The following is a 118,631-nucleotide window of genomic DNA, read 5'->3' on the forward strand; positions in this document are numbered from 1 at the left end:
GTTCCACAGTTTAACTATCTGCTGCGTGGGTTTTAGTCACCGGGCTTTAATTCCCACCATTCAGCTTGCTTGGATGACCCCACCACGTTCTAACCCTGAAAGGAGGAAAAAACTATCTGCTTTCTCCGAACAATGCTAAATTTTAACACATCTGTATCCCTGTCCCTCTTTAGCCCGCTGGGTTTCCAAACGCAAAAGCTTCCATGGCCGTAACCTGATAGGGGAGCTGATCCAGCCCTTTTGATTGTTTTGGTCGCCCTTTTCTGCAGCTTTCCTGGCGCTACAATATCCTTTTTGAAGCATGGCCATGACTTCAGAACCGTACACGATATTCCAAGTGTGATGGAACCACAGACTTCTGTAAAGGCACTGTAAGATTGGCAGTTTTATTTTTGATCGCTTTTAAAATCATCCCTAGCATAGAATCCAGCTTTTCCACAGCTGCCACACACTGGGGTTCTGCGCACATTATCGCTGACTTCAGCAATAAGGATGGTTTTTGAAGCTGAGCACACAACATTAGCTACAATCTATATCTATCTTGTAGTTTCTTGAGATATAATGCTGTTTGATGCATTTTCTCTCAAACCGGCTCCTGCCCGATTTGAAAATGCAAGCCATGTTTACACTGAGGTGTGTACACTAGGAACAGCACATGCTCAGATGCCAGGTTCATTGGAGTTCAGCACAGGGAGACAAATCAGGTGATCTGCATGGGTGAATGCACCCCTACCCACTCTCTGGTGTGTAAAAAGGTAAAGGGACCCCTGACCATTAGGTCCCTGTTTATCTACTTGCACTTTGACGTTCTTTCGAACTGCTAGGTTGGCAGGAGCAGGGACTGAGCGACGGGAGCTCACCCCGTTGTGGGGATTTGAACTGCCGACCTTCTGATCAGCACGTCCTAGGCTCTGTGGTTTAACCCACAGCGCCACCCACGTCCCAGCTCTGGTGTGTACAGCAATGCAAAAACCAAAACCAAAAAACAGCTTGAAATGCAATCGGGGGGAGGGGGCGGAAGGGCAGATAACCACCTATGTGTACATAGCCCTGGTCAATGCTTCAACTGAATTATCAATCGCGACAGTTGAGCAGTGTGATGCCACAGCAAAAAAAATGCTAATGTAGTTCTAGGTTGCATCAACAGAAGTATAGTGTCCAGACCAGGGGTCCCAAACTAAGGCCAGATAAGGCCCGAGGGACTCGTTTATCCGGCCCATGGCGACCCCCGCTGCCCGCTGCTGCCACCCGCTCTTACCGGCGCGGTTGGAGGAGCAGTGGCGTAGCGTGGGGGGTGCAGGGGGGGCCAGCCGCACCGGGCGCAACATCTGGGGGTTAGGGTTAGGGTGAGCAAATCCACGGGTTAGGGGGCGCAAATCCATGGGTTAGGGGGCGCAAATCCACAGGTTAGGGGGTGCAAATTACTTGCCTTGCCCCGGGTGCTGACAACCCACGCTACGCCACTGTGGAGGAGCACTGGAAATAGCTTGTGTGCATGCGCAAGCAATATTTCTGGTGCACATCCGTGTCAGAGGAGGCCTGTGCACATGCGCACAAGCTATTTCCGGTGCTCCTCCGACACGGAAGTGTGCCAGAAATAGCGTGTGCACATGCGTATGGACACGCGCTCCCCCGCCCTCTGCATGATCGGCGCTGGAGACACTGGCCCGAGGCACTGTAAGTTTGCTGACCCCTGGTCCAGTCTAAAGGAAGTAATGGTGCTGCTCTATTCTGCCTTGGTTGGACCCCAAGGATATTTGGCAAGCTGCAACATGTGCAGAGGAGGGTGACCAAGATGATCAAAGGTCTGCAAACTGTTCCAAGTTGCATCACCTTTCCCAAAGACCAAGGATCAAAGATTCAGAAGTCTCCAGGCCAGGGGTCTGCAACCTTTAAGACAAAAAGAGCCACTTGGACCCGTTTTTGAAGAAAAAACAAACTGGGAGCCGCAAAACCATTGCGACATTTAAAACAAATATATCTCCGGAGCCGCGATCTGACAGCGGGCGGGACGGTGACGTCGGGACGGTGCATGACTAACGCACGCACTGCCCCCATGCGACGTCACAGCCAGTACAGCGCCCGCCACAGTGGGGAGTGTCGGGGCGCACAATGCGCCTCCACCCCTCGCTAGTATCCGCCCCGGAGCCGCGGCAAAGGTGTAAAAGAGCCACATGCGGCTCCGGAGCCGCGGGTTGCAGACCCCTGCTCCAGACCAGGCTGTGACTTAGGGTTTGGCACGACTCTGATGAATCTCAGATTTCACCATTCACACATTCTTCGCACTCAACTCCCACAAGAAAGGTAATTTGTGAAAGCACAGAGAGGAATGGCAGGCAAAATTAATGGACTACGCAGAATTGGATAAGATGACAGGAAGGATTCGAAACCTGCGGGACCAGAGATTCACAGAAGACTGGAAGAAATATACGAACTATTTGAAGAGCAACTGCAATCAACAAATTACGCTAGTAGGTCTACAAGAAGTTTTGTAAGGAGGAATATATGAAACAACGCAAAGAAGAGAAAGAAGAGAGACGTTAGTTATGATATTTAAATGTAATGGTGAAAGTAAGAAATGTAAACTGAGTGGAAAAGATTGGAAAATTTTCAGATGTGATTGATGGAAGTAAAAAAAAAGTGTATAAGATGTAAAGTAAGTTTAGTAATTGTTGAAAATGATATGTTGAAAAACTAATAAAAATATATTTTTTTAAAAAAATTATGAAAGCACAGTGTTTGCTAAAGTAGTTTCCCTTCCCTCCCCAAATAGTGAAAGCTATTTACTTGCTCAATCAATCAATCAATCAATCTGCATGTCTCTGAAGTATATTCCAAGTGAGAAGGATGAAGTTTTCTAAAACCATTTGCCTCCGATGCTCAGTGGAATAATAAATCCAGAAAGTTAGAAAAAATAAAAATGCAGCACAGCTTTAACTTCCGCCTGCTGGCTGGCATTCAGATTTGGGGGGGCGGGGGGAGCGGGCTTCTGGATTAAACAGCCGGTTACCACCGTAGCCCGCAAAAATACATCATCACCATCAATTTACCCTCCTGACCTTCTTTTGAAGATGCTGAACAGACCAAGCTCCTTAAATCTCTTGCACAGAAAGGGTCACTCCTTATTCCACCCTGTCCCAATCCCCGCCACACACAAAGCAGCCTTCTAAAAACGGTCTGTGCGAGAAGTCAAGCTGGAGAATGCCACTAAGAAGTGGTTTCTGGTGGGCCCAGGAAAGCTCCCTTGGCGTAGAGATGGCAAATCAAAGCGTGGCATTGGCGCTGCCAGGCTTCAAGTAGCACTTCAAGGCGGCCTCTGGATATCCAAGAGCAAACATCCTCCTCTCTCCTCACCAGGGACTAGATGCATGAGGAATGGTGTCAAGGAGGAGACCCAGATGCCCTGGGCAGGAGGCGCTAGGCAGGTCTGCTGCACGCTTAGGGAAAGCACTTTGTTGTATAGAATTGGGCGTCAGTCCATGCAGACCATACCAAGCCAAATGGACTCGTAGTCCGTCTGTATAAGGTATGATTCCTGCATTGAAGTGGGTTATTACTGTTGCTGACATCCGCCTGTCTTGAGAGACGATGAACTGCAGCTCTGGGGGTGAAGTCAAACCTCTGCATTAGCAGTCCTGCGCCAAGAACTAACAGTAGCAGCAGAGAAAACATGCTCCCCTCTTTATTTTCAACTTTCTTGGGCACAGGAAACTAACCACAATCTCCTTGAATTTCTGCTTAACCCTCAAGAAAGAAGGGCGTTTTCGCTGGCCAGGTTTAATTCAAATCCATCCAACCTCCTCTGGGGAAGGTTCTCAGGCAGGGTGGAAGGAGAAAGAACTTGCCCAGGTGAAGACCACCTGGTGGAAACCCTCACACATAGGGCTCTTCATTGCAAACTGTACGCTGATCTCCGCCAGCAATTTCTAGATCAACTCTGCATCCCCAAATGGAAACCGGAGTCGGAGGTCATACATTTTCTCTTACTGGGGAATGATCAGGAGCTCACCAAGTTAGTGGCTAAATATCTCTATTTGGTTTTTTGTCGTCGGAATACACCGCAGACGTCTGATCTCCCTGGAGACCAAGAGATGTGACGATAGACTGCTCTGCCTCCTTTCCTTTAGCAAATGTTTTGTGCCACTGGGGAAGTGGTAATTCTGTATTGATTTGTTTTGGATGTTTGCATGTGATGCCAATAAAAGGTTTGGTGATGATTAGCAGTTCTGAAGTGACCTCCTTGCTCCTGGGCTGCCCGGACAAGACCCCCATCTCAACCTCGATGATGGGGTCCACAGCAAAGCAAGACGTTTGGCACCAACTAGGCTGCCAGAGTTGCTGGAAGGAGGTGTACAAAGGCACCATACAACTGCCTTAGGGACTCCGGATTTGTGTAGGCTTCTACTCCTGAGCCTTTTCTTCTCCCAAAGGCAAGGCAGCGGGGGTTAAGGGTCAGAGTTTTCCTTCTCCAATATCATAGAATCATAGAGTTGGAAGAGACCACAAGGGCCATCGAGTCCAACCCCCTGCCAAGCAGGAAACACCATCAGAGCACTCCTGACATATGGTTGCCAAGCCTCTGCTTAAAGACCTCCAAAGGAGGAGACTCCACCACACTCCTTGGCAGCAAATTCCACTGTCCAACAGCTCTTACTGTCAGGAAGTTCTTCCTAATGTTTAGATGGAATCTTCTTTCTTGTAGTTTGGATCCATTGCTCCGTGTCCGCTTCTCTGGAGCAGCAGAAAACAACCTTTCTCCCTCCTCTATGTGACATCCTTTTATATATTTGAACATGCCTATCATATCACCCCTTAACCTCCTCTTCTCCAGGCTAAACATGCCCAGCTCCCTTAGCCGTTCCTCATAAGGCATCGTTTCCAGGCCTTTGACCATTTTGGTTGCCCTCCTCTGGATAAGTTCCAGTTTGTCAGTGTCCTTCTTGAACTGTGGTGCCCAGAACTGGACACAGTACTCCAGGTGAGGTCTGACCAGAGCAGAATACAGAATATGGGCTCCCTTTTCCAGGTGGACGAGCCCCATCTGCCCCTCACTTCCCTCTACAGCAGGGGTCAGCAAATTTTTTCAGCAGGGGGCCGGTCCACTGTCCCTCAGACCTTGTGGTTTGAAGTTGTTAGGAACTAAGATTTAAGAAACTGACAAGAGAAAAATAAACCGAAACCATACGCTTATTCCTGCACTTAAAAATAAACTTGATTATTTGTTTATGTTAACAACTGTCTGGACTCCGTGTGTCCCCGCGAGAAACGGGGTGATGGCAGCGAAGAAAGCAGCCGCAGTGGTGGAACAGGGTAAATAGACCGTGAAACGTCCGGGGGCCCTGTGTGATCGCCACAAAATTTTGAAAAGACAGAAAGAACAAATTCCTATGCCCCACAAATAACCCAGAGATGCATTTTAACTAAAAGGACACATTCTACTCATGTAAAAACACGCTGATTCCCGGACCGTCCGTGGGCCGGATTGAGAAGGTGATTGGGCTGGATCCGGCCCCCGGGCCTTAGTTTGCCTACCCATGCTCTACAGCATGTGCAGAAACCACCTTCTTAACCATTGGACTCACTCATCTGCTCCATCTGTCAGAGCCTGCCTTCACATGCAGAGAAAGTCCCTAACTCCCTGAGGGTTTGAGACTCATCAACTTCTCTCACCTGGATTAGCAGGCCGGCCGAAGCCGTTTCCCATGGTGTGGCCGCAGTCGCACGCTGACAGCTTCCAGGAGCCACAGGTGAGAGTTGAGTGCAGGTGGGGACCAGAGGTGGACAGGCTATCCCAGAAGGAGCAGGACATGTTCCCCACCAGAGGTTCAACCCTTCCTCTAACAACCCTAACGCCCCATTATTATTATTATTATGTATTAAATTTGAATACCACCCTCCATCCGCAGATCTCAGCGCAGTTCACAACACAAACTAGATGACCCGTTTGGGTCCCTCCAATTCCACAGTTCTGTGATTAGGAACAGCAACATTCCCTTGGAAACATCTCCCTGTTTTCCATGAGCACATTCACAGAAAAAACAACCTTCCTTGAGGACTGGGAATTTGTTTTGCAAGGACTAAAAGCAATGCTGCCACCATCGCCCTGATGCATGCTGGGGCTCAGGATGGCTGCGCATGAAAGGCACGAAGCACCCACCTGAGCCTGTGACTAGCTCGCCCCCCCCAAAGTCCCACATACCTGTACACCATGCCGGTGCGTGTACTCTCCAGCTCCTCAGCGCTGATCCCGGCTTCCAGAAGGTAGCTCTCGAGCCGCCGCCTCTCCATCAAGCACCTGGCCGCCTCCAGCACCTGGGCGGGGGTCAGGGGCTGCCCCTCTCGCCCCATCTGGCCCCCCTGGCTGGCTTGGCTCCGCCGCCGGACGCTCTCCCCCCGCGCCCCTTTGGTCTTCTTGGGCAGCCCGTAGAGTTCGTCCACGCTGAACTTGCCCCCACCCCCGGGCCCCCGGCCCGCGGGTGCCGGCCCTCCCCGCGAAGAGCTGGCGAACATGATGCCTGGAGGGGCTTCTGCCGGGGTCGGGGGAGGCCTGGCGGAGATCCCTGCGGCACCTGCCGCACCAGAGCCGAGGACAGCGGCTTAGCCGGAGCCACGGTGCTTAATGCCCGGAGATTCCCTTCTCACTCCCTTCCCTCCCTCCCCACGGGGGAGGGAGAATGTGGGGGATTTGCTGGCCTGGCAGCTGGTGAAGCATGGCCTCTGACACCCCCCTCGCTACCCTCCCCTTTTCCTTGCCCTATGCCCCTAAATCGCCATATCCTATCCAAACAGCCCATCGCCCTGTTTGGGACAGTCGCGTTTGACGCTCTTAAATCCTTCCTCGTAGATCTGATTCCCCACCAGTTGAATTTGCAGCGGGAAATCTCTCGCACGCCTCTGGCATGGCAAAGAATAGCAGGAGCCCCGGTGGCAGCAACACTCCGGGCATGTCTTCCTTGATGTGACACCTCCTTCCCTCTTTTTTTCCAGGACACTCCTGTTTGTGGACACCCAAGTGAGAAAGGCTACCTAACCACTGGTCAAGCGTGCCCTAGGCCCAGGCTCACTTGCCTTATTGGAAGCTGGAATCTCCCTGCTGGTCAAGGAATCACAGCAAGGCTGAAAGCACGGCACAAAATTCGTCGGAAGGGAATCCAGGCACAACCTTGAAGCCCATCTTTGATCCTTCTCCCGTGCTGAGTGCATCGCAGGTGCCAGATTTCGTCAACGCAGGAGAGCAAGTGGGATGATAAATCCAATTTAGGCTTTATGTTCACATTACGAAATGGTTTAAAAAGAAAACCGGCTTAAGCCACCCGTGTTTGAAACTGGCATCTGGGGAGGGAACCACCTTATTTTCTGGAAGAGAAACTACATGCAGGAGTCAGAGCTACAAAGAAGTGGTACCTCGTGTTAAGTACTTAATTCGTTCCGGAGGTCCGTTCTTAACCTGAAACTGTTCTTAACCTGAGGTACCGCTTTAGCTAATGGGGCCTCCCGCTGCCGCCGCGCCACTGGAGCACGATTTCTGTTCTCATCCTGAAGCAAAGTTCTTAACCTGAGGTAATATTTCTGGGTTAGCCGAGTCTGTAACCTGAAGCATATGTAACCTGAGGTACCACTGTATTACTAATTACCTGCCCTTCACTGTAAAGGAAGGCTTACAACATTGAAACGTGGTATGGAAAAGTTTAAAACAACTTACAGAAAGGAAGTTGGTCTTAAAGACATGCCCGTCAAATGTCAAAAGCAGGGGGAAAGAGTTTCATAGAATCATAGAGCTGAAGACTGGGAAGGGACCCTGAATGTCTTCAGCAGTTGCCAGAAGCTCTATGATAGTGCCAGATACACCTCTGTTTCACAGCTTATGGGTCACCACAGAGAAGGCGCTCCCCTGGGATGCCACTCCCCGAGCCTCTGTGGGCGGAGGAACTACCAAAAGGGTCCACTCTGCTTAACTCAGCACCCAAGCGGGTCTTCAGGAAGGAGGCAGTCTTTCAGATATTTGGGGCCTGAGTTGTTTAGGGTTTTAAACCCTCCAGCACCTTCCAATGCGCCTGGAAATGAATTGGCCACCAGTGGAGCTGTTTTAAAACAGGGGTTATACGAGACCTACAGGGAAACCAGTAATCTGGCTGCTGCTTTTTGGAGCGACTGGAGTTTCTGTGTCGCAGCCCCACGCAGAGGGGGCACTGCTAGGCTCCAGTCTGGAAGTTACCAGAGCATGGAGTACAGTGCCTAAGTCATCTCTGCCCCAAAGGGGCTCTAGCTGGTGAACCAGCCAGAGCTGGGGAAAAGCACTCAAAACCACTGAGGAGCCTCCACTAGGGAGGGGAAAGAGGTCTGGTAGATTTGCCTGTAAACGTGAACTGAATCTAATTTGCACTTTCTGAAATGATACGCGAATCAAATTCCCAAACCTGCACGTCTCTGAATTTTGCAATGCAATTTATCCTGCCTAGCAGTGTGTACAAAAACACAGATGTCAAGGGAGAGCATGCATATGAAATGCATATGAAAACATGCAATGATGCATTATGTTAAAGAAAAAACAAATAGAAGGGGAAATATGGCTTTTAATATGCACATACAGTGGTACCTCAGGTTAAGTACTTAATTCGTTCCGGAGGTCCGTACTTAACCTGAAACTGTTCTTAACCTGAAACACCACTTTAGCTAATGGGGCCTCCTGCTGCTGCCACGCCGCCGGAGCACAATTTCTGTTCTCATCCTGAAGCTAAGTTCTTAACCTGAAGCACTATTTCTGGGTTAGCGGAGTCTGTAACCTGAAGCGTATGTAACCTGAAGCGTATGTAACCTGAAGCGTATGTAACCCGAGGTACCACCATATTAGGGAAACTTGCACACAAAAATGTGTGTTATTAGGAGAGTCAAACCACTAAAATGCTGGTATTTTTTTAAAAAAAGAATTGCAAACAGATGGGGAAAATGAGAGAAACAGAAATTGACAATTTCGCCCACTTGCCAGGTCCTCACTGTGCCCTCAAAAGGCAGCAGTTAGAAGCTACAGCTGCACCCACTTCCAAGAGTTAAACCCCAGCTGGGCCAAGTGCTGGCAGGCCCCACCGACGCCGTTCCCATTTGGGGCTTTGTAGGAATTAAACTCGGGAACTGTGCAAAATTCAAAGCTTCTCAGCACACCCAAAGCACCCTGCCTCTGGCCTAACACCACCTGGTCAGCTCACTGGGATTAGCAGAAAGCTAATGGGTATGTGTGTCAGGCGGGTGGGGAGATAAGAAGAGAGCAAATCGGCGAGTGGCGTGTGGCAGGGAGGGCCCAGGAGGAGGAAGGACCGACGAGTGGAGTCCTCCTGCTGAAGAAATGCTGCCAAACCCCAGCTCAATGTGGAAATCCAGATTCACCCCTGCATTTATCCTCCTTAAGGTAACAGCCCACTTAGTCCAGCTTCCTGATCTCACAGTGGCCAACCAAATGCCCAAGTCGGAAGCCCACAGGAAGGAACGGAGCGCAACAGCCCTCTCTCCTTCTGTGGGTCACAGCAACTGGTATTCAGAAGCATTTACTGCCCCCAAGTGTGGAGACCCAACATAACCATCATGCCTGGTTGCCGCCGATAGCTTTATCCTGTATGAATTTGTCCGATTTCTCTTTGAAAGTCATCTGAGTTGGCGGCCATCGCTGCCTCCCGTGGGAGCGAGTTCCCCAGTTTAACTCTGCGGTACAGAAAGGGGCACGGGTGGCGCTGTGGGTTAAGCCACAGAGCCTAGGACTTGCCGATCAGAAGGTTGGCGGTTCAAATCCCTGCAACGGGGTGAGCTCCCGTTGCTCAGTCCCTGCTCCTGCCCACCTAGCAGTTCGAAAGCACGTCAAAGTGCAAGTAGATCAATAGGTACCGCTCCAGCGGGAAGGGAAACGGCATTTCTGCACGCTGCTCTGGTTCGCCAGAAGCGGCTTAGTCCTGCTGGCCACATGACCCAGAAGCTGGACGCCGGCTCCCTTGGCCAATAAAGCGAGATGAGCGCCGCAACCCCAGAGTTGGTCACGACTGGACCTAATGGTCAGGGGTCCTTTACCTTTAGATAAAGGATGACTTCCTCCTTCCTAGGGATGCTGGGGAAATTTTGATGAACACAGAAACGGGAGTGGAAATTCGCTGATTCGCCCCCACGTCCCGAACAGAAACCAATGCAGTCTGCAAACAATATGCTGTCATGTCCCCGTTTGCACTGATGTGAATGGGGTGGAATACTCTGATGACAATGTTCAGCAGGTAATTGTGTGACTTACCTAAATTACATGATTTTGCAACAGTGAGACACGTTAATGCAGTTTTTGGGCAGGTGAACGGCTGCAGAAATGCAACGGACATGGAAACCGATGCCTTTTGTCCTCCTTGCTACATCCTCACTCCCCCCCAGCCCCAACCGCTAAACAACCTCAACTACAACTTCTAAACCGATACAACATGTGGAGGTTATCTGAATAAATCCTTCGCAAAGGGCTGTGGGCATCTCTTTGAAAACAGCAGGGTGAGTCAAAGGACCTGTCCAGGAAACCAGACATTCAATGGCAGAGGAAAGTTCTGCCAAGAGAGAGACTTGAGACAGCCTTCCTTCTGGCTTCCCAACACAGCACCTTAAAGGTATTTTTGACAGCAACTCCCATCAGCACTGCTGTATTCTGTTGGGGATTATGGGAGTTGTAATCCAAAATACCCGAAGGGTACCAGGTTGGGGAAGGGTGGTGAAAGACATCTTATTACATTTAAAAATAAAATACTGTGGTTATCTGAACAGGAACCACCAGGTTTCTGCGCTCAGGCCACTGAGGATAAATGGGAGCCGCTGGCGATAACCCAGGGGGCGCTGCCAAGATCCTGAGATGTTACCTTTATAAACTAGAATCAAACCAGGGGCATCCTGATGGTTGGAGAGTCATCAATCATGCTTGCTAGTCCTGTCTTGGGGCATGCAACCTGATGAGCAGGATCCTGGAGGTGTAGTCTTCTGGGCCCTGAAAGCAGGGAGATTTAAGACTTCACTTAGAGCAGGACTTCCATTGTGACTTCAAGGTTTTGTTTTAGGCAGGCTCATTTGTTTTTTTTATTTTTGTTTTTTTTAAATAATATTTTTTATTGCTTTTTTCCAGGTACAGATATATAGTCAGATAAATAACAAAAGCAACAGAACAGAAAAAGAGAAAGAAACATAAAGAACAAAATTCATCTTTCCAGAAACTTTTTTCATAACCAACTGGACTTCCCCACATCTCCCTTACCCTGCATTCTTTGCAATAAAGATATCAGCAAATTGTTACCTTGTTTCATGCGTTTTTTGTACTTTCAAATAATTATACTTTAAATTTAAAGTACTTATTATCAGATTACTTTTATCCTAAAAATTGCTTTAAACTATGGTCCTTTCGTAGTTATAACTTAGTTTCCCAAATCATCAAATTTTATTGCTGAAGCTAAACTTTCCAAACCATGCAAATTCTTAACATTCGTATAGCTTATGGTGTTTTTGTAGATAGTCCTTAAATTTTTTCCAGTCCTCCTCCATTGTTTCTTCTCCCAAGTCGCGGATTCTGCCAGTCATTTCAGCCAGTTCCATATAGTCCATCATTGCATCTGCCACTCTTCCAGCGTGGGTAAATCTTGTGTCTTCCAATGTTTGGCGATAAGAATTCTTGCTGCTGTGGTTGCATACAGAAAGAAAGTTCTATCCTTCTTTAACACTTTCTGGCCAACAATGCCCAGAAGGAAGGCCTCTGGTTTCTTGGGAAAGGTATACTTAAATACCTTTTTTAACTCATTGTAAATCATTTCCCAGAAGGCCTTCACTTTCGGGCAAGTCCACCAAAGGTGAAAGAATGTCCCTTCAGCCTCCTTACATTTCCAACATTTGTTATCATACAGGTGATATATCTTAGCAAGCTTGACTGGGGTCATGTACCACCTATATATCATTTTCATAATATTTTCTTTCAAGGCATTACATGCCGTGAATTTCATACCGGTGGTCCATAACCTTTCCCAGTCCTCAAACATGATATTATACCCAATATCCTGCGCCCATTTTATCATGGCTGATTTAACTGTCTCATCCTGGGTGTTCCATTTAAGCAGCAAGTTATACATTCTTGAAAGAACCTTAGTCTTTGGTTTGAGTAATTCTGTCTCCAACTTCGATTTTTCCACCTGGAAACCTATTTTTTTGTCCATTTTAAAGACCTCTTGAATTTGAGCATAATGTAACCAGTCTTGCACCTTGTTCTTTAATTTATCTAGGCTCTGCAGCCTCCAATTGTCTCCAATTTTTTCTATTATCTCCCAGTATTTTGGCCAACCAACCTCCATATTAAGTCTTTTTCGGGCCTTAGCCTCTATCGGTGATAGCCACCTCGGGGTCTTGTTTTCTAACAAGTCCTTGTATTTAGTCCAGACAATAAATAAAGCTTTTCTGACAATATGGTTTTTAAACATTTTATGAACTTTTACCTTGTCGTACCACAAGTATGCATGCCACCCAAAAGCATTGTCAAACCCCTCCAGATCTAGGACATCAGCATTTTCTAATAAAAGCCAATCTTTCATCCAGCAGAAAGATGCAGCTTCATAATATAACCTTAAGTCCGGCAGGGCAAATCCCCCTCTTTCTTTTGCATCAGTTAATATTTTAAACTTTATCCTGGGCTTTTTGCCCTGCCAGACAAACTTCGAAATATCTTTCTGCCATTTTCCAAAACATTCCACTCTGTCCACGATCTGTAGGGTTTGAAACAAGAACAACATCTTTGGCAATACATTCATCTTTACGGCTGCAATTCGTCCCAACAAGGAAAGTTTTAATCTTGACCAAGTTTCTAAGTCCTTTTTGATTTCTGACCAACATTTTTCATAATTATCTTTAAATAAGTTCAAATTTTTAGCAGACAAATTGACCCCTAGGTATTTCACTTTTTAAACCACATTTAACTCTGTCTCCTTCTGAAACCCATCTATTTCTGAAGGTGTCAAATTTTTCCCCAAAACCTTAGTTTTTTGCTTATTCAACTTAAATCCCGCCACCCGACCAAACTCATGAATTAGTTCTAGAGTTCTTTTTGTACTAGATTCTGGCTCCTGTAATGTTAGAACCAAATCATCTGCAAAGGCTTTCAGTTTATATTGTTTCACTCCGACCTGAATTCCTTGTACCAACCGGTCCTCCCTAATCAAATTCAAAAGCACCTCCAGGACTGAAATAAATAACAGAGGGGAGAGCGGGCACCCCTGTCGTGTCCCTTTTTCAATTTTAAACTCTTCTGTCACAACATTGTTCACTATCAGTTTGGCCTTTTGCTCTGAGTAGATAGCTTCTATACTATTTTGAAACGCCCGTCCCACTCCCATCCCTTCCAAATTTCTCTTCATGAACTTCCAAGAAATATTGTCAAAGGCCTTCTCTGCATCTATAAAAATTAAAACTGCTTTCGTATTGATATTGGTCTGCAATAATTCCAAAATGTCAATAATATTCCTGGTGTTGTCAAACAAATGTCTACCTGGGAGAAAGCCTTAGGCAGGCTCATTTGAAAAAGGAAGATGGGGTCAGGAGATGGCAGCCTCAGGAGGAGGAGGAGGAAAACTTGGGCCCGGCTCTATAGAATACAGGGCTGAATCCAGCCAGCGTTTTTCGATTCTCAGACATGCCGCTCCCCTCTCCTCACTACCTGCTTGTCCTTGTTGTCCTGAGGGATTAAGCGAAGATAATCCCCGCCAGACACTAAAGCCCAGCACGGAGGATGGGCGCTCTGCTCTGCCTTTTGGCGGCAGGAGATACCTGGCAGCTGACCTGCCCTTGTTTCTTTGCTGAGACACTTTCGACATTCAGGGGTCCTGGGTGCGAGCTGGGACAGCAGGGGACACCCATAACTGTCTGCATGCGCACAGCAAATGTGCTCAATCCTGGTCCCCATAGGACACCTTTGTGATTTATGTGCCTGTACTAGATTCAAGGGACGCGGGTGGCGCTGTGGGTTAAACCACAGAGCCTAGGACTTGACGATCAGAAGGTCGGCGGTTCGAATCCTCACGACGGGGTGAGCTCCCGTTGCTCGGTCCCTGCTCCTGCCAACCTAGCAGTTTGAAAGCACGTCAAAGTGCAAGTAGATAAATAGGTACCACTCCGGCGGGAAGGTAAACAGTGTTTCCGTGTGCTGCTCTGGTTTGCCAGAAGCGGCTTAGTCCTGCTGGCCACATGACCCGGAAGCTGTACGCCGGCTCCCTCAGCCAGTAAAGCGAGATGAGCGCCGCAACCCCAGAGTCGGTCCCGACTGGACCTAACGGTCAGGGGTCCCTTTACCTTTACAAGATTCAAGGGTCATCTTGTTTTGACAATCTTTTGTAAGCTGCTTAGGAGAGAAGGGTGTAAGTATTCTAAAGATATATAAATAAGCCTCCTCTTTGGGAATCCTAGAATCCTAGAGTTGGAAGAGACCACAAGGGCCATCGAGTCCAACCCCCTGTCAAGCAGGAAACACCATCAGAGCACTCCTGACATATGGTTGTCAAGCCTCTGCTTAAAGACCTCCAAAGGAGGAGACTCCACCACACTCCTTGGCAGCAAATTCCACTGTCAAACAGCTCTTACTGTCAGGAAGTTCTTCCTCATGTTTAGGTGGAATCTTCTTTCTTGTAAGAAAGGAGGGAGGGAGGGAGGGCACCAGGGCATGAGAGAGGTTAACATAAGAAGAGACGGCTGGATCAGGCCACTGGACCACCTAGCCCACTGTCATGGGTTATGCTCCTGAATGCCAGCCACAGGGTGCCACAGGAGGGGAGAGGGCTCTGGCTTGTGGGTTTCCCACGGACATCTGTGTGGCCGGACTTGATGGGCCGCTGGTCTGATCCAGCAACTTCTTCTTATGTCATGCTTCAAAAATGCCATTTCGCCAGCCCTTGAATGCAAGCCCATGCCATCCACCAAGTGACCTTGAGGGGCATTTAATTGGATGCATCTCCAGGCTAAGGTTTTATACCATTTAACGGACCGAAATCACCAGCACGGCAATATGAAACCTTTCAAAGCATGCAAAATTGTTCATGACAAGAGAGAACAAGAGACATAATTTTTTAAATCAGCTCGCATTTAAAGAAGCAGGAAACAAGCTTGAATCACACACAGAACTCCGAGAGCTTAAAACGCTCAGAAGGAACAGCAGCAAATAAGGGATGGGCGCAACTGGCCGTGGCCTTTCAAGGGGGGTGGGGGGGTGAAGCAAGACGGTGGTTAACCCAGGCACTTAATTTCTGGCCTGGAGGTGTATCTGCCGATGCTTTCGCTTTGCTTCCCTTCTCTGAACATCGAAGCCCGAGGAGGTAAAAAGCCCTGTGTGACGCAAGAACTTGAGACCGACGACTTAACGAGCCGGTTAGTCCAATTTGAAGAAGAGCTGCTGCGTCGCTGGCCTTCGGCATCTCGAAGCTGAGACTCTCATCTTGACATAGGGGTTTTTTGTGGAGGTGGCCCAGCAGCCATTGCAAACATAACACAGTCTGGGGGGCAATGGCAACCGAGTTAACCAGCAAATCCCAGAGAGTCCTAGAGAAGGCTGAGGGTGATCAAAGCAACATCTGATCTTAAAGGTGGCATTTTGTTTAATTCACGAAAGGTGGACCCAGCAAAAAAAAAGAATATAGTACAGCTTTCTTCTCGATCTGTGTTGCTCGTCGACCTTTCCTGGTGGCGGAAACGTGAAGTTGGATTGCTGGCCCGTCTTTTCGCGAGATGCGTTTGGGAAGGACGTGCCGCTGCATCTTCCGCTGCGTCCAAGCAGCACCCCCCCTAGCCCCGGGGCACTTGATGTCATGCCCAGGCTGGGAGAGCACTGGACTGGAAAAGCAGGAGAAGAGACTGGCTATAAATAGGAGCTTGGGGGGCGGAGGGGGAAGGAAGGGCTGAGGCAAAGCTCTATAAATAGAAAGGAAGAGGCCTGGGCTGGCAAAGGACTGTGTGTCATGGTCAGGAGGGGAAGGAAGAGGGGCTCGGGATCCCAGGTAGGGGGGAATATGCAATGGGACAAAAGATGGAGCCGCGGGTCAAGGGGCGGTGGAGGGAACGGAGGAAAGCACTGCGGAGAAAGCCGCTGTCCGAAAGGTATCCAAGCTCAGAGCTCTGGTTTGGGCCACAAGTCCGTTATGGCTGAAGTCCAGGGAATGATGGTTGTTTTGATGATGGCACACCCAGCAGAGAAAGTGCCAAGCTCGCTGCCAGACACTACTCCACGTGCATTGTGGGAATTGTAGTATTTACAGCAATGGAACGGGAAAAGGCAAACACCCACCCGCACCACTTAACCTGCCCGAGCTGAGAAGAAGGGCAGCCCACGGATGAAGCTGTCCAGCTTGCTCCGAAAGAGCTCGCTCTGGATGTTCTCGTTCAAGCTGCACAGAGGGTTTTTGACCACATACTCCACGTAGATCTAGGGAGGAGAGGGAAGAAGCTGGTTGAAAGGAGAACCACGAGGTCAGTGAGATGAGAATACCCCTCCTCCCCTCTGGACCGCAACTGAAACAGCTTCAGGGAAATGAAAACCAAACATTGGGAGACCTGCCGCTCCAAAAAAGATTTCTGTTTTGACTAACCCCAGTGACTGATGTTTCGTTCTTATTTTGGGATCATTCGCACTTCTCTCAGGACAGCAGTAGATACCCTAAGAGTACCGCTCTCCCTGCTGCCAACACAGAAGTGGGAAATAAAGGACTCCTTTCTGCTATGGCATGGTGGCAACCACTGAGTCAAAGCAACTGCTGGACAAGGAATGGGGCAAAAGAGATGAATGAAAGGCCCAGAGGAAGCAGGAGCCTGGGCTCCTTTCTGAAAGGCTGCACCCCTAAACCCTAATTTGGTGGTCTCTCAAAATCAGGTAACTGCTGTTTAACAAAAAATATACAGAGCTTTGGCCTGACCAGTTTATCTGTTTCATCTGCTGCTACCTTTCTCTCTCATTTTTTACTCAATTTACCCATAAAATATAAAAAGTACACCAACAGAAAAAAATCAGTACTGGGGAAAAATAATAAATTTTAAATACTGCATTCATAATCACTATACAGTCATAACTTGGAAGTCGAACAGAATCCGTTCCAGAAGTCCGTTCGAATTCCAAAATGTTCAGAAACCAAAGCGTGGCTTCTGATTGGCTGCAGGAAGCTCCTTCAGCCAATCGGAAGCTGCAGAAGCCCTGGCGGACATCGGCTTCCAAAAGAACGTTCAAAAACTGGAACACACACTTCTGGGTTTCGATTGTTCAGGAGCCAAGGCGTTTGAGATCCAAGGTATGACTGTACATAAGCCACTCCCCACACCTCCGCCACCCACAATTCTAATAACATGCCCATCGATAACAGAAATTACCCATGGTTAACTTCTTGCGCTATTAACCAATGGCCTGAAAACAAAACAAAACCTTAGCTCAGCCTTCCCCAGCCTGGTGCCCTCCGGCAGTTTGAACTGGGGGGTGGGGGTGGGAGTTGCAGCCCCAAATATCAGAAAGGCAACAGGCTGGTGGGGGCCAAATCAGACCCTCTTTAGAAACCAGAGGCATATCCCTCTCCCCGCTAATAACCTCATCGCACACAATAATCAGCTTTCCCAGCCTGGGTCCTCAGACTAGAAGTCCCATCATACCTGGCCATGCTGAATGATGGGAGTTGTAGTCCAACAGCATCTAGAGACCCAAGGTTGAGGACGGCTGCTGTAGGGGACACCCTCCCGGTGGCCTCCAGCTGTTGCTGGACTCCCAGCCTCCATCAACCCCAGCCAGCGCAACCGAGGCGGCTGGGGGAATAACCCCTCTAGGACCTGCGCCTGCTACGGCCTCGGTCCAGTATACCTGAAGGAGTGTCTCCTCCTCCATCGTCCAGCCCGGACACTGAGGTCCAGCACCGAGGGCCTTCTGGCGGTTCCCTCCCTGCGAGAAGCCAAGTTACAGAGAACCAGGCAGGGGGCCTTCTCGGTAGTGGCGCCTGCCCTGTGGAACGCCCTCCCACCAGATGTCAAAGAGAAAAATAACTACCAAACTTTTAGAAGACATCTAAAGGCAGCCCTGTTTAGGGAAGCTTTTAATGTTTAATACGTTATTGTATTTTAGTGTTTTGTTGGAAGCCGCCCAGAGTGGCTGGGGGGACCCAGCCAGATGGGCGGGGTATAAATAATATTTATTTATTTATTTATTTATTTATTTATTTATTTATTATTGTGCCTTTGCTTATGCGAACATAGCTTTGGTGTTTACGCAGAACCATTTAGCAAATGAGCGGCGGTGGCAGCGGGTGCCATGTGAATACTCCTCTTCCTTCACTGCAGAGTCGTTTGGAGGGCATCTGTACACAGGAGAGCCATCCTAGGGATTATTATGGGATGGGGGGCAGGGGAGGAGGCAGCACCCCCCCCTCTGACTCACATAGCTGTAGATCTGATGCAGGATATCTCGGATGTTGCCCACCCCTAAGTCTGTGTTCATCACCACCTTGAGTCCCGTGGGCGTCTCATAGTAGTGCAGCTTGTACTTGCTGGTCTGGAAGGACAGGAAGCCGTCTTTCCTGGGGTGCAAGGAGTTAAGGAGAACTGGAGGAAGGAGAGGTCAGGCCAAGGCAGCTGGCTAAGCCCCCTCCCTCCCAAACAGGTTTTACTCCTTAAGTAGATAGTGCTGCTTCAGTCAGGCTCCCTCTGTCAAAAAACCCCAAGAGTGATACTTTTGAGGCTGCTGTTTAAGCAGAAAGGATACATGTCCACGGGGCTCATCTTGCTAACGAAGGAGCGGATGGAGAAGAGCATGCCATACATCAGCTTGAACTCCTGCAGGGAGGGAGAGAAAGAGAGAGAGACAGAGAAAATGAATGTGTTCACAGGGAGAATGGGGTGAGATTCCATGGCAAGGATGAAGAACTCCGTCATGCTCATTTGCTCTGCTCTGGCGCCACCCTGTGGCTAACCGTACAAGGACATTCATGGCACAGAAACCACAGACAAAGTCAACGAGACCCTTAAGAGATAATCAATGCAACTGAGAGACATTAGGGTACAATATGTTACAGAAACAGTGGTGCCTAGGAAAGTTAACCCATAACATGTGCAAAGCAGACTTGCATCATAGCCAAAAATAACTCACTAAAAAACCCAAAATACAAACTATTCCTTCTGAAGCTGAATCTAAGAATATACTGTAGAGATGATTGCTTCACAAAAACCAACTTTACTAGGAGGAATTTCTAATGGTTGGCTACTGAATGTAACTCTCTGGCCTCTTGAGCGCCTCTTCAAGAAACAAAACCTCTTATCTGATGTGAATCACCCAAAGTCACATAACCAGCAGAACTTCCCCAAAATGGAGCTTGCTGTTCCCCTGGAAGCTTCAACACTGGAATCCCCCAAATTAGAAAGTGGCTGCTGCTAAAGGGAAATTCATAGTATCATTCCCTGAACAGGGCTGCCTTCAGATGTCTTTTAAAAAGAAGATAGCTGCTTATTTCCTTCACATCTGAACAGTGGCGTAGCGTGGGTTGTCAGCACCCGGGGCAAGGCAAGTAATTTGCGCCCCCTAACCCGTGGATTTGCGCCCCCTAACCCTAACCCCCAGATGTTGCGCCCGGTGCGGCCGGCCCCCCCTGCACCCCCCACTCTACGCCACTGCATCTGAAGGGAGGGCGTTTCACAGGGCGGGTGCCATTACTGAGAAGGCCCTCTGTCTGGTTCCCTGTAACCTCACTTCTCGCAATGAGGGAACCGCCAGAAGGCCCTCGGCGCTGGATCTCAGTGTCCGGGCTGAACGATGGGGGTGGAGACGCTCCTTCAGGCATACAGGACCGAGGCCGTTTAGGGCTTTAAAGATCCCAGTAAGAGACTGGTGCAGTGCATAGTTAAACTATGGAACTCACTCCCACAGGAGGCAGTGATGGCCATCAACCAACAGATGGTTTAAAAGAGGATTAGACAAACTCTTGGAGGAGAAGGGCTATCAACTGACTCTAACCATGATGCCTATTGTCTGCCTCCGTGGTCAGAGGCAGCGATGCTTTTGAATACCATTTGCTGGAAGCAGCTGGAGGGATCTCGTGCTTGCATCCTGTTTGTGAGTTTCCCACTGAAGCACCTGACTGGCCATTGTGAGAACAGGATAGGTCACTGGCCTGATCCAGCAGGGCTCTTCCTATAGTTGTAAGTAAAAAATTGCTCACTTTCCCTTATGGAGTATTACGGAGCCCATATAGAGTCCTTAAGTGGGTTCCCTATCGGTAGGAGAAAAAAACAGAGGCCAGCCAGAGTACAGTGGTGCCCCGCAAGACAAATGCCTCGCAAGACGGAAAACTCGCTAGACGAAAGAGTTTTCCGTTTTGGAGGTGTTTCGCAAAACGAATCTCCTATGGGCTTGCTTCACAAGACGACAATGTCTTGCGAGTTCCTGCGGCCCCCCCTTTTTCTAATCCACTAAGCCGCTTATCAGCTGATCCGATAAGTTGATAAGCCGCTAAAAGCCGCTAAAAGTGCTAATCCGCTAATCCTTCAATGGGCTTGCTTCGCAAGACGAAAAAACCGCTAGACGAAGAGAATAACAGAACGGATTCTTTTCGTCTTGCGAGGCACCACTGTATATTGAGAAGCAACATGGCTAGTAAGTCTGATCTTTATTCAAGGAACTGTTGCAACAGGGTCCCCACTCACCACATGCAGGAGGGAGGAGAACCCTGAACACTGGTGTGCAAGCCCTTATATAAACTATTGAAATTGCCCACCCTGTAGCCCAAGACCACCCCCCAAAACATCATGCATACATCACAGAAGGAGGTGGTCTACAGCAAAAATCCTGCCTGCCAGGATGCCTGATAAAGGTCACTGACTGCATTACCTAGGCAGACTGGTTTTTCTTTTGTAATGGTTAATACTTTAGTTCCTAAATCCAGGTCACTGGCTCACCCTATTCATACACAAATGCACCCTTAAGACAGGATTTGCAAGCAAAAAGACTTTCCCCGTTTGCCTCCCTTACTGCAGAGGAATATTTGAGGTCACTGGGAGAGTCAAAATGGCTTCAGGATTGCTCTCTGATACTATTTCAGACATATCGTATATTTAGATATGTGTGTATTCAGGGGCACTGACTTATAAAAAATATTGGGGGAGCCCGCGAAAGCTCATGAATAATAAATAAGCTCATGAATATGCAGATAAAGTGGCGCCGCCTCCTCGTGAGCGAATAGGGGAGAGCGTGCTGCGCCTATTAATCAGCTCCGAAGGAAATTGGGTGGAGCTTTTGCTCGGGAGGGAGGGCAGGAGGCATGCAGGCAGCCCGACCCTGTGCATTTTGGGCTGGGGGAGGGGCGGCGGTGGCGCTCTGCTGGAGGGGCGCCCGAGATTATTGGGGGGGCAGAGCCCCCCCCAAACGAATTTTTGAGGGGGCTCGGGCCCCCTCAGGCCCCATGGAGTCAGCGCCTATGTGTGTATTTATGAATATTTACTCTATATCTGAGACCTTAAAATTCTTATAACACTATGTCCTTAGCAGGCTTAAGCCTTGGCCTCCTGCTCTGCATACCTCAAGCCTCGTCTCACCTCGTCTTTAGAGATGCCAGCTTGCTTCTTCCGGTTCCACTCACTGTAGTGCAGGCAGATTCCATTGCGGTCGAATATGTACAAATTATGCACCGTCATCTGCAAGGAAAGTGAGGAACCCATCATGCACACCTGACATGGATACAGAGATCCCACCCATCACCAGGTCCCATTGCTTGTGGAGGCATTTAGTGGGGTCAGGAAAGGTGTGCCCCCCCATGACTTCCTTTTGGGGCACCAAAAAGAGAGGTGTGGCTCTTGGCAGGAGTGGTGCCAGCGATGTTGGCTTCCCAGAATGCAGCAGCCAGACTGGTGACTGGGAGCGGCCGCCGAGACCATATAACACCGGTCTTGAAAGACCTACATTGGCTCCCAGTACGTTTCTGAGCACAATTCAAAGTGTTGGTGCTGACCTTTAAAGCCCTAAACGGCCTCAGTCCAGTATATCTGAAGGAGCGTCTCCACCAACATCATTCTGACTGGACGCTGAGGTCCAGCGCCGAGGGCCTTCTGGCGGTTCCCTCCCTGTGAGGAGCCAAGTTACAGGGAACCAGGCAGAGGGCCTTCTCGGTGGTGGCACCCGCCCTGTGGAATGCCCTCCCACCAGATGCCAAAGAGAACAACAACTACCAGACTTTTAGAAGCCATCTGAAGGCAGCCCTGTTTAGGGAAGCTTTTAATGTTTGATGTATCACAGTATTTTAATATTCTTTTGGAAGCCGCCCAGAGTGGCTGGGGAAACCCAGCCAGATGGGCGGGGTATAAATAATAAATTATTATTATTATTATTATTATTATTATTATTATTATTATTATTATCCCAGAAAAATTCCTATGCAACTTAGGGTTAGTTGCACAGGCTAATGTGTGTGTGTAGAAAAAACTGTTTGCCACAGAAAATTTTCTGATGCCCTGGAGAGTGATTTGTGAATGTTTATTTTTCTTGTATTTAGTAAAGATTTGAATCGGCCAAGGCTTGCCTAATATTTACTTGCAATTGGCACCCATTTACCATTACTAACAAACCTATGAAAACAATTGGGGTACAAGGCAGTGGTGGGGGGACAATGAGAGGCACAAATACAAGATGGGTGACACCTGGCTTGAGAGCAGTACATGTGAAAAAGATCTAGGAGTCTTGGTTGACCACAAACTTGACATGAGCCAACAGTGTGACGCGGCAGCTAAAAAAGCCAATGCAATTCTGGGCTGCATCAATAGGAGTATAGCATCTAGATCAAGGGAAGTAATAGTGCCACTGTATTCTGCTCTGGTCAGACCTCACCTGGAGTACTGTGTCCAGTTCTGGGCACCACAATTCAAGAAGGACACTGACAAACTGGAACGTGTCCAGAGGAGGGCAACCAAAATGGTCAAAGGCCTGGAAACGATGCCTTATGAGGAACGGCTAAGGGAGCTGGGCATGTTTAGCCTGGAGAAGAGGAGGTTAAGGGGTGATATGATAGCCATGTTCAAATATATAAAAGGATGTCACATAGAGGAGGGAGAAAGGTTGTTTTCTGCTGCTCCAGAGAAGCGGACACGGAGCAATGGATCCAAACTACAAGAAAGAAGATTCCACCTAAACATTAGGAAGAACTTCCTGACAGTAAGAGCTGTTTGACAGTGGAATTTGCTGCCAAGGAGTGTGGTGGAGTCTCCTACTTTGGAGGTCTTTAAGCAGAGGCTTGACAACCATATGTCAGGAGTGCTCTGGTGGTGTTTCCTGCTTGGCAGGGGGTTGGACTCGATGGCCCTTGTGGTCTCTTCCAACTCTAGGATTCTATGATTCTATGATCTTTGGGTTGCTGCCTGGGCAGAGGTAGGTTGGCAGGCTTGAGAAAGTCCCCTCCACCTCCACTGCCCTAGTGAAGCTGGGCTCGCTGGCATGAGCCACCTGATACACTCTGGCAGCATTGCCTGCAACAGGCCAGGGTGCTCAGGCTTGCCTGGTGGTGGCCGCAGCTTTCCCCTCAAAAATGTGTGTCATTTTAGGGGGTGAAACTTGATTTCTTGCAGATTTCTTCAGTGGGGGAGTGTTAAAAAGATGCTTTTGGGTGTGAGGCATTTGAACCAGCTATTATTTTTGTGACTGGGCAACACTGATCTTGGTAAGTCTATGTTTGATGAAGAAGCAATTAAACTGCTTTCAGAAAACATTAATTTTACCTTCTGAAAATGTTAAAGGTAAAGGTAAAGGGACCCCTGACCATTAGGTCCAGTCGTGGCTGACTCTGGGGTTGCGGCGCTCATCTTGCTTTACTGGCTGAGGGAGCCTAACATTCTGAAAATGTTAGGCAATGCCAGTGCCATAGCGTGGGGGGTGCAAGGGGGGCCGGCCGCACCGGGCGCAACACCTGGGGGTTAGGGTTAGGGGGCGCAAATCCACGGGTTAGGGGGCGCAAATCCACGGGTTAGGGGCACAAATCCACGGGTTAGGGGGCGCAAATCCACGGGTTAGGGGGCGCAAATCCACGGGTTAGGGGCGCAAATCCACGGGTTAGGGGGCGCAAATCCACGGGTTAGGGGGCGCAAATCCACGGGTTAGGGGCGCAAATCCACGGGTTAGGGGGCGCAAATCCACGGGTTAGGGGGCACAAATCCACGGGTTAGGGGGCGCAAATCCACGGGTTAGGGGGCGCAAATCCACGGGTTAGGGGGCGCAAATCCACGGGTTAGGGGCGCAAATCCACGGGTTAGGGGGCGCAAATCCACGGGTTAGGGGGCGCAAATCCACGGGTTAGGGGGCGCAAATCCACGGGTTAGGGGGCGCAAATCCACGGGTTAGGGGGCACAAATCCACGGGTTAGGGGGCGCAAATTACTTGCCTTGCCCCGGGTGCTGACAACCCACGCTACGCCACTGGGCAATGCTAAATAACAATAGCAATATAAGTGTTTGGCAATCATTTTGAATGATTTCTATGCAGTATTACAAACTTTTTACATACCCAGCAAAACTAAATTGTATCACTTTAACCAAAATCTCTTTTGAATTCCCAAGTCATGTTACATCTGTTTAGCACCCCTCACTTTTGGAATTCGAAAGTGGGGAAGTTAAACGCGCCCTGCTCCCCTCAACGCTCACTGTGGGGACGGATGGGGGGGGGCAGCGGGGGCATTGCCGCGGTCAGCCTCCCATTCCTATCAGGCAGTGAGGCCGAGGACCAAGAGGAGCAGCCCAGCCAGCCATGGAGCTCTACCCACGGTCTCCCCCACCAGCGCTGGGCTGGTCCTGCCCTTGGTGGGGAAGGTCCGGGTGGTCGCCGTTTTGGCCCCTCAGCGGGCTCCCCGTATTGAAGACCCTCGGGGCCTCCTGCCCCCGCCCCCATCCCTCATTACCGGAGTCTCACCTTCGTCTCTATGGCAACCCCCTCCCCGCTCGGCAGCTTCCGAATCCTCTTATACTTCCGGGAGGAGGGAGAGCGAGGGAGCGCGGGAGGGCATGTCCGCGCGCTGATTGGTCGGCCGCTCGGCGCCTGCGTGTTCGTGTCACCGCGCTTCCGCCCGCCCGCGTCCTGTTCGGCCGCTCGCGCACGCGCGTTTTCCTCTTTCCCCCCGCCCGGCGCGCTCTTGCCCTCAAGCAAAATGGCGGCGGCGGCCTCCCCGCCCTCCCTGCCAAGGTGGTTGCCAGGAGTTGCGTTGGCCTAAGCCCAATGAAAACCAAGCGTTGGTTGGTTTGGGTTTTGTATTTTTTCTGTGTGCTATTTTTGAGGGCGGGCGGCGCGGCCTAGAGGTGGGCGAGCGCGGGACGGGGGGGGGCGCGAAGGCGTTTAAAACGGCGGGAAAGAACCGGGCCCGCGGGGGGGGGGCGGTGTGTGTGAGAGAAAGAATTAGGATTTACCTCAACGTTTTTTGGGAGTGGGGAGCGCAGTGTGGGCGGGGCCTGTGGCAGGCGCGAGGCGGGGGACAGGTGTGGGCGGGGCCAGAGGATTGTGGGTGGATTTGGGGGTGGGAGTTGTAGGAGGGGGCCTGCCATTAAAATTGAGGTGGGGGCGCTTAAAGGGGAAGAGAGTGTGCGATGTGGGGGGAGGCACGCTTGGGGTTGTTTTCAGTTTTCAGAAAGTGAGTGTGGAGCTTTAAGGGGCAAGAAGAGGGATCCCTCTAGGGCAGGAGTGTGGGGCTGGCAGAGCAGGACCCTCCAGATGTTGCTGGACTACAGATCCCATTGCCCCTGGGTGCTGGCTGTGGCTGATGGGACTTATAGTCCAGCAGCATGTGGGGGGCTGGCCCACCCAGGTTCCCTGGATCAATAGAGCTTTAACCAAGTAGGAGTTGAGCCATGTGCCCATCAGGAAATGGGGACTAATGCCACCATACAGGGCAAAGGCTAGCAGTGACGCAGGGCAGGGCTTTTCTTCAGCTGGGATCCGACCTTTGATGTCACCTGTGTTCTTCCCGTTGTCCTTCTGTAAGCTCATTCTATGCCCCTCACGGGTATCGTTTTCTCTTCAGGGCACCAGCTGGGAAGCACCACCTGCTCAGTCCTGTTCCTGCATCCCCAGGCGTGGCCTCTCCTTCCAGCATCTCCTTGCCGGCGCTCCGGACGGGCCAGCATGTCTGAAAGCACCTTCCATCTGTCGGAGTCCTGTTGTCACGGGACACTCCGCATTATGACAGGGGCTCTGGGCTTCTGAGCACAGAACTCCTGCAGCCTGGCCAGCTTGGGCAAAGGCTTTGGAACGACCACCTCCAACTGTACCCATGGCCGACAAGAGTGCCTGCAGGATTTTGAGCTCCTCCATCCACAGCGAGGATCTTCTGAGCGACATGGAGCTGCTGCCACCCTCGGCTCCCGCCTCCCCAGGGCAAAAGGTCCCTTCCTCTCAGGCGGGCACTCCCTATACCTCCCAGGTGACGGCGCAACTCTATGCCTCATTGCACCAGAGCCGGCAGGCTGAGGCTCAGGCCCGCTCCCACCTGGAGAACCAGCACAGCTTGGGCCACTCCAGGGAAGCGGAGGCCCCAGAGGTAGATCTGGACACTCTGGCGGAGGAGCTCAGCCACCGACTCTCAACCAGCGTGGAGGCCAGCACCTACAGGAAGGTGAGGAGGAGAGGTCCTGTGGCTGGGGAGAGGCTGGAGACGCAGGATGAAACACCCAGGCCTCTTTCATTCTCTCCTGCAGGGTCCTGCCGTCGAGTCCCGCCACATCTCTGAGATGGAGAACGTGCGCTGCCATCTGCAAGGCATGCTCCGTGGGTCCAGGGATGCTGCTCATGGTGAGAGTACCAAAAATTTTGTTGTCGTTTAGTTGTGTCCGACTCTTCGTGACCCCCGGACCAGAGCACGCCAGTCTTCCACTGCCTCCTGCAGTTTGGTCAAACTCATGCTGGTAGCTTCGAGAACACTGTCCCACCATCTCGTCCTCTGTCGCCCCCTTCTCCTTGCGCCCTCCATCTTTCCCAACATCAGGGTCTTTTCCAGGGAGTCTTCTCTTCTCACGAGGTGGCCAAAGTATTGGAGTCTCAGCTTCAGGATCTGTCCTTCCAGTGAGCACTCAGGGCTGATTTCCTTCAGAATGGAGAGGTTGGATCTTCTTGCAGTCCATGGGACTCTCAAGAGTCTCCTCCAGCACCATAATCCAAAAGCATCAATTCTTCGGCGATCAGCCTTCTTTATGGTCCAGCTCTCACTTCCATACACCAATACTGGGAAAACCATAGCTTTAACTATACAGCCCTATGTTGGCAAGGTGATGTCTCTGCTTTTTAAGATGCTGTCTAGGTTTGTCATTGCTTTTCTCCCAAGAAGCAGGCGTCTTTTAATTTCGTGGCTGCTGTCACCATCTGCAGTGATCATGGAGCCCAAGAAAGTAAAATCTCTCACTGCCTCCATTTCTTCCCCTTCTATTTGCCAGGAGGTGATGGGACCAGTGGCTATGATCTTCGTTTTTTTGATGTTGAGCTTCAGACCATATTTTGCGCTCTCTTTCACCCTCATTAAAAAGTTCTTTAATTCCTCCTCACTTTCTGCCATCAAGGTTGTGTCATCTGCATATCTGAGGTTGTTGATATTTCTTCCGGCAATCTTAATTCCGGCTTGGGATTCATCCAGCCCAGCCTTTCACATGATGAATTCTGCATATAAGTTAAACAAGCGGGGAGACAATATACAGCCTTGGCTGTATTCCCAATTTTGAACCAATCAGTTGTTACATATCCAGTTCTAACTGTAGCTTCTTGTCCCACATAGAGATTTCTCAGGAGACAGATGAGGTGATCAGGCACCCCCATTTCTTTAAGAACTTGCCATAGTTCAAGCCCCTTCACCACGGCAAGGCAGTGATCCATGAAGGGGGTACCAAAAATAGGATTTAAAAAAAGCTTTGTGTGGGGAACATGGCCCAACCAGACTTCCCTTTGGAGTAAAAGGTAAAGGTACCCCTGCCCGTACGGGCCAGTCTTGACAGACTCTAGGGTTGTGCGCTCATCTCACTCTAGAGGCCGGGAGCCAGCGCTGTCCGCAGACACTTCCGGGTCACGTGGCCAGCGTGACGAAGCTAACTCTGGCGAGCCAGAGCCGCACACGGAAACGCCGTTTACCTTCCCGCCAGTAAGCGGTCCCTATTTATCTACTTGCACTTGATGTGCTTTCGAACTGCTAGGTTGGCAGGCGCTGGGACCGAGTAACGGGAGCGCACCCCGCCGCGGGGATTCGAACCGCCGACCATGCGATCGGCAAGTCCTAGGCACTGAGGTTTTACCCACAGCGCTACCCGCGTCCCTTTGGAGAGACTCCCCTAAATCCTGGTCCTTTTTACTCACTGTCCTGCATGGCACGCTTCCACTGCCACCCACCTCTTGATCTCTCATCTCACCCCTGAATCTATAGCAGGTTCTCTCTAGTTACAGATAGGTAGCCATGTTGGTCTGCCATAGTCAAAATAAAAAAATTCCTTCCAGTAGCACCTTAAAGACCAACTAAGTTAGTTCTTGGTATGAGCTTTCGTGTGCATGCACACTTCTTCAGATACACTGAAACAGAAGTTGCCAGATCCTTCTATATAGTGAGAAGGTGGGGAGGGGTATTACTCAGAAGGGTGGTGGGAATGGGAGATTGGCAGATAGCTGAGATGAGCCTGTTGACGACTCTTAACGACTGTAATAGGTCTTACAGGAAAAGGCAAGGGGTGAGAGGGTGAGAAATGGCTTAGTCATGTATAATGGGATAAGAATCCAATGTCTTTGTTCAAACCAGGTCTCTCCATGGTTTTAAGTTTGGTAATGAGTTGCAATTCAGCAGCTTCTCTTTCCAGTCTATTTCTGAAATTCCTTTGTAGTAGGTTCTCTTTAGCCAGCCTCCCAAGCAGGAACACTGGAAGTGGCCTTATACCAAAATCGGAGCCGGTTCTCCCTTCACCCTCAAAGCTGCTTCCAACCTGCAGACGACAATTTCCCCCCTTCTGCCTGCAGGGGATGCTGTGGCACTGCGGACTTTTGAGCGGAAAGACGATGACTCCTTTGAGAGTGACAGCACGACAGCCTTGCTCAAGTAAGTTCATCTCAGGACATGAACAGACTTCCTAGGGCTCTGGGCAGCGGTTGGTGTTTTTTTTCTAAAAAGAAAAATAGGTGCTGCTACGCTGTGGAAGGCACAGCCTCTTGGAGGTGCTTTAGTGCAACCCTTTGAGCGCCAAAGCACATTCCAGGAAGGTGCCTGAGGATCATGAAAGTCATGCCAGAGCAGAGGCATTTGGGCAGAAGCGGCGGCAGTGAGATGGTGGCAGGGAAAAAGAGGTGGCAGTATGCTATACTGATGCGTACCGACCGAAAAAAGAGCATTTGCTCTGGGTCAGTTGCTATTGTAGCCTTGAGGGGTTCCTGCTACACAGCTCTTCCCAGCCAGAAGCAGTTTCATCTCAGGAGACAGATAAACAACCCCGTTTAAGCTCTTGGGTGAATTTCAGATTCTGTTGAAGAGCCTTGATGTCTCGCCACATGTTGTTTTTTTGAAATCATTGGGGGCCTTTGACAACCGTGGCTTAGTTTGCATGCTACACAAACCTTGGTTCAGTCCTGAGCCTCGGTAATGTGCATGAGTTTCTGATTGGTTTTGCTTGGGGCATTCAGAGCCTCCTGCATGTCATGAGAAACCATGGTTCAGTGTTGCGTGCAGATCAGAATTTACTTCTCTGCTTCCTCACACATTTGAAGGATGAATGGGGGTGCCTTCCCTTTAGCTAGGGTGTTGTTGTTTAGTCGTGACCGACTCTTCGTGACCCCCTGGACCAGATCACGCCAGGCACTCCTGTCTTCCACTGCCTCCCACAGTTTGGTCAAACTCATGCTGGTAGCTTCGGGAACACTGTCCCACCATCTCGTCCTCTGTCGTCCCCTTCTCCTTGGGCCCTCCATCTTTCCCAACATCAGGGTCTTTTCCAGGGAGTCATCTCTTCTCATGAGGTGGCCAAAGTCTTGGAGCCTCCGCTTCAGGATCTGTCCTTGCAGTGAGCACTCAGGACTGATTTCCTTCAGAATGGATAGGTATGATCTTCTTGCAGTCCATGGGACTCTCAAGAGTCTCCTCCAGCACCACAATTCAAAGCTAGGGTAGATGATCTCATACAAAGCTTATCTTTGGAGTCCACGGTTCTAGAGAGCAGAGGTGGAGAACTGGATCTGGCTGGTGGGCCAGATTCCTTAACTCCACTACCCTCTGCAGGTCACCAACTTATCAATCACATGACATCACAGTGATGTGATTCCCCAACCCCCGGGCTAGCATAGAGCTTGCACCTCACTTTGAAGCCCTGTGGATCAGCTTTAAAGCACCACACACAGCTCTGTGCCAGTCCCGAATATCAGCTGTTCTTGCATAGAGCAGCGCAGGCACTTAAGCACCTACAACCAGCTGGTTGTCACGGCTTCACAGCGCGGCCATGCAGGGCATTGCAGGTGCGCCTGATTTGCAGCGCCTACAACCCCCCTTTTTTTGGCTCAGTCCTGCCTGTACCTGCACCTCACATTGTGGGGTGGAACAGGTGGGCAAGGCTTGGCCAAACAAAGTCCTAAAAGGTAAAGGGACCCCTGACCATTAGGTCCAGTCGCAGACAACTCTGGGGTTGCGGCGCTCATCTCGCTTTATTGGCCGAGGGAGCTGGCGTACAGCTTCCGGGTCATGTGGCCAGCAGGACTAAGCCACCTCTGGTGAACCAGAGCAGCGCACGGAAACGCCGTTTACCTTCCCGCCGGAGCGGTACCTATTGATCTACTTGCACTTTGACGTGTTTTCGAACTGCTAGGTTGGCAGGAGCAGGGACCGAGCAATGGGAGCTCACCCCGTTGCGGGGATTCGAACCGCCGACCTTCTGATCGGCAAGTCCTAGGCTCTGGGGTTTAACCCACAGCACCACCCGTGTCCTTAAGGCCCAGCTAATGAGGCCTGTGGGCCAGAAGTTACCCACGATAGAGAAATGCAGAGACCCCAGTGTAGGAGCAATATTGTAAAAGGAGGATCAGTAGACAGACGACAGCCCTTGGGGTGAAAGGCCAGGAAGTGCTTCAGCCAACCCTTAAATGTTGAGAGAGAGCGGGCTCTAGAACTCCTGGGTCCTTGTCCTGGCGTCTTGGGGATAGAAGATGCCGGAAGCTAAAGAGTGTCAGAAGGATGGAGGGACCGATTGTGGCTGGTTTTGAAGGAGCCTCTGTTGCCTTCATGTCCCCTTTCCGTTTGTCACCTTAGCGCCAGGCCCCTGCAGGAGGTCTCTCCTCCTGGCTCCCTAGCCGGCTTCGAGCAGCTATTTCCCCGCTACACCAGTCTGCGCTTGGGCCAACTCCGTGAGCACCCGCCATATGCTGACTCCCACCTGCTGAAGGACTCTTTGGAGAAGGAGCAGGCCCGGCGGAAGGTGAGTGGCACCTGACAGCTGTGGAGCCTGTCTGAAGGATTCACAAAGGGTTGGGGCAGAATGAGGGAACGGGTGGCTGCCAGGACTGGGTCTGCTCTGTCCTCTTTCCCCCCCAAATTCCTTTTAAAAGTCACAGGCATTATCAAATGTCAAAGCTAGATTACAGCAAGGCAATGAATTGATTTTAGAATGTGTTTCAATTAATTGATTGTGATTTTATGTAAAGTGTGTTACTTTTACTGTTGTTAGCCGCTCTGAGCCTGGCTTCGGCTGGGGAGTGCGGGATATAAATAAAATTTTATTAGTAGTAGTAGTTATTAAGGGATGCGGGTGGCGCTGTGGGTAAAACCTCAGCGCCTAGGACTCGCCGATCGTTTCCGTGTGCTGCGCTGGTGCTGGCTCGCCAGAGCAGCTTCGTCACGCTGGCCACGTGACCCCGAAGTGTCTCCGGACAGCGCTGGCCCCCGGCCTCTTAAGTGAGATGGGCGCACAACCCTAGAGTCAGACACGACTGGCCCGCACGGGCAGGGGTACCTTTACCTTTAATATTATTATTTATAACAGAATGTTAAAAACACGATAAAATTAAAAACGCGATGAACAAATAAAAATTTGCCACACTGAATTTTTTACTGATAAGAAAGGCATTGGAAAATGAAAAGATCACAATTAGGAATGTCCTCAGTATCACCTGGGTGTTCTTGCTTTCATTTTGAAAAGAATTGCAAAAAAAGTATTTATTTTTTTTATACTATACTACACTGAAATGTTTCTTTGATTGTCCTTGAATCTTCCTACCACACTTGCCATCCTCTCCTGCCACACCCTCTGAGAACCAGTGCCCTAAACAAAGAGATCCAACTGCTTGTGTATTTCTTTGCCGGGGGGAAATGCTCCACGCAGGCCGGTGTCTAGTAAAAAAAATACAGCCTAGTCCATTGGCCCAGCGGCCTCACACCCCACCCCCCCTTCTCACCTGAGCCTCTCCTAATTGCCAGGATTACTGCTTTGCATTAGGCAACCAAAGAGGCTTGTAGGATGGACCAGTATGGCTGGAGGGGGGGCAGTATGAAGTAAGTGTCATGTGACCTGCGACTTTAAGTAAAGCTACTCGGACTTAGCCGGTATCATGCCCCATAATGAGCTTTCTGACCTTCCAGCCACGTGCCCCCCTAGATTCACCTTCAACATGGGCAGAGTTCCATGGGCAGTTAGGAAGACGGGATCAGGGCTGCAAGCTGCGGTTGTTGCTGAACTGTAACCTCTTCACGAAAGAAACCAGGAGTCCTGACTTCTCTGGGGAAAGGGATAAGGTCCAGTAGATCTGCTTTTCAGCAGCCCCTTCCTCTCAGTGAATCGCAACGCTGGAAGGGGACAGCAGCCGTATCCCTGATACGTGTCCAAACCATGCAGAAAAGCCTCTGCTTTAAAAGGGTCAGCCGGTTTCACCGTCAAATCAAGGCTGCGTTTCCCGAATATGCAAGGAAGCGACGCTTGAGTTTGTATGTTCGTGTCAGCCCTGATCTTCAGCCAAAGGGAAGTGGAGCTGAACTTCCGGAGATCTTCAGAGTTCTCTGTGGCACCCTTCTCCCACCTCCAAAAAGCTTGCCAAGTAAAAATATATTTGGTGGTTTGTTGTTTTTTTAAAAAAACAATTTTATGCAAAATCAGCAGGAGGCCATGAGACTTTGCTTTGATTTCCATGATTTAGGATGCAGAATGTGGCTCCGTTCTGGGGCAGAACTTGAATTTGTTAAGCTTCACGCAACCTGTACTTGCGACACCATAATAACTCATCTAGAAAATAACAGCTCCAGCTTACTAGCATGGATATGGGTACCTGCTCTTTTCACAACAGGTGGAGAATATCCACTCTTTCCCCCCTTTTTAAGCAGGGGTGGGCAGGCTAAAGTCTTTGGGTGTGGTCTACTTTCCCTGTTGGGTTCTGGTCTCACTAGTTTCCAGTGGCCCAGCAATTAGTTTTCAGAATGCAAGAGTGCCTGACACAGAATCTTGCGAAGGGTGAAATCATTCCTCACTTGTGTCAGCTGCTCTGGAGTCGGCACTCATGGTCGTGAATATATGAAGCGCCTTTCTGGACGGGCCGAAGCATCCTTTGCAGATAACCTAATAAAAACCTGCCAGATCAGGCCAGCTCTCATCTAGTCCATCATCCTGTTCTCACAGTGGCTGACCAGATCCCTGTGGGAAACCTGCAAGCAGGATTGGCGCACGGCCCCCCTCCCTTCCTGTGATTTCTAGCAACTGGTATTTGCTTCCTCAAATTCTGGAGGCAGAGCACAGCCATTGCGAGCCCTCTCCGCAGTGAATTTGTCTAATCCTCTTTTAAAGTCATCTAGGTTGCTGGCCATCGCTGCCTCCTCTGGGAGGGAGTTCTGTAGTTTAACTGCGTGCTCCTTTTGTCCATCCTAAACTTCCGACATTCAGAGACCTGCTCTTAGGCTGTGCACAAAAGGCACAGGCACCTCATTTGTGCCCAACCCTTGCTTTTAATCCACTCTGCGGTGCATTTTAAAGGAGTGTTCTCAAGCCCCCGCTCTTGTCATTGTTGTCCCCCTGCCCTCCAGCTTGTGTTCAGCCTCCTTCCAAACCTGCAAACAGAATCCTGCCTCCACCTCGTTCTCCTCTCTTGTCCTAAACATCTTCCTGAGGACAAGGGAGCGGAGTGGGTGGTGGCGATGATGGCAGAGGAGGCCAGCCCTGACCAGGAGGAGGCGCTGGCGTGCCGCAGACCCAGCCCACGTGCGGGTGGAACCAGCCTGACCTTGGTGATGTTGCTGCCGAGCGCCTTGCCCGGCTTTAAGCTGCTTGCTGGGGTGGGTGGAGGGCTAGCCGGCCCCCTCCCGAGGCTCAATTTAGCCCTCTAAGCCTATTAGATCGCAGGAGCCTGCTCTGCCTGGCCCAGGTGCTGCTGGGAACCCAAAGTAAGCTCCAGGGCTCTGAGAGCTGTTCCAGAAAGTCCTGGAACTTCCTGGGAGGAATATTCTGGAGGACTCAAATCTCGGCCTTTCTGGGAGTGTGTGGGTGAAGCGGCTTCTGCCCCATAGCGTTGCCCATGCAAAGGAGTTACCGTATTTTTCGCTGCATAAGACGCACCAGACCGTAAGGCGAACCTAATTTTTGGAGGAGGAAAACAAGAAAAAATATATTCTGTATCTCAGAAGCCAGAACAAGAAGAGGGACCGCTGCGCAGAGAAAGCAGCAATCCCTCTTGCTGTTCTGGCTTCTGGGATAGCTGCGCAGCCTGCATTCGCTCCATAAGACGCCCACACGTTTCCCCTTACTTTTTAGGAGGGAAAAAGTGAGTCTTATAGAGCAAAAAATACGGTATGCCCTTTTGAGCAGCCACTGAACACCAGGGCTTACTTTTAAAAAGAGTATCCGTTGCTCACTCGTGACATAAGAGCTTTCCCTCCTTCTTGGTCCCAGAGCAGCAAGGAGCGGCACCCATCTATTAGGGCTTTTTTGCTCCATGCTTGAGCCCCAACACACCCACACCCCACTGAATACACTTGGAACTCTCATTCCTTGGACACCCTGGGCTGATTCACACCAGGCTACATTTCGGTGGCGCATTTGCCACAGGGTGGTCCCCGCTGTATCCAAAACAGGTGCCCCACCGTTCAGCTATGGCCCCCCCCCCAAGAAGTGCCCGGCCAACCTAGGAATCAGACTCAGGTCCACAGCATGACAGGCAGGGATGCCAGTCCCTCTGCTACAAACACTGCCTGTAACACAGCGTTGTGATAAGTGTGTCTGGGTGGGAGGAGAACGGACTACTCGCTGGGACGTGGCAACTTGCAGCGGTACTGCAGGAAGGCGCTTTTGGTAGAAGCAGGTGCAACATCTCAACGGACGTCCGGCTGGCTAAAAGCAACTCCAGTCCCAGTTTAACGAGGCCTGGGAGTATATTGTGACACTGAAAAGTCATATGAATCGGGCCCGGACAGGTCTGCCTTGGGAAAGCCTTCCTGATTCAAGGCTCCCTAGCCCAAGAAGCCCCCTCAGTGGGGCTTGAGGGCCACTGACTAATATCGTAACAGATGGGCAGGTCCGCGCTGAGATGCAAGTGATACTATCGCTGGCTCTCTTCCAAGCCCAATTAAACACATTTTTATTCTCCTGTGGTTTTTTGGGTTTTTTTTTACAGGGGATTGATCTGCTACGAGTGCTATAGCTGTAGTACTGCTGAAGATGGATCTGCTGCCAAGTCATAGATAGCTCAGCTGCAAATCTTTTTTTTTTTAATCAAATAAATTTTATTAGTATTTCCCACATAACAACAACATGAAAAATATCGAAAAATAACAACGCACAAAAACCAACATTTGAAAAACTAAAAAAGCAACAACTTAAAAAAAAACAACAAATCCATATCTTACAAGTTAATAATATAAACACTAAAAAAAATAAAATGTTTTGTTTGGTAGCTGAGCTGCAAGTCTATTGTTTTGCTGAATTATTATGATTGCTTTAAATACTGATTATGCTTATCTGTATTGGGGGGGGGGGGAGTTTCTGGGAACTGGCATGAAGTGTTCCCTGATGCTCATCCCCATTAACAGCCACTGGACCCAGATGTGGGCAACAAGGTCTGGCCACTGGCCAGATCACTAGTCCTCCCCCCCCCCGGTTTGGCCCAGCATGATGGGCAAAGGTACAGCCTACAAAGCTCTGGTCAATCAGCTGACTGTCACCTCTTGCAAAGCCCTGTGCCGCAGATCAGCTGATCAGTGGTGCCTGGAAACGCCCCCATGGCCAAGCCAGGTCTTCACCTGCCCCGCACCTGACATCAGGTGTGACGCGGCAGCTAAAAAAGCCAATGCAATTCTGGGCTGCATCAATAGGAGTATAGCATCTAGATCAAGGGAAGTAATAGTGCCACTGTATTCTGCTCTGGTCAGACCTCACCTGGAGTCCTGTGTCCAGTTCTGGGCACCACAGTTCAAGAAGGACACTGACAAACTGGAACGTGTCCAGAGGAGGGCAACCAAAATGGTCAAAGGCCTGGAAACGATGCCTTATGAGGAACGGCTAAGGGAGCTGGGCATGTTTAGCCTGGAGAAGAGGAGTTTAAGGGGTGATATGATAGCCATGTTCAAATATATAAAAGGATGTCACATAGAGGAGGGAGAAAGGTTGTTTTCTGCTGCTCCAGAGAAGTGGACACGGAGCAATGGATCCAAACTACAAGAAAGAAGATTCCACCTAAACATTAGGAAGAACTTCCTGACAGTAAGAGCTGTTTGACAGTGGAATTTGCTGCCAAGGAGTGTGGTGGAGTCTCCTCCTTTGGAGGTCTTTAAGCAGAGGCTTGACAACCATATGTCAGGAGTGCTCTGATGGTGTTTCCTGCTTGGCAGGGGCTTGGACTCGATGGCCCTTGTGGTCTCTTCCAACTCTAGGATTCTATGATTCTATGATCAGGTGGGAGCAGCTGGACGAAATAGGGAGGCCTGGTGGGTCTCATCAGATTCACAGGCCAAAGAGTCCTCCCTGCTGCCCTAGGCTAACACAAGACAGCCAAGTCTGGGGGGGTGGGATGGGGGAGACTGTTTCCTTCCAAACGGTTTGCTCATGCAAACCGGGCAGAGCAAGGCTTGCTTCTGTCTGCCGCAGAGGGGACTTATTCTGCTCTTGGAGACAGAGGAGAACTCCGCTTCCACTGAGCAGGGTGCAGGAGAGAAGCAGCGACTGAACACCTGTATTTATAAGAGGATATAAACAGGGCAGAAGTAAGGCATGGCCTCCTGAATAATCCCCAGGACTAGCTCAGGTCCCGGAAATCTTCATCTTTCATTTTAGCTGTTAGGGGTTCGACTGATATCAAAGTTTCCATCGCTCAGGACTGGGTGTGTGTGTGGGGGGGGGGGAGAGATGGGGGGAGAACCTGGAAGAATGTACATTCTTTCACCTTTGGTGGACGTGCCCAAGGATCAAGGCCTTCTGGGAAATGATATATAATGAACTGAAAAAGGTATTTAAATATACTTTCCCGAAGAAACCAGAGGCCTTCCTCCTGGGCATAGTTGACCAATCGGTGTTAAAGAAGGATAGAACTTTTTTTATGTATGCTACAGCAGCAGCAAGAATTCTCATCGCAATTGGCAGATGCAACTAATGGACTACATGGAAATGGCGGAAATGACTGGCAGAATCCGAGACCAGGGAGAGGAGGCGGTGGAGGAAGATTGGAAGAAATTTAAAATTTATTTGCAGAAATATTGTAAAATTTATGAATGTTAAGGACATTGAAATGAATTGCAGGGGCTTTAGCAACAAAGTAAAATGTAAGATTGGATTAACAATAGATAAATTAACAAGATATGAATTTGCTGAATTAATTTCTAAAAAGGGACACAAGAATGGGAGACGTGAGGAAGTCGGGAAAATAAGTTAATTGAAGATGAGAAATTAAGAAAGAGAGAATTTTTGTTTTTTGTTCTTTTCTTGATGTGTTTAATGTTTGTATTTCTGCATTGTATTGTTTTTGTGTGTGTGTGATTTTGTATTTTCTTTGTCTTTGTATGTTTTTTTTATTGTGGAAACTTAATAAAATATTTTATTTTTTAAAAAAAGAACCTGGAAGAATGGTACATCAGTGGGGGGTTCTTGGAAAGGAGCCGGGACTTGAGTTGCCCCTTCCGCAAGAATCATTTCCTACCTCCCCTAGCCCAAATCCGCAACCACTGAACTCTTGACCTCTTCCTCCCACCCAGCACTGCGAGCGGCACATCCACGCCTTGCAGAATCGCATCCTGGAGCTGCAGCAGCAGCTGGCCGTCGCCGTCTCGGCGGACAAGAAGAAAGACAGCATGATAGAGCAGCTGGATAAGGTGAGCCTTCGACACGACATGTGGTGGGTGGGTGGCCGAGATGTCCAGAGACAGGCTGGCCCAGGAGCAGCAGCAGCAGCGGCAGGTGGCTTGGAGTTGGAGCATCATTGCTGGAGCCACGGGGAGCCCAGGGCATGGAGGCAGGAGGCCTCTGAATACAAGGGACTGGGGAGTGCAGGTGAGGAGAGCGCTGCTGCTGCTGGTGTGCTCTGGTCCTGCTTGTGGACCACGGTGAGAAGAGGATGGGGGACTCGATGGGCCTCATCTAGCAGAGCTCCTTTCAACATTTTTAAATGTAGCAGCTGCTGGTCTTAGGAACTGCAGGGAGGGCAGTTCTTTACAATCTTCTGACCCCTGGGGTGCAGGAGCCCTTGGCCCTCCCAGCTGAACTACAACTCCCACCTGTCCCAGCAAAGCACGGCCCAATAGTGGGGGATGATGGGAGCTGTAGTTCAGCAGCGTCTGGAGGACCAAAGTCTCCCCACACTGGCAGCCCTGAATGCTCTTTTCAGTAAAGCCTGATGATTGGGGCTGTTTCAAAGGCAGAACTTGCAGCACCCGCCCAGGGCAGCAACATAACCCATTCATTCATTCATTCATTCATTCTATTTCTAGGCCACTTTCGACTCGCGCACATATCACAAACCAGCTTACAAACAATAACGTAGCATCACAATTGCAACATGGATCCTATAGAATAATTAGCGAATCCTCAGTAAAGCAATTGCAAATCACCAGCGAAATGAGGACCTCCTATAAAACGCTGTTAACAAAACAGCTAAAAAATACGCAAAATGGCAGAGCCACAACGAAGGTCATATTATAAGATTCACAAAGCCTTACAGCTCTCATAATCCACAAAACAATATTAATATTAGCAAACTCGCAACCGAAAGCAAATTAAGCACTGTCCAATTGCATCCAAGGCTTGAACAAGGATCTCGGGTGTTTCCCAGAGAGAATTCCCCTGCCTTGCTTGGGCTCTCAGGTTCATTGTACGGGTCCCAAAGGTACATTTGCTGGAGTCTCAATGCTTTAGTCACCTCTGCATATAAAGGAAACAAGAACAACCCTCATATTGAGTATTTACCTCTGGAATGGAATCGAGCCCCCAGCTGCTTGTTGGTCAGTTCAGAACAAGCCCTTTGCAAGCAAGCAAGCAAGCAGTGGTTGAGTCCAGGCCAGAAAGATGGACTTCCAGGGAACAGAGCGGAAAATTGACTACAGTTTCGACAGTACACCAGTTCTCTCTCACTGCCCAGTGAGTGAGGGATCTCTTTACAGCTGGGGAACCCCCTGGATCCCTGCTGGGGCGGGGGGGGGGGCAGGGAAGACAGCCAGTTGAGCCTCTCATTCTCCTTTCCACAGACCCTGGCCAAAGTGGTGGAAGGCTGGAACCGGCACGAGGCTGAGCGAACGGCGACGCTACGCAGGCTGCAGACGGAGAAGGAAGGGCTTGAGCAGGCGCTGGGGAAGCAGAAGGAGGTGGGGTTTTGGGCCACGGATCTCAGCAGGGCAGCAAGAGGGTGGGGTTATGTAACCCGAGGTACCACTGTACTTTATCATGGTGCTTTTTATTATGCCTTTATCATTGTGCTCCGTAAAATGTGTTCTTAATGTTGTACACCGTCCTTGGGTCTTTTGATAAAAGGTCTATAAATCAGAATAATAATAATAATAATAATAATAGGCTCAGGGACTGCTGAATCTCTCCCATTGAGATTCGCTCTCAGTCAGGTTGACGTCTCTCTCTGGGATGGGCTAAGGGGGGGGGGCACCACTTTGCCTTTTGCTTCAGGCAGCGAAATGTCCCAGGCAGGCCTGGACGGAACCAGCAACCCATCACCCTGGGTCTAGGAAGGATAGAATAGAATTTTATTATTATGGTCACAGACCAAAAGCCCGGTAAGGTATCTTTGGGGGTGGTTATTATGGTCACAGACCAGTTCTGGGTCACTTACAAAATCAGGAAAATCATAAAACACAATGGTCTAGGAAGGATGCAGCTGGGGGCCCTCTCTGTCTTCGGGAAATGGCTAACTCTTCTTTCCTGTAGAAAATCTCGGAGGTGGAAGAGCGCCTCACACAAGCCTTGTCTGCCCTCAGCCAGGAGCAGCAAGCGGCCAGTCAGTTCTGCAAGGAGAAGGAGGCTCTGGTAAGAAGCACCTTCCCTGAACCTTCCCAAGCCCCTGCTCCTGTGGGGTGCAGTCCTCTAATCCAGGGAGTAAGCCCCATTGGGCTCAGTGGAGCTTATTTTTGAGTAAGCATAGAATGGCCTCCAAGTGGCCCCTCACCTTTCCAGTGGCCCCTGCCCCTTTAATTGGAGCGCAGAAGAGGAAAACAACCCACACCTGCTTAAATTCTTCTTCCACTCTGCTATTAAAGGTACAGGTCTTCTTTCTGCCCCCCATCATCTGGCCCTATCACTATGAGAACTGAAAAGAGCCCCACTTTTGGGGGGCAAGAGGCTGCTGACTCTCAAACGCCACAGGGAGTTGCCTGGCGCCTCCCATTAACGCCCTTCTCGGGGCATCGTTCTGGGCTCAGGAATTGGACCCGCCGAGACCTTTCTCGCATCAGAGCTGACAAGTGCGCCCCGTCCCCTTCCGCCCGCTCAGGAGGAGGAGAGGGCCAGGCTCTCTTGCGACTTGGAGGAGGAGCGCCGGCAGGTGCGCAGCCTGGAGGCGGAGTGGAACCTGGAGCGCCGGCAGCAGGAGACCCTGCGGGCCACGCTGGAGGAGCAGCAGAAGGCATGGGCCCAGCGCGAGAGGCAGCTGGAGCAGCAGCAGCAGGTCCTGCAGGAGGAGAGCCGCTCCCAGATGGACAAGGAGAAGGTGAGAGAGTGAGAGGCTCCTCCCAGGCCTTCCAAATCCCTTGCAGGGGCGGTTTCTCCCCCCATTTAAGAGCACAATCAAAAGCATGGGTAGGCAAACTAAGGCCCGGGGGCCAGATCTGGCCCAATCACCTTCTAAATCCAGCCCACAGATGGTCTGGGAATCAGTGTGTTTTTACATGAGTAGAATGTGTCCTTTTATTTCAAATGCATCTCTGAGTTATTTGTGGGACCTGCCTGGTGTTTTCACATGAGTAAAATGTGTGCTTTTATTTAAAATGCATCTCTGAGTTATTTGTGGGGCCTGCCTGGTGTTTTCACATGAGTAGAATGTGTCCTTTTATTTAAAATGCATCTCTGGGTTATTTGTGGGGCATAGGAATTCGTTCATTATTTCCCCCCCAGAATATAGTCTGGCCCACCACAATGACTGAGGGCAGTGGACCGGCCCCCTGCTGAAAAAGTTTGCTGACCCCTGATCAAAAGCTTTGCCTCGCAGGCAGTTTCTTACACTAGAACCCATGGACACCCTCTGAAGTTATTACCCATAGTTGCACTTAAATATATACATGGTTCTTGTCGCCAGTCATTGTAAATGGCATGGCCAAAGGAAATGGGATGTAGAGAGGTCAGCCTGTGACCGTTCACAGGAAACAGTAATTGATAACACAGACATTCTGGCATCGGCGTTAGCATTAGCAAATGTTAAAGTAAAAGCATTGTGCCAGTTCTATTAACTGTGAGTGGAGTTGGAAACTTAGTAGGTTAACTTGAGAATAAGCCTACACTTGAGATTCAGCCTAAATTTGAGAATAAGCCTAAACATGGATTAAGAACGCTGCAAACCTGGAAGTAGATGTTTTGGTTTGTGAACTTTGCCTTGGAAGCAGAACATGTTCCACTTCCTGTTGAGGGTGTTCCGTTTGTAAATTGAGTCCCCTGCTGGTACGGGAAAGCACACTTTGGTTTAAGAACGCTTTGGTTTAAGAACAGATTTCCGGAACGGATTAAGTTTGTAAACCAAGGTACCACTGTAGTTCGATTTTGGACAATTTAATTTTTTTAAAGGGAGCTGGTTTCAATCCTGCGCTTACTTGCTAGCAAGCAATTCTCACCAAATTCCACGGGTAATACTATTTTTATCATTTAAACAATGCTCATCAGTGTGCATAGGATGGCTCCTCCCCTCCTGAGCTTACAATATAAGCTCAGACAAGGCAGCATCCTATATTCCTATCCCCTTTTAAATCTCTCCTACCCTCTCTTGACCCTCTTTCAGAAAGACTCAGCCCCACCCCGGCTGTCCTACTCCAGACTCCTGCCTTCATTTTTTTACTGAGGCTGTAGCAGGCAGGCAAGCAGGCAGGCTCAATATGGAGAAGAGCAGCTAAATTTCTGGGACTGCCGTAGAAAAATAAGTAGGGCTTTGAGTACTTTATCAGTAGGGTTTCTTACCTGGCTGCTCAGCTGCAGTATTCCAGCACAAGGAAGGACCACAGTCCTTCTGTAAGGAAACCCCTTCAGAAGAGGCGGGGCCTGTTTTGCCTAGTGGGCGGGGCTGACTCTGGCTCCACCTTCGAACCATAGCCTCTTACCCGGAGCACAGAGGCAGGGGATGCCTTGTTTGCCATGGAATCCCAAGGCTGGGAAGAACTACCACCCTATGGAAGAAATCCCCACCCTATGGAGGAAAAGCGTAGGCCGCGGCGGCAGCAGCCTTCCCAGTCTGTGAGTTGTGGGGTAGAGATGTCTCATTCTGATTTGGCTGTGGGCCAGCTGTTCCCTGCGGGTCCACGTCTAATCTTGGTTAACAGGACTAGGAAAGAACTCCAGGAAACAATATCCATGGCTCCAGATCTGGTTTAATCACACACACAAAAGCCCCTGCTGCTTTTGCTCACTTTTCTGTTTCAAGGAGCCCTTTAATTTTTAATTTTTAAAAAAAATATTTTTAATTGATCAATTTCCACATAACAAATCATCAAACCATATAATCACATACATTATTTCCCCTTGCCTCCTCCCTCCCTCCCCCACCAAGGACTTCCCTCAGCTCCTCTCCCTGATTTCTCTTCACATATTTCCTCTGCATATTATAAAATTGTACATATCCTTACATATCTATCCATCCATCATGTTGTCAACCAACAAATTTGTGTATGTTTATTCAAAACCTGCCAAGGAGTCCAATTCATTTTGTTGTCTTTTTAAATGATTTGTAAAAAGTTCCCATTCCTCCTTAAAGTCACAGTTGTCCTTGTCTCGCAATTTGTAAGTCAAAGATATATTCCTCTATTTTACAAATTTTTTCCCTTCCCTTTCTTATGCAATTCTGAAAAGTATTTTACAAACGCTGCCCTTATTTCCTTCATCTTGTCTGCGATCTTTAATTTTTAAGGTTTCTAGTCCTGAGTGATTCAGAGAAAAGCTTTAAAAATATTCTGCTGCTCAGAAGCGGGATTCCAGCAAACATCCCTCATCTGACTCCTGTGACTTACCACTCCTGTGTTGTGCCCTTTAATAGCTAAGGCAGGCCTTGCAATGCGTTTACTCCCCAAATGATTGTTTTGCCACCACAGAGCGTCAGGTGAACATCACCTGCTAGACTAGGCCAGTGGTCTTCTCTAACCCTGCGTCGTGTTGCTATTGGTGGCCTATCAGATGCCACAAGCAGGGTGTCGTTATACTAGCCTGCTCCCCCTTGTGTTCTCTTGCAACTAGTCTTCGGAGGCAGCATGCTGTCTCTTAACCTGGAGGGGTTTGTTGCCATGAACCACCCTGTGATGTTCAGATGAATGGCAGTACAGTGGTGGCCCACAAGACGAATGCCTCGCAAGACGGAAAACTCGCTAGATGAAAGAGTTTTCCGTTTTGGAGGTGCTTAGCAAAACGAATTTCCTATGGGCTTGCTTCACAAGACGACAATGTCTTGCGAGTTCCTGCTGGTTTTTTCCCTTCCCCCCCTTTTTCTAAGCCGCTTATCAGCTGATCCAATCAGCAGATAAGCCGCTAATAGCGCTAATCCGCTAATCCGTCAATGGGCTTGCTTCGCAAGACGAAAAAACCGCTAGACGAAGAGAATCACAGAACGGATTCTTTTCGTCTTGCGAGGCACCACTGTACAGTGGTACCTCGGGTTACATACGCTTCAGGTTACATACACTTCAGGTTACAGATTCCACTGGCCCCACTGGTTAAGAACTTTGCTTCAGGATGAGAACAGAAATCGTGGTCCGGCGGAGTGGCAGCAGCAGGAGGCCCCATTAGCTAAAGTGGTGCTTCAGGTTAAGAACAGTTTCAGGTTAAGAACGGACCTCCGGAACGAATTAAGTACTTAACCCGAGGTACCACTGTATACAAATTGGGTAGATAAATAGCTAGCCAGCCGTCTGCATTGTATGCAGAAGGGCCAGGATTCGTCCCTGGTGGCTTATCCCACAATCATCTGGCTTGGCCACGGTGAGAACAGGATGGTGGACTGCGTGGGCCATTGGCCTGATCCAGCAGACAGGCACTTCTTACATTCCTTTCTAGGTTGGGTTGCGAATGTCCCCTACCTCCAACCTTGGAGAGTGGCTGCCTGTCAGTGGCTGCGCTAGATGGATCCGGGATCTGAGGCAGCAGCTTAGGGCAGGAGTGGGAAGGGGAGAGACAGGATTGTTCCCACTCAGGATTTCCTTGTTTCTGCCAGTGAGGCTTCTGTGTGTGCCTTGTTCTGCCACTTCACTGGCAGCGATTCATCGGGTAAAGCTTTTCCAAACACTGCGCCAGAGAAGGCAGTTGTTGGATTTCTGCCTCTTGGGTCATCCCTAAAGCCATAGGAGGCCTGCCAGGGGGGAAAACAACAACAGATGGCGCAAATTTAGATGATCTTAGGAATGCGGGTGGCGCTGTGGGTTAAACCAAAGAGCCTAGGACTTGCCGATCGGAAGGTCGGCGGTTTGAATCCTCGTGACGGGGTGAGCTCCCATTGCTCGGTTCCTGCTCCTGCCAACCTAGCAGTTCGAAAGCACGTCAAAGTGCAAGTAGATAAATAGGTACCACTCCGGCGGGAAGGTAAATGGCATTTCCATGCACTGCTCTGGTTCGCCAGAAGCGGCTTAGTCATGCTGACCACACGACCCGGAAGCTGTACACCAGCTCCCTCGGCCAATAAAGCGAGATGAGCACCGCAACCCCAGAGTCAGCCACGACTCTAATGGTCGTGGGGTCGCTTTACCTTTTAAGTAGCATAAGAAACCATTTTGCTAGGAATAAAATAAAAGCCTTCACTCTTTTCTGCCACCCTTTTCTTTCTTCTGTAATCAGCCTTATAATTCTGGATTCAGATTATTCCCACCTGTCATAGTCTAAATATGCCGTGTGATGAGCGGAAAGCCTTGGCAGATGATCTGGGAGGCTCCTGGCCTCTGCTTTGTTTGAGTTAATTCCTAATTCCTAGTTCTGCACAATATATACGCAGGTGGCCAGTCCCAAGTGGGAACAGGCTGGAAGGCGAAGCCGTCTTGCCTCTCTCCCCCTTCGCGACGAATAGTGAACTGATCCAGCTGCCGCGCAGATTTTATGTTGTTATTTTGCATGCAGCCATTGAGCAGGTTACCCTGAGAGCCTTGCTTTTGGAGGGAGGGGCAGCGATGAGAAGGGATTTCCCCAGGGGGACGAATCCTTCCCCTCACATTTAAGCAGAACCCAGGTTGCTTTAGAGTTGCCCTTGAAAATCTGGGACCGTTCAGACGGGGCTTTCAATGGTATTTGTTGCTCAGGGAGAGGATGGGGGGGGAGGCGCGGGGGGCACAGAACACCGCAAGCTTGGAATGCAATTGGGAGGCAGGCTTTGTGGGGAGATGGTGGTGGGGTGTTTGGAGTCTCAGCAGCTTCTTTCGCCAGATGTCAAAGAGAACAACAACTACCAGACTTTTAGAAGACATCTGAAGGCAGCCCTCTTTAGGGAAGCTTTTAATGTTTGATGGGTTACTGTATTTTAATATTTTGTTGGAAGCCACGCAGAGTGGCTGGGGAAGCCCAGCCAGATGGGCAGGGAGTGTGGTGTAGTGGTTAAGAGCGGTAGTCACGTAATCTGGGGAACCGGGTTCGTGTCTCCGCTCCTCCACCTGCAGCTGCTGGGTGACCTTGGGCCAGTCACGCTTCTCTGAAGTCTCTCAGCCCCACTCATCTCACAGAGTGTTTGTTGTGGGGAGGAAGGGAAAGGGGAATGTTAGCCGCTTTGAGACTCCTGAAGGGGAGTGATAAAGCGGGATATCAAATCCAAACTCTTCTTCTTTATACTCAAGGCAAAACCTTGGTGTCTGGCCATCCTTTTTCTTCTGTTATTATTATTATTACTATTATTATTATTATTATTATTCAGTGCCTACCCTACTTCTCCTCTTCACCCCTTGTCTAGGCAGTGGCCCAGCGCGAAGCTCAGAAAGCGTCCGACGCCCAGCGTGTCCTGGCCTCGGTGCAGTCGGAGGTTCAACGGCTGGAGGCCGAGCTGGAGGCCATGCGCCGAGAGAGAGACAACCTGAAGATGGAGATGAGTTTGGTCAAGGTAAGGTGGGCAGCGGCCTTCCCAAGCGAGGGTGCTGCTTTTGGGGTGGGTGGGGGGACTGCAGCAAATATCAGAGTTCAGACATTTTGCGCAAAAGGAAGTCCTCTTCCATGCAGTGCGTAGTTAAACAACTACCAGGCTTTTAGAAGACATCTGAAGGCAGCTCTGTTTAGGGAAGCTTTTAATGTTTGGTGCATTACTGCATTTTAATTTTGTGTTGGGAGCTGCCCAGAGTGGCTGGGGAAGCCCAGCCAGATGGGCGGGGTATAAAAACTATTATTATTATTATTATTATTATTATTATTATTATTATTATTAAACTACAGAACTCCCTCCCACAGGAGGCGATGATGATGGCGAGGATTAGATAAATTCAAGGAGGAGAGGACTACTGATGGCCATTAGAATAAGAATAAGAAGAATAAGAATATCTTTATTGTCATTGCCCCCTTCGGGGACAACGAAATTACTTGACTGCTCCATAAAAACACTAATTAAACAATACAATATAATACAGCAAGGGAGATTCGATGACTTTCAAAGTCCGGGCTTCCCATTCAGGGCCGAGATCGCTCTGGAGAAGAAGCTGTTCTTAAGATGGTTCATTCTTGTCTTCATCGTCCTGTATCTCCGTCCCGACGGCAAGAGCTCGAAGAGACAGTGACCAGGATGCGATGGATCTTTTACTATGTCCAGTGCCTTCCTATGGCACCTTGTGGCATAAATCTGCTCTAAGGTGGAGAGTGGGCAGCCGACAATGCTCTCTGCTGCCTTAACAACCCTGCACAACCCCAACCTGTCCCGGGTAGTACAGCTTCCGTACCACACACATAAGCCATAAGTGAGCACGCTCTCAATGGCACAGGGATAGAAGGCAAGCAGCCTTCTATCACTATCATGGCTATGCTCTGCCTTCAGATTGCGCGGCAGTAATGTTTCTGAATGCTAGTTGCTGGAAGCCATGGAAGGAGAGAGAAGCTTGTGTTCAGATCCCCCTTGCCAGTTTCCCACACGCATCTGGTGAAAACAGGATGCTGGACTACGTGGGCCATGTTTATAATTGAATTGTATGGATAATAATAATAATAATAATAATAATAATAATAATGGTAATTTATTACCATATTTTTCGCCCTATAGGACGCACTTTTCCCCCTCCAAAAATGAAGGGGAAATGTGTGTGTGTCCTCTGGAGCGAATGCAGGCTTTCGCTGAAACCTGGAGAGCGAGAGGCGTCGGTGCGCACGGACCCCTCTCGCTCTCCAGGCTTCAGGAGAGCCCCAGCGCCAGCCCCACAAGGTCGGGGGACAGAGGGAGGCGGAACGCCGCCATCCCGCTGTCTCCTGAAGTGGTTTGGAGGCTGACGGCGGGGAGACCCCGCCGCCTCCCCCGCAAGCTCCGGGGACAGTGGGGAGGCGCAGCGCATCTCCCCGCTGTCCCCGGACCTGATCTGAAGGCGGGCGGCGGGGAGAAGAGTGCTTCTCCCCGCTGCCTGCCCCGCAAGCTCCGGGGACAGCTGGGAGGCGCAGCGCTTCTCCCCGCTGCCGGCCCCACAAGCACCTGGGGGGAAATAATTTTTCCCCCTTTATTTCCCCCCCAAAAAACTTGATGCGTCCTATGGGCCGGTGCGTCCTATGGGGCGAAAAATACGGTATTTATACCCCGCCCATCTGGCTGGGTTTCCCCAGCCACTCTGGGCGGCTTCCAACTGAATATTAAAAACAATACAGCATCAGACATTAAAAACTTCCCTAAACCGCACCGCCTTCAGTTGTCTTTTAAAAGTAAAATAGTTGGTTATTGCCTTGACATCTGATGAGAGGGCGTTCCACAGGGCGGGTGCCACCACCAAGAAGGCCCTCTGCCTGGTTCCCTGTAACCTCACTTCTCTCAGCAAGGGAACCACCAGAAGGCCCTCGGATCTGGACCTCAGGGTCCGGGCTGAACGATGGGGGTGGAGACGCTCCTTCAGGTATACAGGACTGAGGCCATTTAGGGCTTTCAAGGTCAGCACCAACACTTTGAATTGTGCTGAGAAAGGATGAGTTTTGATTGCTGCAGCTTCTCCCTGCTGTTGCAGCTCCGTGATTGCCAGTGCTGGACTCTGATGACGGACATCATGCACCACTCGCCCAGTTATCGAGTTGCTATGGCTAATTATTATTATTACTACTACTATTTATTTATTTATTTATTTATTTATACATACCCTGCCCATTTGGCTGGGTTTCCCCATCCACTCAGGGTGGCTCCCAACAGAATATCAAAAACGTGATAAAACATCATGGCAAAAACATGACTAATAAAGAATGCTACTACTACTCCTAATAATGATGTTAAAGATACAGCAGTCCCATTGAGCTGAGGTTGGTGCATGCACCTCTTTGATTCAAGGGCTTTCACCTTCAGCTGAAGTCTTTGTACCTGGCCTTTGCCAGCTCCTTGAGGACTAGGAGCGTGTCAAGTCTTAAATGCAACACTAGAAGTGTTTTCCCCTTCCATCCCCACCCCGTCCCCTTTTGCACGTAGGCACGTTACGAGGCACAGAAGGTGAAGCTGGAGTCGGAGCTGAAGGTGGCCTTAGAGCAGCGGGTGACGGAGCGCATGGCTGAAGTTCACGAGGAGAGCTTGCGCCAGATGAGCAGCATGAGGGAGCAGCACAGGTGGGGCCAAGCGCGCCTCCAGCCAGAGGGAACCCCTGTCCTTAGATGCCAGTGCAGATAGCCAGCCCTCCTTCCTGGCTCTGGAGACGTGATAGAGGTTTATAAAATTATGCATGGCATAAAGCAAAGTCCCTCCCCTCTCATAACATTCAAAACGGAGATTTGGGACAAATAAAAGAAAGTACCGTATTTTTCGCCCCATAGGGCGCAAGTAGTTCTTTTGGGGGGGAAATAAAGAAAATAAAATTTATTTCCCCCCCAACCCCCAAAACAGGCTGCTCTTCACAAGCCATGGGAGCCCTTCCACAGCTAGCGCAGAGCTACCCGAAGCCTGGGGCGCGACTGCTCAGCGCCCCCAGGCTTCGGGATAGAGGCAGCTCTCCGCAAGCCGTGGGAGCCCGGCGGGAACTCCCGCGGGCTCCCAAGGCTTGTGGATAGCTTCCTGAAGCCTGGAGAGCGAGAGGGGTCAGCGAAAGCCTGCATTCGCCCCATAGGACGCACACACATTTCCCCTTCATTTTTGGAGGTGAAAAAGTGCCTCGTATAGGGCGAAAAATACGGTACCTTTTCATGCAGTGCATAGCTGGAACTGTGGAACTCACTCCCATAAAAGGCAGTGATGGCCATTGACTTATATGGTTTTAAAAGAGGATTAAACAACTTAAAGGAGGAGAAGGAGAGGGCTGTCGATGGCTACTAGCCATGATAGGTATGCTTGCGGGTTTCCCACAGGCAACGTCTACTTGTGAGAACAGAATGTGGAGCAGATGGGCCTTGATCTAATAATAATAATAAATTTTTATTTATACCCCGCCCTTCCCAGTTCAGAAAACCAGGCTCAGGGCAGCTAACAACTGATTTAAAGCACTTAATTGGTGCAACAGAAAACAGCATAAAATACAGTATAAAACGTGAATAACAATACATTCAGAATTCAAAAATCCATTTAGGGGGGAAATCCATCCAATAAACATTAGATGATCACCAGGGCTAGCTGGCTAAGTTAGTCGTATTTGGGCCAGCGGTGAGACCAGGGGAGAGTTAGCTGTGGGATCCCAGAGCGGGTAATCTTCATAAAAAGGGGAGGGGGAGGGAAGGAAGGGGAATAAAAGATCAGGCTAAGTTCAAGTTGAAAGCCAGGCGGAATAGCTCTATCTTACAGGCCCTGCGGATGGAAGTTAAATCCTGCAGGGCCCTGGTCTCACGGGACAGAGCCTTCCACCAGGTCGGAGCCATCACTGAGAAGGCCCTGGCCCTTTTGGAGGATAATCTGACTTCCTTAGGGCCCGGGCTCTTCTCGTGTTCTCTTGTTAGATCAGGCCAGCCACTGGCTTTATCTTGAGACAGGTGGGGAGGGGGGAAGAGCTTCGCCCTACTTTCATAATAAAGCCTTTTCCTAAGGTTCCCCGCCCTCAGTTAATGACTGTGCTAGGGAAAGGGAGTGAGGATGAGTGGATTCAAGATGGCTCCTTCTCGAGCCCATCCCTGCCTTTTTCAAGATCTACTGCTGCTTGGGGAGCCGTCAACGTCTTGGCTCCAGTTACAGATAGGTAGCCGTGTTGGTCTGCCATAGTCAAAATAAAAAATTCCTTCCAGTAGCACCTTAAAGACCAACTAAGAACTAACTTAGTTGGTCTTTAAGGTGCTACTGGAAGGAATTTTTTATTTTAACGCCTTGGCTTTAAACCAGAAGTTCTTGTTTTCGGAGTCTGACCCCTTTCCTTCCCTTGGCAGGAAGCAGCTTCTGGAGCTGAGTGGCCACCACGAGAAAGAGCTGGCCAGCCAGTTAGCCCAGTTCAAAGCCGACCTGGCGGAGAGGGAGGAGAGGCAGAGGCACCTGGCGGAGGACTACGAGGGCAGGTACCTGGAAGCGGGGAGAGGTCTTTCTGGGGGTGCTGGGGAAGCTGTGTGTGGAGCCAGAGAGAAGGGGAAGGAGGGCTGGGCAGTGTCTGGTTTTCAACATTGCGATATATCACCAGCTAAACACTGCGGTATATCTATATATCACAATGTCTCAAATAAGGATGGAACTATGTACAGTGGAGGGACTCGGGTGGCGCTGTGGGTTAAACCACAGACCCTAGGACTTGATGATCAGAAGGTCGGCGGTTCAAATCCCCGCGACGGGGTGAGCTCCCGTTGCTCGGTCCCTGCTCCTGCCAACCTAGCAGTTCGAAAGCATGTCAAAGTGCAAGTAGATAAATAGGTACCGCTCCGGCGGGAAGGTAAACGGTGATTCCGTGCACTGCTCTGGTTCGCCAGAAGCAGCTTAGTCATGCTGGCCACATGATCTGGAAGCTGTACGCCGGCTCCCTCGGCCAGTAAAGCGAGATGAGCGCCGCAACCCCAGAGTCGGTCACGACTGGTCCTAATGGTCAGGGGTCCCTTTACCTTTACCTTAGCTGTTATTTTATAGTTCAGTGCAGTGGGGCAACACGACTCAGGAGAGAAGCACATGCACACACATCGTGATTTGCAATATATTTGCCATATGTCGCCATGTTGAATATTATGAAACTTTTCCCATGATGTGGAAGGCTGTCCTAGAACCATGGTGTCTTTCCCATCCATCCCATAACCCCACCCAGGATCTCCAAGCAGCAAGACGAGATTCGGGAACTGCAGGCCAAGTCTCGGCGGCTGGAGATGCAGCGAGCGGAGACGATGAGCCAGTTCCAGGCTATGATGAAGGCGCACTGGAACGAGGCCCTGCGCCTCTTCACCAGTGGCAGCCCAGCCTCCCCCCAGCCCGACACCAAAGCCCAGAAGCAGCAGCAGCAGCAGCAGCAGCAGCAGCAGGTGAGAGCCTCATTGGCACCGTAAGCAGAGCTGTCCTCACTCCTGGCACTCCCGGCTTTGACCCTCACTGGAAATGTAAATTCTTGAGAAGAGTGGTGAGGGCAGCCTTTGCCAACACAACACTGCCCACATGGAAAAACAGAAAATAAAATCAGTTACAGATAGGTAGCCGTGTTGGTCTGCCATAGTCAAAATAAAAAAATTCCTTCCAGTAGCACCTTAAAGACCAACTAAGTTAGTTCTTGGTATGAGCTTTCGTGTGCATGCACACTTCTTCAGATACACTGAAACAGAAGTTGCCAGATCCTTCTATATAGTGAGAAGGTGGGGATGGGTAATAATCTTATCTCATTATACATGACTAAGCCATTTCTCACCTTCTCACCCCTTGCCTTTTCCTGTAAGACCTATTACAGTCGTTAAGAGTCGTCAACAGGCTCATCTCAGCTATCTGCCAATCTCCCATTCCCACCACCCTTCTGAGTAATACCCCTCCCCACCTTCTCACTATATAGAAGGATCTGGCAACTTCTGTTTCAGTGTATCTGAAGAAGTGTGCATGCACACGAAAGCTCATACCAAGAACTAACTTAGTTGGTCTTTAAGGTGCTACTGGAAGAAAATAAAATGTTTTTTAAAAAAACCCCACTGCCCAGATGTTTTGGACTGTCACTCCCATCTCAACTAAAAAAGTTTGAAGCAGGACTTGCCTCTGCACAAGCCATCCCTGGTTATTCTTCAGCAAGGCTTGTCCTTCGGCATCAGCCTTTCTGAAGCTGGCGCCTTCCTAGCTTTCCAAACTGCAACTCCCAGCTGGCAACTACCGCCACTTGCTTCCCTTTCTTCTGGACATGGGGTGTCTCTCCTTGGAGTTCAGCCATGGCTGGGAGTTTTAGAGGGCGCCAGCTTGGTGTGTGTGTGACAGCAGCGACTACTATTGTTGTTGTTTAGTTTAGTTGTTTAGTCGTGTCCGCCTCTTCGTGACCCCCTGGACCAGAGCACGCCAGGCCCTCCTGTCTTCCACTGCCTCCCGCAGTTTGGTCAGACTCATGTTTGTAGCTTCGAGAACACCGTCCAACCATCTCGCCCTCTGTCGTCCCCTTCTCCTTGTGCCCTCCATCTTTCCCAACATCAGGGTCTCTTCCAGGGGGTCTTCTCTTCTCATGAGGTGGTCAAAGTATTGGAGCCTCAGCTTCAGGATTTAACAACTGCTAAAACTGACTCCTGCCCCCACATCCCTTTGCCATACGTGAACACTGTGTCTTACCTGAACTACCCGTATTTTTCGCTCTATAACACGCACCAGACCATAACACGCACGTAGTTTTTAAAGGAGGAAAACAAGAAAAAAAATATTCTAAATGAAATAGTGGATATATGATTTTTGTGGTTCATGCTGTGGCCACAGACATGTGATCTGACAGTGAGTTTGGAGTAGCCCAATGCAAAAATCCTGAGGATCCATGTGGATCCATGCTTTGTAACCACGGAGGAGGGAAGGAAGGGGGACCATGGATCCTCTGCTCACGACTGCAGCAGATCCCCCCCCCCCGCCACCCGTAGGCATTCGCTTCATAACACGCACAGACATTTCCCCTTACCTTCTAGGAGGAAAAAAGTGAGTGTTATGGTGCAAAAAATATGGTATATTGCTTCACTCTTCTGAAGCATCTGGAGGGTGGTGAAGGCAGGGCTGGGAGAAAGAGCTCTGGATTCCTGGTTTGACTCTTGGGCTTGGAACTCACTGAGAGACCTGAGGCCAGTTTCCCCCACCCTCCGAAGCCTCACCTGCAGTAGCAGCTTCACAACACTATCCTGGTTAGTTTATTTATTCGTATCGTAAAGCCTTTATTGGCACCACATACAGCATCCAAAACAAATAAATGCGGAATTACCACTTCCCCAGTGGCACAAAACATTTGCTAAAGGAAAGGAGGCAGAGCAGTCTATCGTCACATCTCTTGGTCTCCAGGGAGATCAGACATCTGCAGTGTATTCCGACGACAAAAAACCAAATAGAGATATTTAGCCACTAACTTGGTGAGCTCCTGATCATTCCCCAGTAATAGAAAATGTATGACCTCCGACTCTGGTTTCCATTTGGGGATACAGAGTCGATCTAGAAATTGCTGGCGGAGATCAGCAAACAGTTTGCAATGAAGAACCCTATGTGTGAGGGTTTCCACCAGGTGGTCTTCACTTGGGCAAGTTCTTTCTCCTTCCACCCTGCCTGAGAACCTTCCCCAGAGGAGGTTGGATGGATTTGAATTAAACCTGGCCAGCGAAAACGCCCTTCTTTCTTGAGGGTTAAGCAGAAATTCAAGGTAATTGTGGTTACCGTATTTTTCGCTCTATAGGACGAACTTTTTCCCCTTCAAAAATGAAGGGGAAATGTGTGTGCGTCCTATGGAGCAAAGACGCCATAGCCCCGCGACCCTCTCCCGGCTGGAGAGGTGACGCGCGGCTATGGCAGGAGCCTCTCTGCTGCGCCTTTCCGCTGCTCCCTGACCTGCTCTTTGGGGCTGGTGGTGGGCTTCCCCCCGCCAGCCCCAAAGAGCAGGTCGAAAGGAACCTGAAGCCTGGAGAGTGAGAGGGGTCAGTGCACACCGACCCCTCTCGCTCTCCAGGCTTCCAAGGTAGCCGCCTGAACGCACCTTAAATGGCACCTTGTTTTAGAGCGGGAAAACAAGAGGGGGAAAGTTCTCTCCCTCTCTGTGCAGCGCCTCCTGCCGCTTCACTGAAGGGGTGCTGGGCAGAGAGGGGGAGAATTTTTTTTTCTTGTTCTCCCCCCTCTAAAACAAAGTGCGTCCTATTGTCCGGTGCGTCCTATGGTGCGAAAAATAGGGTAGTTTCATGTGCCCAAGAAAGTTGAAAATAAAGAGGGGAGCATGTTTTCTCTGCTGCTACTGTTAGTTCTTGGCGTTCAATATCCCACAACCTAGTTAGCTTATTTATTGCATTTTAATGCCACTTTTTCCTCCGGGGAGCTCAAGGTCGTGTGCAGGGCTGTCCCCCCCCCATTTTATCCTCGCAATAACGCTGTGAGGTAGGTTAGGCTGAGGGGCAACGACTGATCCAGGCATCCAGTGTGCTTCATGGCTTAAGTGGGGATTCGAACACTGGTGAATCACAGCAAGATCAAGGTTGCAAAATTTCCAGAGCTCCCTTGCCTTTGAGCAGATCCTTTGTACAATTCACAAGTCTCTAAGAACCCTGTTCTTAGACGCGGGTGGCGCTGTGGGTTAAGCCACAGAGCCTAGGACTTGCCGATCAGAAGGTCGGCGGTTCGAATCCCCGCGACTGAGTGAGCTCCCGTTGCTTGGTCCCTGCTCCTGCCAACCTAGCAGTTCGAAAGCACATCAAAGTGCAAGTAGATAAATAGGTACCGCTCCGGCGGGAAGGTAAGCGGCGTTTCCGTGCGCTACTCTGGTTCACCAGAAGCGGCCTAGTCTTGCTGGCCACATGACCCGGAAGCTGTACGCCGGCTCCATCAGCCAATAAAGCGAGATGAGCAACCCCAGAGTAGGCCACGACTGGACCTAATGGTCAGGGGTCCCTTTACCTTTACCTTAAGGACCCTGTAGATTTGTTGTTCAATTCTTCGTTAAGAAGAGATTCATGTTGCTGCTCAGTTTACAGTGCGTGAAGAACGACTACTTTCCTTTTAGCTGCAGGGTGCTTTATTGAGGGGGAGGGTACTGACCAGTGCTGCTTTTGGAGCTCGCTGTCTTTTAACCCCTTGCCCTCCTTCCATAGGACACCTCCTCCAACCTGGAGCTTCCGCAGCCCTCCGAATCTCTGACGAAGACCCAGAAGGCGGAATCTCTTGGGAGCAGCCAAGGGGCGGGGGACTGCGAGGGGCCGGCGTGGGCGCAGGCGGTCCCCCTCCAGCCTGCCGCCCAGCGCAGCTCTTCACGGGCCCCGCCAGACGCCCCCGAGAAGTCCCTGCAGGATGCTTACCGCCATCTGCTCCCCTTGCTCCCAGACATGGGGCGTCTCTCCTCGGAGTTCAGCCACGTTTTCAACTACAGCCTCCTCAGCCAGCCGGGCTTCCAGCAGCTGGAACCGCAGGTGGACAGCTCTGTAGCAGGTGTGCGTTGGGTCAAGTCCAGTAATAAGTCCATGCGAAGGTCACCTCCAGGCTTGACTACTGTAATTCGCTCTACGCGGGGCTGCCCTTGAAGCTGTCCCAGAAACTCCAGCGGGTGCAGAACGCTGCAGCGAGGCTCCTCACGGGGTCTCTGCCATGGGAGCATATTCACCCAGTGCTTTTCCAGCTGCACTGGCTCCCGGTGGAGTACAGGGTCAGATTTAAGGTGCTGGTTTTTACTTTTAAAGCCCTTCACGGCCTAGGACCCTCATACCTACGGGACCGCCTCTCCTGGTATGCCCCACGGAGGACCTTATGGTCATATATAGCAACACCCTAGAGCTCCCGGGCCCTAAGGAAGTTAGATTAGCCTCAACCAGAGCCAGGGCCTTCTCAACACTGGCTCCGGCCTGGTGGAACGCTCTGCCTCATGAGACCAGGGCCCTGCAGGATCTGATTTCTTTCCGCAGTGCCTGTAAGACAGAGTTGTTCCGCCTGGCCTTTGGCTCAGAATCAGTTTGATTCCCTCCCCTTTTTTCTTTTTCCCTTTCTCCTCCTATGATGAGATTGCTCCCTAATTGTTTTAATGTTGTATCTTAATCTTTTAAATTGCATTTCAATAAACTGGTTTTTATTATTGGTTGTTAGCCGCCCTGAGCCCGGTCTTGGCTGGGGAGTGCGGGGTATACCGTATTTTTTGCTCTATAAGGCTCACTTTTTCCCTCCTAAAAAGTAAGGGGAAATGTGTGTGCGTCTTATGGAGCGAATGCAGGCTGCGCAGCTATCCCAGAAGCCAGAACAGCAAGAGGGATTGCTGCTTTCACTGCGCAGCGATCCCTCTTGCTGTTCTGGCTTCTGAGATTCAGAATATTTTTTTTCTTGTTTCCCTCCTCCAAAAACTTGGTGCGTCTTGTGGTCTGGTGCGTCTTATAGAGCGAAAAATACGGTAAATAAAAAGTTATTATTATTATTATTATTATTATTATTATTAATTTCAATGGATCTGCTCGCGAGAAAAACGTAGCATCATTTAATACCACCCATTGTGAGGACTTTTATTAATGTCATTGTGGAACAACTGCAGGTTTTTTGAAAATATATATTGGCCGAAGTGTCAGGCCCATCGATTTCTCTTCTTTGTTATTTGACTTGCATTCATGCTTTGGAAATATTTTATCTGCATGGCTGCCCTTCATAAAGGCATAAAAAGATAGAAATTGTCATCCTAGTCCAAGCCCTGCAGTGCAGGGATCACAGTTGAAGAATCCCTGACATGCATGTGTGAATTTTATCTGGAAATTTGTGGTTTAAAAAAAAGGAAAGTTAAAATGCAAGGGGACTGAAAGCGGCAAGTGATTTGCCTACAGTGGGCTTTTGCAACTGAGCAGATATTTAAACCCGGGCCTCCCATATTTCTCTGTTTCTGTCTCTCTCTCGCCTGCTTCAGGTCTGCCTTTCCACCCTGATAACCTGGCGGAGCACCCGTTCACAGATGACACAGATGAGACCATGGCTGAGGCAGCAGGCCACGAGGGAGAGACCCTCCAGCAGAGCAGTTTGGAGGGTGGAGCTCAAGTGCCTCAGCCCGACTTGAATTACTACTTGCGTTTGGTGTGTGTCGCCGTGAACCTAATCTCTGCTCTTTCTCTTTTCAGTCTGTAGGGGTGGGAGTGAACTGCGATGATGGGAGTCCTTCCTTGCAGGCTGGGCTGATTTCAGATCAAGCTTTCTCATCTTGAAATGCATCATTTTGGTGTAGTGGCCCTCATCCTTCTTCTGATAGGAAATGCTCTGTGGGGACAGGAGGGGACATAAAAATGGGGGGCCGAGGAGAGTCTCTCTCTCTCTCTCTCTCTCTCTCTCTCTCTCTCTCTGTGTGTGTGTGTGAGAGAGAGAGAGAGAGATGCCCTATTTTCATCTGAGGAATGTTGGAGGGTATGCAGTATGCGGCTTGCATCCTTTTATAGTACAGTCGTACCTTGGAAGTTGAATGGAACCCGTTCTGGTAGTCCATCTGACTTCCAAAACGTTCAGAAACCAAAGCATGATTTTTGATAGGCTGCAGGAAGCTCCTGCAGCCAATTGGAAGCTGTGGAAGCCACGTCGGACGTTCGGCTTCCAAAAATAGTTCACAAAGCGGAACACTCACTTCCGGGTTTGCGACGTTCTGGAGGCAAAACGTTCGAGAACTAAGCTGTTTGAAAACCAAGGTACGACTGTACTTAACTTCAGAATCCTGATAGTGGCTCTTTTTTACACAGAAAAGCATCCTTTGACTCATGGTAAGATGGGACATAATTTAGTTTTAAGTAACTAAGTTTTAAGTGCATCATGGTAGTGTTAAATAAAGATTTTGTCTTTAATCAGGTTGCTTAAAGACACTTATTCTAGGTTTACTTTATGTTATTTAAATTTTCAGTTCTTATCCACAGTGAATTCTTGACTGTTAATTATTTCTGTAGCGTCTTAGGAGAGTAATTGCAGAGGCTTGACCGCTTCCTTGTTGATTCCTTTGGCCAAGGAGGAGATGGGTGTGTAGGAAGGAGGGAAGGATGCACACCTAACTCCTGTCTCCTCTCCAGATTTTGGACCGCTCTGCATATGAAACTGCTGCGCAGAAGCAGGAAAGGGTCTCCACCGACAGCCCACCACCTGCCACGAACCAGACACAGTTTGGTAAGCGCAGGCCCCAGGCCCCTTCTCCTTCTGCACAAAGGAGCTCTGCGGTCCTCTTGTGGCTCCTGGCTGCCCCTCGCTCGCTCCCCATCCCCTTGCTGCGCCCACCTGTTATTGGGATACTGCTGGGAAGACCCCCAGCTGGCTCTAGCCACTGGCCGGCAGCCGGTCTCCCTTGGAACAGCATCAATCAGCGACACGAGCCTCAGATACGTTTAGAGACCCGTGCACGCTCTATCAGCAGAGTGTGTAAATCTTCTCGCAGTAGAAGAGGCGGACAGAGAAATATGGAAGTATAATGTACCGCATTTTATTCAGCATAGTTCAGGAACAGAGGAAAACATGTCTGCTTCCCTTCATCTCCAGCAAAACAGCAGGAAGCAAAAGCAATATACAAAACGGAAGTTCCCAGCAAGTGCTGGAAGTAAACAGGCATGTGACACACAGCAGTCCTGCCTGTTCACTTTTAAGGTGGAACGGAACTATATCCTAACACCTGTGGGTGGTGCATCTCCCTATGGGTGATGTTCAAGGCAGTGGCTGGAAGGGCGTTCAAGGTTTGCAGAGCACCGGACTGCTGCTAGCGATCTTTCTCGACCCCTGCTCTAAGACCAATACTCTTGGAGAGCTTCTGCCAGTCAGCAGAGACAGTACTGATCTAGAGAGACCAACTCTGAACAAGACAGCTTTCCACCTTCCTGCATTCTGTGGGTCTCTCCCTCTTGCATCCGGCTGCTGCCGTGGGGGGAGATTGCGCTCAGGGGGCTCATTTCACCAGCTTTGCCAGCGGCACCTCCTGCCCGTGAGCTGTGCCAACCAGTCATAATTGCAACAAGTGTTTAGAAACCAGCGGCTGACTTTCCATTTTGATTGTCCTCTTCCCTCCCTGCTGCCTTTCCCTTGCGCGTTGCGGGCCTTTGCTTTGCTTTTTTAGACTGTCAGCCTGCGGGTGGGGACTGCCTCTTTGGCCGAAGACCTGGGTGCAAGTAAATAAAGAACCAGTGCTCAAAATCTTCCCGACCTCCTTTCCAGGCACGTCGCTGTCCTACCACGAACGGTCCACAGCCCTGTGGGATCCGGCCCAGGCGTCTGCCAGCACCATTCACATCCAGCAGCCCAGCAGTACTGCCGTCCACAAAACCAAAGTACCTTTGCTCAAAGGTAGGCAGGCCAGGCCAGGCTGCTTGCACCCGGAAGCAGCGCTGCCCCAGTGTGGTGTAGTGGTTAAGAGCAGTGGACTCGTAATCTGGTGAACCAGGTTCGATTCCCCGCTCCTCCACCTGCAGCTGCTGGGTGACCTTGGGCCAGTCACATTTCTCTGAAGTCTCTCAGCCTCACTCACCTCACAGAGTGTTTGTTGTGGGGGAGGAAGGGAAAAGGAGATTGTTAGCCGCTTTGAGACTCCTTAGGATAGTGATAAAGTGGGATATCAAATCCAAACTCTTCTTCTTTACACCCAAGGCAAAACCCTGGTATCTGGCCATCCCATGAGTGGCAGTGGATATCCCTCTAGTATGAATTCTGTGGGCCCATTCCCTGATCTTTTCCTCCCTTTTTCCTCCGCAGCCCACGAGGGGGGGATCCTGTCCCCAAAGCAGGTCGCTGAAGTTTCACGCCTGCTGAGGCACCACCAGGCCAAAGGCAGGGCTGTGCCTTCTCCAGAGGACCTGTATAAATACTTGCGCGAGATAGGCCAGAATGGGTAAGGCTGAGGTGTGTGTGTGGGGGGTGTATTTTCCTGAGTCCAGGCACAACCTCTTTTTTGGGGGGTGGTGGCAGGGTTTGGACAGGGCTCCTCAAAAAATGTTGCCCTCTGCGGTGGAAAGAGACAGGCTTTAGGGTTTCCTGGTTTTTTATAGAAGGGGCCTGAATTCCATTGTACAGGATTTTGTTTTTATAATATTTTTAATTAATTTTTAGCATACAATTTTTTAAGACATACCACACAAATTATTATACATATGTCCTTGTTTGGACTTCCTTCAGCATCTCTGATAGCCTCCCATCTTGATTATTTCTCCTGCAATTCTTAACTTAATATTGCCTTTACCTTTTCTAACAAATCATTTCTCCCTTTCCAATTTTACAATATTTCTTAAATTACTCCTCACAGAACTTCTTGTAGTCCTACAAACGTAATCTGATCATCACAAATACTTTTCAGATACTCAGTAAATTTAGTCCAGTCTTCGGTAAACCTCTCGTCCCGCCGGTCTCGGATCCTTCTTGTTAGCTTATCTAATTCTGTGTAGTCCATCAATTTCATCCTCCATTCTTCTAATGTTGGTAGTTCTTCTTGCTTCCATTTTTGGGTCAATAATATTCTTGCTGCAAGGATATGAAATTATACATGTTTGTTTGTTTGTTTGTTTGTGTTTATAAAAACTTTGTAAAACCAATAAAAATTTCTTTAAAAATAAAATAAAATAAAAATATTCTTGCTGCTGTTACTGCAGGATTTTGTACAGGATTTTGGTGGGCGGCAGGATGCCTCAGTTTTGTTCTGAAGCAGAATTCCCATCTTCTTCCCTTTTTTTCTCTCCTTTTGGTGGGGGTGTTTTTGCTTCAGGACAGATGCCAAAGGCGATGCAAATCTGCAAGCGCGCCGGAACCCCAACCCCAAGCTGATTGACGCCATGAGGAAAGAGGTACGTGCGCCACTCTTTTGGAAGGGGCGGGAGAAATTCTGAGGTAGGAGTTGCTCTTTAATTTTCAGGAATGGCGGAGAAGGGGTGGGGAGGCAGGTTAACGAACCAGGGAGCAGAAAGCTTAAATCTTATAGGAGGTTTTGGTCTGTCATGTCGAGGAACGGGTGTCTGTCAAAAGCCACTGTCGCTCACCCCCTCTTCCTTCCTCAGATGGCCTCTGCACGCCGCGTGGGTGCTTCGGGGTTTGGGCGCGAGAGACCCCAGGCCGCCGCCAAAGCTGGGAAGAAGCCCTCCAGCACGCCTGCCTTGAACCCTCGCACCAGCAGAGGAGGCGGCGGCGTGTGGCGATGATATTTGGTGCAGCTGGACTGTTTATTCCTTACCACGCTGACCTTCCCCCTCCCCTTCCCTGACCTGTCTGGGCCTCTGGTGGGGTGTCTGGGAGCTGCTCTCTGATTTGAAGCCCCCGCCTTAATCTCCAGTTTTACCCTCCAACCATTTGCTCCAACCTGGAGTCTAAAAGGTTGCCTTTTAAAAAACGGAATGTGCTTCTCTTAAACCCTGCAGCTTTGAGAGACTTGAGGTGGCAGGAACACCACCTCCTCTTTTTTCTTATTCCCAGCAAAAGGCGACGACCCTCGCTGGGCTCCGTGCCCTTTGCATCCGTCCCTCCTCCTGCCCTCCTCCCCATCTCCCTTCCTCAAGTCAACTTCAGCCATTTCATTCTCTGGAGAGAGGAGGCATGATTCAAGGCAACCTGGTTCACCTGTCAAAGCAGCTTGGTTGCAGGTGTGCATGTAGGAGGTTGCAGGGGGCGAGAGGTCTTCCCTGCCTTAACGAAACCTTTCTGGGCCTCTTTCCCACCACGCTGCATCCAGATGTTTTAAGTGCTTTGTTCTGAGTGTGCTGTTTTAGACACACCTGGCTTTGCAGTGTAAGTTGACTCTCTTTTTGCACAGTTAATTATTTTTGTATTATCACTGTTATTATTTTCTAAAATAAAGGAATATTGAGCAGTCGGTTTCCGTATCTCTCTTTCGCTCTGTTTGGCTTCCTGCCACCCTCAAAGGAAATAAAAGCTATTCTCCTCCCTGCTCATGGCATTACCTTCCCTCTGCAGTATCTGTTGACATGAAGCAAAGACCCAACCCCTTTCCTTCCCATGGCAACATTTCTGTTGGAATCCTTGAAGTTTTTTCTGCCCCAAAATAAATTTGGGGTGCAGAATTCCAGGGAGACCAAAAGATGCTGTTTCTGCTGGTGGTTAGTTTAGTTCCGAGGCCGTTTGTGAAATTCAGCCTTTTTCACAGTCCTGGAATGTACACAGCCATCTTTTATGCTCCACCTGCAGGTTACTTTACTTAACAGTTCCGTTGAGTTTCTCACAAACGGGCGCAAGATTGTGAGAGACACAAGTGCGTGTGCAGATATCCCCTGCTGTCATTTCAGTGTGTGGCCTCCCTCCAAAGGAAAACCACATCAACAAGCATGTGCCGGGGAAAATAGCACACTTTCCTCTAAACACTGGAGACTTCAGTTCCAGAAGACTTTATTGCTCTAATCGGCATTTCCTAGAGCAAAAAAAACCAGAGATCCTCCCTGGACGGGTGTGTGCTGAATGCCTAGAGGTGAGAGGAGGCTTCCCTGGGGTCTGCTCTTAGCTATGAGGCTGGCTGCACCGCAGTTCTTTCCCTGTGTTTCTCCCTCACTTGTTTATTTCAGGAAACCTTTTCTTGGATGCCAGAGCAGAAAAAAAACTTCCTTTTGCATTCCTGCTTGTGTGGTTGCTGCTTGGTTACTCCGGGGAGGAGTTCACTGTTCCCATCCTCAGAGTCTTTAAGCAGTTGGAGCCTTGGCAGTTCTCCACGGAAAGCGACATAATTCACACGGACCACACTTTCAACAGGTGCAAATGCCGCCTACCTGTTCTGAGTGCTTTTTGCAGGTCTGCTTTCAAACATAGCTGCCCTTAGATGCAGACCTCCCAGGCTCTTCCTTTGAAACACCCCCCTCCTCGTATGATAGAAATGGAAGTCTTAAGAAACTACCCCAGTGGTGGTGGTGGGGCTCCACACATCAGCCCCACGCCCCATCCCTACAGCCAACAGTGTTGTCACCCAAGCTGTAGGATGAGCCACGGAGGCACCAGCAACATCCCAAGGCTTTTGCAACACAGGCGGCCTCCAGATTGTAAGATCTCTTACCTGTGCTTGATAACTGCTTCCCGCCTGTCCTTGCCTCCCGTTAACTACCCTTTACCTCCTTTGACATCTCTGTTAACCCCCTCATTGCTTGTCAGTTGTTGCTTCGTTTGCGCAGAACACACAAGCAAGACAACTCAAATGTCCTGACTAGAGCGTTCTCGGACTCTGTTCTCCTCCAAGCCTTCCTTGGGTTGCTATGCAAAGGAAAGACGTATTCACCTGCCGGAGTCCTCTTCTCAAAATGTCCCGGTCATCGCTGTGCATTGGAGACTGTCCCCTGCTGTATTGCTCCGCTTCCTGTTGTGTAAGCCTTCGCCTCTCTCTCCTCTTTTCCTCCTCCCCAAATTCACACCAGCACCCCATCCTTTGCACACGCCCCCCCAGCACACTTAACTATGCACACTTAACTTCACACACTCCACTCTTACAACCAGCCTTCATCCCAAGATGCTCTCATCTTCCTGATTTGCCACATCTGAACCTCCCAGGCTGTGGACTGCAAACCTCCCCCCCCCTCCCCGGGCACCCATGGATACATGGCTGTCATGGCCTCTTCCTCCCTCCCCGCTCTCCACCTTCCCCCTCCATGAGAACCTAATCTGATTAGCTGTAAGAGACAGCGAACGTGGATTATGGGTTTATAAAAAAAACAAAAATCCAGCCACCTCCCCCTCTTGATCACGCTGCTCCCCCCACGCCAAGCAGATCACGAACGCCCAGGTATTACAGCTCCAGTGTCTTGCTCTTGGACCTGAGGGACCCAGCACCCAGTGGCCACCGGTGCCCCGTATTCCCTGTGCCCCACAGGGAAGATCTGGGGCGGGGAGAGGAGCTCTGTGGTGCCGGGGCAAACCCCATTTCTCCAAGCCGGCGTCCCTGAAACGGATGGTGAACTCTGGGGTTGACTTTTGGCATTTGCCTTTTGTTGGAGTTGCTTCATCGCTATCGGGTTCCTGGTTTTCGTTTTGCTCCCTCGGATTTAGCGGCTGGGATACTTTTTTTTTTCCTTCGGTTTTTCGGAAGCGCTGGAAGTAGCTTGCGGACCAAGTCTCGGTAAGAGTGTGGCGCCTGTAGCCTGACGAATGTGGTGTGGGCATGCGTCCCCGGATCGGGGCTGGAGAAGGAACCGAGAACCCCCGCCAAGCCCTTTGTGGTCCCCCCAGCCCATGTCCTAGTGGGTTAAACCAATCAAGAAAGCAGTGGGGGGGGGGGTGACAGAAGGTCTGCTTTTAGGGTTCACGACTGGGACAAGAGTTCAGTCAAGGGAGACCAGGAGATGGAATATCTTCAATTTCCTCCTTTTCCTCATGGCTGCTCCTTTGCCTGTTTCGTTGCAGTGTCCAATGTTAGGTGCTGTGAGAAAAATGGAGCATGTAAAAGAGAAAGGAGGGGGGATTTTTATTTCCTTAGGAGGTGTGTGATGAGCAGGTGGGGGAGAGTAGACCAAAAGGAACCAGAGGGGACAAGAATTGAAGGAGGGGACTTTGGCGGAAGAGAGTGAACATTGTGTTTTGTGGATCCTGCAGGAATTTGGCTCAGTGATGGAAAATGTGATGCCCGGCATTGTATATTTTGGAATAGGATGGGAACGGGGATAATCTCCCTAGTGGTCATTTTCGCCTGTTGGGATTGGGAGAAGTCAGTAGATGCAGTTGGTGGGCTTGGACCAGCCAAAGTTAAGTCACGCTTTCGCCCCATTAAAAGAAATGGGATTTAGAAGTTCTGCTGATTTATCGAGATGACTAAAAAGCATGACTAGGTCCTGCTGGATCGGAGCTAGTACAGTTCAATTGTTCTGCTTTGCTTCTCTTCCTCCCCCCCCCCCATCTCCCCGGCCGTGATCTTGTAACTGTCATGTTGGGGGAAGCGGAGAAGGGATTAAGCCAACCCTCACACCTGTCTGAGCTTCGTGTAAGAAGCTCATCTGGAGGTGGGGGTGGGAACTGTGCAAGAGAGCCTTATAACTTTTGAGTCCCAGGGTTAAATGCTATAGCTGCCATCTCTCTTGCTGGGAACATTCCAGAAGGAAGGAGGAGCTTAGGAGGAGAATTAGCATAGGTGGCAGAGAGGCAGTTCGCGGCTCGTTCTGCAGGGGGGGGGCATTCAGAACACACTTTTGCCGTGAAAATTGTCTGTGTCCCCATGTGCTGCGATGGTCAGTCTAGGCTGTATCCAACTAACTTTTAACTCTGAGTAGAGCCATTTAAATCAACGAACCAAAGCGAATCATGTCCATTGATTTCATTGGGTCTGCTCTGACTAGGGCCAACATTTGGATACGACGCCGTGGGTCTGGATTATACCATTTTAGGTGGCATGCAGGAGCTTGTATGATTGAATGCCCCCCTCCCAGTTTTTTATACATAGAAATGCACTCCAACCATTCCCTGGACAGGTAGTTCTCTATGTACTGGAAAATTTTGGAATTGTGAGACCACATTTGGACTTGGAGGTGGTTCTGTTTCAGCACAGACCAGCAGAAAACGAGCCTTAACCTTCTGTCTTTGTGGCTGGGCTCCTAAAAGTTAGGGGTACCAAGGAACAAGCCTCAACCGATGGCGCTTGTTTGTACCTCCCGCCATTTGCTTCGAAGAGAGAGACCTTGACAGCCGGCCATTTTGCCTTGAGTCAACGGGTGGAAGCGGCAGGGTCAGTTTTGAGGGCGTGCTTTCTGACTTTGCAGCATTAAAAAGAAAAGGAAGATTCAGGCAAAGAGTATCCCAACACTTTACTCTAAAGGGGAATAGCTGTATTGAAAGAAACCTTAATTTGAAAGGTGCTTGTCCAGCTGTGGCCTCCCTTTAGTTCTTATAGTTAAGAAACAGGTTTTTAGAGTAAGTGGAGGCAACAGGAGAGAGGCGGTTGAGTTTTCTGCTGGAAATCTCAAGTCATTCCTTCTTATTTCCCTTGTCTCCCGTTCCAGTCCATGCTGTTGAAATCTTCTAGTCCTCTGTCCCTTAACATAATTCTTTTCCTGTGATTCTTCCCATTCCTGCAATCGTTACATTGCTGATAGCCATCAAAATAATCTGATTTCTCCTTTCATCAAAGCCGTTATTCTTCTCTTCTATATCCCTGTGCCCCTCACTTTGCTCTGTCCCTCTCAGCCACATGACTTCAACTTTCCTTCATCTTGAATGTCCCACTTCATCAACCCTCCATCTTTTTATTGAGTCTTTCTGCATCTTTCGATTCCTTGTAGGGCTGGGGAAGAAACATGCAACAATATGCAAACCAAAGGACAGCTATCCTTGAGAATTTGCACTTCTCTGAATATTGCAATAACTTTTTTCCCCAACCAAAAAGAGGTGTGTCTTAGGAGGGAAAGTTCATATTCATTCACGTGTTGCTGAAAATAGCATACAGAAATGCACATGTTAAAGGAAATTGGTTATAAGAATTCACTATATTTGGGGGGCAGGAATTGCTTACAAAAAGATGTGTATTAGGCAAGACGCTGATGAATTTTCGTGGGGACTTTTAAAAAAATATATCCTGCAAACATGTGGCGATGTGTACTGAAGACTGGAAAATGAGAAACAGAGAGAAACTAAACTGAGAGACTTGTCCGCCCACTAATTTCATGTTAAATGCCTTCTTCCACTCAAAAGCACCCCTGATACATCACCCAGTCGTCACATTCTCCATTTTGACTTCTGACTTCTCTGTATTTGACCAGCCTCTGTGCTCTTAATAATTGGGATTGTCTTGGATCTAGTAGGATTGATTCATGTCTGGCTGGTGCTAAAGTAGGGTTTTATTACCAGTGCCCTTAATTTGATTATAAACTTGATGCATTCCATTAGCATGGTCAGAGCCCCACTGGATCAGGATGGAGACCCATCCGCTTCACCATCCCCTTCTCACAGTGACCAGTGAGATAATTCCTAAGAAGGCTGCCAGCAGGACCTGGTGGAAACAGCCCTTTCCCCACTTGGGATTCACAGCAGTGGATGTTCAGAGGCACACCTCCTTCTCTGATAACCCTCCAAACATCAGCTCTGCCACTCACTATTCCCGACACCAGCAGTGAGTTTTTGCTAAAGCTTTTTAAGAGGAAGAAGGCAACTGCTGTAGGGAGAGAAGCAAGAGGGGATCCTGTTGCTGTTATGTGTTCCTATACCAAATCATTCATTCATTCATCCAGAACCTTTGAGAGACAGTGAAAGTTTTACTTGTCCTGTTTAGTGTGTGTCGGGGGAATTCCTGCCTGCCGTTGAATCTGTTTTCCCTCTGGTGCCACCAGAGTGGGACTTCGGTGCAGATCATAGAATCATGGAATTGTAGAGCTGGAAGGGACCGCAAGGGTCATCTAGTCCAACCCCCTACAATGCAGGAAACTTTGGCCCAATGTGGGGCTCGAACCCACCACCTTGAGATTAAGAGTCTCACGCTCTACAGAGTGAGCAATCAAGGCGGATAGGCCTGCACCCCCACCCCCAATAAGACCATTAATTCCAGAGTCTACAATTGCCTAAGTTCCCTGCTCTCGGATCGTGAAGCGGAGGAAGAGATCTGGCAGAAGGCCTCAGCATCAGGCACAACACATATCACAGGAGGGGCAGAGAGTGGTGCAAGGGAATGTCTCTGGCACGCGTCTTATTCCCAAACGCATTCTCTCCAACGTAGCTGACAGGTGAAGACATGTGCGAGAGATTCACGGCGCAATAATGTGTCGTAACTTATCAAAGTATGATTGAAATATTTATTTTGGAAATAATTCCTGGAACCCAGAAAGAATGCTCTCATGTTCAGATGTCACACGCTGCATCTTTTAAACTTGAAATGCTCCTGTATTTCAGAACTTGGTATATACGTACATCTCTGTCTTTGTGTGTGAGAGCGAGCCAGTTCACAAGAACTTTGATAGTGTTCTGCTCCAACTGGGTCAAAACTTGGGCAGAGAGGGCAAGTTAAACCCCGCCGTGCCTGGGTCAATGACATACAGGGGTCAGAAATTCATTGACACTGGTCAGGAGTAAGTGGAATCTGAAAAGCAGAATTTAGGAGAGAGCTGATGTATGGAAGTGAAAGCTGGACCATAAAGAAAGCTGATCGTCGAAGAATTGATGCTTTTGAATTATGGTGCTGGAGGAGACTCTTGAGAGTCCCATGGATTGCAAGAAGATCAAACCTATCCATTCTGAAGGAAATCAGCCCTGAGTGCTCATTGGAAGGACAGATCCTGAAGCTGAGGCTCCAATACTTTGGCCACCTCATGAGAAGAGAAGACTCCCTGGGAAAGACCCTGATGTTGGGAAAGATGGAGGGCACAAGGAGAAGGGGACGACAGAGGACAAGATGGTTGGACAGTGTTCTCGAAGTGACCAGCATGAGTCTGACCAAACTGCAGGAGGCAGTGGAAGACAGGAGTGCCTGGCATGCTCTGGTCCAGGGGGTCACGAAGAGTCGGACACGACGAAACGACTAAACAAGAACAACAACAGGAGAGAGCTTCCATGCTTGAACATTCACGCTGATGCTGTTCACACACAAAACTTGGGCAGAGGTTATACAATGCCTCCTGAACATTTATCCTGAGGTTTGCGACACCAAGGTTACAAGTCCTTGTCAGCTAGTGGCTTTCCAGTGCACTTTTCTGTCACTTTTTTGGGGGGATGGGGAACTCTCTCCACAAGAACCCTTTACTCATGAGTAGCTCTACTTTGGGCTCTTAGGCACACACTCCTTTGCCAGCTAGCCTGAATGTCTTTGCTCTCAAATTGAGAGATGGTTCTTCTGCTCCAGAAGAGTTAGGAACCCAACCCAAAAGTCCTTCTTTGGAAACCTCTAGAGACATGTTCCAGGGGTCTGGTCTCTCTCTGGACATTGCTGGTCTTCTGATCATTGCCAGAGTTGGACTCTGTCTGCTCAATGGGATCTTCTGGCTCTGGGCATCCTGGGGCTTCATCGGAGGAAGTTACCCAGGGTGGGACAGGGTCCAGCTTGACAGGTTGTCAAATAAGCGAAAAGGTAAATGCAACTATTAAGATTTGTATTCCCTGCATAGTGCAGAAAAGGGGATGGCTGGAAACTTTATTATGCATTGGCAGGAGTCAATTTCTCCATGGGTTTTCTGTGCCTGCGACATTGGTGATGGCGATCTAGTCTCAAATGTTGTAAAAGTCATGGGCATTTTAATTCTCCAAGTGTAGGAATGCCTCTGCTACAGATCTTGATCTCTGCTATTATCTGTTTGGAGGACAGGTAACTGAAATTGTACCCATTTCACGCTCCGCAGTGAAGGCGCAGCAAAGTGCAATGGGTCAGGGGAGGTTCTTGCAGAGAAAGGAGGAGCTGTTTTGATGTCACCAGCGTAACGGTCTGGGTAAAACAAGGTCTCAGAGGTGAGGATTAAAACTCCCTGAAAGTATCCCCATTTATCTAGCACACTTGGAATGTAGATCAGAGGCAGTTTAGAAGGGAGGTGGTGCCTGGCTAAGAGGGACCAGTAAGCTAGATGGGCCAACTAAAAGAAATATTTCCCCTTCCCTTTGTTTTGTAGTTTCTGTCTGAGCATAAAATTATAATATTATATGCTTGATTTAAAATTGGTGTGTGTGTGTGTCAGATTTGTCTGTTTTAGTCTGAAGGAGGTTGTCTCTCATCTTTCTGTTGTTCTTTTTGTGCAGTATTTCAGTTATTGATTAGATTTCTTACCTGTTCTTCAGAGTAAGGCACCAGGACAGATTACAAGAATCTAATATACAATTATAACACTATTTTTGGATGGGGACTGCATGTTGTGATCCCTGCATTGTAGAAGGTTTGACCCTTGGGATCCGTTCCAACTTTAAAATTAGATGGTTCTACGTTACAAACAAACAAACAAACAAACAAACAAACAAACATGTAAACAGTTCCAAATGCAACAGAGCAGTATAAATGGAACGAAAGAGGTGGTCCCCGCAATGCAAAATACCTAAACTGCCAAAGACCAAGATAAAGAGGTGTGCATTTTCAGCACACACTGAAAGCTATGCAGCTAAGATGCTAAATGCACTTCTGTGGGGATGGTGCTGTTCCCTGCACTTCTGCCTGTACGTAGCAGACATGCACTGTGACTCTTTACCTTTCGTTCATGTGATAGCAGCCAATTTATTCAGGATTGCAGTCCTTTCCTATCCTGTTCCTCCCACACTCCCTTATGTAGGCGTGTATTCCTTGCAAGGGTGGCCAGGAAAAAATCACTGTATATAATAACGGCAATTATTTTGCACAGGACATTCTCTTCATTTAAAACAGTCAGCAGAATCGAGTGGCAAAGCCATTCCCAGACTCCAGCACTTTAGGCAACTGGTGGGGAGTTCTCTATGTGGTATGCCCCGCGGAGGACCTTAAGGTCCACAAATGACAACACTTTGGAGGTCCCAAGTCGCAAGGTGGTTAGATTGGTCTCAACTAGGGCCAGGGTCTTTTCAGTACTGGCCCCGACTTGGTGGAACGCTCTGTCACAAGAGACTAGGGCCCTGCGGGACTTGACATCTTTCCGCAGGCCTGCAAGACAGAGCTGTTCCGCCTGGCCTTTGGTTTGGACTCAGTCTGACCCTTATGTTTCCCTCCCCTTATGGTTTTGAACTATGGGCTACTATTAAAATGAGGCTGCATTTTAAATTGCATTTTAACCTGTATTTTAAATTGGTTCCCCCCCCTTCCCTATTATGTTTTTATTGTGATTTTACTGGTGTTAGCCACCCTGAGCCCAGCTCTGGCCGGGGAGGGAGGGGTATAAATAAAATTTATGATGATGATGTCAGGACTCTCCTACAAATCCACTGAATACAGGAAAACAGCATGCTCCACTGTAGGCAAGGCTAAAATCCTTGTATACTCTTAATAGCTCTGCAAGTGGGAGTGGTGTTTGGGTTTTTTAAAAAAAGGTGTGGGATTATTAGCATTTGATTCTCTTCTGTATATACGTAAATGGCCTTGTTGTGAGGGTCTCTCTCTCATGGAAGCAGAAGCAAATTAATGAGGTCCTGCTCTCTTAATACGTTTCGGTGTGTGCGTTGGGAGGAAGTATTTTTGGTCCTACTCGTGTCTAGTTGGTGTAGCTGATAATATGCTGGAAGAGCGTTGATGGCTATCAATGCCTGAGTCTCAAATTGGTGAATACGTGTGTGGAGTGCAAAAGGGACTCTTTCTTTCTTTCTTTCTTTCTTTCTTTCTTTCTTTCTTTCTTTCTTTCTTTCTTTCTTCAATTAATATCCCACCCTTCTACCCAAAGCAGCCCATGGAGGCAAACACATCATCAGAAAAACAAAATAATTAAAAACATTCTGACAACAATCAAATCCTCTCGGCCACTGATTTCAGCATTGCCATATCTCAGGCGTCAAATGCCGGAGGAAACGGGTGTTTTTAGATTCCTCCTGAAAGTCAGTAATGAGGGAGATGGGCACACCTCACCAGGGAGGGCATTCTGCAAGCAGGGAACCCCCACCAAGAAGGCTCTGTCGTGTGCCAGTGCAGTCAGGGCAACCCCCAGTGGTGGCACCACAAACAAGGCATCACCTCCTGATCACAGGGTCCAGGATGGTTAATATCCTGGCATGTGCCAGAGAATTGCATTAGAAAACAATCATGGCTAGATTTGGATTTGACCTCCCTTTGGCCCTTTCAGATAACTTCTATTTAAAAAGTACTTTCTAAACATGTTTTTAATACTGTGTTTTAAATATAGCCTACCCTGGGACCTTAGGGGAAGGGCGGGTTAACAACAACAACAAGAACAAGAACACCACCAACAACATAATCGGAAAAGCCAAGTAGCACTATGCTATCTGATAAATATCTGTACACTACATATGATAGACTTCACCCCCCCAAAAAAATTGCATATGTGTGTAGCTAGTAGTTCATACTTGTTAGAAATTGGGGGGTGTTGTGTAGTTCTGTAGGCAGTGGCGTAGCGTGGGTTGTCAGCATCCGGGGCAAGGCAAGTAATTTGTGCCCCCTAACCCGTGGATTTGCGCCCCCTAACCCCCAGATGTTGCGCCCGGTGCGGCCGGCCCCCCCTGCACCCCCCACGCTATGCCACTGTCTGTAGGGCACCCCTCCATTCTGCCTTTTGAAGATTAAATAAAAGGGTATGAACTCCTAGACTCTTCTGGATAGTGTGCTTAGGAGAAGTGGAACTTCTTGTTCTTGTTGCAATGATGTCATAGGTACCATCCCATAGCTACCCACAAAATTGGTGCAACAAACATCCATGTATTATCACAATAGCTGCTGTCTGTCTGTCTGTCTGTCTGTCTGTCTGTCTGTCTGTCTCTCTCTCTGTGTGTGTGTGTGTGTGTGTGTGTGTGTGTGTGTGAGAAAGAGAGAGAGAGAGAAAGAGAAAAAGAGATTTCTCATCTACAAAGGGTCTTGGAGAAAGTAGGAAAGTTGATTTCTCATCTTGTGATACATCTTTTGACTTTAAACACTATGCTACATATACATTTTGAATATTAAGGCCCATAACAAAAAGATGATGTGAAAACAGTCCCATCTCCAGTGGTGGCTCAGAAGATCTCCCTCTAGGGCAAAGACATTTCACAATGTCTTGGGACAATTTATGGCCAAGCTGCCCACTGTATGTCCACCCTACTTAATTTTCTCCACATGTGTTGTGTACCTGAGTGCACAACCTCTTGGAGGAGTTACAGGGCAGCCAGTGGTGGAAAGATCTGCCGGCCATTTTCCTCTCTCCTACCACCTGTTTGGTGCAATTTCATGCAAGATTTTCTCCAGAGCTTTGGTCATTTCCCCATGGAGAAGGCATATGGGCCTTGCATGCATGGAGTGATTCTCATTCAGTTGCCCAAGTCTGCTTCCCACAAGCACAGCAGTCTTCAGCATTTTCAGTCCTTGGACCCACACTTGCTTTTGAGGACCTATTTCTCCATTTTCACCATATATTTGTATGGTGGTAGTACTGCTGTTGTCACCCACCTCAGATTAGACCGCCACCCACCAGTTGAAGACCAGTGTACTAGCCTCCTTTGCTCTCCTTTGCTGTATAATAATAATATTATAATAATTTATTATTTATACGCCGCCCATCTGGCTGGGCTTCCCCAGCCACTCTGGGCGGCTTCCAACAAAATATTAAAATACCGTAATGCATCAAATATTAAAAGCTTCCCTAAACTTTTAATCTGTTGTCTCTTGCCATTCCTTGGTAAACATAAAGCTTTTAGAAACTGCAACATGTCCACCCCTCACATCACAGTATTCTCCTTTCCCTCCCGAAGACACCATTTTTGGAGAGTGAAATTTAGCCCCAGGGTCTACTGATGGGGGTCCCAAATAGGAAATGCTAAACAGAGTCTTTAGTGAAGCTATAGAGAACATGTGTGGCCTTGGAGGGCCAAGGAACGATTGCATCATGCGCTCAGGGGTTAGTAAAATACTTATAGTCATCCTTCAGGACACATGTGATGGCTTTTAGTAGGGTTGTCAAATGTCTGGATTTCAGCAAAATGTCTGTTTGTTTTTCCTAGAAAAAGCTCAGCAACTTTTTGGCAACTCTACTTTTAGCCAGTCAAAAGCTTTCGGCAAACTTGAGCTTACCTATGGATTGCAGATATATAGCAGCCCAGAGGCCAACTGCATTACTTCATAAATTTAGGGATAGTGCACGTGTGGGAAATTTTCCATTCTTGTTCCTGTCCACTCACAATATTCTTAGTCCGTTTCTTTGTGGTTTAAGGTGTTTCCTGTTGTCTGTTTCCAGGCGCAAGACCTTAAGCAATGTATATATCTTAAGAATAGTGGTACCTCAGGTTAAGTACTTAATTCGTTCCGAAGGTCCATTCTTAACCTGAAACTGTTCTTAACCTGAAGCACCACTTTAGCTAATGGGGCCTCCTGCTGCCACCACACGATTTCTGTTCTCATCTCGAAGCAAAGTTCTTAACCTGAAGCACTATTTCTGGGTTAGCGGAGTCTGTAACCTGAAGCGTATGTAACCTGAGGTACCACTGTATACCAAAGGCAGACCCTTAGTTACCAACTTCATTTCTGCCAACCAGTTACAAAACACTCCATTGCTTAAGCAAGCCGACTGCGATTCAAGGCCTGAAAAATAGATCCTAATAAAGCCACAGACTGCAATTGAATAATCTAGTAATGAAATTTCCCCCTTCATTTGTTCATCCACTCGACGCCTCTCAGTCAAATGTGTGATCTGTCTCCCGGGGCAAGTGTTATGGTCTGAGTTGACAGCAGGTGATATATCTGTGGTGATTTAAGTTGCGGCGGCTGAGTCATACAGGCAAACCGTCATTTGGCACTGCTTTCCAAGAGATGCATGTGTGGACTGGCTTGTGCATGAAACATGCCTTTCCCCCATAGGTCATGCCAGAGCCGCCACCTTTAACCTGCCAAGTTAAGGGACTTCCAGTAATTTGCCGCATCAGTAGAGCATAACCGGCGGACCCCCGAGGGGTTTATTGTAAGCACAGGATAATAATATCTAATCTACTCTGTTCTCATATTCCTATGCGCTGCAGATGGAATTAGAAAATGTAGCCCTAATAATCTACACATGCACAAACTTCAGTTTTCAAGCTGATGTGGCGCTATGTGGCACTATTGTTATTCACGTTTTATACTTTATTTTATGCTGCTTTTTGTTGCATCAATTAAGTGCTTTAAATTTGTTGTTAGCCGCCCTAAACCCGGTTTTCTGAACTGGGAAGGGCAGGGTATAAATAAAAATTTATTATTATTTATTATTATGCAGTTTGGATTTGGTTTTTTTTGGGGGGGTTGTCTTTAGGGCTGCTAGCTGATCAAAAGATACTTTAATGGGCTCAATTAATTAATTTGCATTTGAGGAAACAACCATTTTGAAACAAGACCCGTGCTTCCTTTGTTTTTTAAGGTGTTGCATCTTACAGGACCTATTTCCTCATGTGTGTGAGAGAAGGCGGAACGCCTCCATCCTCCTCTAAGATGGCAGTGGCAGCTTTTACAAGTGCTTATATTAAAAAAAACACAAACCCCACTACAGATTGAGATTGAATCCTGACAAGACAGAAGTACTGTTTTGGGGGACAGAGGGCGGGCAGGTGTGGAGGACTCCCTGGTCCTGAATGGGACAACTGTGGCCCTGAAGGACCAGGTGCGCAGCCTGGGAGTCATTCTGGACTCACAGCTGTCCATGGAGGTGCAGGTCAAATCTGTGTCCAGGGCAGCTGTTTACCAGCTCCATCTGGTACGCAGGATGAGACCCTACCTGCCTGCAGACTGTCTCGCCAGAGTGGTGCATGCTCTGGTTATCTCCCGCTTGGACTACTGCAATGCGCTCTGCGTGGGGCTACCTTTGAAGGTGACCCAGAAACTACAACTAATCCAGAATGCAGCAGCCAGACTGGTGACTGGGAGTGGCCACCGAGAGACCACATAAACACCGGTCTTGAAAGACCTACATTGGCTCCCAGTACGTTTCCGAGTACAATTCAAAGTGTTGGTGCTGACCTTTAAAGCCCTAAATGGCCTCGGTCCTGGATACCTGAAGGACCGTCTCCACCCCCATCGTTCTGCCCGGATGCTGAGGTCCAGCGCCGAGGGCCTTCTGGCGGTTCCCTCATTGCGAGAAGCGAAGCTACAGGGAACCAGGCAGAGGGCCTTTTCGGTGGTGGCGCCCGCCCTGTGGAATGCCCTCCCACCAGATGTCAAAGAGAACAACAACTACCAGACTTTTAGAAGACATCTGAAGGCAGCCCTCTTTAGGGAAGCTTTTAATGTTTGATGTATCACAGTATTTTAATATTCTTTTGGAAGCTGCCCAAAGTGGCTGGGGAAACCCAGCCAGATGGGCGGGGTATAAATAATAAATTATTATTATTATTATTATTATTATTATTATTATTATTATTATTATTATTATATTTTTTAAAACTTGCTGGCCAGTTAACTGGGCCACTTGGGCTTATCAGAGGCCGACGCTGCCTTTGCTCCCTGACCAACGACTGCTGGCAGCAAAGCCATCATGGCCAGTGCGGGGGACAGGACTGACCCCCGGAAGCAGGACCCCCATCTGCGGTGCTGTGCCCCTACTTCTCCTGCTGCGGCTTCCGGCAAGATCTCTTAGGAATCTCGAGAGATCTTGCCAGGAGAAGCTGCCGCCATGACCCTTGGAGCGGGAGCAGGGGTGCCGCCCCATGTGATTCTGCCGCCTGAGGCAGCCGCTTCTGGAACTTTTCTAGTCCCTCCAAATCTCCCCAGCCCCAGTTGGGTTTAAATAGGACTAATTTATCCATTGCGGTTTGTGTTTCGAAACTGTGCTGGACGTCGTCCCTGTTCCTCTGGCCACCATTTTCCTGTCAGCACAAATGCAATTCTCCCTTGTAAAGGAGAGGAAAGATCCTCTTCTCCACAGACAACGAGCCTGACTTATAAGAGGCGATTTAAATAGTTTCAGGTTTCTACTATAAGAAGCCTCATTTCTCCTAATCTTTTCAGGACATCGCTTTGTATACAACGGCAGGTGTAATGTGCCAGGAGAATGAGAAGGGCACTTTTATGAAACAGGAGAGAGTGTGGCATGCCAGTTTTTTGGGTTTTTTTTTTTTACACTACCCCTGCTCCAAAGCTGTGTAAAAATTGGTTTTCCCCTTGCTGTTGAAGGTCCAGCAAAGCCCTTGTTAGCAGCTTTATTCAGGGAGCCTGTGAGCGACGCTCCTTTGAGAGCGCGAAGGAATTAAAACAGGTCTCCTTGTCAAAATTATCTCCTCAGTTTTTGTTTAATTAAAAAAACAAAATGAATGTTTATTATGCGTTGGAATTATATGTGCAAAATTTGTGGAAAATTATATATATATATATAATATATATATATATATATATATATATATATATATATATATATATATATATATATATATGCAGGTTTTGGTGTCTTCGGGTGTCTTCCCGTGTAAGAGTCGGGGTGTCTGTGCGACGTTTCGACGAGGTCTCACTCGTCATCTTCAGGCTGGTGCTTTCGGCTTCTTGTTACTGGAACAGAGCAGAATCTGGTGTTTGAGTTCCTATAAATACTGTTGAGGAACTCAAACACCAGATTCTGCTCTGTTCCAGTAACAAGAAGCCGAAAGCACCAGCCTGAAGATGACGAGTGAGACCTCGTCGAAACGTCGCACAGACACCCCGACTCTTACACGGGAAGACACCCGAAGACGAAAGCCACGCATAATTCTGGGTTGTCATCCTGGGGGGGGGGGGACAAAGCTACACGAAAAGGAGAATATGTGAATGAGTAATAGATAAAATAATTATGTTGTGCACTGCACAGCAAATTGCATGTGTGATCCCCAAACTAAGCTAGCCAAAGCACATGCTACAGAAACAATAAAAATAACTGGTACATAACTAATACATAGATTCATATCTATGACTGCGGGTTCATCGGCCAGCGTGACCCAAGTTTGTGTTTGTGTGGTGCTGGCGGTGACGCATTCTTCCCCTGAGCCAAATAGGACCAGTCAGGCCTGCACCCCCTTCTCATCGGATGAGTAAACCCCAAGGGGAAATGAATGAGGTGCATTTCCTGTGCAGGATAAAAAAGGTGGTTGGTTAGTTTTGTCCTATTGGCCCTATGAAGTTGTGGGCATCTTGACTCCATGGAGTTGCGTGGTCCCCTTCACATCCATCTAGGGATGATGAGCATTCGTGTTGTCCGTATTTGTTTTCTAAAGCAAGAGTTGCCAGAGCTCAAGACTGTCTGGAAACTCTCTCTCTCTTTCTCTTTATGGGTAGGGGCTGCTATTTTCTGTCAGGGATGGAGGCATTCAGAGGCACACTGACTCCAGCAGCGGAGATGGTGATGATGATGATGATGATGATGATGATAATAATAATAATAATAATAATAATAAAAATAAAAATAAAAATAAAATAATAACAACTATTAATAACAATAATTAATAATAATTAATAATTAATAATAATAATAATAATAAATAATAAATAATAATAATAATAATATGATTTATACCCCGCCCATCTGGCTGGGTTTCCCCAGCCACTCTGGGCCACTTCCAACAGAATAGAGTGGTACCTTGGGTTAAGTACTTAATTCGTTCTGGAGGTCCATTCTTAACTTGAAACTGTTCTTAATCTGAAGCACCACTTTACCTAATGGGGCCTCCTGCTGTCGCCGCGCTGCCAGAGCACGATTTCTGTTCTTATCCTGAAGCAAAGTTCTTCACCTGAAGCACTATTTCTGGGTTAGCAGAGTCTGTAACCTGAAGCGTATGCAACCTGAAGCGTATGTAACCCGAGGTAACACTGTATTAAAATACAATAACCTATTAAACATTAAAAGCTTCCCTAAACAGGGCTGCCTTCAGATGTCTTCTAAAAGTCAGGTAGTTGTTTATTTCCTTGACATCGGGTGTTCCACAAGGCAGGTGCCACCACCGAGAAGGCCCTCTGCCTGGTTCCCTGTAACTTGGCTTCTCACAGCGAGGGAACCGCCAAAAGGCCCTCGGAACTGGACCTCAGTGTCCGGGCTGAACAAGGGGGTGGAGATGCTCCTTCAGATATACTGGGCCTTTGAGGCCATTTAGGGCTTTCAAGGTCAGCACCAAGACTTTGAATTGTGCCCGGAAACGTACTGGGAGCCAATGTAGGTCTTTCAAGAACCGTGTTATATGGTCTCGGCGGCCACTCCCAGTCACCAGTCTAGCTGCCGCATTCTGGATTAGTTGTAGTTTCCGGGTCACCTTCAAAGGTAGCCCCACTTAGAGCGCATCATGGCAGTAGCCCATGCAGTAGATAACTAGAGCATGCACCACTCTGGTGAGACAGTCTGCGGGCAGGTAGGATACATCACAGTGGTCATTGCTAGTAGCCACCGATAGCCTTACCCTCCATGAGGCAGTGTAGTTAACCCCTGTATCTATAAAAGATGCACCAAAGATGCAGATGTACAGGTGATGTTTGTCGTTGTGTTGCAGGGGGTGGGAAAGATTTACCCTCTGAAATGGTGTGTGTGAAAGAGAGAGTAGAGCAGGTATGGCTAGGCTTTGACCCTCCAGATGACTCCCCTCTGTCTCAGCTAGCATGACTAGTGGTCAGGGATTATGGTTGTTGCTGTCCATCCAACCTATGGAGTAGAGGGAGATAAGGGGCAGAAGAAGCAAGCAGCGTCTGGACAGTAAGGTGTAATTTTCACAGCCTATTTCAGGACCCGGATTTGAGACCAGAAAAGGCCTGATTGGGACCCACTCTTGCGTGGAAAACTCATCTGTATCAAAAGCAAATACGGGCATCTTCATTCAGTGGGATTCAGCCAGAGAAACACCCATGTAGTTTCTTCATAAGCAGCTGTGCCTTGCTGAATTTCACAACGTTCCACCGAATCGTAAATGTAGGTCACCAGCTTTGCACTCAGTTTTTAATAGAATCACAGGTGTGGAAAGGCAAGTCGCTTGACCTTTGTCAGATGAAAATAGGTAGACTTGTTGCATAATGCAAAAGCTCTTCCCAGTGGGATAAGGAGAATAGCATAGAAGCATATTTTTGTGGATGTCTTAAATATGTGCCCCTCCCACCAAATATTTTTGCAAGCTCACATTTTGAAAGATTAATTCCATTTTCATCTATGCAATCTTTAATATCAAATATATATATATATAGGCATTGGAGCTCTGTAAAATGTCCAGCATGTCTTATAATTAAGTCCTTGCCCCACCTCAAATTCTGGTATTTGGGATTTTGGAACTTGCTAATGTTGCTACACAGGGTTATCAGCTGGAGAAAGCTGGTTTCTAACCTGCCACACAGAAGCCATTTCATACCATAAATAAATTTAAAAATAGCATGGGCCACAGTGAGCGTAAATCTAGTACGTAGATTGGGGTGGGGGAATGCTATTCACCCAGAAAATTGTTCTGTTTGGGAAAATGCAAAAATGAGCCAGTGTAAAAATTCCAGTAAGTGTTAAAGGTGTGGCAAAGACAATATCCCCCCCCCTAATAAAACAGCTCTGTGTTCTTGACCATCAGTAACAAATATCATTATGCCTCTTGCTTTTAAATAACACATTGAATCAGACCTTACATGCCATCATTGTGTTAAAAGAAAACACAATCCATGCTTGTGGTTTTCCAGCTTTCCCTCACATTTCCAGCTTTTCTCAAAGGCTGTAGAATTAAGACCTGATAGCTCCTTCCCCCTCTATAACTTCACACACACAAACACACCTTGCAACATTATTCATAGTAAAGGGTAAAAGGAGTTGGTAGAGGTGACCTGCTGAGCACTCGTGGGCACGTGAGTGCCATCGCACCGATTCACACCTAATACGAAGAGGCAGCTGGGGCCAAAAGGCTAATCCTGTTTTAGTTCAGCTGCAAGATTAGGATTTGAGGGATGGGGCAGCTTCGTTGAGGTGCTGGAGCATGAGCAGAACAGTAATTTGGATAATACCGCCCGAGGCTGGTAGAATAGGGTGGACTTTGGCCAAAGCAGCTGGATGCCTCTCCTGTCATGACCTCTCTCTCTCTCTCTCTCTCTCTCTCTCTCTCTCTCTCTCTCTCTCGGAAGTGTGGTTATATCTGCCCCCACCCCTCCTGGTTACACTATGGGGTTGTTTGCCTTGCCCAAAAGAAATGCGAAGGAAATTATATTTGTAAGCACCACAAGCCCTAAAAGCTGGGCAACAAATATGGCTCCGCAATAGTTAACCTGGAGTGGTGCTTTTTGTTCGTTTTACACCTGTGAAGATGGTGAGGCAGTTGCTACGGGCAACAAGCTGGCCTTGGGTAACAAGATGGCTGCCCCAAGTGGAGAGGTGTTTGGCTGTTTACCCAACTTTCTTTGGGCTGCGTAACACTACCCAGTCTTAATTTTTTTTTTTTAAAGAAATGAGATTAAAAACATGTAAACCGGGTTGTTTGTGGCAATGCCCACTGATCCCCACAGCTATGCGCAGGGCCTCAGGCATCCTTTTCCCACCATAGCGTGATGTTTTTTCTCTATTCCAGGGTGATTTCTCTTGACTGCGTGCGGTGAATCTTAACCAAGTTGATGGCGGCAAATGGATCCACTCCGACAAAAGACTTCTGGCCCTGGCCCCTGAGGGACTAAAGGATTTGTGAGCTGTGCCTTCTCCCTCTTCTTCCCCTCCCTTCCCCCTTCCCCCACCGCTGCGCCATTCCCGGGCTCTGCGACACCATGATCCTAGCCTGGTTTGGCTTCCACAGATTCCTGCTCCGCCTTTCCAACCACCCCAGGTGGGCCTGCGACAAGGGCCCCCGTCGGCAAGTCCTCCTCTTCTGGCTCTTGTTCCTCTCTTTGCCCTGCCGCGTCCTGCCATCAACCTTCAAGGTGGGCGTGATGGGCCCTTGGACCTGCGACTCCATCTACGCCAGGGCCTACCCTGACGCAGCGGCCAAGCTGGCCGTTGCCCGCATCAACAAGGACCCTACTCTGAACCAGGGCTACTGGTTTGACTATGTCCTCCTCAACGAAGACTGCAAGTCGTCTCAGGCCATGGTTAGCTTTGTCAACTCGGAGCGTTATGCCTCTGGCTTCGTGGGCCCGGTCAACCCAGCCACCTGCGAGGCGGCTGGGCTGCTGGGCAGAGCTTGGAACAAGCCCGTCTTCTCCTGGTCTTGCCTGACTGATGATGCCGAGGTGGAGCGTTTCGGCACCTTTTCCCGGCCGCTGCCCCAGGCCTCCGCCGTCCTCTACACCGTGCTCAAGTACTTCCGCTGGGCCCACGTTGCCGTGATCAGCTCCGGGCAGGACCTCTGGGTAGAAGTAGGGCAAGGCCTGGCGGAGTCGTTGCGCAACTTTGGCCTCCCTGTCACTGTCGTGACCACCATGGAGGACGAACCGAATGGGGCACGGGATGCCCTCCGCCGGGTACAGAGGGCCTATGATGTACGAGGTATGGCTGGGTTGGGGCCACATGTGCTTGCGTGACTCTCAAAGGAAGAGGGTCTAATATTTGGGGGATAATCGTTAGAAAACTTCTAGGTTCTGCTGAGGTTCTTAGTGTGGATAAGGTCAGTTCACGTAGTCACTTTAAATGAGCAGCAACTGTTCTATGAGGTGCAGTCACGTACGTATGACAGGCTTCTCCACCCTTTTAAGAAGTAGCCTGATGGGACAGGAGATGTGCAGGATCACGACCCAACAGCATTTGCCAAGAAAAGCTTCCAAGCTGTTGCCTCATGATAAATTGTGGTTCAACCCAGCTTCAGTGCACAATGGAGGTTAAGAAAGTATTGTTTATCAAGATGAAGTAAGAATGTGGCTTTAGTCCTGTCTGTCTCTGTATAAAAGCAGGTGAACCAGGACATTTGGGTTGAAAATACATACAGAACATTTTTGAAGGGGAAGATTGCACAACACCTACAGTACTTCCTTATCTCTGTCTAGTAGAGACTTCTATTGACCCCCAGGAACTTTCCAGATATAGTTTGTAGCATCCTACGATTGCCCTCCATGAACTGGTCCACATTGGATAATCATGACGTACCCAACATCTGAGTTTGCCAGGTGTGGGTGTGTAGGCTGTATGTCGAGACCCTCTTAACCCCCAAATCCTGCATGTGTTAAAATATAAGCCAGGCTAGCATCCTGTGGAAATGATAGTCTGAGTGATGGTCCATTAAGTAAGCAAAGGAATGCGGTATGTGCAAGACAGCAAAAGGTTTGGGCCCCTTCCCCTAACTAATGGCTAGTTAGAAGGACAAAGGCAGGGAGCTAGGAGTGGTGTGAGCTTAGAAGCAAAGCAGCAAGCTGGAGAGAGAGAGTCTGAGCAATGTTTGATTTCTGTTTGAATCCAAGGCAGGGGCTGTGGGAGAAGCAAGGCCCTCTTGGGGTGTCAATGCTATGAACCCCTCCAGGGTGGGCTCAGGGTATATATGTGTATAAATAAACCATATATCATAAATACACCACAGTTTCCGCTGTGCCTCGCTCCATGTTGGGCAGAAACTGGCGCACCTGTAACAATATACACATTTTGCAGGACCTTTCCCCAATACAATGCTTTCGTATGCTATCTTCACTGATATATGCACAGTTGACCCCAATGCAATGCACTATTGTACACATTTATTGACTGGAGATTGGAATTTGGAGAAATGCAAATGTTGAAGGATGTCTCTTTGTTGCGTATTGTTTCGCAAAGGGTGAATTGTGTAAATTTGCCTTTAAATGTGAACTAGGGTTGCCATGGGTAGGTGGCGCTGTAGTCTAAACCACAGAGCCTAGGGCTTGCCGATCGGAAGGTTGGCGGTTCGAATCCCCGCAACGGGGTAAGGTCCCGTTGTTCGGTCCCTGCTCCTGCCAACCTAGCAGTTCGAAAGCATGTCAAAGTGCAAGTAGATAAATAGGTACTGCTCTGGCAGGAAGGTAAACGCCGTTTCCGTGCACTGCTCTGCTTCACCAGAAGTGGCTTAGTCATGCTGGCCACATGACCTGGAAGCTGTACGCCGGCTCCCTCGGCCAGTAAAGCGAGATGAGCACCGCAACCCCAGAGTCGTCTGCCACTGGACCTAACGGTCAGGGGTACCTTTACCTTTAGGGTTGCCATACGTCCAGAATCTCCAGATCTATCTATCTATTGATCAATCAATCAATCAATCAATCAATCAATGTATCATCTATCTCCAGAATACTGCTTTGCCCCCCCAAAAAACCCCACTCAACAATTTTACCCCCAAAAAACTCAACAACTTTTCTGATCAGATTTTCACTGTTTGAAATATGGCAACCCTGTGTGAACTGAATCAAATTTCTCCCCATCCCTATTCCCCAGCAGCAGCCCCACTGAAAATAACCCCCATATGCTGCTATTAGCCGAAGGGAAAAAAAAGCTTCCCTTAGCCAGTGGTGCCATCAGGGCAGGATTTTAGGGCAGATGTCCAGGGCCCCACTTTGGAGGAATGGACAGGAGGGGCTATGTGCAAACCACCTAAAGAAGGGCGCTCCACAAGACCATTAAGTCCAGAGTCTAAAATTACCATATGGCACCTCTGCCATTAGTGCTACAGTTTAGTAGCACCAATTAAGTAGCGTGGTGGTTGGCACACTATTTCCATCAGTATCATGGCTGGGGAGGGAAAGTGTTAACCTCCCTTCCTGTGCATTGTAGTCAAAACCAAATTGCACACCTAGTAAACATAAACTACGTTATTATTTTTTAAAATGTCTAAACCTCCCTTTATCCAAACTGATCCAATAGTCCGACCCTTTCTAATGGTACCTGCCCCCTTAAAAAATCAGCCGCCTGAGAAGGAATGCCTCACTTTCCTGATGGTAAGACTGCTTGTGGTTCTAAAGCAACCTTTCCCAAACTTGGGTCTCTGGCTGTTTTTAGGACTACAATTCCCATCATCCCTGACCACTGGTCCTGCTAGCTAGCAATGATGGGAATTGTAGTCCCAAAGCAGTTGGAGACCCAAGTTTAGGAAACTGCTCTAAAGCAACCTTCCGCAACCTGGTGTCAGCCCGATGTTTTGGACAACATCTCCCATGGCTGTCCTGGCTGGGGCGGGTGATGGTTTGTAGCCCAAAACATCTGGAAGTCGAAGGCTGCTGTTGCTGTGCAGGGGTGGTGGTCAGACATCACTGCTATGAAGAGTCCTGAAACTAGTAGGTACGTGAGGTGTAAGATACTTATTTCATAATTTTTATACACTACTTGGTTGTGTATAAAAACACACACACACCTCAAAGCGCTTTACAAAAAGATAAAATCAAGAAAAACTTAGAATAGTTTTAAACATACAAAAAGTTAAAATACTAAAACATTAAAATTCACAGTATATCTTCCAGGATTTTTGGGAAATCAGCGTGCATTAAATGTATGTTATGAACGTGGGTTTAGCGTATTAATATTATTATAAAGGTAAAGGGACCCCTGACCATTAGGTCCAGTCGTGACCGACTCCGGGGTTGCGGCGCTCATCTCGCTTTATTGGCCAAGGGAGCTGGCGTACAGCTTCCGGGTCATGTGGCCAGCATGACTAAGCCGCTTCTGGTGAACCAGAGCAGCGCACGGAAACGGCATTTACCTTCCCGCCGGAGCGGTACCTATTTATCTACTTGCACTTTGACGTGCTTTCAAACTGCTAGGTTGGCAGGAGCAGGGACCGAGCAACGGGAGCTCACCCTGTTGCGGGGATTCGAACTGCCGACCTTCTGATTGGCATGTCCTAGGCTCTGTGGTTTAACCTACAGCACCACCTGCGTCCCTTAATATTATTATAATTGTTCTTAAAATGGTCACTTTTTTTGCAAAAAGGAACCCAAAGCAAAAATAAAAACTGCTCCAAAGCTATAGCAAAATAAAATCTAAATGCACTCATATACATCAAAGGCAGTCTAACACATCCAACTGACATCCTAAGGCAGTATTCCCCAACCTTGGGCCTCCAGCTGTTTTTGGACTACAACTCCCATCATCCCTCTCTAGCAAGACCAGTGGTCAAGGATGATGGGAATTGTAGTCCAAAAACAGCTGGAGGCCCAAGGTTGGGGAACACTGTCCTAAGGGACGTCGCAATATCTAAACCTTTCCAGCGTAAAGGGCCCCCAAACTGACAGAATGGAAACATTCTTGCCTTTTGCCTAAAAATAGCCAGTGATGGTGCCAGGCTTCCCTTCCTGGGGAGGGCATTCCATAAGTGGGGAGCTACCACAGAAAGGACCTGTTCTCATGTTGCCTCCCTCTGCATCTCCTCCAGAAGAGGGCACATGGAGAGGGGATAAATGCAGGGTCTGGGTTGGCTCCTATCAGGAGAGGCAGTCCATTTTGCAGAAGGTCACTTTGCACATACACAGAGGCCCTCTTCATCTCACTGCGGTCCCTTGGTGAGCTCTGGACTTTACACTGATTTTCCTCCTAATCCCTAACCCCTGGGTAGGCAGACTAAGGCCCGGGGGCTGGATCTGGCCCAATCGCCTTCTAAATCCGGCCTGCGGACAGTCCGGGAATCAGCTTGTTTTTCCATGAGTAGAATGTGTCCTTTTATTTAAAATGCATCTCTGGGTTATTTGTGGGGCATAGGAATTTGGTCACCCCCCTCCAAAAAAAAGTCCGGCCCCCCATAAGGTCTGAGGGACAGTGGACCGGCCCGCTGCTGAAAACGTTTGCTGACCCTTACCAGGCCTAACCCTTCCCACTGTCTACTCTGCCTGTTTCCTCCTCCTCGTTCCTTTCCTATCCAGTGATCGTCATGTGTATGCACTCTGCCCTGCTGGGTGGGGAGGAACAGCGCCTCCTGCTGGAGAAGGCCGAGGACCTGCGTATGACAGACGGGACCTACGTTTTCATCCCCTACGACGCCCTGACTTACAGCATGCCCTACCAGAAGGAGTCCTACCCTGTGCTGGATGACAGCCTCAAACTCCGCATGGCCTACGACGCGGTGCTCACCATCACCATCGACTCCCCGGAACAGTCCTTCCGGCAGACTTTCAGGGAGGCTCAGGAGAAGAGGGAAATCCCTGGCCACCTGGATGCTGACAAGGTGCATCTGAGGAAAGAGGCAGTGGGTGGTGGTGGGCAGGTACAAAGGATGGCCCCAGCAGGGCCTTGGTCCAGTATACCTGAAGGAGCGTCTCCACCCCCATCGTTCTGCCCAGACACTGAGGTCCAGCTCCGAGGGCCTTCTGGCGGTTCCCTCCCTGCGAGAAGCCAAGTTACAGGGAACCAGGCAGAGGGCCTTCTCGGTGGTGGTGCCTGCCCTGTGGAACGCCCTCCCACCAGATGTCAAAGAGAAAAACAACTACCAGACTTTTAGAAGACATCTGAAGGCAGCCCTGTTTAGGGAAGCTTTTAATGTTTAATAGATTGTTGTATTTTAATATTCTGTTGAAAGCCGCTCAGAGTGGCTGGGGAAACTCAGCCAGATTGGCAGGGTATAAATAATAAATTATTGTTGTTATTATTATTATTACTGTTTGAGGTGCAGGAGAGGCTCAGATTTAGGAGGTACCCTATGCCGTCCAGAGCGCTGTGTGTTCACAACTGCATTCCTTTTTAGATCTGCCTGAATGAAGGGCGTTTTAGCACTGCTGCGGAATACTCTTCCAGCAGAGGTTTGGCAAGCCGCCTCACTTCTGCCCTTCTGATGACTCTTGGATACCTTTTTGTGTGCCTATTCTGCAGCAGGGCTGTTCATTAAAAACTTTTTTTTTTTGAAAATGCCTTCTCCAAAGGTCTTCTTCTTACTGCACTAGGGATTATATAGCTATATCTGAACTTTCATGCATATCAGCTAATATCTTGACCCTGCTCCACTGAACTGAAATTTCAGCCTTCACGACATAGGAAAATGGCCAAGTAAACAGCTATTTTTGTGGAGGAGGTTCAAGATATTAACTGATATGCATGAAAATTCAGATATAGCTATATAATCCCTAGTGTAGTTAGATAAGACCTTTGGAGCAGGCATTTTTTTTAAAAAAAGTTTTTTATGAACCACCCTATTCTGCAGTTTAAACTTTTAAGATGAGCCAGTCATTTTTACGATGATTGTGCTTTGTTTTTAGAAGTATTACACCCCCTTTCTAAATCTGGTTGCACACTGACCTGATATTTGGCATGAGAGGGCAGTCTGTAATTGTAAGTAAGTAAGTAAGTAAGTAAGTAAGTAAGTAAGTAAGTAATAATGCAGCACAGAATTCAGCACCCACAAAACTATTTAGGGTCCCTCCAGACATCATTCTGTTGCATGTCCATGCTGATTTGTGGTCATGAAGCTATTGGAGCAATCCTACACGATCCCACTTTCAGAACTGTTTGCACCTGCAAATGTTTTGGGGTGCTCATTCATACAACTACTTTTCTTACCAGTGCATATCCCGTAACTTCCTGCTGAAATCCCACAACTTTTTGTGCCCCCAATGTTCTGGTTTGTTTGTTTTTTTGTTCTGCTTTCGTTGCGCTATGGCTCTTCTGGACAGCAATAGTGTGGCAGCACTGCAGAGCAATGAACAGAGTAGGACAGCACAGAGGTGCCTTCACTCTTGTAAGGCGAGCAAAACAAATGAGGGGAATCAAGAAAACAGAAACAAATGTTATCCATTAGCACCATTTATTCAGGCTGCAGAATTTGAGAACCTGGTCCTAACTCTTGCTTGCTTCTCTTTAAAGGCACACCCCCTGTTTGGTACTATCTTTAACTCCATCTACTTCCTGGCCAAGGCAGTGGAGAGTACTCGGAAGTCCGGCAAGTGGGTGATGGGCTCCACCATTGCAGAGCACGCCAAGGACTTTGAGCTGGAAGGCTTCAGCCAGCCAGTGTCAGCCGATGAATACGGAGATGCCGTGCTCCCCTATATCATATTGGACACAAATGGGAAGGGCAATCGCCTTTGGCCCACCTACAGTGTGAACGTCGCTGCCCGAACTCTGCGCTACGTTGGGCACACAATCCATTGGCCTCACAGTTCCAGTCCAGACACGGACTCCATCTGCTGGTTTGACTCAGTCACCATCTGCAGTGGGGGTGAGTGCTGAAGTGAGCTGCCTCGATGTGCAAGGATGGAGAGGGAGAGGAAGGATGGAGAGGAATTTGGTTTGCATTTAAAAGGCCAACTTCCCTAATGCGCACTTTCCAAAACAATACGAGAACTGAGACTCGGCCATCCTTTTTGAAATTTGCTCTTCCCTGAATTTCACGGTGCAGTCCTCCACCCCAGTAATGTGTACAAAAATGCATATGCTAGGGTAAAGTGTGCATATGTTACTGAAAATAACATAGAAAATTTCATTATATTATGGAAAATCGCTTTGCAAAAATGTGTATATAAGGGGAAATTGCACACAAAGTTAATTTCTGTGGGTCTATTCTAAATTATATTTTGTTGAATACCATCTATTATTATATTGTAAAAACAGTGCGAAACAAATTTTACATGACCCCAGTTCTGGTCATGAAGGGAAATTACCAATACTAATACTAAGCTGTGAAGGCCCAAGTGAAAAGAATTGAAAGCCTAAGATTGTAGGTGCCTGTCTTATTTTGAGAGGAAGTCAGCTCCATACTGAAGGCCCTGTTCTATCCTAGCCATCCATCCATCCATCCATCCATCCATCCATCCATCCATCCCACCAGCTTCAAATATACCATCCAGTTGATTGATCAACAATCTCACATACGCTAGCTATGTGTCCTGCCAGCCCACCTCATATACTCCACTCGCAGACCCTCCAACTGGGACACACATCTTTTGGCACCACACTCCTGCATGAATCACATGACCCATGTGAAATCGCAGCCCCCAAGGACGTGCTTTTTGGGGGGTGAGATCACGGCACCCACAATGGCGCTTTAGGAAGGTGAGAAAGGAGCTGTTGATTTTATAGGCTTTGGTGTCTTATGGTAAAGTCATGCAGGGAAGAGAAGACAAGGAAAGTCTGGGGAGAAGGCAAAAGGCATCTCTGTCAGGATTTGTAATACTACAGTGGGTGGGTGGAGATATTTTGCATGGAACTCCCCACATGTGACTAGGAGGAGATGTTGATGGAGCTGGAAATAACCTCTCAAGCCTGTTTCCTGGAAGTGGTCGCCAGTGGTAACACTCTTCTCCTTCTCCTTCAGGGGTGAATGCTGGTTTTATCCTCCTCATATTCCTCCTGGCTATCTGCTTGATGGTGGGTGGAGCTGCCCTTGCTTTCCATCTCAGGTGAGTTACGCAAACACCCCTGGTGACTAGGTCTGCTGGACAGCTGACATTTTGGATTTCGGGACCTCCCCATGCTGCGTGCTTTATCTTTACGAACGGCCATTTTTTATTTCTGCTCTGCTCGTGTTGTTGATTCCCACAGGCGGCAGTTTCAGCATGCCCAGCTAATGAAGGGGCCCGACAAGATTGTCCTCACCATGGATGACTTGACCTTCATCCATACCCAGAACAGCAAGAAGGTGAGGAGTTTTCTCTCTGTGGGAGGGACCATTGAGGAGACTAAGGGGAGGCTGGCAAGATGGAGCGCTGCTAAGTCAGAGAGGGATCAAAACAGGCAATGTAAGTAATAGTAATACTCAAGGTTTCTACGATGGTTGCTTCATGCAACTGAAATAAAGGACAGTGCACAGAAAGGACTGCTGTCTTTGGTTATGTAGGAACAGATTCTCGGCTTCAGACGTTGGATGGGTATGATGGTCGGGCCAGAGCTGTTTGAGAACGCAGATGGCTGCGGTATTGGCCAAGGGTCATTACTGTATGATAAAGGTCCAAGTTAAGAATAAGAAAGCTGTTCCTTAGTTCATGGTTCTCCTCCCCTCTTCATCCCCCCCAGAAAATGGACGACAGTCGAAAGAGTATGTCGGACATGAAAAGCCTCAAGAGTGTGGCGGCAAATGCAGAAAACAGCAACATGGCTGTGGTTGAGGTAAAAGCATGTCCCCTCCTCCACAGTTCCCAGTCCTGCACCCTCCCTCTTTCCCAGTTACTAGTGGGTGGGCCAGGAGAAGCCTCTGGTGCAAAGCCATTTCCTCAGGAGGCGCAGATGGTGTTCTTGCCAGCAGCCTTTCCTGGGGCAGTGCCAGCACTGATATCATCATTGCGGATGGGTGGAGGCTGGAAAGAATGCGCTAAAATCGGGTGGCGGGTTTTGATGGTGACGCCAAGCCATCTCCTTTCCACTTATTCTAAACAGTTCTATTCCACAAACATCCTTTTTCATTGGGCTCAGTTTGTCGCACTGCTGAATCTCCCTTCACCTTTATATAATGGTGTTTTGTTTTGAAATATATCCTCCCAGGGTCCTTGCCATTTTACACTTTCCAGCCATTGCCCACTTCCTGTCATGACGGGTGCCATTTTGAGAGGCTGAGGCTGCTTCCTGATTGGCTGCTTCCTTCCACAATCCAATCATTGCTCTTCCGTTGTACACTACAAGCGGAATTGCAACTGACTTTTCCTCCACCACCTGGAATATTGTGCCTTTTCTTTGTCTTATTCCCATTATGCCCTGTCCACACGGTAGGCGTGTCATTTGAAGCTCAGAACACACTCAGTATGACCCTTGTGGTGGGAGACATTTTATAACCCCCATCTGCCCCCCCCAACTGCTCTTTTAATTAGTTCTGAAGGGCTTTTCTGGCTATAATTTTTAACTTAAATTATTGAACAATTACAGCTGACATGAAATTGATGTGCTTTGAAAATGTAACATGACTGTTGCTCTCAACTGCATTACTTCTTACGAGAAGTTTTACACTGTGCTGATATTTGTCAAAATGAAATACTTATTTTTAATATAGCATCATGGGGGGGGGGTTGTAGCACTGTACTAGTCTTTTTATTTTAAGAAAAACATAGCTAGAAAAGCATTTCGGCACTAATTAAAAGATAGAGTTCAAAAACAAACAAGGATTTAATAATGTTGCCCATTGCAAAAGGCTGAGGTATGGTAGGTTCACTTGCCTGATTAATGCCCATGACAAAACCCCACCTTTCTTTTTTAAGTCAGAAAAGTAGTGTGAAAAGTATGAATGCCTCTTTTGAAAGAAAGAAAGAAAAGGAGGCCTTCCTGAGGTCACAGAAGAGACAGGAGAACCACGGGCAAAACCCAGGACGCCATAGGAAGCTGGCTATAGTGAGAAAGACGCCATTGCAGATAGAATCTGGACCTTTGCCCATGCAAAGCAGATGCTCCACCCCTCAGCTGCGGCATAGTGTGGATGCCCTGTAAAAAGAAAGTGAGCGAAGCACAGCAACCCCACCTTCAGTGACTGGTGAGGGGCAGTTGGCTGCCACTGGCTCAGCAGTAGAGGGCTGGAGGGGCTTTCAGGGAGCATGCCCAGGTCCATCCCTCTGTGAAGGGTGACCTTGCTGATTCCTGCAGCTCCCGCCACTGATCTCAGCGTGGCTCTGCTTGCCAGCACTGCTCCCTGCTCCCTGGAAACCTTGCTTGCTCCCCCGTCCCCCAATTCATCACCTTTTCCTGCACCGTATTGGTCAGGAAGTGATGTGTGGCTGGGCATCCTCTCCTTCCCGCCTCAGTACTCAACCACACTTATTGGGCTCATGATTGGGATGTTACAGAGGCTAGGGTTGCGACCCCTCTGGTCATGGCAGGGAGGCTGTTGCTAGGAAACCAGGAAGCCGTGGCAACAGGCCCTTCTCTAGAAGCAGTTCTTTCCCTGTTGGCCATAATCCAGCCCTGGGGTCTGCGGTGCTGTGCCCCAAGTCCATGCTAATTCCTGTAAAGGTCATATTCACAGCATGTGAACTAAAGCACTAGGATACCACTTTAAGCAGACATGGTTCTCCCACTGCAAAGAATTCTGGGAGATGCTGAGAGTTGTCCGGAGAATGCTTTTCCTCCCACAGAGTCATAGCTGTCAACGTTTCCCTTTTTTTTAAAGGGAAATTCCCTTATTCCGAATAGGATTCCTCACAAGAAAAGGAAAATGTTGACAGCTCTGCACAGAGTTACCATTCCCAGAGTTCCCCAAGAAGAGGGGCTGATTGCTAAACCATTCTGGGAATGGTTAACAAACTACAACTCCCAGAATTCTTTGGGGGAGGCCATGACTGTTTCAAGTGGTACCACGGTGCTTTAAATACCTGGTGTGAATGTGGCTTAAGTGAACACAGCTGAGAGGCTATGCCTCCCCTCTCCCCACAATCTCTCTGGGGTGGTAGCACTGCCTCACACAAGGATCCTTAAGTCTCCTCTGACACCAGTGTATTTTTGTGCAAAATCTTTAACGATCCTTGTGAGCCTAGCCATGGCACCGTCACTATGTGCTCGCCACTGTAAGTGCCCCCATCTTCTCCAGCTCACTTCTGCCTCCCCCAGCCCCACAGCTCTACTCACCTGGTTCCCATCCTACAGTTTGCTGAGAGAGTTCAGTGTTTAATCCCTAAAGAGGGGTTTGAATCCGCAGCATGTCTGTCTGAGAAGCCCATTGCTCCAATCTCCAGCATTGCTTGTTGGAGGGTGAGGCAGGTTGTCACAGAAATGTACTTAGCACATGCTCAGAGGCACCCTCGTAATGATGAGCTCCCATTGATCAGGCCCAGCTGAGAGAGAGAGAGTTGAGGGAGCACCCTACCCCAGTTCATACACCTTCTGGGTTTTGCCCTCCCTTTCTGCCCCCACCCCCTTCCACCCACCACCAGCATCATTTATTTTTGACCGCCTGCTTCCTGCTATCCTTAGGGCGAGGACAAGTCAAAATTCGCCAGCCAAGTCCCCTTGCTCCTCCTTTTGTTTAACAGCCAAGGCGTAATAGCCGCGGTCCAGGTAAGTCCCGTTTGGCAAAAGGCCCTTTTAAGTTGTGCCTTTTTGCCAGTCTGCTCTGCCTTTCAGTTTGGTTTTTACACCCTTCCCTCACCCCCAAAAGGTTTGATGCTCCTTGTCTTTCACTTGACCTTTTCAGCTCTCGTGCATTTTGTTGTGTTAGGGGTTTTTTCCCTCCTCTCAAAAATGAGAGGAGGAAAAAAGTTGGCTATGGCACTTGTTACTTCATTCCCCACCCCACTCCTTACTTGCAGGCCATCCTTCCTCCTCTGGGGAGAAGGCATTGGCAAGGATTGAAATGGGAGGTAGAAAACAGGTTCAGATTGGTGGTTTGCTGTAAAAATGTGTGTGTGTGTTTGTGTGTGTGTGTGTGTGTGTGTGTGTGTGTGTGATTATAGACGAAGTGCTTAATTTACAAATTAAGCTCAACTATAGATGCATCCTCTGATCAGGTAACCTCTTCAGTCCAACTCCACGTAGCATCTTTCTCTGCTGTGGGCGGGGCCAAGACATCTTGGCACCTGATGTGAACCACAAAATGGTGCCCCCTCCCTCCCAAGGAAGAAGGGGTAGGTGAAGATTCACATCAGTAACAAGGGGCTAGACCCTTCAAGTGTCCCTGTTTTCCAGGGACAGTCCTGGATTTACAGAAGTCGTCCCAGTTTCTGATTTGATCCTAGAAAGACCCGCTTTTCCTTAGGATGTCCCTGTTATCATCGGAGAAATGTTGGAGGGTGTAGAGTTATGCAACCTTCAAGCCGAGGAGATAAGTAATTATACAACCTTTAGAAAGCGTCTGAAGGCAGCCCTCTATAGGGAAGTTGTTTTAACGTGTGGTGCTTTTTATAATATGTTGGAAGCTGTCCAGAGTAGCTGGAGAAACCCAAGCAGATGGGTGGGGTACAAGTAATAAAATTATTCGCATTATTATGAAATAGGATGTCCTTATTTCCACTGGGGAAATGTTGGAGGGTATGAGATCCACATCGGGATCTGCTGCCCCTGTGGATCCTGCCGCCTGAGGGGATCACTTCACCCCCTCATGGGTGGGCTGGCCTTGGCTCTGGAATACAGGCCCAAACCTACAACCTATGACCAGCATAGATGATTCCATTCTTAACAGTGCTGTCACACCCTTTAAAGCAATCTTAGCTAACTAATCAAATAAGTTGTAACCGACTGATTAAATCTGCACACGCTTGCAAATGTGTGCAGATTTAATCAGTACGCTACAACTTACTTGATTAGTCTGCTATCCTTCATCTTATTACATATACTGGTCTCAACAGGCATGCTATTAAAAGAGGAATTCCCTCCAGGTGTAAATTGAAAGTTGTGTGTGGTAGGGAAGATACCTCCTCTGCCATCTGCACTTCTTAAATTTATATTTTTATATTGAAACATCCAACCTATAAAAAGGAAGTGTTGCCTTAATCATAGCTGCCTTTTCACTTGATTAAACAATTTCATCTAAGATTAGTAAATGCAACTTAAATGTTGCCGCCCCAATTCTTAGGGATATTTTCAGGGATGGAATATATTGCTTAATTTAAATTACTGGTGACTGCTTCTGAACATAGAAATCATACAGTACCTAAGATATTTTCCCCTGGTGTGCAGAGGACACTTCTGTGTGTGTGTGTGTGTGTGTGTGTGTGTGCGCGCGCAAAAGAGTTGTGAAATTTGTAATCGAAAGGGAGTGTGCAGGTGATAGGAGACAAACTTGCCCCTACCCTGTCTTTCCTCCTAGCCCAGTTCACTGCCAGTAATCTGGGCAGGTAAATTCCATAGGGAGGTTTTGATGTAAAAACCAGACTGCCCCCCCCCCCACTGCCCAGTCTTTGCTTCATACAAGAACGGCTATGGAAGCAGACACCTTCTGTTCTTTAGCACACAGGAGCCCTAAACAAGCTTTTTGTTTGTTTCCGGCTTTGCAGGATGGCTGGCTACATCCTAATCCCATGAGTGCTTCAAAAGCCTTCTCCTGCCCGCCCCCCCTTTTCTGCAAATTTTCCTGCCTCGTTTTGCAAATTACCTTGTAGCAAAATTGGTTCCTAGAGAAGTGCACAACTGTTAGTGCGCCAACTCAGTGTTATTTTGCTGGTTTACCTAGAAGACCTTTTTGGTGTCCTCAGAATGGTTATTGTGGAGGTTTGCTTAGAAATAAAAGGAAGGAAAGACTACTGAAAATCACAAGAAATGCTACATTTTTTGTATAAAAGAAGTTGGTTATGGGGAATAATTATTAATCCCATTCCTGAATTATTTTGTTGTAAGATTTTTAGACGGTGGAGAAAATAATATTGTTGAACTGAATACTGGAAGACTTTAGAGGGGGATTACCCTTGAGTGTGGCGAATCCAAATGGCTTCCAGCTCCCATTTCTGCCTCTGTGACCTGAGAATCTTGCTTTGGGAAACCAAATATCTTGGCAGGATCACACAATGCATGCTGGCTTGGCAAACTTCTATCCTGAGGAGGGGCAGGGCAGTGGCGTAGCGTGGGGGGTGCAGGGGGGGCCGGCCGCACCGGGCGCAACATCTGGGGGTCAGGGTTAGGGGGCACAAATCCACGGGTTAGGGGGCGCAAATTACTTGCCTTGCCCCGGGTGCTGACAACCCACGCTACGCCACTGGGGCAGGGCAAGGTAGTGGCAAGGTATTTTGATTAGTACTAAAACATATGCCATAGCGACCTTAGAAGCTGATAAACAAACTTTCTTTTTAAATCCTCCCTTTTTTTGTTCCCTGGGAGATGGGAAAGGGTGGTGCGATGATTGCCTTGTGCTAAATTCACAGGTTGGGAGGTCAAGTGTCTCACGTGATATAGTTCACAGATTAGACAAGTTGGACTGTGTGCATATTACCTGCTTAAAATGTGGCTAGGCCATATATATATATATCAAGTTCAGAGCAAAGCTGGTTTAAGGTAAAATGTATAAAAATGCAGTATTTCATAAGAAATGGCTGGATGTTACCATTATTATTATTATTATTTAGTTGATTTGCTCACACAAATGACTTAAAGATATTTACAAACACAGTAGAAGGACTTAAACCAATTGCAGTAAACGCAATCAATTAAAACATAAAGGAAATCAAGCCAAATGCATTTATGCAAATAAAAGACAGGTCTAGCAGATCCTGACCTGCCAAATTTTGAGGATAGGTGTGGATTTCCTGTTTGCACGGCTTCCCAAACCAGCAGTGGAATTGCTGTGGATGCAGAGTAAATGGGAGCATGTGCACAGACTTGTTCACTGTGGGACTCCCTCCTGGCCTCCACAGAACAGGGAGTAGGATGGCTCCTGTATCTTTGCCTTGTGAAGGGAGTGTAAGACTGCATCCTGTGGGCTCCCAGCACTGATTTGGGAAGTGGTGGACACAAAACGTTAGCCGCGATCCATATACTGTATTTTTCGCTCTATAAGACGCACCAGAACACAAGACGCACCTAGTTTTTGGAGGAGGAAAACAAGAAAAGAAATATTCTGAATCTCAGAAGCCAGAACAGCAAGAGGGATCGCTGCGCAGTGAAAGCAGCAATCCCTCTTGCTGTTCTGGCTTCCGGGATAGCTGCGCAGCCTGCATTCGCTCCATAAGACGCACACACATTTCCCCTTACTTTTTAGGAGGGAAAAAGTGAGTCTTATAGAGCAAAAAAATACAGTATATTCCATCATTTCTTATGAAATACTGTGTTTTGATAGATTTCCCTGCAAACTAACTTCAGTCTGAATTGAGGAAAAGAACGATGTAGCTGCATTTTAATGTATACACAGTCAAAGAGAGAAGAGGGAGTGGAGCCACGTGCAAATGCAGCCCTGCCTCCACTCATGCCTCTGCCTTCCTCTCCACTGTGCCATTAAGGGGGAGACTGCGGTGATCGGGGCCGTACTCCTTCCCCCTGTGTGTGTCCTGCTCCATGTATCTGGGGTGTGGTTCCTGTGAGGCAGGAAGGGAGCATAAGTGGTTGGCCAGCAGTGGCAAGGGTTGGCGTGCCTGTCTCTTGCCAAAAGAGAGTGTGCAGGGAAATCCTGCCCACCTGCTATTTCCGCAGGTGAGCAGGGAAGGAAGACTGTCGAAGCCATGTAGTTCAGGTAAGACACAGTGGCAAAGGGGCGAGGGGATGGGAGGAGGCAGCTTTAGCAGTTGCACATGGTACTGGCCACCCACAAGCTGGCGCCATCCATTTGTTTTGGATTACAAGCCCACACCAGTTTAGGGAAGTCTGATGCAGAAGGACAAGTCTTGCTGAAGAATAAGCAGGCATGGCTTGTGCCAGAGGTTAAGTCTTGCCTCAGCAACCTTTTTTTGAATTGAGTTGTAGTCCAAAACATCTGAAGGGCACTAGATTGCCAAAGGCTGCATTGCAGCAAGCGTCTTCCACTTCCCATACCCTCCCTGGCTCACCTGTGCAAGGTGCCCTGTCCTGGTCTTCCCGAGGGTTGTAGGAGAAGTTTTAGCAACATGCTTCAGATCACACGTGTTCTTGGGATGCAAGTCCTCCCCACTTTTTGCACAAAGTGCCCCTTTCCTTATAGCCCCCTGCCCCAGAGTTCCCTCCTGTGAGCACTAAGCATGCACAACATGAGCTAGAAAGATGAAGCCCCATGCTACACTCCCTGCCATGTGAATTATGGTCTCCCTGTGTGGGGATTACAGTGGTGCCCCGCAAGACGAATGCCTCGCAAGACGGAAAACCCGCTAGACGAAAGAGTTTTCCGTTTTTGAGTTGCTTCGCAGGACGAATTTCCCTATGGGCTTGCTTCGCAAGACGAAAATGTCTTGCGAGTCTTGAGATTTCCCCCCGCTTCCCCCCCTTTTTCTAAGCCGCTAAGCCGCTAATAGCCTTTTAGCAGCTAAGCCGATAAGCCTTTAATAGCCGCTAAACCGCTAATAGCGCTAATCCGCTAAGCCGCTAATAGGGTTGCTTCGCAAGACGAAAAAACCGCTAGACGAAGAGACTTGCGGAACAGATTAATTTCGTCTTGCGAGGCACCACTGTATATCCTGGCAGTGTTGTGCTGACATTGGGTATTGGAGTTACACCATACGTTCTGCTGTGGCAATGTAGTCCTTGTAGTCAATGACACAGGGCTAGTTTTTATTCCCCTCCACCCCTGGTTGCAGTAAAAGGGGAGGAAATTATTTGCATCAGGTCCTGGGTGGAACACAGCAAAATTCCACCATTGGCCAGGTTACAGCCATAGGGAATTGAAGGCGTACTGGATACAGTCTATGTTTTCTTACCCCCATGGTGACCACACCCCACCTATCACTCCATCCCATTTTGGCCATTCCACCGCCAGCATATTGGTGTATCTGTCACAACAGTAGCCTGTCTGGCATTCCGCTACTGGATCTGGCATTCCACCAAAAGCCAGTGAATCAGCATCACTCCAGTACAGGATTGCACCTTAAAAGGCCTGGAGAAATAAAAGTGAACCTCTCCAGGGAGGGCATTCCATACCACCCAAAATGTCCTGTCTACCATACCCACCTACTGCACCTCACCTGATGTGGGGCACTTTGAGAAAGGTGCCCGAAGATGATCTTGTGGGAGGGAGGCTGTACCCTGGTAGTCTCAGTCTGTGAAGAATCTGAGAGCATAAGATAACTGCTTTGCAGTTACTTTGCAAGACCCCTTTGCCCTGCTGTTTTCTTTCTCTCGGGGGTTAAGAGGTCCCTGTTAGCTTGGCTGGGTCAATTTGCCTTTCCTGGTCTCTCTGGGGTTGTGTTCTGTTCATTCCTTGCTTCACTCTCCACTCCTCTTGCTTAAATGCATATATATTTACCTCTTTCCCCTTCCTTCTGTGAGCCTTTCAGGCTGTGGGGAGGGTTTTTGTCTTCCTTCTTTCAGATGCATTATCTTAAGAGGGTGAACATTCATGCCCTCCCTTGTCTTCCTTCCCAGGGTGACTGGGTGTGGCTGAAGAAATTCCCAGGCGAAAAGCACACTGAAATCAAACCTGCCACCAAAACAGCATTCTTAAAGGTTAGTGCTCTTGCGCTACCCTCTGTGGCCACTGGGGGTCCCTGCTGCTTCAGTCGGTGAGTGCAATTCCCAACCTGACCACTAGGACTATGCACAGCGCCCTCTACTGGACGGTCCTCCAGCAGCCCCTATCCTCCGGGGGCTCCCTCCTCTCATCCCTCCCTTCTTGTTACTTCCCCTCGCCTTCAGCTCCGGGACCTGCGACATGAAAATGTCAACCTTTTCCTGGGCTTCTTCCACGACTGTGGGATCTTTGCCGTGGTCTCAGAGCACTGCACACGTGGCAGCCTTGAGGATCTAATCAATAACGAGGACATGAAGCTGGACTGGATGTTCAAGTCGTCCTTGCTGCTAGACCTGATTAAGGTGCTTGAGGGAGAGGGATCTAGCGATCTGGTTTTGGGGATCTGGGTGGGTAGGTAATGCCAGGCTGGAAACTTGGCATGAAGGGGATTTACCCATCCTAGGAAGAGGAGCAGGACATCTCTGATGGGAACAGGAAAGGACACTGAAGAGTAGGTGGGTTCCCACAAGACAAGACACAGTGATAACAGCAAGAACCACATGACTGGGAAACAGGGGCAAAGCAACTGCTTATATACATTCCTGAAAACCTGAGCCACTCCCCCTCCCAACGTGATTGGCTGTCTAAACTTCCACGCTGCGAATCACGACTCAGAGTTCAAGGGCCAATGGCAGAGGCCCAAATCCTGAAATGTTCTGTGATTGGACATCATGTATCGAATCAGAACACAGGAGCTCAGAATCCTTAGTCCAGGCTCAAGCTCAGGCAAACACAGACCACTGAATACATAACAGAAACCACAGCACTGGCGGAGGAAGAGGAGTGGGGGGGGGAGGGCACCGCCCCCGGCAGCACGATCCCGGCAGGGTGCCAACTCGGCTGGCCTCCCCCACTGGGCGCCCCGCCCCTGCAGGCGGCGCGCCTCGCCGCCAGGATGCATGCCAGCCCCAACCCCGCCTGCTTTCCGCCTCTCTGGTGCCGGAGCATGAAGCTCCGCTACTGAACCACGGAGTCCTGCTGGATCAGACCACAGTTCCTTTTTGGCCAGCATCTTTCTTCTTGCTGTGGCAAGTCAGGTGCCTCTGGGAAAGTCCACAAGCAGGGTTGCAGGCAGTGACATTCCCATCCAGTAACTGAACCTGGGACCTTATACAAGCCAAACAGATACTCTACTGCTGACCTGTGTCTCTTCCCCAATCCATCTGGATTTTGCAGTATCCAGGGGTCTTGCTTGCCTAACAGAGAAGACAGAGGTGTTCTATAGAACAAGGGGGTATAAACACAAGGGAAACTTGTTGGCAGAATCATATTGGAGAATCCACCACAGGTGGGCGGGCGGGCAGTGTAATAAGAATATTTTTGTGGGTTTTCCAGCTTACGCAGTTCAGCAGGCTGGACACTGCTGCCCAAACCTCCTGGTCTATTTGTCAAAAACATCTGGATTGGCTTAGACCAGTGTTCACAACCAGGTGCACTCCAGTTGTTTTACAGCTCCCATCAGCCCCAGAAAGCCTAGCAGCTTATCTACATTTCCCTTTTCCCTACCACTTTTCCCCGGGGAAACATACCATTTATCGCTGAATTGGAACAAATGGCAATAGGGTTTTCTAGGGGATAGCAGGAAAAAGGCAAATCTGCTCAGACCTGTGCCTAGAAAGCATGGGGCAAGCGGGAAATTGCTTGGATAATAATAATAATAATAATAATAATAATAATAATAATAATAATAAAATTTATTTATACCCCACCCATCTGGCTGGGTTTCCCCAGCCACTCTGGGTGGCTTTGAACAGAATATTAAAATACAATAGTCTATTAAACATTAAAAGCTTCCCTAAACAGGGCTGCCTTCAGATGTCTTCTAAAAGCTTGGTAGTTATTTTTCTCTTTGACATCTGGTGGGAGGGAGTTCCACAGGCTGGGTGCCACCACCGAGAAGGCCTTCTGCCTGGTTCCCTGTAACTTGGCTTCTTGCAGCGAAGGAACTGCCAGAAGGCCCTCGGTGCTGGACCTCAGTGTCCAGGCAGAACGATGGGGACGGAGACGCTCCTTCAGGTCTACTGGACCCATGTTTTTTAGGCATGGCAAGCAGAAATGTGGACGAGCTGTAGGGATTTCAGTCCAAAACATCTGGAAGGCAACAGGTTGGCAAAGGCTGGCTTCAAAGATGTCCTGGCAGCAGGAGGGAGGAAGGAGAGATATGGGTGCTGCTATTCTTGGAAGGAGATCCAAGCAATAGAGCAGAGCTGTGAGCAGACTCTTCACCCCTTTCTTCCCTCTGCTCTCCAGGGGATGAAATACCTCCACCATCATGACTTCCCACACGGGCGGCTGAAGTCTCGGAACTGCGTGGTGGATGGCCGCTTTGTCCTCAAGGTCACCGACCATGGCTACAACGAGCTGTTGGAGGCCCAGAAGATCCCACGAGAGACACCGAGCCCAGAGGGTTAGCAGGGGAAGTTGGGACCTGGGAAGGGGAAGGGAGATGGGCTAATGCAAAGTCTGGGGTATGTTGCAGAGAGCTTTGCTAAGCAGGGAAGGTGTCGTTGCTGCTCCCTGCTTTGAAATGCTTTTTAAAAGCAGTGACATATATTGCTCTACTGGCTGGCACAGTTTTTCCACGGAATCGTTCAATATAGATTAGAGATCAGCGGCAAACAGCCCTCTGGGATTTTGCCAGCCCGTCAACCAGAAATATAGATAGCAGCAAAGATTGCAGCCACCTCTGCATTTTCTACGTTATGAAAGGAGGCTGAATCTCAGGTGTCTGCAGAGAAACAGTGCCCAAACATTTCAAGTTGCACTCTTTTTTCACAGCAATTTTAACAGGGACTTTAGAAGCAGGTTTTTAGCAAGGGGCTGCAGAACTCAGATACACACATCCACTGTGTTTCAAGCAGCCAGTGGCTGAATAAGAGAGGAATGAGGAAGTCTCCATCGCTGGCCTTGGAGGAGGCTGCAGGTTTTGCTCCCCTTGTTAGATTTGGAGAGGGAACCCATAATAAAGGGGGCAGACCGATGGAGCTATAGAGAATGCCTGCAGATGCAGGGAATGAGAGGCAGAGAAGGCATGATGGAGGAGGGGATGCCTCAAAGTGCTTGATTTTTGTTTCCCATGCCCCCTTCTAGACCGGTTATGGACGGCGCCTGAGCTACTGCGAGACCCATCCCAGGAGCGGAAAGGCTCTTTCCGGGGAGATGTCTTCAGTATCTCCATAATTATGCAGGAAGTCATATGCCGTGCTGCCCCCTATTGCATGCTGGACATGACCCCTGAAGGTATATAAAGGGCAGGGATTGGTGGTGACAGACTAGCTCCCATCCCCAACCTTTCCTTGTCTGTATGACTATTTTTGAGCCTGGGGCCTTCTATATGCCAAGCAGAGGCTCTGCTCCTGAACAACGGGCCCATCCCATGTAACATGCCATTGTTGTTGTTGAGTCGTCTAGTCGTGTCCGACTCTTCATGGCCCCATGGACCAGAGCACACCAGGCACTCCTGTCTTCCACTGCCTCCCGCAGTTTGGTCAAACTCATGCTGGTAGCTTCGAGAACACTGTCCAACCATCTCGTCCTCTGTCATCCCCTTCTCCTTGTGCCCTCCATCTTTCCCAACATCAGGGTCTTTTCCAGAGAGTCTTCTCTTCTCATGAGGTGGCCAAAGTCTTGGAGCCTCAGATTCAGGATCTGTCCTTCCAGTGAGCACTCAGGGCTGATTTCCTTCAGAATGGAGAGGTTTGATCTTCTTGCAGTCTATGGGACTCTCAAGAGTCTCCTCCAGCACCAGAATTCAAAAGCATCCATTCTTCGGAGATCAGCCTTCTTTATGGTCCAGCTCTCACTTCCATACATCACGACTGGGAAAATCATAGCTTTAACTATGGCTTTAACTATGGCATTACCACATTGCTTTTCCATGGCAAACTTTGTCTGGTGTGAATTGGAGGGTCACTCTGGAGTTGGTCATGCTGGAATGACAAATATGGAAAAGTTAGAACCATAGAGCTAAACTTCCTGCAATGCAGGAATCGCAACTAAAGCATCCATTACAGATGCCATCCAACCTCTGCTTAAAAACCTCCAAGGAAGAAGAGTCCATTCCACTGTTGAACCGCTCTTACTGTCAGAAAGTTCTTCCTAATGTTTAGTCGTAATCTCCTTTCTTGTAACTTGAAGCCATTGGTTTGAGTCCTACCCTCCAGGGCAGGAGAAAGCAAACTTGCTCCATATTCCATGGGGCAGCTCTTAAGATATTTGAGGATGGCTATCACATTGGTTTGGTTTGGAGAGTTGAGCAGGGTTGCTGTGGTGGGTAGGTGAGTTAACGCGCTGGCCCCGAGTCAAGTGGAGCAGAAACATGGCGGGAGTTAAGGAAGGGTGCAGGGTGGCTGGTCTTGATTACATGCAGAGGACAGGCCCTGTTGTAGGGTTTGGTTGCTGAAACACAGAGTGCTGTGTGAAGCAGGTAGTTTATGCAGTGATTGCAGAGTGGAGAGGAGTTGGCCTGCCCAGGACAGAAGCGAATTGTTTTCCTTGTCCGACAGAGATCATCAAGAAAGTAGAAAAGCCGCCCCCACTCTGCCGGCCCTCTGTTTCGGTAGACCAAGCCCCGATGGAATGCATTCAGCTGATGAAGCAGTGCTGGAGCGAGCAGCCTGAGAAAAGGCCAAACATCAACCAGATTTTTGACCAGGTGAGTGGGCCTCCCTAGTAGCTATTTGCCAGGATCCCAGAGGGTAGGGAGATTGCTTCCTAATGCCCCTTCCGTCCCTCTCCTGCAGTTCAAGAGCATCAACAAAGGTCGGAAGACAAACATCATTGACTCCATGCTACGGATGTTGGAGCAGTACTCCAGCAACTTGGAGGACTTGATCCGGGAGCGAACGGAAGAGCTGGAGGTTGAGAAGCAAAAGACAGACAAGTTGTTAACACAGATGTTGCCCCCGTGAGTCTGTGGAAATTATGTGCGGAGCTTAAGTGGGGCAACCAGAGCATGTCCTGATGGCCTGACATTCCTAGAAATGAGGGAATTGCCTGTTCACCTGTGCATGTAAGAGGTCTCCAAGTGGGTTGTGTCAGGTACAGGAAATGCCCGAAACTTCTACAGAAGACATTTCTGCTCTCTTCCTGTTGAGGCTCAGTCCGTTTCCTGTCTCAGCTCAGTGCAACAACCTGTTTGGAGTCTCTCTCCTTCAATCTGTTCTCTTACACCCTAGCTATTATTTCATCTCCTCCTTTATTTCAGGGGGCGGCGGCGTTTTTTTGCCCTCATTTATTTTCTCCAACCGCTCTTTCTCTGTTTTTCTTTTAACGCGTAAAACAAAAAACGCTCAGCTTTTCTCAAAGTTTCCCATCTTTTTTTTATTGCTCCCCTTTTCTGAGCTCCCTTATGAGCCATGAAGCAAGGATTTTTCTTGCTGCCCCTTCCTTGCTTTGCTGGGATTAATATGTTCTGTCAGCAGTGAGAATTGCTAAGCTTGGGTTAGAATTTGGAGAGAAATTGGGGGAAGCTGTTTTTTTAAAATATTGTTAATTGCAATTACAGGCACCCTTAAGTGCTTTCTGATTCTCCAAAGGAGACTGGCTGACATTTCTGCTTGTCACCCCTTCAGTTCAGTAGCAGAGGCCCTGAAGACTGGCGCTCCAGTGGAACCAGAGTATTTTGAAGAGGTGACCTTGTACTTCAGTGACATTGTGGGCTTCACCACCATCTCAGCCATGAGTGAGCCCATTGAGGTGGTCGACCTTCTGAATGACCTTTACACCCTCTTCGATGCCATCATCGGCTCCCATGATGTCTACAAGGTACAGACCTGTCGGCTCTGTCAGCCACCTTTACTGAGGGCAGGAGGCAGAGAAAGGCTGGGGCTTGGAGGATCCAAGGGATGTGAAAGAAAAGAAGATAGGACGACACGGGTGCTTAGTGTTGCCAAGCGAAACTCATATTGGCTGGGAAGTGGCTGGGCCTTGAGTTAGTTGGAGAGGAGGATGATTCTAGGGCTCCTGAACGGCTTCCTAGTGATAATCAGGAGGGCGATGTTCTTCAGGGTCCATTTCCTAGGTCTCCCTGGCCCTCTGGCAACTGGGGGAGCCTCTTTCATCATGGACTCAACTCCTACTAGGCTCCTGTCCTGGATATGGGACAGGATCTTAGCCTGAGTGGAGAATGTGCTAGATCAGTGTTCCCCAACCTTGGGCCTCCAGCTGTTTTTGGACTACAACTCCCACAATCCCTAGCTAGCAAGACCAGTGGTCAGGGATGATGGGAACTGTAGTCCAAAAACAGCTGGAGGCCCAAGGTTGGGGAACACTGTGCTAGATATAGACATGTCCAGAGATAAACAGGTCACATATTGCTAGTAAAAATTTAGGATCCAGGAAGTGAAGTCAGGTCAATCAAAGGTCAGTCAACTCAGATGATAGATGCAGGTCTGATAAAACAGAGGTCAACATCCTTAAAGGCTAAGTAGCACCCTGGAGAGCTCCTGGTGACACACACACGCTGGCTGTCAGACAAGGCAGGCTTGTGGACATTCATGCCAGGGAATCCCGACTGAGCCTTAACTAGGACTGCAACTTCCTCTGGGCAGCTAGGTGGGTGGGGCCTCTCCTCTTAAAGGAGCCCAGACTGCTTCTGAAGCTACTGCCTCCAGCAGCGCGGTGGAGCTCTGGGTTCCGCTGCGGCCTCTGAGCTGGAACCCAGTGTGGGAAGGCAACGTGACCTCTTCAGGCTGGAGAGGTGCTGGCACCAGGATCTCTATTGAGGAGGGGAGAATGGCAAAGCCTGGTTCTCAGAGTCCCCTGAATCCATGGCCTCTTCCCTTAAGAACGGACTCCATCTCCACCTGGCTTCTCCCAACAGGTGGAGACCATTGGCGACGCCTACATGGTTGCTTCCGGGCTGCCCAAGCGCAACGGCAACCGGCACGCAGGTGAGATCGCCAACATGTCGCTGGATATCCTCAGCGCTGTCGGCACCTTCAAGATGCGTCACATGCCAGAAGTGCCAGTACGGATCCGCATTGGCCTGCACTCAGGTAGGCTGTCACGAAGGCAGGGCTGCTGGAATGGCCTCCAGCCACAGGGACCCACCTGTACTTGGCTCTTTTGAAGAGAGCTCAACTGGGCAGGAGGGGAGAGGTGATGGGGAGAGCGGTTAAGGTTGAAGAAACCTCTGAGCTCAAGGCTGATCTGTTTCCCACGGCAGGGCCTTGCGTGGCTGGTGTGGTGGGGCTGACGATGCCACGGTACTGTCTTTTCGGAGACACAGTCAACACCGCCTCACGGATGGAGTCCACAGGACTGCGTGAGTAGCCCATGGCCTAGACTGGGGGGCTGCAGGGGGAGGGGGTTTCTGCTGGGGGTGGAGTCTGCCCAATTTGGATGCCACTAATAATAATATTGTAGGGACGCAGGTGGCTCTGTGGGTTAAACCACAGAGCCTAGGACTTGCTGATCAGAAGGTCAGCGGTTTGAATCCCCGCCACGGGGTTGCTCGGTCCCTGCTCCTGCCAACCTAGCAGTTCGAAAGCATGTCAAAGTGCAAGTAGATAAATAGGTACCGCTCCGGTGGGAAGGTAAAGAGCGTTTCTGTGCACTGCTCTGGTTTGCCAGAAGCGGCTTAGTCATGCTGGCCACATGACCCAGAAGCTCTACGCAGGCTCCCTCACCCAATAAAGCGAGATGAGCACTGCAACCCCAGAGTTGGCCACGACTGGACCTAATGGTCAGGAGTCCCTTTACCTCTTTACCTAATGATGATATTATATTTCTTACACCCTTCCCATCTGACTGGGTTGTCCCAGCCACTCTGGGTGGCTTCCAACAAACATAGGAATAAAAGGCAATAATTTAAAAAGCCATCAAACTTTATGGCGATAGATTAGGGAACAAATGGAAATTCGAGGAAGGGCCATAGCTCACTGGCTGGGCCTCTGCTGTGTATGAAGCTTTGATCCATGGTGGCATTAATGGCTCTCCAGGGATTCAGGCCGGCGCCTTTCTCAGCCTCACAAGGAGATGCTGGGGATTAAACCTGGGACCTTTTGCACACTAAGCATGCGTGCCCCTTCCCCTAGTTTTGGGATCCCAGCCATTGGTCGGGGGGGGGGAGTTCTCCCTTTCTCATAACAATAGAACTCATGGATAGCCAATGAAGGGTTTAGGATGGATAAAAGAAAGTCCTCCTTCACACAGCGTGAAGTTAAACCATGGAACTTGCTCCCACAGGTGGCAGTGATGGCCACCAACACAGATGACTTTAAAAGTGGGATAGACAAATCCATGGAGGAGGCGAGGGCTATGGAGGCAGCAGTGCTTCTGGAAACCAGTTGCTGGAAGCCACAGGAGGGAGCAGGACTCATGTGCTCAAATCCTGCTTGTGGATTTCCCATGGGCATCTGGTTGGTCACTGTGAGAACAGGATGCTGGAGGAGATGGGCCTGATCCAGAAGACCCTTCTTATGCTGTTACGTCTCCCAGAGGCACCCCCATCTCACCCCCCACCTGTTGTCTCTGCAGCTTATCGAATCCACGTCAACATCCGCACCGTTCAGATCCTACACGACCTCAAGGAGGGCTACAAGCTGGACCTCCGAGGCAAGACGGAGCTCAAGGTACGGGGGGCAAGGGAGGGGCGTCTTCCGACTGCAAGGACCCTCCAATTCTCCCTCCTGTCTCTGGTCAAAGCTCCACCCAGAGGATGCAGAACAGACCCAAATCCCTAGGATGGGGAAGGGGGGGAGCCCTCTGGCAAGCAAAAGAGACGCCCCCTTCGTTTGCATGTGCGTCCATGGGTGATGGTTTCTCTGGCAGGGAAGCAAGCAGAGCAGCCCCAGTGTGGGCAGCACACCTGTGCGTGCTTTGGAACTGCTAGATCAGCAGTTCCCAAAATGTTTGGGGCCACTGCCTCCCCCACCCCGTTGCATAAACCCACCCCCAGTGCCACCTACCCTACCCTGTGAAAAGCATTGTTCAGAATAGCCGTTTGCACGACCCACTAAGGAAGATAAGAACACAATGGAATTCAAAACCGTAACCATTGATTGCACATTTATTCAAAATTGATTTACAGTGGTGCCTCGCAAGACGAAAAGAATCCGTTCTGTGATTCTCTTCGTCTAGCGGTTGTTTTGTCTTGCGAAGCAAGCCCATTGATGGATTAGCAGATTAGCGCTATTAGTGGCTTTTAGCGGCTTTTAGCGGCTTATCAGCTTATCGGATCAGCTGATAAGCGGCTTAGCGGCTTAGAAAAGGGGGGGGGGAGGAAAAAAACCCCGCAGGAACTCGCAAGACATTTTCGCCTTGCGAAGCAAGCCCATAGGAGATTCGTTTTGCGAAGCACCTCCGAAACGGAAAACTCTTTCGTCTAGTGAGTTTTCCGTCTTGCGAGGCATTCGTCTTGCGGGGCACCACTGTATAACTAAGTAGTGTACTTAATTTGGCAAAATGGATTAACTTGTTCCAGTGACAACCAGCTTTTCAAGATGATAGTCCTTTACACCTGCAGTGCCTCCTCTGTTTTATGAAATTAGTTAGCCCATCTAGCACTTAATAGAATTTATAGAATTTAGCACTGAATAAAATGTATGTGCTTTGGTAATCCCTGCATTTACCCTCTGTAATGGAACCTGTGTATCGATGCTCTAATGACTTTTGTGCTATCTGGACTCCTCAGCCCTGACCCACCCTGTATATCTGAGTGCTGCTTGCATAGTGTAGCAACAGAATGTTTATGTGACAGGCTGTTCTTGCCTTGAGTCTTCCCAGGGGGGAAGCTATAGGAACGGTATGTTAAGGACTTTTTGGATGTCTGCTTGTCAAGAAGACAGACAGTAAGTGTGTGAAATGAACGGTCTAAGGCATCGAGAGACCGGGGCACCCAAGGTAATGGGTGAAAGAGGATAACGAAGAGAAGCAAGACAGCTTTAGCTCCCTGACCTTTCACGTATGCATTATATGAGCTAAAGCCAGTATGTTTCTGAAAACCCCATGCAAGCTGTGTTAAAATGTGCCTCGGACACAGTTCTCCTCACTGGTGGTCCTCTGAACTCCTGGTTTGGAAATGCTGTCGCTTATCTCTTATAAACTGGGACGCTAAGCTTGTATATCTCTCTTGGCTGCGTTTCTCTTGAAGGTGTTATTCCCTCACCTGGGCATGAACCATTAAGAGGTGGTTTAGAAGTAAATTCCTAGCACACAGCTGCCCACTTGCCTCTTAGCCCCCCCCCACCAGGTAATCCCACTCGCCCCCTCCCCAAAGGGGAGATAGCACCTGCCTTGGGAACTGCTGTGTTGGCAAAACGCTTCTTGTGTCACCTGTTGCAAGGATATTTGGGGGGGGGGGGGCTGCTGCTCTTGGTGCTTCACTTGAAACATGTCCTCACACCCGCATCAGTGTCTTACTTTTTCTCAAAATAAAAAAATTCCTTCCAGTAGCACCTTAAAGACCAACTAAGTTAGTTCTTGGTATGAGCTTTCGTGTGCATGCACACTTCTTCAGATACACTGAAACAGAAGTTGCCAGATCCTTCTATATAGTGAGAAGGTGGGGAGGGGTATTACTCAGAAGGGTGGTGGGAATGGGAGATTGGCAGATAGCTGATATGAGCCTGTTGACGACTCTTAACGACTGCAATAGGTCTTACAGGAAAAGGCAAGGGGTGAGAAGGTGAAATATGGCTTAGTCATGTATAATGAGATAAGAATCCAATGTCTTTGTTCAGACCAGGTCTCTCCATGGTTTTAAGTTTGGTAATGAGTTGCAATTCAGCAGCTTCTCTTTCCAGTCTATTTCTGAAATTCCTTTGTAGTAAAACAGTTACTTTGAGATCTTGTATAGAATGTCCTGGGAGATTGAAGTGTTCTCCTACTGGTTTCTCTGTTTTGTGATTCTTGATGTCAGATTTATGTCTGTTTATTCTTTGGCGTAAGATTTATGTCCGTTTATTCTTTTGGCGTTTATTTCTTTTTCTCTGCAGGGAAAAGGCACTGAAGAGACATTTTGGCTCACAGGCCGCGCGGGCTTTAACAAACCTATCCCCACACCCCCTGACCTACAGCCAGGGTGAGTTCAGAGGACAAGGAACAGAACATCCAGCTTTGGAACAGAATAGGGTGGGCTCTTGGCTCTTGGGGGACACGGCTCCCTTCTCCACACGAACCCCCTGTTTCTCCTCTCTGCTTCCAGGGCCAGCAACCACGGGATAAGCATGCACGAGATCCCAGAAGACCGAAGGAAGAAGCTAGAGAAAGCACGCGGAGGGAATGCGTAGCCAGAGAGCAGCCATGTTAACATGAGCCCACTTGTGATGGAGGTGAGGCTGGGATAGATGGGGGAGTGAAACGTGTGCCCTTGACTTGCATGCCCAGCCTCTGCCTCCAAGAGACTTTGAGCTCCTCTCCCATCCTTGCAAAATGTGATCTTCCCTGGCTCCTCCTGTTACTTCAGGGGTGTAGAGAAAGGATAATAATAATAATAATAATTTATTATTTATACCCCGCCCATCTGGCTGGGTTTCCCCAGCCACTCTGGGTGGCTTCCAACAGAACACTAAAATACAAGAACCTATTAAACATTAAAAGCTTCCCTAAACAGGGCTGCCTTCAGATGTCTTCTAAAAGTTTGGTAGTTGTTTATCTCTTTGACATCTGATGGGAGGGCGTTCCACAGAGTGGGTGCCACTACCGAGAAGGCCCTCTGCCTGGTTCCCTGTAACTTGGCTTCTCGCAGGGAGGGAACCGCCAGAAGGCCCTCGGCGTTGGACCTCAGTGTCCAGGCAGAACAATGGGGGTGGAGACGCTCCTTCAGCTATACTGGGCCTTTGAGGCCGTTTAGGGCTTTAAAGGTCAGCACCAACACTTTGAATTGTGCTTGGAGACGTACTGGGAGCCAGTGTAGGTCTTTCAAGACGGGTGTTATATGGTCTCGGATTCTTGTGTCTTCTCTCTTCCCTTCTAATGCCCGGAAAGTGGTGGGCTGTCTTTCGTTGGAGGTTTTTAAACAGAGGTTGGACAGCCTTCTACCAGGGATTCTTTAGCTGTGATTCCTGCATTGCTCGGCCTTGGGCTAGATGGCCCTGGGATCGCAGTCCTATGATCCTGTGAGTCCATATTCTGCAGCACAGGATAGTGTAACATAGGACTTCCTACAGCCTACTTATTTCTCTCTCTGGCCATAGAGATATGGCCTAGAGCATCCCATAGTGGAGTGTATTGCTCCGGGGCATTTCACACTTTTGATCAGCTGGATACCATATTTTTCGCTCTATAAGACACACCCGACCATAAGACGCACCTAGTTTTAGAGGAGAACAAGAAAAAAAAAATCTCTCCCTCTCTACGCAGCGCCTCTCCAGCAAAGCGAAGTCAGAACAGCAAGAGGGATCGTTGCGCAGTGAAAGCAGCAATCCCTCTTTCTGTTCTGGCTTCTGGGATAGCTGCGCAGCCTGCATTCGCTCCATAAGACGCACACACATTTCCCCTTACTTTTTAGGAGGGAAAAATGCGTCTTATAGAGCGAAAAATACGGTAGCTTGGTTGGTTAGAGCGTGTTGCTGACAATGCCCAGGTTGTGGGTTTGATCCCCGTAAAGGACAGCTGCATATTCCTGCACTGTAAGGGATTAGACTAGATGCTCCTCTATGCTTCTGTGGTCTTACCTAACTTTGTTTCTCCTGTTTATGCAGCTCAAACAGCAACAGAGACCTGTGGCCTGCACCTGCCGCCGCTTTCTAACCAACTCTGATGAGGCCTTTCACGCAGCCTGCGAGGCAGGTAGTCAGGAGCGACCTTTGGAAGGGGGATGAATCCGCAGTTGGTGCTCGGGGGACTCGCAGCCTCCTTCGCCCGCGGCCATCTTGGATTCACCCTTTCTTCACTCTTCTCTCTTCCTCTGCCACGCTTGCTGGCTCTGGTGCACAACGGACCTTTGGCCAACCTAGGATTCACTCTCCAACCAAAAAGGAAAACAAAAAGTGGCCAGCGTGCGGCGGGACTTCCGCCCAAATCCGAGAACGGCTGTGGATTCTTCTCTCTCGTCTCCATTGCCACAGACTATAATGGAAGGATGGACGCGGAAGGAGGCCTGTTTTGGGAGCGGCTTTCTTCGGAGTGGATCAGGGTCGACGGGGGGAACTCTGTCATGGTTTCTTGTGGCCAATGCAGAATGATTCCATAGAGGACAGTCCTGGTGATCTGGTTAAATGGAGCCATGTTTGGGGCTAGAGGGAGCAGGCTTCGTTCCTGCCCCACCCTAAGCACTTGTGTCTGTAGATGCGGCAGTGACCCAGCAGGTAGCAGAGTGGCCTTGGCACGGCGTAGATTCACTGCCCCTTCTCTTTTCGGAGAACAGGGGCAGGTTCCATGTGGAGATGAAAGTGGGAGGGAGGAGGTTGAGGAGCCTTACCAGACAGGGTGTGCCTGGAGATTCTTCATGGCCCCATGTTTAAGCAAGCGAACCATCCTTTGGGAATTCAGCTCATATAGCTAACCACTAGATGACAGCATTTCCTGATGGGAATACTTGCAGGACTTTCAGAAATTGGCTTTTCTTCTTAAGGGGGTGGCCGTATTACAAACCCTTGAGCCCCAATGTTTCTTTAGAACCAGTAAAACAGAACAGCAAACAGATACTTTGGGACTGGGTTGTTTAGAGTGGAGAAGTGAGGAAGGTGTTGAGTATCTCGACTGCAGCTCCGAATCTCCCGGGTGAGAATATGGATCTCTCTGGGATGCCATTTAGTATTCAACATTAAGCCTCCATTCTGCAGCTTGGCCAAGCATTCAAGGAGATGAGGAAGGAATTGGGGCAAGTTTGAGGATGGGATGGGGCTGCAAACATTTGCTCTGATATACAAACCTATTGCGAATAGTATTCTGCACCCCGGAAGAGTTTTCTTAATGGGATATCCCTTGAAACAGCCTATGTGTTACGAGTTACGTTTCAGAAAAGCGTTGGAAATTGGCTTTCAGAAGGGTTTTTGGCTATAAATTTACTCACCGCAGCAATTTTTCCTCAGATATCCCAGGTGATACTTCGAAAACCTGGCTCATTTTCATCTTCGGATTCAAATAATTGGTTTCAAAGGGGTTGTTGGATCAATTCTGAATTTCAATTCTTTGTTTGAATTTCAAAAGTTTGCTCAATACGCAGAGCAAAACTATCTGCAGGCAAAACCGTTAGAAGACATGTCATCCCGTGGTGAGATGGCACATGCAATTGAGCAGTATGTATATAAGATTATATTTCTTCAAAGGTTTTTTTGTTATTTGTCACCAGGCAAAAAATATTTTCCTTAAAAGGGGCAGGCAGTGGCAATCGATCACCATTTCCCCACTGGGCATGGATTGGCTGGCCTCAGAATTTGTCTATCATTTTCATAGACCGTGTACAAATTGTACTTTTTTTCTTCATTCTTATTATCAGCATTGGGATATTTTATTTAATTATATATGTATATGGTGTTTTTTTGCAATGTTATTTTGCAGCTCTGAGTGGGGAGGATACAGGGAAGCAGTAGCATCTGTGGGGGTGGAATGTATGTGTACAATATATGCATCCTTGCGGCATGGCAGAGGCGATCCTTATACTTTGTATCCTATGGGGATGCCCAGTAGGTGCTTTGCAGCTGGTCCATAAATGACTGTATGTGCGAACTCTGCAATTAAAGGGCCAGACTAGTGATCCTGAGGGGTGTGTTGGATTATTTAACCTGTCCAAGCAGGGCTTACACTGCAGTTGGGGTTCTGCGCTTAAACCAAGTTAGCACTGGCTCACCCCCAGTCCTCCCAAGGAGTCAGGATGTGTTCCTGAGCTGGCCCAACTGCACACAGGCAGACGCTAAATCAGGGGTCAGCAAACTTTTTCAGCAGGGGCCGGTCCACTGTCCCTCAGACCTTGTGGGGGGCCAGACTGTATGGGGGGGAAATGAACGAATTCCTATGCCCCACAAATAACCCAGAGATGCGTTTTAAATAAAAGGGCACATTCTACTCATGTAAAAACACGTTGATTCCCCGACCATCTGTGGGCCGGATTTAGGAGGCGATTGGGCCGGATCCGGTCCCCGGGCCTTAGTTTGCCTACCCATGCGCTAAATGGTTCCTTTGGGGAATGAATATTATTAGCTGCACTATTTTGCCTACTTGGAAAACTTCACCAGCTGAGTTTCTGCCTGTTTCTGGGTAGATGCGGGCCAGGCAGGAATCCACCCAGCTCTGTTACAGATGAGGAGAGGCAGATCGGCAGTGGATCTTCACGATGACAGGCATGAGCAATATTTCTCAACCACAGCTGGTTAATTCTAACAATGAAGAAACAAAACCACAACCGCACCTTCCGGTGTTGTGCAACGATGACTCCAGTTTTCTGGTGGTAGCTGAACGACAACACCTTTCCTCAAAAGTTGTTTTCGGTGTTGTTCTGCATCCACTTTGCTTCTTTTCTCCAGTGCTGGATTTATGCACAGTGGTACCTCAGGTTACATACGCTTCAGGTTACAGACTCCGCTAACCCAGAAATAGTACCTCGGGTTAAGAACTTTGCTTCAGGATGAGAACGGAAATTGTGCTTCGGCGGCAGCAGGAGGCCCATTAGCTAAAGTGGTGCTTCAGGTTAAGAACAATTTCAAGTTAAGAACGGACCTCCGGAACGAATTAAGTACCGTATTTTTCGCTCTATAAGACGCACCAGACCACAAGAAGCACCTAGTTTTTGGAGGAGGAAAACAAGAAAAAAAAAATTCTGAATCTCAGGAACCAGAACAGCAAGAGGGATCGCTGCGCAGTGAAAGCAGCAATCCCTCTTGCTGTTCTGGCTTCTGGGATAGCTGCGCAGCCTGCATTCACTCCATAAGACGCACACACATTTCCCCTTACTTTTTAGGAGGGGAAAAAGTGAGTCTTATAGAGCAAAAAATACAGTACTTAACCCGAGGTACCACTGTATAGGCTAAGTAGGCTGAAGGCTAGGGCCTCTAGATCTAGGGGGCCTACCCAGCCCGCCTGCCCCCCCTCCAGCGGGCAGTCTCCCCCTCCCAAAATTGCAAACCCTAGATTTCATGCGAGAGCAGGACAACCCGGGCCCAGCAACTATGAGACTCAGGGCCAACCAGTGGGGCCCAGTTTGAAACTCTAGGGCCCAACATGCACATTTTTTTGTGGGGCCCTAGTTCACAGCCACAATCTGCAGAATCTTAGAGATATCAGTCTGTGTGCTGGGTCATTTTCACAAGGTCATCAAAGCCCTTAAGAAATCAGACCTGTTATTGAGTTCTTTTGCAAGTTTGTACAGTTCACGTCTGCATTTTTTTAAAGAGAAGATTTTGATGAGCTTGAGAAACAAGAAAAGACACCTTGCCAAATGTTAACTACAAAACAAGGAAATTACAGAAGTGTACCTGACCCCTTAGATGCACTTTCCTCAAGAGATAAGTTTAGGATAAAATCCTTTATTCCTATATTAGATGCACTTGAAGCCAATTTACAAAGAAGTACTGTGTACAGTGATGTTGCACAATTGTTTTTCCATTCTTGCTATTCCGATAGCATCTAAGCAAGAAATTCAGCATGGTGTTGAACTGTTGATGGAAGCAGACCCAGAAGATATGGACGTGAAACTTATTGATGAACTTTTGCACTTTCACCTGTACGTGAGACAAAGCCATAGGCTCACAGCAGAACACTCTCTGTCTCCTACAGACCTTTATCAAATGATATACAAGGGGGAAATTCAGATGGCCTTTCCTAATGTGGAAGCAATCTTGCGGCTGTTTCTTAGGTTTATGGTCACTAACCTCTCGGAAGAGAGGAGTTTTTCAAGACTCAAAAGAATTAAAAATGAATTAAGGGCCACGATGTCTTGAGACAGGTTGTCCGCACTGAGCATTCTGTACATTGAAAGTGACAGACTTAGACAAACAAATTTTGACGAAGTTTTCAGATGTCCTTTAGAGGAGAAATTGTGAATCGCAGAATTTTAAATACCCATTATCATCATCCTTGAGCTTCACTCAATTTAGTTTATAACACTCTTCCATTTTCTTCTAGTCGTGAGGGTGGGGGGTTGGGAGGGGCCTCACAAGTGGAGGAGTTGAGGGCCTCTCTTCATCGAAATCCGGCCCTGCTTTTCTTTCTCCCCCACCCCCCCATTTTTACAGGGTTTTTGAAAATAAGTAAATCTACAAGTAGAGGAAGCTACCTGTTCAATAATGACCGCTCCCCGCATAAAACGGAGGGCGCCCTTTGCGTGGACGTGCGCAGCCCCTGGATCTGGAGCGGCTCCATCAGCATAGGCTTGGCTTTGCCTTCCCCCAGGTGGGATACCTGGAGGTCTCCGCCTACCTCAGTCAGTTGTCCAATCCCACCTGGGGAAGCGTTGCCAAGGAGATCAGGCCAGGTAGGGAAGGGACTACCTGCCCACACAATAGAGGGAGGATCTTACCTGGGAATCCTCACTTGGCTCCAGAGCTTCTCCCACCCTACCCACCCTCTTATTTTGCAGGTTAACTTTTCTTCACAGGTATGCAGGCTGTTATGTACTGAGTTGAATAGGATCCAAACTGCAGCAGTCTGTTTGGTCCTAGAACAATAGGATCCAAAATGCAGCAGTCTGATTGGTCCTAGAACAATAGGATTCAGAATGCAGCAGTCTCATTGGTCCTAGAACAATGCAGCAGTATGATTGGTTGGCAGGAACCACCCAATCCTGTTCCAGATAGAAGTGAATCCACAACCTGATTGGCTTACAGTAGAATTCCGGAATTAGCCAATCATGTGCAGCCCATTGTGTAAATAATGTATATAAAGCAGATACTTTGAGGGGACATTCATTCATTCCTCCTCATCACTATGAGCTGAATAAAGAGCATGAAATCACTTTGCGACTCTGAGTATATTTCACAGGCGCTGCTACGTCAAGGTCGCTGTCAAAGGGCCGGAAAGGAATTCCCCTGCATTGGCAGGTTTTGCCTTTCCCATAGCAAAATGTCACGACTCAGGCCTTGGGCAGAATCCTTTAGTCTATCTTCCTCTTTGCAGCGGCGATACCAGGGTTCCTTGTTAAAGGGGTTTCTGAAGGGAGGCTTTGACCGTACGCCAAGAGGTCGTCATTGCTTTCCCCTGCGGCAGTGGCGTAACGGGGGCGGCTATCTCTGCTTGAACATATGTTCTCCAGAGCCGGCCCACCCCCCCACCCCCACTGGATAACCCTGATGTTCCCTAGGTCCCCGGCTGGAGAGGGATACCGCCCAATGCCTGAGCCAAGGTCTACCCACATCTGAAATATAATAAAGTTGTGGCCAATTTAACCCCATAGCACATTATCTTGAGTCGTTATTCCACATGACGGGGGGGGGGGGCGCCCAGGATCTGGGGGACTCCGCCTGTCCACGTAAAGTATGTTGAGGCAATTGCAGCACACCCTCAACCAGCAAACCAACTTACACTGGAGCACTGCGACTAACAAACTGCAATTGAAACAGAAACCTGCCTCCTCACCAACAACAGACCCTGTGGTTCTGGGTGTCATAAGAATAAAAATGTCCCAGTACAGTGGTACCTCGGGTTACAGACGCTTCAGGTTACAGACTCCGCTAATCCAGAAATAGTACCTCAGGTTAAGAACTTTGCTTCAGGATGAGAAGAGAAATTG

At 48.8% G+C, this 118,631-nt stretch overlaps 3 protein-coding genes across 12 annotated transcripts; 2 read left to right on the plus strand and 1 right to left on the minus strand.

Moving 5' to 3' along the window:
- Positions 1-15,077: 15,077 nt before the first annotated feature.
- Positions 15,078-26,144, minus strand: TRAPPC1 (trafficking protein particle complex subunit 1). 4 transcript variants are annotated; one of them, XM_082197939.1, is made up of 6 exons: positions 26,050-26,144; positions 21,574-21,672; positions 18,752-18,822; positions 18,428-18,566; positions 16,307-16,444; positions 15,078-15,855 (listed from the first exon to the last, which is right to left on the minus strand). In XM_082197939.1, the coding sequence occupies exons 1-5, from the start codon at positions 26,128-26,130 to the stop codon at positions 16,316-16,318; spliced, it is 519 nt and encodes a 172-aa protein (XP_082054065.1). In that variant the 5' UTR covers positions 26,131-26,144; the 3' UTR covers positions 15,078-15,855; positions 16,307-16,315. The 4 variants fall into 4 exon arrangements, with proteins under 4 accessions (XP_082054065.1, XP_082054064.1, XP_082054066.1 ...); XM_082197938.1 differs by having other exon boundaries at positions 15,078-16,444; XM_082197940.1 differs by lacking the exon at positions 26,050-26,144 and adding an exon at positions 24,926-25,076 and having other exon boundaries at positions 15,078-16,444.
- Positions 26,145-26,274: 130 nt separating this feature from the next.
- Positions 26,275-62,555, plus strand: CNTROB (centrobin, centriole duplication and spindle assembly protein). Of its 2 annotated transcripts, none has more exons than XM_082197554.1 (19): positions 26,275-26,618; positions 26,701-26,794; positions 28,988-29,066; positions 31,257-31,422; positions 38,163-38,279; positions 39,648-39,764; positions 40,336-40,434; positions 40,898-41,113; positions 46,517-46,663; positions 49,193-49,326; positions 51,061-51,186; positions 51,915-52,125; positions 55,882-56,215; positions 57,663-57,826; positions 58,798-58,891; positions 59,924-60,052; positions 60,458-60,593; positions 61,461-61,539; positions 61,750-62,555. In XM_082197554.1, exons 1-19 carry the CDS (start codon positions 26,277-26,279, stop codon positions 61,888-61,890), a joined length of 2,925 nt encoding a protein of 974 aa, XP_082053680.1. In that variant the 5' UTR covers positions 26,275-26,276; the 3' UTR covers positions 61,891-62,555. The 2 variants fall into 2 exon arrangements, with proteins under 2 accessions (XP_082053680.1, XP_082053681.1); XM_082197555.1 differs by having other exon boundaries at positions 61,466-61,539; positions 61,750-61,888.
- Positions 62,556-62,962: 407 nt separating this feature from the next.
- Positions 62,963-114,665, plus strand: GUCY2D (guanylate cyclase 2D, retinal). 6 transcript variants are annotated; one of them, XM_082197523.1, is made up of 22 exons: positions 75,157-75,183; positions 77,199-77,445; positions 81,725-82,632; positions 86,928-87,229; positions 88,858-89,212; positions 90,308-90,392; positions 90,535-90,631; positions 91,006-91,098; positions 93,880-93,963; positions 99,877-99,957; positions 100,147-100,323; positions 102,272-102,428; positions 103,112-103,261; positions 104,527-104,675; positions 104,764-104,927; positions 105,595-105,787; positions 106,845-107,019; positions 107,190-107,288; positions 108,503-108,597; positions 110,962-111,047; positions 111,171-111,297; positions 112,669-114,665. In XM_082197523.1, exons 3-21 carry the CDS (start codon positions 81,915-81,917, stop codon positions 111,253-111,255), a joined length of 3,345 nt encoding a protein of 1,114 aa, XP_082053649.1. In that variant the 5' UTR covers positions 75,157-75,183; positions 77,199-77,445; positions 81,725-81,914; the 3' UTR covers positions 111,256-111,297; positions 112,669-114,665. The 6 variants fall into 6 exon arrangements, with proteins under 6 accessions (XP_082053646.1, XP_082053648.1, XP_082053651.1 ...); XM_082197520.1 differs by lacking the exons at positions 75,157-75,183; positions 77,199-77,445 and adding an exon at positions 62,963-69,716; XM_082197522.1 differs by lacking the exons at positions 75,157-75,183; positions 77,199-77,445 and adding an exon at positions 62,963-69,285.
- Positions 114,666-118,631: the final 3,966 nt, after the last annotated feature.

The sequence above is a fragment of the Podarcis vaucheri genome (assembly GCF_965113315.1).
Source record: "Podarcis vaucheri genome assembly, chromosome: 13".
NCBI classification, from domain to species: Eukaryota; Metazoa; Chordata; class Lepidosauria; order Squamata; family Lacertidae; genus Podarcis; species Podarcis vaucheri.

Coding starts and splice junctions, on each gene's coding strand:
- TRAPPC1 (XM_082197939.1), bottom strand. CDS start 26,130: ATGCTGGCCCGTCCGGAGCGCCGGCAAGGAGATGCTGGAAGGAGAGGC. Junction 18,823..21,573: donor CTGGCATCTCTAAAGACGAG/GTGAGACGAGGC, acceptor CCCTCCCTGCAG/GAGTTCAAGCTGATGTATGG. Junction 18,567..18,751: donor AAGATGAGCCCCGTGGACAT/GTATCCTTTCTG, acceptor CTTGCACCCCAG/GAAAGACGGCTTCCTGTCCT.
- CNTROB (XM_082197554.1), top strand. CDS start 26,277: ATGGCCGACAAGAGTGCCTGCAGGATTTTGAGCTCCTCCATCCACAGC. Junction 51,187..51,914: donor GCGGAGGACTACGAGGGCAG/GTACCTGGAAGC, acceptor AACCCCACCCAG/GATCTCCAAGCAGCAAGACG. Junction 57,827..58,797: donor TGAATTACTACTTGCGTTTG/GTGTGTGTCGCC, acceptor TCTCCTCTCCAG/ATTTTGGACCGCTCTGCATA.
- GUCY2D (XM_082197520.1), top strand. CDS start 81,915: ATGATCCTAGCCTGGTTTGGCTTCCACAGATTCCTGCTCCGCCTTTCC. Junction 105,788..106,844: donor GCTCCCATGATGTCTACAAG/GTACAGACCTGT, acceptor TTCTCCCAACAG/GTGGAGACCATTGGCGACGC. Junction 111,048..111,170: donor CCCCCTGACCTACAGCCAGG/GTGAGTTCAGAG, acceptor CTCTGCTTCCAG/GGCCAGCAACCACGGGATAA.